The 144,179-nt window shown below is 43.3% G+C and overlaps 3 protein-coding genes across 3 annotated transcripts in view; all 3 read right to left on the reverse strand.

Moving 5' to 3' along the window:
- EREG (epiregulin) overlaps positions 1 to 4,758 on the reverse strand; it is a 13,318-nt gene extending 8,560 nt beyond the window's left edge. The window contains exon 1 of the mRNA XM_034772216.1: positions 4,436 to 4,758. Coding sequence (XP_034628107.1) covers positions 4,436 to 4,484 — 49 coding nt within the window. The 5' untranslated portion in view covers positions 4,485 to 4,758. The remainder of the gene's footprint in view (positions 1 to 4,435) is intronic.
- Positions 4,759 to 38,474: 33,716 nt separating this feature from the next.
- Positions 38,475 to 50,196, reverse strand: EPGN (epithelial mitogen). Its single transcript, XM_034772044.1, has 5 exons — positions 50,160 to 50,196; positions 49,530 to 49,619; positions 41,990 to 42,107; positions 40,896 to 41,048; positions 38,475 to 40,547 (listed from the first exon to the last, which is right to left on the reverse strand). The coding sequence occupies exons 1-5, from the start codon at positions 50,194 to 50,196 to the stop codon at positions 40,514 to 40,516; spliced, it is 432 nt and encodes a 143-aa protein (XP_034627935.1). The 3' UTR covers positions 38,475 to 40,513.
- A 2,278-nt stretch (positions 50,197 to 52,474) lies between these two features.
- On the reverse strand, positions 52,475 to 115,128 carry MTHFD2L (methylenetetrahydrofolate dehydrogenase (NADP+ dependent) 2 like). Its single transcript, XM_034772770.1, has 8 exons — positions 115,004 to 115,128; positions 93,840 to 94,024; positions 90,119 to 90,241; positions 83,087 to 83,239; positions 81,598 to 81,705; positions 67,696 to 67,788; positions 62,755 to 62,880; positions 52,475 to 54,113 (listed from the first exon to the last, which is right to left on the reverse strand). Exons 1-8 carry the CDS (start codon positions 115,114 to 115,116, stop codon positions 54,001 to 54,003), a joined length of 1,014 nt encoding a protein of 337 aa, XP_034628661.1. The 5' UTR covers positions 115,117 to 115,128; the 3' UTR covers positions 52,475 to 54,000.
- Between the last annotated feature and the right edge of the window lie 29,051 nt (positions 115,129 to 144,179).

A 144,179-nucleotide genomic window follows, 5' to 3' on the forward strand; every position in this document is an offset into this window, starting at 1 on the left:
AATCTGCACCGGGGATCTTTGTTGCACATTCTGGCCTTTTTCCATGCACGTAATTCCCAATGACGTCAATGGGAGTGCAAAGGAGATCTGGGGTGTGGATAAGGGATCTGCATTGTAGATCGAAGCAGAGAGCCTTTCCCAGAATGATTACCTGCTGGCGGCTGTTAATTTCACAACTCGCATGTGTCTATTGCTGCTATGGCGAGCGTTGAATGAGGAATCTGGGAAAGGTGGGGTCCTGTTTGTTACCTTGATCAGTAAGCAAATACTGTTATCTTGTACGGCAGAGTGTAGTGGGATGGTGGGTATTTATTACTGATTCACTGGAATGTTACTTTTACACTTATCGCTGCCTGGCTGGAATGCAAGTGGAATGCTTTTTCCTGCTTTACGAAAGGTTAGCACGGTCATACTTGCAGGTTGCCTTACTGGAATCTTACTGCTGTTGACCAAGTGTGGGGTGAAGAGAATCAGACCAAGGGTGGAATACCAGGGATCTCCCGTAATACCCGTGCAATATGCAACAGCTACCAAGAGTGGTCAGTATGGTGTTAGGTAAACGTAATTCTAATATGTTCCAATTACAATGGACCTGATTCTCAGTGATATACGTCACGGCCTTCCAGCAAATTTAAACCCCCTTTAAGGCAATATAGGGCAATCTTTTTATTTTTGAAATCGTTTCTCAGATGTCATTTTGTCACTTTCGGGTTTTACTGGTCATCAGTAATATACTAATTGAACATGGAGGAACATTCCTGACCCTGGTTAGGCAGGTCACATCCCCACGTTTCAGTACAGTACGAGAGAGCGAAAGCTACGCACACATAAATAATTGTGTGCACATGCCTCAGCTGTGCAAGTTCCAAACGTACATGTTTAAATCAGGTAGTTGTGTAGGCACAGCTAGTATTTGGGGGCATAAGTTAGGCAGGCACAAATGAGTGTGTTTTACTACTAAGTTCTGGGCCATGTTGTGTAGCAGTTTGTTCATGGAAGGCATAATTCAACTAATCGCTTTATTTCACTTGCGACTTGATCTTACATCCATTGAAGTCAATGGCAAAACTGCCTTTGATGTCAAAAGGAGGCAGGATTGGGCCCATTAAAAGTAACTGTATTTTATAATGTCCACACTTAGGATGTGCTGTCTGAATTCCTCCCTGTGCACCTCTGGGAAAGTGTCTTTGGAAAAAGTTTCCACGGTCATCAGTGGAACGTGTTAATTTATATGCAAATGTGCTAATTAACATATTACATTTGGATGTAGATTAGTGGTGATGAGCTAATATTTTAATTCAGTGCAATTAGATGCATCTTTAAGTGGGGATTACGGAAAATCAAATTGAGGGCATTATCACCGTGACGCTGGCAGATCAAGTGCCAGCTCATGCCAACGCCACTTGGCCTCACTGAACGCTGACAAACACATCGTTGTCTGGCTTGTCCCTGTGTTATTGTTAAATATTGTTAAATAAGTATTGTTAAAATAGATATCAGAGTTACAAGAACGTGCTTAAAATTTATGGAATGCTTGTAGGATGCTGCATGTTATATCTGTATCCTATGTTATAAGGTAATGTTTAAGAGTTTGTTCTGTAACTATAAACACATTTGCCAAGACTGTAAAGCCACAGAGTCAGGACAGAAGCATTACCAAATGTGAAATAACCCCTCTTGTGGTTATCTCCTCCCCAACAAAAAAAGGCCTATAGACACTATAGACTGTGGAGCATCAGTAGACAAGAGACTTTGTTGATTGCTTCCCCACATCTCTGAAGAGGGTAGTGCACAAGCCCTCATCCCATCACAGCGTGAATGCTGGGGACGGGAAAAAAATCCCTATCAAGAAGGAATTATTATCTCGATACTGCTTGAAGTCTGAGAGGTGAAGATTTCTGAGCATAAGCAAGGGGTCCCCAGCTGTTTAGCTTGAGTTAGCCCTAAAGGACATATAAAGCTTGCAGATTATAGCAGCTACTATCATCTCTCAGAACCTAAGTCTATCTCATTTGTGTGCATGTTTACCTGCTTTAACCTTGTAAATAACGTTTCTTTTTCCTAGTTAATACATCTTTAGTTAGTTTTTTACAGGACTGGCTACAAGTAAATAAAAATAAGCCTTTATCACAGGGCTATAATGCTAATGATTCCTTTCCAGGTTTACCTTCTGGAACACAATTTCACCTTTACATTAGTGCTCTAAGTCAGCTGAGGAATTGTTCAAGAGATTTAAAGATTCTGGACCAAAACTCCTTAGATCACAAAGGGCCAGACTCTCCAAGTAGCACCTTACTTCTACAAGCAGCATCAAGGACTGACTGGGACAACCTCTGGGGGTAAGGAGCTATTCAGCATGAGTAAGAGGATCACAATGTGGCCCACAGTAATTTCTCTAAATAGTTTTTATAAGATTCTGTCATGAAATCGACTAGGGTTTAAGAGTGGCTACAGGAAAGACATCCCCTCCAAAACTAGAGTATATTTCGGGGGGAGAGGGGGCATTTTTCTTCCATAGGTCAGAGTGAAATACTCTGACTTTCAGTGAGTAGCGGCTTACTTCCACTGAAGTCAATGGATCCATTTGTAGAGTAACACACTATTCAACTCAATTTAATATGACATATCACAATCTGGCCCTCTGTGAGTAAGGGTGGTCAAATCTAGCCTTTTACACATGCCAAAAGAGACATAGGTTCATAGATATTTGCACAACACATTTCAATGTCATCCTTGTGCTGGAAACAGTCGATGCCCAGATTAAAAAGGCCATGGCTTTATTTGTAATGTGTTGGCAAATAAAATGGTTTTATAATGGCTGGAATGTAAAGTGGCATGGAAGTAAATGGGGAAAACAGAAACTGATGAGCTCATGCTGAAATAGACTTGGCAGATGATGAAACACCTGCACTGTAATTAAGTGCTGCAATGAAGTGGTTAAGCACCTTTGCGAAGGCTCAAAAGCACTAGACATAGGGTAACAATGGAATTCTGTTATTTAATGTCTCAATTAACAACCCATTGTAGACATTAAAATAGACTTTGGAATTACAGAGCAATGAATGGCATTTTCAAACACTTTGGGCCCAACTCTGCCCTCAGATACCTGGGCACAATTCCCACTGGGCCGGATTCTGAACTTCCTTGCACCAAAGCCAAGTCATGCTCTTAGTTGGTCAGTTTGCAGCAATAATCCTGGGTCACCACTACCATTGCCCAGCAAAGGTGCAGTCCAAGCATTTGTTATTGCTCCATCAACATGGATCCCGGCTCTACAGATGCACAGTTTAGGCTTCCAACGCTTTGCCAAACTTTCAGACATACACTGAATTTATTACTGAAATGCACCGCACTGAAAAGGTGAAGGATCTAGACATCAGGGGAAACTGGTCACCGTTTTATTAGCAGAAGGCAGGCCCTTCCCCTTCAGTCTGGCCTGGGAAAAACCTCCCATTGAGGTCACTGAGAATTAAAGACTGCAGGATCTTCTCTGAATGGGATGAGGGTTACACCCAATTTAGAGGCTGGGATGCCACAGTCCTTACAGAGGCAAAGCTCTCATTGAGGTCAATGGGAGTTTTGGGACTGCAAGGATGGCCCGGAGATTTTAAAAGCCCCGATTGCTGCTCAGATCCCAAGAAAGAGAGAAATGAGGTGGGTGGAGAAACATTTTTTAGTGGACCAACTTCTGTTGAGGAGAGAAACTTTGGAGTCCAAGTTGGTCCAGTAGAAGATATTTCCCCCAGAACCTCCTCTCTCTAATATCATGGGACCAACAGGGCTCCAAGCTACCCTGCTTACAAGAAATAACAGAACACAGAATTGTTTTTTTCCCCTTAAGGGATTAATATTTTCTAAAACCATTAGGTGGTGGAAAACAAGGGAGCACTTGTGGACACCTACCAGGGCCAGGTTCGATACCCTCCCCTGTCACCTTCCGACCCAAGCAATGCCACTGCTTTCCATGGGGCCAGTCTCAGATCCCGATCAGTGCGGATGAAATCTGGCCCTACACTGGCTAAAGACTTTCCAGACCCCAAGGAGGCCCGCGAGCCGGAACCTGCCGTCAGCGAAAACACCCCTGGGCGATTTCATCAGCGGGCTGCAGTCACAGCCGCACCGCCGAATCCGGCCGCCTGAGTCACTCTGAACCTCCCGGCTGCCTGACACGCGATGGAAGGGGAGCGCGGAACAGGTGCCTGGCTGCTGGCAGGACATGCAGGGGCTTGTCCGTTCCCTTCTGCCGCCCGTGGGCCACCGAGGCGCGGCTGGAGCCAGCCCTGCTCCTGGTACCCGCTCCCACGCGGGACAGCGGAGCACGCACCGCGGGACCGAGCCACGCAGGGTATTTGCAGCGGGCCGGGCCGGAGCGGCTCCGAGCCCCAGCCCCGGGGCATGTCACCCGCTGGGGAGCGCCCCAAAGGGCGCCGCTTACCCAGGCAAAGCAGCGCGCTCCGCATCCTCGGGCAGCCGCCGGCGTCCATCCCGCAGCGCTCCGGATCCCGGGCTGGCTCTGCACGGGGGCGCCGCTGAGCTCACGGGGACAGCAGCCGGCTCCGGCGGCAGCGACAGGCTGGTTGCAGCCCCGGCCGCCGCCGTCTCGCCCTTTATACCCTGCCGGGGCGGAAACTGCGGGCTTGGAGTCCCGGGTGACGAAATCCTGGGGCCGGCCCGGCCGAGGCTGGGGCCGGCCGCCCAGTCCCGGCGCCCCGGGGGATTGCTTCAGAGAGCCAGCGCCGGCCGGGGAATCCCCCCGCCCCCGGCTTCCCTAGCCCGCCCGAGCCACCTAGCGGGCCCCGGGGCCGGACCCCCAGCGGCGGGCGGGCTTGGGGGGGAGATCCCGGCCCCGCTGCAGGGGCGCCGAGCCGAAGCCAACGCAACAGCCCCCGGCTGCTGCCGGGGTAGGCGAGACCCAGGCACCTGCTGCTGCCCAAGGGAGGAGCTGCTGGCGGAAGGGCAGGAAGGAAAGGAAAGTTTCCAAGGGCTGGAAATCACTGGGCTAAATTCTGCTCTCAGTTACCCTGGGGTAGATCTGGAGTAACTCCCTTTCACACCCCCCACACCCCCCAGGCAATGGATTTATTCCGGATTTACACGGTGGGGAATGAGAGCGGTCCCCACGTGGGTGGGTGCAATTCTGCTCCAAGGCCCCCGTCCTTCTGGAGACACTCCAGGGGCTTCCATGAAACCCTCACTTTACACTAGTATCACTCCGGCTAGGAATGGACTCACTCAGTATGTCCTTGGTCTCTGCAAGAATCAATCCAGTCAGTGCTTAATTTGTGCCAGGGCTGAGCCCCGGCACCTCCAGGCTTGGCAGTTCATAGCCCAGGCCCCTCTGGGGTTGCATCCGTTATGAATGCAAAAATATTGCTTGAGCCCCGGCACCTCTTTCATTATAAAGTAGAGCACTGAATACAGTGGAAATATTGGATCTGCCATTGTTTATTCTACTCCAGCAGGTCACTTCAGCAGTGACCTATACCTCGTGCTGGAGAGAGGAGCCCAAACCTCCCACCATGCACCTCGCCCATTGCACAGCACTGTACCGGGGTGGTGGACAAGGAATTCCTTCCTGACCCTTGTCATCAGAGGCCCTGAAGCATGTGGTTTGATTGTACTTATTTTTAGCAAGCATTATTTTAAATATTAGTATTGGTCCTAACATTAGCCAGCCAGTTAAAGAACTCCAGCCCCAGCACTGGACTGCCACTTCCTGCAGCAGTAAATTCCAGTGGCTGACTGAACACTGTCAGGTGGGTTTCCTTTTATTTGTTCTAAATTTACCTACCACGAACTTAGTGGGATGAGACCTCATTCTAGCAGGAAGGACCAGTGGCTGATCATTGTCTGTATCCGCCATGTGTAGGAGGAGCTGTTTGGCTGTTCTCTTGCCAAGAGCACTCCTTGAATGGCTTTGAAAAGAATGAGTGCTCCTTGCTGGATTGGCAGCTGTTTTATCTAATCTCTGGTCTATCTACATTTCTCATGTTCCCACCAGGGCAGTACAGCATCCGGCTGCCATGGAATCTCAGCTCGGGAGTCTGAAATGCTCCATTAAATCACCGCACAGGCAACGGGAATGCCAGGTACTCCACCCTGGTGCCTAACCTTGACCTGGAGGGTTTATCTCTCAAGGTCTGAGGGTAGTTCAGCCTCCATGCCCCCCGGGCCCTGTACACAGCCTGCCTGCAAGGGTGACCATTAGTGTCAATACTGGTTGTGGTTTTTGTCATGGGAACACCAGTCCATTAAGTACCACGGAGACCTCCAGTTCATTTCATGTATACCACTGAAGAGCCATCAGATGATAGCAATTCATGATCACTACTGAACTGGGCTAGATTTGACCAGTAACTCAGTAAAAGGCGGGGTATTCTGTTACCATTTTTTTTTTGAACTATCCAAATCAGCGTAGGCTTCATTCTCCTCTCACACTGGTGCAAAGTTTTTGTCTGTTTAAAGCAGCAGAACCATTTTGCTTTGTGATTTTCACCTTAAGAACACAGGAGGAGACACTATCCTCTTAATCCAGAACATCTGATGTGCCTCCCTCAATGTGTAAAAGAGTTTGAGCAGTGACAATGCAGTGACATTTAATAGCAGATTGATTAAAAAATCTGTGGCTAGATTTCTCCATTTTTGAAGGGCTTGTTTACATAGAGAAATTGACCAGTATAGCCATTTGGGGATAAGCTATTCTGTGATAACTATTCAGGAATGACTCCCTATTTGGACACTTACTCCAGAATAAGAGCATCCACACAGGGAGTTATTCTAGAATAGCTATAGCACTTGAAATTAACTCCCAGCCTTACTCCAGAATAACTCCCCTGTGTAGACAAGCCCCAAGGAAGTGTAAGAATGCTGACATTCGGCAAAGGCAGTAGGTCACTATGTGCTTTGATATCACACACTGCTCATCAAAGTTGTGCAAGGGTTAGGGAAAGCAGTATGATAAAGTAAGTCTTCTGATTGGACAGAGCGTTGACAGATAGATGCTTTGCATACCATCGGGACATTCTAAAGGATGATGATGTCTCCATATGATTCCCCCCGCATCACCCAGCATTAGGGTAATCGCTTATCCCAACAAGATCAAACTTCTGCATTGCTATCAACAGATGGCAGCTTTTCTGATCCCACAGCATTGTTTCTTCTTTACAAGGGTTGATCCCCTTTAGGAAGTGTTTTATTGCATGCTTCTACATGATTAAAAGAAAGAGAGCTTGAATGATTTCTATACCATTTGTTCATATGGGGATTTTTGAAGCTGCTTGAGAAGCAGTATCACCACAACACTTCCACTGACTTATGACCTTATAATTAATTTCTCTCTTACACTCTCATATGATTTCTGATTGCTAGGAGAGCATTTAATTACAGGCTTGGATTGGTACCCAGATACCATTTAAAGCTGACACGATTGCAGCAATTCATGGGAATTTCCTCTTTCAAATTTTAATGTAAGGAAAACAATTATCATATAACCATCTTTGTTTAGTGTTCTTGTCATCTTCTTTGTCTTATGGCGTATAATTTCTCATCACTCATCCTAGCTGCTACTTCTGTTACACTGTATGCTCTACAAATGTTGCTTTGAGAAGTGGAGTTTGCCTCTTTGACCATACTACAAAACAGTCTTCTACAAATTGTAAATTTCAATGCTTCAGTTGACTTGGATGTTTAATTTTAAGAGCCAACTTGTGCTCTTAAAATTGCTCACAGTAAGTAGTAGCTTGCTACGTGCGTAGACTCACTGAAATCACAGAGATTGGGCATGTAGTAGGGGACTCTTCAATATGAGTAGGGTAGCACAACTGGGCTCTGAGGGTATATACTTCAGCATTTGGGTGAGCTCTTAATCTAGTATAAATTGACACAGCTCCATTGAAGTTAATAGTGGAGCTACACCAGTTTGAACCAGCTAAACATTTGGCTCTGGAATTCTACAGTTTAGGGTAGGAATTTCCCCCTTTTAAGATGCCTATTGACTCGGTCAATTATCACCCACTGTTTACAAAATATGCAAATAATTTGTACAACAGACTGATTATGGCTTATTTTCCCTTCCTTCCCATTTCAAACAGGATGTATAACATGGTTTATGATTAGAGTGAAATTACTAGTGCAGGATGCTTGCAGTAACCGAAAACTGAATTACTAGCTAATGCCCACCTTTGAAGAAAACACATGTTCAAAAGTATATTGGCCCAATTCCGATCAACTTTGTTTGATCACATCTGTACATGATTCTATCCTGGAGCCCTCTGCTGCAGTTATACATTTTTATTAGGGCTGTCAAGTGATTAAAAAAAATTAATTGTGCGATTAAAAAAATTAATCACGATTAATCACGCTGTTAAACAACAATAGAATACCATTTATTTTAAATATTTTTGGATGTTTACTACATTTTCAAATATATTATTTTCAATTACAACGTAGGATATAAAGTGTACAGTGCTCACTTTCTATTTATTTTTTATTACAAATATTTGCACGGTAAGCAACAAAACAAAAAATTCAATTCGCCTCATACAAGTACTGTAGTGCAATCTCTTTATCATGAAAGTTGAACTTACAAATGTAGAATTATATAAAGAAAAACTGCATTCAAAAATAAAACAATGTACAATTTTAGAGCCTACAAGTCCACTCAGTCCTGCTTCTTGGTCAGCCAGTCACTCAGACAAACAAGGTTGGTTACAATTTGCAGGACATACTGCTGCCTACTTCTTGTTTACAATGTCTCCAGAAAGTGAGAACAGGCATGACAGTCTTGTAGCCAGCGTCGCAAGATATTTATGTGCCAGATGCGCTAAAGATTCATATGTCCCTTCATGCTTCAACCACCAGTCCAGAGGACATGTTTCCATGCTGATGACGGGTTCTGCTTGATAATAATCTAAAGCAGTGCGGACTGACGCATGTTCATTTTCATCATCTGAGTCAGATGCCACCAGCAGAAGGTTGATTTTCTTTTTTGGTGGTTTGGGTTCTGTAGTTTCTGCATCAGAGTGTTGCTCTTTTAAGACTTCTGAAAGCATGCTCCACACCTCGTCCCTCTCAGATTTTGGACGGCACTTCAGATTCCTAAACCTTGGGTTGAGTGCTGTAGCTGTCTTTAGAAATCTCATATTGGTACCTTCTTTGCATTTTGTCAAATCTGCTGTGAAAGTGTTCTTAAAACGAACATGTGCTGGTTCATCATCCGAGACTGCTATAACATGAAATATATGCAGAATGCGGGTAAAACAGAGCAGGAGACATACAATTCTCCCCCCAAGGAGTACAGTCACAAATTTAATTGACGCATTATGTTTTTAATGAGCATCATCAGCATGGAAGCATGTCCTCTGGAATGGTGGCTGAAGCATGAAGGGGCATATGAATGTTTAGCATATCTGGCACGTAAATACCTTGCAACGCCGGCTACAGAAGTGCCATGCGAACACCTGTCAGGTAACATTGTAAATAAGAAGCAGGCAGCAGTATCTCCCATCAATACAAACAAACTTGTTTGTCCTAGCTATTGGCAGAATAAGAAGTAGGACTGAGTGGACTTGTAGGTGCTAAAGTTTTACACTGTTTTGTTTTTGAGTTCAGTTATGTAACCAAAAAATATCTGCATTTGTAAGTTGCACTTTCACGATAAAGAGATTGCACTACGGTACTTGTATGAGGTGAACTGAAAAATATTATTTCTTTTATTTATCATTTTTACAGTGCATATATTTGTAATCAAAAATAATATAAAGTGTGCACTTTGTATTCTGTGTTGTAATTGAAATCAATATTGAAAACGTAGAAAAACATCCAAAAATATTTAATACATGTCAATTGGTATTCTATTGTTATAAGTAGGGTTCATTGCGATTAATTTTTTTTTAGTTAATCGCGTGAGTTAACTGCGATTAACTGACAACCCTAATTTTTATCTTTGGTCACTGTTTCTTTCAGACAGCTCAACAACCTTTGAAAAATCCAAAGGTATGGACCAGCCTTTAGACAGGGTTTGTTTTATTGGTTTATTTATCATTGATGTCATAGAGGATTTGGAGATGAGGAAACACCGTCTCTAACTTATAAAGATAATGCAGTGAGGACAAAGCTATTTGACTACAGGGTTTTGTTTGTTTTTGTTTGGTTGGATTTTTGCACTTCCTTAGCACAGCTGCAGGCTGTATGTAAACCTAAAAATAGACTAAAAAGAAATTCCTAGTCATCCCACAAAACCATAGACAATAGAGACAGAAAAGGCTTATTAGATCAGCCAGGTCATGCTTGATTGCTCTGTACAGGACATTTTCTAGAGAACCGTGCTGTCCAGTTTTAAAAAATCTCCACCCTTTTTCCTTGGGAGACTATTCTGCAGCCGATTCACAGATAGATTGACTTTCAAGAAAAGCTCCCTTTCTTAATTTCATCCCATTCCTCCTAGTTGTATCTCTATTCCCCACAGTGTAGAATTCCTCTCCTTCCCTGGGGTCTACACCTTTCAGATATTTGTAGCCTATTTTCATGCCCTTCTGCCTTTGTTTGCTTAGCTGTACATATTACTTCGATTACAGTAGTGCCTAGATGGCTTAAGCAAGGTCAAAGCCCCCTTGTGCATAGTGCAGGGCATGTACCTACTAAGAGGCAGTCCCTGTACCAAAAAGCTTATAATCTAAAGAGACCAGACAGACAAACCATAGAAACGGCATAAAGAGGGGAAGTGATTTGCCCAGGGTCATCCAGCAGATCAGTGGCAGAGCTGCGAATAGGATTCAGGTCTCTGCTTCCTGGTCCAGTGCTCTATCCACTGAATTCTGCTGCCTTCCACCACCAGTTTTTTTAAAATATTTTCTCATAAATGAATCCTGCCCTTCCTCCACACACACACCCCATCATTTTTGTTGCTCTTCTCTGAACTCTTTCCAGTTTGCCAATATCTTCCTGGAAATGTGATGGCCAAACCTAGGGCCTGACCCGAAGTCCAGGGAAGTCCTTTCTATTGACTTCAGTGGGCTTTAGATCTTGCTGTTGATGCTTCTCTCAAGAAAGATACATTTTTAACCTATCCAGGAAGATACAACCACATGCAAATATTCTGACTGTTCTATTCCTGCTGATAACATTGTGTACATAGATCACTATATGGAACTTGGGTGCAGCCCTTGAATTCCTGACTAGTAGCCAGTATAACCCTCGGGTCTGAACCTGCCTCGGTGAAATCAATGGGAGCTTTGTCACAGACTGCAATGGGGTTAATCCTGTCATCCATTTGGGGGTTTTCCTGTAGAGACTCAATCCCGCGTTGGTGCCTACAGTAAGTGCTCTAGGGGACCAGATAGCAAGTGTGAAAAATTGGGGTAGGGGGTGGGGGTAATAGGCACCTATATAAGACAATATATGCCCCTAATATATGGACTGTCCCTATAAAATCGGGACATCTGGTCACCCTACAGTACTTTGACAAGCATGTTCCGATCATTTTTGCAGTTCTCTGTCTAATGGCTGACACACAGTTTATTTTTAACAACAAGCAAATAAAATGGTTCCATGAAACGAGTGACAGCATTCCTGCCTGCTGACCACAGACAGCAGCGCTGTGAATGGGAGGTGCAAGCCAGAGAGTGACACTGACCTCAGGGGAGAGAAATGATAGCAGCAGAGCCACCAAAGGGATTTGCGATGACTAAGAGGATCTTTGCTTGGTGGAACTGGCTTCTCCAGTTTGTGCTGTCTGGCCTTCACTGGCTATGGTTTTCCTCACCTGGCTTGGGTACTTCTCCTTTGTTTGTAAACTGAACAGCCGGCTCGGATATTGACAAAGGCAACTCTGGGATGTTGACGATGTTCTGTATGGAATCCTACCAGGCTGCCCTCACAAGGAGGCAGATAAGAACTTGAGCCTGCACCCAATGTGGTCCAGGGCCTGGGCCTCAGAAGCACTCAGTGGGGATTTCCTCTGCCACCTAAACTGAGGCCTGGATAGTGAATACATGATGCATTTCCTCAGCAGCCCTTTGTCCATTGCCTCTGATCAGCTGCATAGAGGGAACTCGGGAGATGCTCTGAACAGCTCCATTAGAGTAAATACTCAGATCTCAACCAGCATGGTGACATAAGAGTGGCCATACTGGGTCAGACCAAAGGTCCATCTAGCCCAGTGTCCTGTCTTCCGACAGTGGCCAATGCCAGGTGCTTCAGAGGGAACGAACAGAACAGGGAATCATCAAGTGATCCATCCCCCATCGCCCATTCCCAGCTTCAGGCAAACAGAGGCTAGGGACACCATCCCTGCCCATCCTGGCTAATAGCCATTGATGGACCTTTCCTCCATGAACTGATCTAGTTCTTTTTTGAACCCTGTTATAGTCTTGGCCTTTACCACATCCTCTGGCAACGAGTTCCTCAGACTGACTGTGCATTGTGTGAAGAAATACTTCCTTTTGTTTGTTAAACCCACTGCCTATTAATTTCATTTGATGGTCCCTAGTTCTTGTGTTATGAGAAGGAGTAAATAACACTTCCTTATTTACTTTCTCCACAACAGTCATGATTTTATAGACCTGTATCATATCCCCCCTTAGTCATCTCTTTTCTAAGCTGAACCGTCTCAGCCTTTTTAATCTCTCATACGGAAGACGTTCCATACCCTTAATCATTTTGTTGCTCTTTTTTGAACCTTTTCCAATTCCAATATTTGCTTTTTGAGATGGGGTGACCACATCTGCACGCAGTATTCGAGATGTGGGCATACCATGGATTTATATAGAGGCAACATGATATTTTCTGCCTTATTGTCTATCCCTTTCCTAATGATTCCCAACATTCTGTTTGCTTTTTTGATTGCCGCTGCACATTGAGGGGATGTTTTCAGAGAACTATCCACAGCGACTCCAAGATCTCTCTCTTGAGCGGTAACAGCTCATTTAGACCCCAACATTTTCTCTGTGTAGTTGGGATTATGTTTTCCAATGTGCATCACTTTGCACATTGTGACACTACCCTTGGCGCTGGCGCGGGAGAGGGAACATCTGAGGGGAACATCTCACTGCCACCTATCTCCGCACTGAAGCGGGTGAGAGAATCAAGGGAAGGAGAGGTGGAATAGGAACGTTTGGAGCTTTTGGAGACTACAGACAGTTCTGAGGCCCTTAAATCCTGGGCCCAGTCCTGTACACCCTCCCCGCCATTTTTGAAGTAACTACATAATGTACATTATATAAAGAGTTGGGTCAGTCTCTGTGCACTTTAGGCGTACCCTGGCTAATCTGACTCAGGCAAGAGTCCCTATGAAGCCATCGGCATTCTCACCTGAGTCAGGACAGCAGCCTACCCTATGTGGACAGTGAAATCTATGCTATAGTCTGGCCTTTGGTGTATACTGGTCTGTTTATGGGCTTTCTGGGTGGGCTTTCTGTATCCACACTTCGGCTAGCAACAACCCTCATATCTTATGCCCAGGTAGGGGGTAGACTTTAGTAGCTTTATGTGCTTTTTCTCTGGAGCCCAACAACCTAGAATGAGCATCCTAATCTTTACTGGACAGCACAGAAACGATGACTGGGTAAGGACAAGTGGCGGAATAAACAACATTCACCTGAAACTCCAGGATCCAGACAGCTTAGCCAACGTATGCATTAGCAGGAAATGAAATCTATGTGCATATTGTATTTGTTTTGCCTGGTAACCTGTAGCTAGGCACTGGAGCAGACTCAGCCAATTAGTGGAATTCCCCAATCCAGGAGCAGTATAATGTTGTTATAATTACCATTAATCATTTCTATTTTGGTAGCATCCAAAGGCCTCAATTAGGATTAGGGCCCCACTGTGCGAGGCATTGTCACGCACAGGTGAAAAGATGTCCCTGCCCTAGAAAGCTTCTAAATCGGTGTGTCCACTTCATCACCATTGTCACAATGCCCGCTGGCCCCTCTGTGGCCCACAGCCCGCTGCTCTACCAGCTGAGCAAACCAGTGGCTTACCACCTGGCTAAGTCACATGGAGCTGTGCAAGGTTTGTACCTATCTTACTCTCTCCGATAGGTACCATATATATGTGTGTCTATATCACACCCCCATACAGACACCATGATCTATTTGAGTAAGGTTTCCAGCGCTGCACTTTTCCCCTGACAGCCCACTATAAGGTTTGTTATTTATTCTCCCTGTAGCCAGAACCCCACACTACAGCGGTAATGGGAGAGCAACAGCGGCCCCTGTCCTTGCCTTCCAGCCATCCCGCCGGCAGGCCATAGCCTGTGGCACGAACCTCGCCAGAGATACAGTAGCCAAGACATCCGCCAGTCTGGCTCTGGCCTGGCCCTAAGCATGCCCCGCGAGAAAAAGCCACAAACACCCCAGGAGGCGGGGAGCCGGGAAGGCCACAGCCAGTTTCATGACCCATGGAAACCAGTTGCCTGAGGCACCGATCTCCCGTCTCCCACCCTTTGCAGGCAGAGATGCTGCCAGCTACCAGGAACGAGGAAATAGGTCCAAGGTATTTGGCCAGATCCTCTCCCCCAGCCCAACACAGCCCATTTGCCCGCCCAGTGGCAGGTGCCGCCGCTGCCCTGGCAGGGAGCAGAGTGCATCAACTGGCCTGTGGGGACGGGCTGGCTAAGGCTGCCCTGCAGCGCTGCTTGTTAGCTATGAGGGTGTGATAACACGGCAATGAAAGACCCGCGGCAGGGCCGCAGCTGGCTCGGGGCAGTTGACTCTGGCTTGTGGGGCTCGGGCTGCGGGAGGCTGTAAAATGGCTGTGTCGCTGTCTGGGCTTGGGCTGAAGCCCAGGCTCTGGGACCCTGCAAGGCAGGAGGGTTACAGGTTAGATCCTCCCACCTTGCAGGGTCCTAGAGTCCAGGCTCCAGCCCGAGCCAGAACGTCTACACTGCAGTTAAACAGCCCCTTAGCCTGAGCCCCGCGAACCTGAGTCAGTAGGCATGGGCTAGACGCTGGTGTTTTCTTGCAGCGCAGACAGATCTTAGGAGGCCTCTGGTGGGGTTCTCCCTTGGTGGTATCTCCTGAAGACCTGCTGTCCCCAGCAGCCAGGCTGCTTCCTGCAGCTGCCTCACTGCTGCTCTCATAGGAGAGCTTTCAGTGGCCTCTTTGGATGCTACAGCAGGGGACAGAGCTTATTCCTGAATGAGGGTGAGGAGAGGGGGCTACGAGGGACTCCTCCAAAAGCCCACATCATTAAAGAAAGAGAGAGACACCTCCTGCCCCGTACTGGGGCTACAACGTCCCATGGCCTGCAGGGTTTCCCCCCCACATCAGTGATACGCCAGCTCTTTGAACACAGTGACCGCTGTTTTTAACTACCCGACAGTATTAGAAACTTGGACTTGGCTTCACCATTGAACGGAGACTATCGCTAACCCAGGACAGACAGCCCGCGCTGTACACTCCTGAAGGCAGGGACTCTGTTCTTCATATGTATGGAAGGCACCGGGGATGGTGCTGTGAAAAAGCCCAGAAGGAGATAAAACGAACATGAAGAATGGGGGACGGGACTGTGGAATCCAATCACGGTCAAATCTGCAATCCTCAAGTTAAGCCTTTAAATCCAATATTTAGGTTCCTCCGTAAAAGTGGCCTGATTTGAGAACTTCAGCGGGGGCTCTGTGTCCCTGAACATTGGGTCATTTTTATCTAGGAGGCTAAATATTGGATTTAGAGGCCTAACTTCAGGCACCCCGGTTACAAACGTTTGGCCCTTTACTTCAACAGGAGTCCTACAGAGGTGTCAGAGTAGGACTTGTCCCTTCATACATCATATATTCCCGGTCCAACTCCACACTCATATTAATCTGCCCTGCCCGTGACACACATCACTGAACATACCAGCAACCTCCATTCAAAATCGGAACAAAATTAGTACAGGAGATTGGCCAGAACAAACCAGGGATTTGCCAATCTTTAAATCCGCCAGAACACTTTGCAACAGAGGGCGCCTCTCTCAGACCCGCCTCATCTCCCATCACTTCCTCTGCTTGGGTCTCAGAATATTCCATTCTGTGGAGCACCAGCTAGCGCTCCATGAATGGTTGGTGTTCCTCAGGCCTCAGGGTACAACTTATTTCTTATCCTTCCAAATGCATGGTTTTAATGGGCACAGAGGTTTAATGCATGTAAAATAAGATCTTTAAGGAAATCTGCTTATATCAGTCTTATGCTATGCAGTCCAAATTGCAACATTCCTTTGGTTATGTTGGGGCATTATTTGATTACAATATGCATCAGCCGTATCACATAGCATCTGAATTGCCATCTGTCTTACAAACACTGGAAGCATCCTTTACGTGGATCTTTGGGTAATGGGTTTCCACTGTCTACACAGTTTTTGTAAACAGGATATTAACAAATCGTAAATATCCTGCTGGAAATTTCATCAGCTGTGAATCTGCAGATTAGCTGAAACATGCTAGTTTGTGACTTGCCTCGATTTATTAAGAATCCGCTGGTAAAGTTGCACAATCATTGCTAACAATGACATCTGCCTCCAGTTTTACGTATTTCAGCATTTTAATTCATGAATTGGAAAGGTCACCTCTCATGTGAGTCAGAGGGCCTTCACAATGGTGCATGGGGACTATAAATCATGGCTTTATTAGTAAACAGGGTGACCATAAATCATGACTTTAGTAATTAACTGAAGTAATACGTTATTGCTATCCTCATTTTTCAAGGGTTTGCACAGCTGTAGTGCATTTCTGATCATCTTCGCCTACAGAAAACCGCTTGAATCATGCTCGTGCCGAGCTCATTTTAGTACATCTTGCCCTGCGACTTTACTTGGCGATTATAAAGGTTCTCGTCCACACACATGTGAACATGAATTCCTATTAACTCATTGCCGTAGAAGAATTTGCTAAGACTTTTCTAAACCATTGATGAATGGGTGTTGATGGGGTGGATCACCATTTAGCGGCCCATAAACACAACATTCGTCTGCAATAAATTTGAAAATACTTTTTTGTAAAGGTGTCAGCACATTCCATTGTGTTACATCATCCAGTACCATGACATAACAGGTCATCATGACAAATGAGAGGTGAAACGTTTCTTTGGGACTGAATACCTAGTGTGGGTCCAATAAAAGCTACAACCTCACCCGCCTTGTCTCTCTAATGCTGAGTGTATTAACGAATGTAAAACAGAACACAGTCAACCTGGATTTTTGGCAATTACTGAAAAAATTGGGTACTCCCCTGCGTAGTTCCAGACGACGGGCAGTTTTTGCCTACATGCATGTGGAATCTCTAGTTTGGAAGGGAATACAAATGCTCTGATTGAAGAATAGTGGACCGAGAGGAATTAACCACACAAAGCTCTGCTACTCCTAATTCCCTTCTGCAGGGATCACGGTGAGTGTGTTAGCACTTGGTAGTTTGACAATACTCTACTAGCTCAGAGGAAAATCACTAGATCCTAGGCAGCACGTGGCTTAGCACCTCAATCAGCACTCTCAAACACGTTTAATGCGAACGGAGTCTTAAGTACCACTGGCAGAAAGAAAAGGGTGGAGAAACCCTGGAAATGCAAGAACAAATCTGCAGCCCCGTTGTCTTAAATGGGAGCTGGATGTGCATATCTGTGCGCAGAATTTGGCCCAGACAGCCAGGTGCAGTTGAAGTTACATAGAGCAAGTTCTTAACAAAACCCCTAGGGGAAAATGCCAGAGGCACATGTACTGGGCTAACCTTGTCCCTTGGGGCTCCAGCCTTAAGCCCTCTCTCCCTTGGTGGGTAGACCAGGGCTTTACCCATATCCAGTGTAGCCCAGGGTCTAATTGGGGCCCCCTCTCCATTGTCTCCCCTCCAGCTTACTGTGCTAGTGGTCTCATGTGCTTCAATCTCCCACCACAGGTACCCATACAGAGACATCTACTAAGGTCCACAACTCCTGCCAGTCTGATCCTTCCCTGCCGCCCAGGCCACAGCCAAGGCTCTATTGCCCCAGTTCCTGCCCATGCTGAAGAGGGCCTAATTCACTGGCTTTGCCCTTTAAGGGAAACCTGGAGGACTGGCTCCTGCAAAAGGCCCCTCTGCAGGGGCTGTGTCTTTGCAGGGCCTCTGTTCTATTCCCCACCCTTGCAATCAGCTCTCGCTGCTCTGAGCGGGCTGCTCCCCATCTCTGCGGAGTCCTTCCTGCCCTGTTCCTTTATGTTCTATCACGCACCATGCTGAAGGAGGCTGCTGGTCCTTCCAGCTCCACAGGCGGCCTGCAGTAGCCTCCTTTGGCTTCTGTCTGGCCCCTTTCTTTCCCCTTCCAGCTGCTGAACTGCTTATCTCCCCATCACCTCTCTTCCCTCCAGGGGCTTTTCCTACCAGTCCCCAGGGTGCTTCCCCCTGCCTCTCCGTTCCTTCCCCTCTCTATGGCACCTACCTGCAGTCACTGCACTCTGCACAGCTCCACACTACAGCTGCCCTAGGCACTCATAACACTGTGGTGATGGGGCCATGTAAGTGCCTAGATAGACAGAGGCTTCTCCCTGGACACTGGTTGTTCTGGGCCCTATGGCGCATGCCTCTGATGCTAGATAAGAGGGGAATGGGGAACTGATCCTGCCTGACACCTGTTTCTGTGCCCAAGAAGGGTGGCTTTCCTTGGAAGTAGCCTACACTGCATTGTAAACCCAGGTCTACGGGACCTTGGCTTATGGACACTGTTTCCAAACCCACATTTAAGCATCTGCATTGCATTGTAAAACTGGGTTTAGACTCCCTGGAGCTGGGTCTCAAAGACGTGCTAATGCATCCTTCCTGCACTACGCAGACCTTCTGACTCGGGTCTGTGGCTTGAGCTGTGTCCACACTGCAAAAAGACAGGGCTTGGACCAGAATCACAGCAGGACTCGGACTCTGACCCACGCCTCCCCCAGTGGGGGTTCTAGAACCCGGGTCCTAAGGTCCTAACCTGAATCAGACTAATTTGTGTGTGGACAGAACGGGGCTCTGTGCTCAAACCTGAGTCAGAGCCTGGGCTTAGTGTGCAGTATAGCCCTACCTGTAAAGCCTTTGGAGGTGTCCTCCACCCACCTAATTCTCTACTGGCTTGGATCATCGACCTTTATGTCTCTGCTTCCCTCACCCCTGGAATGAAGTGTGCTCTTTCGGGGCATTCAGCAGTGGCCCTGGCCATTCTCTATGTGCAAGGAAATGCCTGGCAGCTCTCCTTAAGGTAAAGCCCCCCAGACACGCAGTCAGCCATAGGCATAGGTGGGAATTTTAGGAACAGCCCTTTTCCAGTGATATTTTCACCTCAGAGCTACTAAAACATGGCGGCAGACCCCAAGTGTGTTAAGCTGCTTTGGATACTAGCACTGGGTGAAAAATTAAAAGGAGCTGTTTGGCAAAATATCGGAGCTTTCAAAATTGGGTATATTTCGAAGTGTTCAAAATAGACCCGTTTGGGCTTTTTTGCCGCATTTTTAGTGTTGTTGTTTTTTTAAAAATATTGAAAATATTTTCTAAATGGTGACGGACCTTTTTGTTTGCTGAAAGTTTTCCCGTGATAGTTTTTTCCCCTGATGTTTTCACTAAAAACATCAAAAGGCACATTTTGTGAAAAAAAAATTGTTGTTGGCAGCCTTTCCCCCAAAAGAATCCCTACAAAAGAAGGCCATTTTTCGACTAAAAAAATCCCCAGTTTGAAACATTTCAGACAGTTCTAGTCTAGACCAGCACAGTGATATCAACTTTGAGTGGCTGGAGAGCCCCAGCCCGTGGAGTCCATGAGAGCCAGAAACTCATCAGGACATTTCTTTGCATCGTGCTGTGAAACATCAATGGTAAGGTGACCAGATGTCCCGATTTTATAGGGACAGTCCTGATATTTGGGGCTTTGTCTTATATAGGTGCCTATTACCCGCCACCTATGGCCCGATTTTCCAACCTTGCTGTCCGGTCACCCTAATCAATGGTGACATTGCATCCCCAAGGTACCTCAACACCAGAGCGCCTTTGAGTCATAGAATATCAGGGTTGGAAGGGACCTCAGGAGGTCATCTAATCCAACCCCTGGCTCAAAGCAGGACCCATCCCCAGATAGATTTTTGCCCCAGATCCCTAAATGGCCCCCTCAAGGATTGAACTCACAACCCTGGGTTTAGCAGGCCAATGCTCAAACCACTGAGCTATCCCTCCTCCCATCTCCATTGGTTCCTTTCAGTGCCATCTCTGTCTCATTCTCCTTTCAACTCCCTGCTGATGGGAGGGGGGGGTTGTTGCTCCTCTTCCTTTCCTTTCTCTTCCCCCCAGCTCTGCTTGCTCAGAGGATCGCCACGGCTCCTTTTCTCTGCACCACCAGGCCAGGTTTCTAGCGCTCCCAGATGTATCAGACCAGTGTGGGGACTGTGCTTCTGCGCAGCACTCTTCTCAGCCGGGGCAAGATCCAGACAGAGCAAGACAAACGCTGATCAGATCCAGGGTCTGCGAAAGTGCGATCCTGAAGGCCCATACTGGGTGCAAGAGGTGTAGGCCGAGTATCATTCCATCGTGAAGGAGAACAGGAATGCATGCCACATTTTAAGCTTGTTTCCCAGTGCAACCCCAACAATGGAGTTGTCACCATAACGCTGGCCCCGCTGTTCTTTCCCTCCATTCTGACATAGGTCACATGGAAGGAGAGCAAAGATGGCTCTCCATATTCTCAGAGCCACAGGTGCTGACTTTCTATTTTTCTTGAGGCCCTGCCCCCACTTCACCCCTCCTCGAGGCCCCGCCCTCACTCCATCTCTTCCTGCCCCACCCCCTTCCCTGTTGCCCCACCCTCTCTCCGCTCCTTCCTGCTCCACCCCCTCTCTTGAGGCCCCTTGCCTGCCCGGCCCTCGCTGCTCTCTGCCCTCCCCTGAGCACCTCCTGCCAGCCGTCAAACAGCTGATTGGCAGCCCCGCCAAAAAGCTGTGGCTGGTGGGTGATAAGCACCCTTCTATTTTTTTTCCGTGCATGCTTGAGCCCTGGAGCACCACGGAGTTGGCGCCTATACTCAGAAAAAACTGAGGATACGCTTGACTCCTCATGTAAGTTAGAGCAGCCTCGGGGGGACCCTAACTTACAATCTAGCTGTCTACAGGCCCTGTGGGCATCGGAGACTGTGCATGCTCTGGCCACACCCTCTCTGCACCTCCTATGATGGAGGATGGAAATGGGGGTTGGTGTAGAGTCATTCCAGTAGTTCTGTACTGCCTGAGGAACTACCATAGGCAGGGGATACGTCTATGCTCTTGACGCTGCTGCTGCAGCACGACCGAAAGGCACAGTCCAGTGCCTCCAGCAGTGATTCACTTTTCAAGGGAATAATTGTATCTTTTTCTTTCTCAGAACTTAGGTGAAAACACTGGTCAAACCCAAAGCATTAGGCTGGCACTAGTTTTGCTCTGGAGACGTCGTTGCATATTGGCCTTCTACACTCCGCAGGGCTTCACAGGGTGTATTTCCAGCTTACTTCTCAGATACAGCAGGAGGAAACTGTACCAGCGCACCCACTAGCGAGAGCCAAGGAACAACTTAACCAAACACCCTCAGGGAGCTATGTGAGGTATTTAAGACATAAAGGTTGCTTGCTTTTCCCTCACAAGGCAAAGCGACAGATAAACAAAGCTCTCTGTTCAAATAATGCTCCCAGGACTGACGCAAGCCCACGAAAGAAAGGAAATCACGGCTTAAACTGCAGTCTTAATTAAGCACACTGCAGGGATGCGCACCCCAGCCGAAGGAATGCTTCCCACCAACCCAAAATGCTCAGCTCTGTTTGGGACTCGGCCTGTCAATGGAAACACTGGGTCTATGCATGCGGCTCTGGATGTTGGCAAGAGGACTCCGGCGTTTCACACCAGCCTTCCAGCCAAGCAGGAGTTGCTGGATTTAGCCTCTCCAGCTCATGACCCAGGGGGCAGATACTGCTCACTGTACATTGTGTGCCGACGGAGGGCGGGAGCAGTTTGGTTTACTGCTCTCACCAAAAGCCTCTATTAGTGAGGGTTGTGAAAGCTCCTCAGGCAAACAATAACCTAAAAGCACCTTATGACATTCCCACCCCTGGGAAACGCCCCCTGCTGTTTGGTAATGGTGGTGGTGACGGTGGGGAGTGATGTGAGTTGCAAAGGGTGCGAGCTGGGTGCTGCCCGTCTCTGCAGCTGCCTGCAATGCCCGGGGAGGAGGGTAACAGCAGTATGGTTTCAAAGGGAACATTGACTGCTTACAGACAGTCTGCACCCAGCGCAGAGGGAGGTGTGGCAGGCAGGTCAGGGAGATTGTAGGGAGCCACTAAACCCGGGGTTTTCAAACTGGGGTATGCGAGCTCTCATCGGGAACGCATTTTATTTAGTCCGCCTTGGCAATCTAATCACAGGTATTTTACGACCCAATCTCAGATGGCGGTACGTGGTAGACTACAGCCTAAAAAAGGGTGAAAACCTGTGCACTAAACCACCCCGGGCTGCCCACAGTCCGCTGGGCTGGTGGAAGGGTCGAATAGGACCTGGAGCTGGGGGGTCAGCTGGCTCTCTTTGTAGCACCACACCAAAGGGCCTGGGGTGAAAGGTGCTATGTAAGAGCTAGGGGTTATTATTATATGGCCCCCACTCCCATGGCAGTTGAGCTCCTCACACCCGTTAACGTATGTAGCCTCACACAGGGTGGGTAAAGGATTTTTTAAAATATAAAAGGAGCCCACTCTGCGTCACCAGCTCCGTCTCTGTCCCGAAATGCTTGCAGAGGCTGCACCTTTGCACTACCAGCAGAAGCAGCTACACTGACGCACAGCCGTCCGGGCCCGTTAATCAGCAGTTGCCTCTAAAAGGGGTCCCCTATAAACGCCTGGCCACGAGTTTCCCCCAAAACTTTCAGAGGCTGATTTTGACTGCCTGGCTCGCGAAGTCTTTCTGCTCAGTAGTGCTGCCCTTCGTTCCCCCAGGACATATAAGTACGTTCACATTACAGTCGTTAGATGGACATCTGTGGAGTTTCTGAGTCCTGGGCTGGGCCAGAACAGCAACCAAGGGCTCATGTTGGAACCAGCCTGACACATGCATTGGATAATGTCTGCAATGCCAGGCTGTACTTTAGCCAGGTCTGTTCCATACATAAGTCTTTATCTGGCAACTTCTTGTGTGTGATTGCCATGGGGCGTAGCTAGAATACAGCAGCCTGTCCTCATGCTAGAAGTTACATGACGTAGGCTCTGATCCTGCAACTTTTATTTGGGGCGGGGTCTAAGAAAACGGTAACGGTCTCTGCAGGGTTTTCCCCCAGGTAATTGCATTGAACAACCTTAATTCCACCTTAACAAAGTTTTCCCTTAGGAATTAAGGATAAAGTTGCAGGCCTGTTCTTATCTTTTCCTACTTTTTGAAATCAAAGTCTCAGCCTGAAGTGGAAACATTTTTGGAGTTTTACCATTACTCAGCCGTGGAAGACGAAAGGGGGCAATCGATATACAACTATATTATTCAGATGATATGAATTGCAGTAGTACAGAGACCCCAAGATCAGAGTTCTATCCTGCTAGGCATTGCACACACACACACACACACACACACACACACACACGATGATCCCAGCCCCAACATCCTGGCCCAACTTACAATAGTATAGTGTCCTAACTCGACCCCTTTGGACATCTGTACTGGATCCATTATGTGTTAGCCGAGCTTTGCATTGCGAAGATGTATCCACAGCATTCTCCCCTAGAAACAAGCAGCCAATTTAGCACAGGCTGTGGAATGCATACTAAAATTAGACATTTTTATATGCCTATGGAATGCATTTACTACATTTGATTATGTATTTGCATGCCAATAACCCATAACACTAAAAGTCATCGGGCATAGCAGAAATTACGCATGTGTGGCAGCAGATCTTTTAATTGCCTTTTTATTACCCGTCTCGATTGGTTTCCCTTTTGTCAGTGACTATAACGTAAGGTGTATTGCTGCGGAGCATGGTTTGATACAGGAGTACAATAGCGTGGTGGTTTTTTAGGCTTACTGCAACAAGTTAATGTTTAACGGACAAACAAATCATTTTCCACTCCTATATGATAAGATGCCTTAGCAAGAGCCAAGGGGTCGATGTCATTTTAAAATGATTTATTATTTATTAAATGCTAGGGATACATATGGACTTTGGTCCATATTTTATTATTGTTCCACCTGCTTCAAAATGGAAACTGCAAGCACTTTGCTAGACGGGTTGAAACACAGTTTAGTTTCGTGGCAGATACGGGTGTATGAGGTCACTTGTGGAGTTTCATTGGAGGGATGACGTGAAGAAAGGGTAAGGGCCACATTCTCAACTTAGCTCCATCCAAGTCAATGGGCCGGATCCTCAGTGGGTGTCAATGGAGCTAGGTCTATTTACATCACTAGAGCTATGCCAGCGGAAGACCTGGCTGTAAAATAACTGAATACGGAGAGAGACCTTTTACAGAGACAACAATATTCCCAGGATGAAGATAACCCCTTTGCCAAATTTCAAGTCTCTGCTCCAAAGCATGAAGGGGCTAGAGCATTTCAACGTTACAACGGTCAGAATATTTTTTAACATAGACAAAATAACGTATCTTCCCTAATCTCGTTTTTGGAAACAGCTGAACTATTTTTGCTGAAACTTTCCAAAACAATTCAGCCAAAGTCAGACACCCACCATGGAAAGTTTCAGCCCAAATGGTTCAAGTTTGGCAAAGTTATAAGAACTGACACCAGGGGTATAGAATGGAAAGCGTTAGGCAACCTTAACTACAGGCATCGCTGTCCGCTCTGCCTATAATGACAACTAGGGGGCAAAACGAAGAGTGCACACATATCTGAAAGGTGTAAACACCAAGGAGGCACAGTAATTATTTAGGGTGGTACATGGGTAACAGGACAGAATTAAGGAAGGGAGAACTTACAGGCTGACTAGCAGGAATACCACCCTGCCCATTTCTCCCGATGGGAGGGGAGGTTGAATGGACCAGCAGTGGGATAAACAGCCACGCAGAAGGGAGGGAGAGAGGGAACACACGTGCCTGAGAATGCTGGGTCTGGGCCCTTCCTTCTATCTGTGTGGCAAGAGACCACGCTGGCTTAACCAGGAGATCTTCAGTGATCTGAAACTCAAAAAAGAGCCGTACAAAAAGTGGAAGCTAGGTCAAATTACAAAGGGGATATAAACAAATAAAATTATGTAGGTGCAAAATTAGAAAAGCAGAGGCATAAAATGAAAGTAAACTAGCTAGAGACATAAAGGGTAACAAGAAAACTTTAGAACTTTTACATTAGAAGCAAGAGGAAGACCAAGAACAGGGTAGGCCCACTACTCAATGGGGGTGGGGGGAAGGGAGGAAACAGTAACAGAAAATGTGGAAATGGCAGAAGGGCTAAATGACTTTGTTTCAGTTTTCACCGACAAGGTTAATGGCAATTGGACGTCTAACATAGTGAATGCCAGAGAAAATGAGGTAGGATCAGAGACTAAAATAGGGAAAGAATAAGTTAAAAATTACTTAGACAAGTTAGATATCTTCAAGCCACCAGGGCCTGATGAAATACATGGTAAAATATTGCAGGAGCTGACTGAAGAGATATCTGAGCCATTAGTAATTATCTTTGAAAAGTTATAGAAGATGGGAAACATTCTAGAGGCCTGGAAAAGGGCAAATATAGCGCCAATCTATAAAAAGGGAAATAAGGACAACCCAGGGAATTACAGACCAGTCAGCTTAACTCCAGTACCCGGAAAGATAATGGAGCAAATAATTAAGCAATCAATTTGCAAACACCTAGAAGATAATGAGGTGATAAGTAACAGTCAGCATGGATTTATCAAGAACAAATTGTGTCAAACCAACCTGATAGCTTTCTTTGACAGGGTAACAAGCCTTATGGATGGGGGGAAGTGGTAGAGGTGGTATATCTTGACTTTAGTAAGGCTTTTGATACCATCTTCCATGACCTTCTCATAAACAAACTAGATAAACGTCTAAACCTAGATAGAGCTACTATGAAATGGGTGCATAACTGGTTGAAAAACCATTCCCAGAGAGTAGTTATCAGTGGTTCACAGTCATGCTGGAAGGACCTAACAGTGGGGTCCCGCAGGGATCAGTTCTGGGTCCGATTCTGTTCAATATCTTCATCAATGATTTAGATAATGGTATAGAGAATACACTTATAAAGTTTGCAGACGATACCAAGTTGGGAGGGATTACAAGTGCTTTGGAGGATAGGATTAAAATTCAAAATGATTGGGACAAACTGGAGACATGGTCTGAAGTAAATAGGATGAAATTCAATTAAGGACAAATGCAAAGTACTCCACTTAGGAAGGAACAATCAGTTGCACACATACAAAATGGGAAATGACTGCCTAGGAAGGAGTACTGTGGAAAGGGATCTGGGTGTTATAGTGGATTTCAAGCTAAATATGAGTCAGCAGTGTAACACTTTTAGAAAAAAGCAAACATCATTCTGGGATGTATTAGCAGGAGTGTTGTAAGCAAGACACGAGAAGTAATTCTTCCGCTCTACTCCGCGTTGATGAGGCCTTAGCTGGAGTATTGTGTCCAGTTCTGGGCGCCACATTTCAGGAAAGATGTGGACAAATTGGAGAAAGTCCAGAGCAGAGCAACAAAAATGATTAATGGTCTTGAAAACATGACCTATGAGGGAAGATTGAAAACATTTGGTTTGTTTAGTCTGGAGAAGAGAAGACTGAGAGGGGGCATGGTAACAGTTTTCAAATACATAAAAGGTTATTACCAGGAGGAGGGAGTTTGATTGTTGTTAGCCTCTGAGGATAGCACAAGAAGCAATGGGCTTAAATTGCAGCATGGGGGATTTAGGTTGGACATTAGGAAAAACTTCCTAACTGTCAGGGTGGTTAAGCACTGGAATAAATTGCCTAAGGAGGTTGTGGAATCTCCGTCTTTGGAGGTTTTTCAGAGCAGGTTGGACAAATACCTCTCAGGGATGGTCTAGATAATACTTAGTCCTGCGAGGAGTTCAGGGGACTGGACTAGATGACCTCTCAAGGTCCCTTCCAGTCCTATGGTTGTATGATTGTATTTACTGAAAGTTAGGCTGAGATTTCACAAAGCACTTCATGCTAGCCTATCCCTGTTCCCATTGAAGTCAACAGGAGTTTTATTATTGCCTTCAGCAGGGCCGAGGTAGGCCAGTGTTGAGTGCTTGTGAAAATCTCAGCCTCACGTACAGTTTATTTTAAAAAAATTCTCAATAAAGATAGATTTTTAACTGGCCAAATCCCACAAATACTTGGTTTTAAAAAAAGAAAGAAAAGAAAAGCTCCGACGAAAACCTTACAGAATGCCTAATGCATGGCCTTCCATCCTGCAGCTCACCTGTGCTGAATACAAACCCTGAAGCATTAAAGAGTGATAGCATCAGAGCAACTACCGTATATCTTAGCACGAGGACATAGGCTTCCCTCCGCTACGGTGAGCAGAGGAGTGTCACAGGCGATGGAAACTGGCCAGGGGGTCACTGAAGGGTGAAGCAGTAACACTATGGCATGTTCTGTCCTTCCTCCTCACCCTGCAGAAGCCTCTCTGCTCTTCATTCCACAGGGGTACGGCTCAGCTTTTTAGAAGGGCGTGCAGGGTTCAGGGCCAGGGTGAGGCTACTGTCTGCAGCATTGGCCCACTGCATAGCCATGGAGATTTCCTCAGAGGAAAAGCGGACCTGGTACATTTCCCTGTGCAGACAGACCTCTGCCCTTGGCGGGGTGCTTTGGAGCAGCCATAGAAGGATGGCTGTGGAAGTAGCCATGTTGCCATAGGGGATGGGAGCTCTAGAGCAGCAGGGACTTTGCCCTGCTTCTCACTGCCATCCTGCGAGATCCATAGGATTTCTTTGAAGACCTCAGGACAGTGCCGTATTTGGAGAGTCACCCCCCTGACCTGTCTCACTCTCACCCTTTGAAATGATTACAGGGAAATATGATGGAATTTGCTGGCTCCAGCACAGGTTTTCATGCATAGGGAAGCATTCGGCCCACAGCCTCAATGGAGAACATTTTTGTGACTCTAATCTTGATGGAAAAGCAGATAGAGACGGAGGAAAGAATTTAGGGGGTTTTATTGAAGAGCCTGCGGGAAAAGAACCATTCGGCTTACGTACTTTCAGAAATGCCTGTGTGTGAAAGTATTGAGTGTGTGACTAGGAAAAAAGTCAAGAAAGGTACTAATGAGGCAGTGGGAAGGAGGCCAGGTGAGCAACAGAATTTCCTGTTTTCAGCATCTTTAGACATCCTGCTTTCCTTGTGGCTGTATTTTCTGTATGCTGGTCCATTCCAACAATCCAAGACAACTGAATGGGGGATTGTGATGAAGGCTCGGTGGACTACTCAGCTGTGACTCGTGCAAGTGTATTTGTGGCACCGTTGTAGCCGGATATCGGGGAGACAAAGTTGATGAGATAATATCTTTTATTGGACCAACTTCTGCTGGTGAAAGAGACAAGCTCTCAGGCGACACAGAGCTCTTCTTCAGGAACAGCTTTGACTGGAAACCAGGGAGCAATCACATTTTAGCCTGTGTTTATCTGTGATACGTGCACAGGAAATTTGCCCACGTAATATCCAAAGCGTGAGTGGAAGAAGCAAGCAACAAGCAGTGCCTTAAAATGGGTAACTTCTGGTGTGAGTGGGAATTGGGACCAAATCCAGCTTGTCTTTCTCCAGCCAGCTCTTTGGTGATGATGCGAGCACACCACCACAAACAAACCTCAAAGTGAGGGGGGCAGGCAACTGTTTCTCCTTTTAAAAATAACCCAGAAACCATAAACATACTGCTGGATTGTTTAGACACCTGCGTAGTAGAGGCCAGCTCTGCAGCTGATGGAAATCTGCCCAGATCTCATTGACTTCAATGGAGCTACGTCAATTGACACCAAGTGAGGAGCTGTCTCTTGAATTTTTATCCTATCCCTAAGTGCTCAGTGTTGCTCTCATTGACTTCAATGGTACCAGAGCAATCCTTGAGTGAGTATGTGGAAGGCTCATTAAGAACAGCGCACTTCAGCCAGCAACCCAGACGCAGCTAATCACACTCAACTGGATACTTAGTATGTTTAGTGGTTAGAACATAAGAACGGCCATACTAGGTCTGACCAAAGGTCCATCTAGCCCAGTATCCTGTCTTTCAATGCCAAGTGCCCCAGAAAGAATGAACAGAACAGGTAATCATCAAGTGGTCCATCCCGTCGCCCATTCCCAGCTTCTGGCAAACAGAGGCTAGGGACACCATCCCTGCCCATCCTGGCTAATAGCCACTGATGGACCTATCCTTCATGAACTTATCTAGTTCTTTTTAGAACTCTGTTATACTCTTGGCCTTCACAACATCCTCTGGCAAGGAGTTCCACAGGTTGACTATGCGTTGTGTAAAGAAATACTTCTTTTTGTTTGTTTTAAATCGGCTGCCTAGTTCTTGTGTTATGAGAAGTAAATAACACTTCCTTATTTACTTTCTGCACACCAGTCATGATTTTATAGACCTGTATCATATCCCCCCTTAGTCGTCTCTTTTCCATGCTGAAAAGTCCTAGTCTTTTTAATCTTTCCTCATACCTTTCAAATCTTTACAATTTTGCTTAAGAACCATGACTGCAAATCTGATGGTAACATTTATTAATGGAAACCAATTATAAAGGTTTTAACAGCCACCCCTGTACCAGTGACAGCCATTACACATCCTAGATTTTGCTCTTATTTCTGCATAAGGATCTGACCCTGATTTCAATGGAAGGATCAGGCCCATGGTAAACAAATACCATCCTGCCTGCCACGCTGGGACTTTAGACTCAGTTATTTTCCTTGTTGGGAGGGAAATAGTGGAACAGAAACCTGAATACTTGCCAGATCCTCCGCTGGTGAAAATAAACACATCTCTGCTGACTGTAATGGAACTACACCTACGTACAACTTCAGGGGATCTGGACCAATATGTATCCCAGTCCTGTTCACCTAGACAAAGCCAGTGAAAAGACCTCAAAACCTCACAGAGACAATTCCCCTTTGAGAGCTCCAGTTAGAACACCTGCACGGGTGCCTTTACCAACAGTCTCTCTCTCTCCCTCGGCCTGGCTGCGTCTACACTAAAAGTTGTCAGTGATTCTCCCACTGGTGCAGCTAGAGCAGACAGGGCATAGATGTTTTTAACCACTGAGTCACATGAGAGTGCTCAGAGCAGGGTGTAGATGTCTGGGTTGTGACAAGGCATTGTACCCTGACATTGTCTCCATCAGCTAACACCATAGGCAGGGCCCTACCAGCGACAGACAAGAGTGGTGAATTTCTGAAGGCACACAAACGCAGACAAGGCCTTGGCAGCCTGCTTCCAGCACTATGTCCCTGGGTGTCCTGATAGCCGCCCTCAAACGCATACGCAGACCCAGAAATTCACAAAGACGTCAGCAAAATGCATGTCCCGTTGTCCAGCTCCCCAGGCGTGTGCTTCAGGGATAACAGTCCCTCACCTCCTCCACTACATGGTCAGCTTGTCTCCGCTCATCCAGCCCCACTTGGAGTTTGGCTGGTGCCCGTTCTGCCTTGCTTACAAAGGGGGGCCCCATTCACACAAGTGGATCCTCCCTGCTGCATAAAGCTGCAGGAGCTACCTGATTAGTCCTCTCTCCCATCTACTGGTTGCCTAGCTACCATTAAGCTTTGCACTATTAACCCCTGGGAGGGGCCCTGGAAGGTGTGTCATATCCAAATCTTCTGCTGGCCCATATCAGGCAGCTCAAGAATTCAATAAAATGCAGCTCATTATTGTCTTGCCATAACAATAGGAGACAAATACACTTTCTTATCTCTAGGTAGTTCCATTTAAATACTTCACCATAACGTAATTAGCTTTGCCTGGGTTAGTCATACACGTCTAGGAAGCAGCGTCCTTCCTCTTCTTAATTATTGCAGCCCTGGCTGCTATATTTTTCTACATTTCCTAGCTAGCTAGATTCATCTTTCCACAGCCTCCTAGAATATGAATTATTTGGACTGATTTCTGTTTCTTTTAAAAACGGTGCTAAATGGCACTTCTGCCACATGGTGCTCTGCGAAGGAGAAAGGTGCAGAACTCCCTATCCAGGGGCCAGCAGTAATCTGGCTCCAGTTCTGGGGCGTGGAAAGGCTGGACAGCTAACACAACCAGCAGTGATAGCTACTCCAGAGGGGGAATTTCTAGGCAGATCTGCGGTCCTACCTGCACTGCACACTGGGTAGCTGTGCTCGTGTGTTGGACACAGGTGTAGCAAGGCAGCCTTCCCTGCATTCTCCTTGCCTCTAAATATACCTTTCAAAGGCAGAATACTTACAGGCACTGCTGCCCCTCTATCCCCAGCATTTTGGTCAGCTTTGCAAGGGCCATATCTGAGCCCTTCGTCTCTCGATATTGTACTAACCTAGTGAGTTTTGCTGAGTACTGATAAATTATTTCAGTCCTTAAGCACTAAATTCTGCCCTTTGATACTGCATCATGGCCCATCCAACACCCGTTGAATTTAATGGAAAGACTCCCGTTGATTTTAAATGGGTGTTGGGCGGGGCTCCTAAACCCCAATTCAGTAAAGCACTTAGGCACCCGCTTAAGTTTAAGCACATCCTGAAATCCAACTGAATTCAACAGGATTTAAACACATGCTTGGCTTTAAGCATGTACTTAAGGGCTTCCATTAATCAGGGTTGAATTACGTAAGACATTTGAACTCCAGAAGTTGAGCTATTCTGGAGTGCTATGTATCACCAAGCAAAGGCAGACGCTTCATTGTAAAAGGGAGAAGGCACTGGAAGATTAACAGGTTTCTAACTTTAAAAATCATGTGCTTAATTTCCTTTGAACTTGAAAAGAAAAGAAAAGAAAAGAAATCCACCCTTGAGAGACAGACATTTCTGGCCAAAAGAAGGGGGCTTTGTGTGTATCAAAGTTAAAGGAAGTCAAAAATCACATTTGATAATCTACGAATAGTTAAACTTGCAACCTATTATGAAGCCAAAGCAGATAATTGTGAACATCTTGTCTGATCTCTTGTAGAATACAAGGCATAGGACTTTCCTGAATTAATTTCTATTTGAACTAGAACGTGTAGTTTAGAAAAACATCCAATACAGAGATGTTTGCTCTATAATATCACTGCATGTCTCTGCATCCAGAACAAAAGACTAAAGATCCATGACAAACCACTGTGACACTAAAGTAGAAATTCAGATTTGCTTTAAACACACAGGGTGAAATACATCCCCCTGTTTTGTGACCCTTTTGTGTTTGCTCCCCAGGAACCTCTGAGTTTTGCTGGAATCAATGTTTGCCGAAATCAAATTTGAACATCACCTGTGTCAGTGTTTGTGCTGGAAGTGCTTATATGCTCATCTAATCAGGGAACAGAAAATACTATTGGACTTCTCTGACCAGTCATGACTAAGACACGCGGCTTGACCTTTAAATATCAAGTATTAAATGTGCACAGTGAACTATTTGCAATTCATCCATTGAGCAAAAGAAGGGAAAAAAAGATGAATAGATATGAATAATGAACAAACATGAGGAAATCACAATCTGTTTGAGAACATTCATCAGATAAATTTATCACAAAGTCTTAATTGCGAAAATTGTTGTGAACCTCAACGTTTAAGTATTGGCCTGAAGCAAAACCTCAGATCTGGACATCTCTGAACTTTGTGTGGGTTAGGAATTCAACTGTGAATCCACATGAGAATTCCACAGATGGCCCAATCTCTATAATGGGGCAAACAAAAACCTCAGATGGAATCCCCCTGGAATCTGGAGCAGTAAGATATATCTAAACCCACTCTCTAAGCCCGCCTCTAATTCTTATGAAGGATGGGCATTTAAAATAGTCCGTATTCCAATTTGTGTTTGAGATTCTTAACCAACAAACGCAATGAATGAGTCTCACAAGCTAAACCGCCAGGGCCCCAGTCTCGCAATGAGAACAATGGTGTCCACATGGAATTGATTGCAGGCTTGGGACCGTAATGCTTTGGGAGAAAGGGGAAAGGGGTAGAGTGAAATGAACTAGAAGGACCAGAGAAGGATAAATCCCAGGTCTCTTGAAGCCTTTCATACTCAAAATACCTGCCATTTGACATCCTTTCTGTGACTTTGTTTATCAACTTTACTTGCAGTCCCAAGAAGGCAGCAACTATCACAAGAATGCTGAGAATTTTGTTTTCGCCTCTTTTAAGAAAATGCCCTCACTGGACACTTCAAATTCCTGTTTGTCCTGCCAAGACCTCCACAATGCTCCTGGGGGTAAGCTGCAACATTGGTGACCAGGGGGTGTAGGACCAGATTTATTTTGCCTTTCTTTTCAGGCCCTTACACTACCCTGATCTCTCCCGCAGTAGCTAATAAAAGAGCAGAGCCTTAACGCTGCAGTATGCCCTGGACTGGAGGGCAGGAGGCCTGTATTCTGGTCCTAACTCTGCCATTGTGTAACTCTGATCATGTTACTTCCCCTCTCGGTGTGTCTGTTCCCCCCCGCATCCTTCATCCATCTTGTCTACTGAGACGGTAAGCGCTTTGGGCGTACAGCACCTAGCACGAGGGGACCTCGGTTGTGATTGGGGCATCTAGGGGCTGCCATAATCGTCATTCTGCTGGGTGCATCTCTCCTGCAGAATGCACTCAGCGTTCAACCATGCTGACAACCCGGAGATGGCAGCCTCCTCCCTGTGACTCAGGGAATATTCCAGCTCCTCCAGGTTCATGCAAATAGGCCTTGCTCACATTGAATTCAGAGAGAGTAGAATCTGGTCCAGAAAGTAGTCATAGGACAAAATTTTATTGCTGCCATGGTAATTAATGACTGTTTACACTGAACTCTTAATGAGCAATCCCTTTTTAAACCTGGGTTGGGAAGGAGTCCCAAATGATTTACCTAGTACAATAGGGACCTCTACAAGTGTCTCCCTCTTGATATCAACAAGGACAATAACATGCTGGGAGTGGGATGTGACCAAACAGACAAATGCAACCGCCAAAACGAGACGCTGTGAACACAGGGGACAGATGAAGTTCAGAGCTCTCAGATCCATATCAGCCTTGCAGAGCATAGGACTGTATGTGTACTGCATACTGGTCATGTTACTAACCTGTGCATAAACAGCGAGGAGTCCGGTGGTACCTTAAAGACTAATAGATTTATTTGGGCATAAGCTTTCATGGGTTAAAAAGCCACTTCTTCAGATGCATATAGTGAAAATTACAGATACAGGCATGAATATACTGGCACATGAAGAGAAGGGAGTTACCTCACAAGTGGAGAATCAGTGATGACAAGGCCAATTCAGTCAGGGTGGATGTGGTCCACTCCCAATAATTGATGAGGAGGTGTCAATACCAAGAGAGGGAAAATTGCTTTTGTCATGAGCCAGCCACTCCCAGTCCCTATTCAAGCCCAAATTAATGGTGTTAAGTTTGCAAATGAATTGTAGCTCTTCAGTTTCTCTTTGAAGTCTGTGTTTGAAGTTTTTTTTGTTGAAGGATGGCTACTTTTAAATCTGTTATTGAATGTCCAGGGAGATTGAAGTATTCTCCTACTGGCTTTTGTATGTTACCATTCCGGATGTCTGATTTGTGTCCATTTATCCTTTTACGTAGAGACTGGCCAATGTACATGGCAGAGGGGCATTGCTGGCACATGATGGCATATATCACATTAGTAGATGTGCAGGTGAATAAGCCCCTGATGGTCTGGCTGGTGTGGTTGGGTCCTATAATGGTGTCGCTAGAGTACATATGGGGACAGAGAAGGCAACGGGGTTTGTTACAGGGACTGGTACCTGGGTTAGTGTTTCTGTGGTGTGGTGTGGTTTGTAGTTGCTGGTGAGTATTTGCTTCAGATTGGGGGCTGTCTGTAAGTGAGGATTGGTCTGCCTCTCAAGGTCTGAGAGAGTAGGGGATCATTTTCCAGGATGGGTTGTAGATTGTTGATGATGTGCTAGAGAGGTTTTAGCTGGGGGCTGTATGTGATGGCTAGTGGTGTTCTGTTATTTTCCTTGTTGGGCCTGTCCTGACTTCAAAGAGAAACTGCAGAGCTACAATTCATTTGTAAACTTAACACCATCAATTTGGGCTTGAATAGGGACTGGGAGTGGCTGGCTCACTACAAAAGCAATTTTCCCTCTCTTGGTATTGACACCTCCTCATCAATTATTGGGAGTGGACCACATCCACCCTGACTGAATTGGCCTTCAACATTGGTTCTCCACTTGTAAGGTAACTCCCTTCTCTTCATGTGCCAATATATATTTATTCCTGTATCTGTAATTTTCACTCCATGCATCTGAAGAAGTGGATTTTTATGCCCAAATAAATCTGTTACTCTTTAAGGTGCCACCAGACTACTCATTTTTTTGTGTGGTTACAGACTAACACAGTTACTACCCCTTTGTAGTACTTCTAACCTGTGCGTGCTACTTGGCCAAGACCAGGATTAGTGAAACATAACAAATTACTGCTCTGTTTTTTTCCCTTCATTACTTTTTCATGCTTACTTATTAGGGGCCAACCCAGCCATCCTAACTCACTTCATGTAGCTCCTTTCTGTGGGAGTGGCCCTTGAAATCAATGGAACTACTTGAGGAGCAGGGTTCTACTCAAGGGGAGTAAGGGTGGCACAATCCAGCCATCAGGTTATTTAGCTAGATGGCTCAAATGATAATTTTGACATATCCTTCCAATTTGTCATGACAGTTCTCTGGGAACGGTTACACAGACAAATACCAAGTTTTAACGTGATGATGCAGACTTCATAGGTATATTAAAAAGGGGTATTTGCTCGTGGTCTTCCAACACTGCTTGCCCTTGAGAGTGATAGCCTGTTTCCTTCTTACCCCTTCTCTTCTGCCTTTTGTGAACTGTTGTTAGTGCGTAATACAAATATTTTACCGTAATTCCACTAAGAAACTCATGATCAGTGGAAAAGAAGGATGGTCCAGTAGGTAGGGCACCAGCCAAGGACTCAGAAGATCTGGGTTCAATTCTTGGCTCTGTTAGAGACTCCCTGTGGGACCTTGGCACCTCTGAAGCCCTTTTAAAAAATTGGCATCACATTAGCTCTCCTCCAGTCATTTGGTACAGAAGCTGATTTGAATGATAGGTTACAAAGCACAGTTAGTAGTTCTGCAATTTCACATTTGAGTTCCTTCAGAACTCTTGGGTGAATCCCATCTGGTCTTGGTGACTTATTACTGTTTAGTTTATCAATTTGCTCCAAAACCTTCTCTAATGACGCCTCAATCTGCGACTTTCCAAGGAAATAAAGGAATGTGGAGTGATCATCGCTAACAGTGATGGCCACCCGGCAAGGGACGCGTGTTAGAACTCCAGTGAGCTGGGCATGCCTTTCCGAGAAAGGCAAGCTTCCCCAGAGGGAGGAGAGGAACAAAGCTAGTCCTCTTGACTCCTGAACTAAGCTAATTTAACTAACAAGCAAACTACAGTATCTAAAACTAAACTAGCAATGAGGCGAAAAAAACTTTTAGACAAGGCATGCTCAAGGCAGACACTCTTAAGCACCATCTCAAGCCAACGTGGTCGAGAAGGAACTGAGGGGTTTCACCTGAGCAGCCCTACATAACCTCGGTGCTTGGCACAAGGCGGCGTAGGGAGCATGAGAGGGCTGAATGGACACTGCTAATGGAAGTCTGCGATCGAAGGCGTGTGGGGCACACATGCACCTAAAGTGGGGCATCCAGAGGGGGACATATCTCGGAAGAGGACCTGTGGAGGCTCTTCAGGAAGTTAGGCAAATTAGGCAGCAATATAGCAGTTCTTCGGGGAGTGCCAGCCCAAAAGCAGCTGGCACTCCCCAAAGAACTGGAAGCAAAGGCCCAGCATGGCTGACTCCATGAAGGAATCTCTTGCAGCATGGACTTCCTTAGTGGGGTCACTGAGTCACCTGCTCACCCAGTACCTAGTGTGACACATTTGTCTCCAATGCCTCAGAGGCACAGGGAGCCTGGTGCGATACCTTGGATTAGCAGTGACAACCCCTTTTCTCCCCCATTGGCTGCGTCTCGGGAGCAATCTGTACATCGTCCCCTCCACCAATCACCTTTACCTGTGTCACCGACACCAGATGTGGGCCAGGTCAGCGTCCCTGCCCAGTCACCCAAGTCACAGCACTTGATTGGCGAGGGTGCGATCTTTGGAGGCCTGAAAGTCACCCAATGAAAGGGCAGTGGAGAAATAAAGCAGGGGCACCGCCTCTCTCCTTCTCCACTCTTTCCCATTTCATTTCCCTTTTCTTTCTGTCCCAGATTCGCTTACACGATCAATATCTAACCTACAACACTCACTTGTCTGGTGTTTCTTTTACTGATCTTTTCCTCCATCAGCAGAAGCCTCAGATGTTCTCCCTAGACAGCCTCTCCAGTGCTGCCCTGGCACCGGAGAGGAACCTGGAAGAGAGCCTAACAATTTGGGTATGCCCCGATCATGCCTCCATTTCAGGCCACACAATCTGCTTAGCCATCTCCCTGCCCACTTTGCTCATACACTACGCCATACTCACAAAACACAAGAATCAGGTGAGCACACCTTTAGGCACCTTATGTGCCTTGACATCTCCTTTGAACATTAATTATGCACCCTGTTAAATACTTACTTGGCCACTTAACCAAGTCAGTCGCTCACCCTAATGGGCTTCAAAAATTGCAACCAGGATGTTAAAACAAACAAAAACACGTCTCTCTGTGTAAACCTTTTAAGGTTATAAGCTGCTGATGTTCATACCCACAAAACATGTGCCCTTCAAACAACTCGTTAATGTATGTCTGTATTCTGGCACGCAGCAATTCTGTGCACAGACAGAATCACGTGCAATCTGCATAATGTGTGTGCACATAAAGATCATTGCTGGGTAAAGAGACACCCAAAAAACCTGAAGTCTTCCTCCTTTGACCATTGCCAGTTTCACAGGAGAAATCAGGATTAGTGAGAAAATGTCCAACCCACTGTCTCCAGGCTGAGCATAAGTTTCTAACAGGTGCCTATGTGAAGCACCTGCCCAAATGATTTAATCGTTCCGTGCCAGATTTTGCTCTCATTACAAATGCATGAAGCCAAAGTAAGTTGATTCAAGCTGATGAATTTACTCTGAGTGGAACAATTGAGAGAGGAGAAATTGTAAACGTGTAGAAGAAAGAAGTAAAGATAATGTAAGGGAACTGGGCTTATTTAGTCTGGAGAAGAGAAGAGTGATGGGGGATTTGATAGCAGTCTTCAACTACCTGAAGGGGGGTTCCAAAGAGGATGGAGCTCGGCTGTTCTCAGTGGTGGCAGATGACAGAACAAGGAGCAATGGTCTCAAGTTGCAGTGGGGGAGGTCTAGGTTGGATATTAGGAAAAACTATTTCACTAGGAGGGTGGTGAAACACTGGAATGGGTTACCTAGGGAGGTGGTGGAATCTCCATCCTTAAAGGTTTTTAAGGCCCAGCTTAACAAAGCCCTGGCTGGGATGATTTAGTTGGGGTTGGTCCTGCTTTGAGCAGGGGATTGGACTAGATGACCTCCTGAGGTCTCTTCCAACCCTAATCTTCTATGATTCTATGATTAACTAGACAGCTAGAGAGTTTAATGAGGTTGAGAAAAAGGAACACCAAAACAATATACCTTAAGGCAGTGGTCCCCAACCTTTTTCGTCTGGTGGGTGCCAGACGACAAGCCACGGAGGACCGTGGCAGCAGACAAGCATCCGCTGAAATGCTACCAACAAGCAGCAACGTCAATAGGCTTCGCCGCCGAAATGCTGCCGAGAAGCAGCTTCTTGGCAGCATTTCGGCAGATGCTCGTCCACCGGCCAGTACACGGGCGCACTTAGATGCCCCGGTGGGCGCCATGGCACCCGCGGGCACCACGTTGGGGACCCCTGCCTTAAGGAATGCTCACTTCAAAACCTAGAGGAAATGGATGGTAATGCACCTAAGGTCAGCTCCTTGCCAATACATCCTTGCTATTGTATTCATTGTACACTGGCACTTCTAATCAAGCAGGGCAGGTCATACTAGAGGACTTAGGGTCCAGTTTAAAAGGGGAAATGTGCATGTTGACCTATCTTACATATTTTGTTGTGAGCATTTCAATTCTTACTAATGACATTATATAAAATAACCCACGACACGCATCACTTGGAAAAAGTGAATACACATAACAAGGGAGCCTGATTTTCAAAAGATAAATGATGTCCCCAAATTAGCGCTTACACGGTTAGGCACGGTTTCCCCATGGGTGTCTAAATGCAGCTGAAATCTGGATCCACAATGTGCAGCACCTGAAACGAAAACCCTTCTGAGCAATGTTGAAAATGATCAGCACCAGTATTCCAAAACTCACAGTTAGAAGCTGCAAAGTCTTTCAAGAGCCATTGTCCTCTGAATCTATTTTATTTCCCTATCTCAAGAACAAAACTCCCCATCTGAAGACATCTTGTGCACGAGAAGATGAAAAAGAAAGCACATAATATTAATCTGGCAGGGTGGAGCTGGGCATATTTCCTCTACCCATTTCATTCTTGTTTAAATGGTGATATACTACAAGTTCCATGAGAGTGAAACCAGCTGGGTAGAACTGTATTAACGAGTCCTTGTAACAAAATTGCAACTTCCATAGCAAGTAGAGTCTTGTTCCTCTTGTCCAGCAGTGCACATCACTGGGCAAGAAGATGCCTGACTGACAAGTCTGGGAGTGTGGGGAGCTGCTATGTGATGTACTGGAAGATCAAGGTTGTCCAGATGAACACTTTCGTAGTCCATTTGAGCTTTACTCTTCTCAAAACGTCAGGAGCCCTTTGTCCTCTAAGATCTCAGGGACTGCTCTCATTCTCAATATTAGTTTTCCAAAATCAGCTGATCTTTATTCTTCTTAGATTTAATTATATCTTTTTTCACTCACCCATTTCCCAGTGCAAAGCCTTTGCCGCCTTTGTCCATTGTGGCAATAGAAGCATATATTGCATTTAACCCACTTGAGAGATCCGCTGTATTCATGTCAGCCCAGACCCAGACTATAGGCCATTGGGAAACCAGAAGTGGGCTAGACTGATTACTTGCCTTTGGCAGCGCGTGAACTCCATTCTTTGCCTCAGAGCCTTGAGAGACATAGTGTTGTCTTCCTCCATACAGAATGCCCTTCCCTGTTGAACAATCAAGGCTTGAAGTTACCATAAGCAGCTAAAAGAAGTCAGATCTCCACCCAAAAACAAATGAGCTGTAGTCCAACAACAGGGGAAGCCATGTCAATCCACTCAGATAAGTCCCCCAACAACCTTTATTAAAGCAACGAAGGCTTTTATCAAAATGAGTGAAGCCAGCCAGTTGTACAGGCGTGCCAGCTGTGTACCGGCTATTGGATTTCCATTGTCTCTGATTATCAGTGGCACCTGCCAGTATTTTGTTGGCACTGGTAGTTCTTTCAACTAGGAATCTCCTGTAATTTACAGGAAAATCGGTAAGTATCCTATGTCAGATCTTCACAACGCTGTCTCCCCGGTTCAGACTTTGTACGGTGATTTCAACTTCCCGCACCTAAAATGGATAACCGATTTGTGAATTTAATCACACGATAGAACTGTAATGATGTAAACCGAGCCAAATCCTACTTGCCTAAGTCACATGAGCAGTCCCCATGAACTCAGTGCTGGTGGGCTGCTTCAGAATAATTTTACACGTTACCAATGCAGAAATAGAGGCACAGAGCAGTTCAGTGACTTGTCTAAGATCACGCACTAAGTGAGGGATAGACCCAGGAACAAATTCCTTAGCCCTCTGCTCTATCCACTCAGGCTAATATAATGCTCTTGCTTCCAGGTATTCTGAACAGTTTAGAAATTCACATAACAATTTTCATGCCCCAGAAAACACCATTTTCCATACCTCTTTCTTACATAGCAATAGATTAGAGCAATGATCCCACTCAGTAACATTCCAGCGCCAATTCCCACGGCAATATAGGGCTCATAAGAATTAAGCGCATACGAATTTAACGTCAAGTGTTCACATCTTTCTCCGTTGTAACCTGTCAGGCACCTAAAAAGAAAAAAAAAAGAAAAATCCCCAAGAGTATTCAGAAAATCTTAACTTGAAACTGTAAGATACCTATTACCTTTGATTCATTTTAAACGCTTTGCAATTAAAATGTGGAAGGGAACTAAACTGGGGTGGGCAGATTCTCTTTTGCAGTTGGAACCCCGTATGCCAGAAAGCTGCTGGATCCGGTGTGCTGCGAATTCCCCCTGACAGAGCGGGTAGTGAGAGAACAGTGCTCTGGTGATACCTACCTGTTGTAATGACCATTGGGCCCATAGACAGCCAAGAATAGCTCTAGAAAGCCCTGAAGTATGTCAGGGCTGGATTTGGTGCAGAACCACTCCCAGAATCCGGGAGCCCCTGCCCAGCAGTCAAACAATGGGCACAGCTGTACATTTAACCCTTCGGCGTTAGATTTCAGCTCGATGCTGCAGTTCTGATAGCAGAATGTGTCAAAAGCAGCTTCCAAGCGCTTCATCTTCTGCTTTCGCTTTCTCCAGTAAGCTTTAATTACCAAGAGTATGATGTTGTCACAGCTCCGTTGTCGTGTTAATAAAGAACCTGAACTTGCATGATGCCCAACTTTAAATATGGAGATATACCTATCTCCTAGAACTGGAAGGGACCCTGAAAGGTCATTGAGTCCAGCCCCCTGCCTTCACTAACAGGACCAAGCACTGATTTTGCCCCAGATCCCTAAATGGCCCTGTCAAGGATCGAACTCATAACCCTGGGTTTAGGAGGCCAATGCTCAAACTACTGAGCTATCCCAGTGCATAGGTCACACTGGCTTCTGTGGATCTACTCAGATGTTAAACTTATGCCCGCCTACAAATCAGATTGCAGGTTGGGATAAATGTTATGTGTAACATACACAGGAAAACAAATATAAACTCGTGTACTTCTCCAAGAGCGTCTATTTAAACATTCAGTGTATTTACCTGCATATGGGTTTCTTGAGTTCACTGTGAAAAGCACAAAGGCCATTAATACAATAACTTTTGTGTTCTTCAAGACAGGATTTCATAAGCTTCAGAGCAATAGGTTCCTCCGTGTAGTCTATTGGGAAAGACGTAGGGGAGGAGGAAAAGTTACATTTGAAGAAATAAAATGGTCTGAAAACAGTAATCACGTCATTTTGAAAAGTACGATCATTTACAAGAGAAAACCCCCTTGCACACACGTTTAAGGTGAGGTAAAATTTGCTGACCAATAGCGACACTGCCAACTAAAACAGAACAGAGACGCTGGACACCTTAGCATGGAGTTTTTCCAACACCAGTTTTAAATAAATGATTTCCTCTTAGTAAATGGGCAGAAGTTTAATGAATATGCTGGATTCATTCCAAGTTAATGTCAGCATAACACAGCCTGAAACCCAGCAGGATAGGAGCACAGGGGATTAGCAGGTTCAGGGAGCTGTAATTTACCTTGCTGTTAGCCACGACTTCTGAATCTGGCCTAATGTGATTAATTTTTAATCAAAAGGACAAAACACCATTTCTTTAAGGCAGCTTGCCCGTAGTTTGTTCCCAACACTAGCAGCTAATTTTTTTTTACACAAATCAGGACCATTCTTCAGGATTGTGGATAGATCACTATTTGTTGATAGAACGAGCCAGAGGCCAACAGTAATGGGTCGCAGGATGGAGGGGTGTGGTGGGGAAAAGGAAGGGAAGATGTCAAAGGCTTGCCGGTCGGAGGAAGTATTTGTTTGAACAGGTCTCCTGACTGCAGGAGTTATTGATTGGGTGGAACAGCGAATCCTTGCCTGTTATTTCGGGGAATTGTTTTAGACATAGCCGAGTGAGTTCCTACCTGAATATTTCACAACACCGGCTTTCAGTCATGACCGCAAGAAAAGCAAAAAACATGCAGGACAAGAACAACACCGCTTTCAAGTAACTAAAGTCTAGTATTGGTCTTTTGTCAAGCGGAAAGCTTCCCTCCGAGTACGTGCTGAAACAACGCTCCAGCAGGGCGCTCACGTTCCCTACGTCGTTGGAGGTGCCGTCAGAGATGTAAGCCCAACGTCCTGCCCTGACCACTTGTGGTCACTGATGATCCCATGACACATTTCTCAAGAGTAACATTATTAATCCCCCATTTCCTGACCAAATTCCAATCAGAGTCATTCCATTCTGCCTTGCTACATTGCTCTGAGCTGGGTGAGCTCTTCCTCTTCTCATCCTAGTGCAAACAGCTCTAGATGGCTCTTGTGTGCCAGCGTATCATAAACCACTTCAGCGATGAGTCGAGTCATTCTGACATATAGAGGGCCTGATCCTGTCACCATTACTCAAGCTGAGAAGCAGCTCCCTAAGGGAGTAGCCCCACTGCCATCCAAGATACTGTTCTGCTGAGAGGGACTGGAGATTGCATCAATCACGTACCTCTTTGAGACTGGATGCGAACTCACCCTTCATAAGTTAATCAGAAGCCCCTCGACCGAAGACAAAAGGGGGTTGTGAACCCGCCCAGGAGTTCGGATTGAGCGGGCGGGCAGGCAGACACAGCGAGGCAGGCAGAGGCAGACACAGCGAGGCAGGCAGAGGCAAAAAGCAAGCCAGCCAAGCAGTAGCCAGAGAGTACAGTAGGGTTGCCACCCATCTGGGTTTTACCAGGACATCCTGGTTTTTGGCTTCAGTGTCCGGGTGCTACTTAGGATTGCCAGGTGCCCAGTTTTTGACCGGAAAGTCCGGTTGAAAAGGTGACCTGGCAGTGCCCAGTCAGATGTACCGACTGGAAACTAAAAGTCCAGTTACCACAGGGAAGGAGGCGGCGCCAAGTCATTAACCCACACCAGCCCCTGCTCAGTTGGGGCAGGCAGGTTTGTTGTCAGGCTGCAGGAGCTCCCGTCCCAGCCCTGGAGCAAGTGGGGACCCAGCTGGGGAGGGAGGAAGGTGGAGACGATCCAGCGAGCGACAGGGAGAGGGAGGGAGAGGAGGGAGGGATGGGGGCGGGGCCTTGGGGGGAAGAGGGAGAGAAGAGGGTGAGGCCTCAGGAGTCCTGTTACAGCAATTAAAAAGGTGACAACCCTAGAGTACAGTGTGACCCTGGAAAAAGCTACAGAGTATTTTGGGGTCTGTTGGCTAAAGAGGCTTGGAGCTGTATGCTAAGAAGCCGCTTCCTGCTATTTAATGTTTTCTGCACTCACTCAGAGACATAGGACTTTGTACATTCTTTGTAAACAAAACTGCATCCGATAACTACCTGATATCACCAATTTCATCTCCCAGCTGAACATCCCCAGAGCTCCAAACTGCTGCTCAGGTCAAAAAGAGGCCAAGAGTACAACTCAACATGTGTATTGGCAGCAGCATCAAGCCTCAGGTTTGTTAAGTGCTTTGGTATTTTAGGGGACGAAAGGGCCCATAGACATTTATTCTTGAAATAAGTAGGTGGTTTATTCCTCCCTTTCAGGAAATGCTACTGGAGCGGGAAGAACCACCTTACTTTAAAATGAACTTTTTTAGGTGGTGAAGCCAAACTCTCTGCTGCTGTAACCACGGAAGTCAATGACTCTTGCTAGCAAAGAATTTGACTCTGTATCTAACAATCAGAGTAAAATGTCACACACTATGGGTACGTCTACACTACCCGCCGGATCGGCAGGTAGTGATCGATCTATCGGGGATCGATTTATCGCGTCTCAGCTAGACGTGATAAATCGAGCCCCGAATGCGCTCCCTGTCGACTCCGGAACTCCACCGCTGCGAGAGGCAGAAGCGGAGTCGACGGGGGAGCGGCGGCCGTCGATCCTGCGCGGCGAGGACGCGAAGTACATCAATCTAAGTCGATCTAAGATACGTTGACTTCAACTACGCTATTCTCATAGCTGAAGTTGCGTATCTTAGATCGATTTCCCGCCCCCCAGTGTAGACCAGGCTTATAAGCCATACCCATGTTAACAGAGGCTGGCCTAGCAATCAAGTGACAGTACAACAAGCGGAGGCTCAGCAATAGTCTTGCAGGTCAGCTGAGGAGGGCCGGGCTGTGCAGACAATGCACTCAGAACCTGGATTGCGGGAGCATTTGGGTAGGTCTACACTGTAATTAGACACCTGGAACTGGCCCAGCCCACAAGCCCGAGCCAGCTGGCATGGGCCCGCTGCGGGTGGTGTAGACATACCCTTTCTGTCACTCCGTAGCAACTCTTGCGGCTGACTCAGAGGGCAGTGCACTTAAGACATGTGACTCGTTTGAGGAAAAAAAGAATATAAAAATCAAGCAAATTAAATTACTGTTGGGATTCCTTAATTAACGCTTAGAGAAGCAACGCTGCTAGACAGAGTAGTCAAAACTCTGCTCCATGGGCTTGAGTAGGACAGTGAACCAGAGGGGTCTCCAGGCAGCTGAGATCTTGTTTCGGGGGAATCCGAGACAGACCAGAGGGCTGAAAAGAACAGATCTGGAAGGAAGAAGTCGTCTATAAAATTGGTAACCACCTTCTCTGTTTGCCAAGCAGGAACTGCGTGAGGCTAGCGCAGGGCCTGTTTGTGTATGTTTGTGAAAGTGAGACTCGTTAAGGGGAATAGGAGTACTTGTGGCATCTTAGAGACTAACAAATGTATTTGAGCATAAGCTTTCGTGGGTTACAGCCCACTTCTTCGGATGCATGTGAAGTGGGCTGTAGCCCACGAAAGCTTATGCTCAAAGAAATGTGTTAGTCTCTAAGGTGCCACAAGTACTCCTGTTCTTTTTGCGGATACAGACTAACACGGCTGCTACTCTGAAACCTGTTAAGGGGAATGTAATGTATAGCTCTTAATGTCTAACACGGGAGTTATGTGCTTGATATAACCCGTTACCGTGTGTGTAATTCCTTCTCGACAAACTGCTGTGCATTGAAAATAATGACTGTGGACCTTTTTCATTGGTATGACAGTAATCTGCTCTGCCAGGAGCCAGTAAACATCCATTTCAGCGGTAGTAGCACCCCCTGTTGCCAACACTGGGGAGGTAGGATTATTCTGCTAAACATATTTCACTTAAAGCCATGGTATAATGGTTAAAATAAATTAAAAACATTCATTACAATTTGCTAATCTACATAGAAAAAAGCACAAAATCTCACGCTGTCAGAATAAAACTGTAATATTTTCACTCTGCACAAAAAAAACCTTCCTGGTTTTGTATGGAAGTACCATAGCAAGTTGCCAAAAGGTGGCAGCATTCCATTTTCATAGGATGAAAGTACAAAATAGCTGTATCAGACCTCATTGTTATTCTAAATACATTTAATACAGGAATGAAAACAGGCCTAGAAAATGTTTTGAGACAAAGCTTGGAGAGAAAAATCTTGTAATTCAAGGGCCCAGTCCTACAGTAATGTTTCACACACACACACACACACACACACACACACACACCGCTGTCATCGTTGGAAGTTTTGTCTAACTAAGGGCTGCAAGCTCAGATCTCAAATCCAGACCACAAAATTAAAAGTGCTAAATACTGTAACACTACAATTTAAGAGGAATTACATTCAAATGAATTATACAATCTGAAACAAAAAGAAAAACTTTTTTTCTACTCACATACGGAGACAATTCTACTAATTTAAATATCGTATTATCCACCTAGATACTAGATAAGCTGTTTAAAGAGCACATAGTGATACTGACCTTTGCAAAGCATTTTGTGCTCTATCAATGAAAAGCATCATATAAGAGCCAGGTATTAGTTCCCATTTGCCCTTTAAGTCATGTGAAGAAAATATGCAATATAAGCATGCATATAGATGGATGTTTGCCACATGTGAGTCATACAAAGAGGTGAATTTGACCTGATCTGACATGAAATCAAAATAATGGATAACTGAAGGATTGGTCATGACAAAACTGACAGATTTTACAGTTTGACACAGAATGACAGAGCTGCTATAAAAGAAAAACTAAGTGTATATGCTATATAGTTACCATATGTACCAGCACACACACACACACACACACACACACACACACACACACAGAGTCCACGTGTGCACACGCATCCACATGCAAAATATCCAAAAAACACTGAGTGCTCCAGAGGTAGATTTGTATAAACTACAAATGCCCAGCCTTAGCTCCAGACTGCAATACACTTAATAGAAATTGCATCAGACAGAGACCCGTCATTTCTTCTGCATTATCTTTGATGCATATTGCCCCATTTCTGAGCAGGTGAGAACTAATCATCCCCAGGGATGCAGGTAAATGCGTCAAAGAACTTATTGGACCGCTGTGTGACAGCTTATCCATCAGGGGGCTATTTGGTATAGGCTGTGCAAAACACACCAGGAGTTGGCTGGTGGGACTGCACACGTTCTTTTCCCTGCATTTTGAGAGTAGTACATTCACCCTCAGTTCCTGGCACTCAGCTGATGACGCTGAGTATGTAGATTTTCATCCGTGATCCAGCTCTTCTAACTCTCTCCCAGTTCTGTCCCACTCTGAGTAAAACAAGACCCTTCCTATCTCCCCAATTCCTTCCTGCCGAACATTGGAAGACATCCCCTCTCATATTCCCTATCAACTTCCAGGCAGCTGCCAGCCCAGTCTCCTGTCTCTCCATGTTGTTTCTTTCCTCCCGCTGGCCTTGCCACTCAAGGTGACCCACCAGCCCCTAATTTTTGCAGTTGAGGATGACTATATGACATGCGGACTAGGGAAGAAGGAAGGTTCCTGGCTGATGGGTGTGGGACTGGATCCACAATCCCACAGGATAGTGCCATTTCCAACCTGGCATTCGCTTGGGAGTTAATTAATTTCCTAAGGGTTTGTTATTAACATGCTTAAATTATGAGCTTCCTTACTTCAGTATTTAATGACTGTTCCACCTGCCTAGAAATGGAAGCTGCAAGAATGGAGTGAAAGGATGTGGCCAGTTTCACACAAGAGTCTTTAAACACTTCCTTCCACCCCAAAGTCCAGTCTTCCAACTCTTAAAGGGTTACGGCTTTTAAAAGCAGAGGACTCCGATGAAGTGGGTTTTAGTCCACGGAAGCTTATGCCCAAATAAATGTGTTAGTCTCTAAGGTGCCACAAGGACTCCTTGTTGTTTTTGCTGATACAGATTAACACGGCTGCAGCTCTGATACTTATATCTGCAAACCCCAGTGTGCAATTGCATGCCTGTATTTGTGAGCAATTGTTAAAGCCACTGTCTTGCTGACTGCAAATATCCATTTTATATCCGTAACAACAGCAAGTGCACATTGAGGTGGTATAGCTGCCCACGTGGCTTTGTTCATGCAAGTGAACCTCTCATTTGTAAAAATCTGCCCCATAATAAATTCTCTCTCTCTAGTACAACCAGTATTTCAGACAGCAAGGCTAGTCGATGAATCACCATATAAATGTCTACAACCCTGTGACACCAAAGAACACCATTTTTTCTTCTTTATCCAATGTTGGAAGAACACCCATGTCACAGAGAAACACTCTAGGCCACATCATGAGCTCCATCTACAGCAGGGAAGGGCAAAGTACGGCCCACCAACTGTTTTAATCTGGCCCTTGAGCTCCCATTGGGGAACGGGGTCGGGGGCTTGCCCCACTCCAGTGCTCCTGCCGGGGAGCAGGGTCGGGGGCCACTTCACGCGGCTCCCGGAAGCAGCGGCATGGCCCCCCTCCAGCTCCTACACATAGGAGCAGCCAGGAGGCTCCGCTCTGAATGCTGCCCCCACAGATCTCATTTGCCGGGAACCACGGACAATGGGAGCTGCAGGGGCGGTGCCTGCGGACGAGGCAGTGTGCAGAGCTGCCTGGCCGCGCCTCCGCGTAGGAGCCGCAGAAGGGACATGCCGCTGCTTCTGGAAGCCGCTTGAGGTAAGCGCCACCCGGAGCCTGCACCTCTGCGCCCCAACCCCCTGCCCCAGCCCTGATCCCCCTCCCACTCTTCAAACCCCTTGGTCCCAGCCCAGAGCACCCTCCTACACCCCAAACTCATCCCCAGCCCCCTCCCCAGAGCCCGCACCCCCAGCTGGAGCCCTCCCCCCTCCTGCATAACTTGGGATAAGTATAAACAGAGGGGAAATTATTTTTTTGTAGTGACCCAGCCACTGCCAGTCACTACAAAAAATAATTTTCCCTCTGTTGATATTCACCCCTTCTTGTCAACTGTCGCAAGTTGGCCTTGATAGCACTGACAACTCCACTTGGTAAGGCAACTCCCATCTTTTCATGTGCTGTATATTTATACCTGCTACTGTATTTTCCACTCCATGCATCCGATGAAGTGGGTTATATCCCACGAAAGCCTATGCCCAAATAATTTGTTAGTCTCTATAGTGCCACAAGGACTCCTTGTTTTTACTGACACAGACTAACAGGGCTACTAGTAGAGAAATGTTCGCATTACAATAAACGCTACCATTTGACTAAACGACCGTCACGTTAAGAGTAGTTATCAGTTCAACTACGCTCAGTAGATAGGATTTTTTTTTTCCAATCTACAAATGCTTATTTGAGACAATACAGAGCAGAGCAGAAATACCTTCTGTGTTGTTTTTTGCCCAGCTATTCCATATGTCTGTGGTTAGCGACGAAACAGTAATAGCTGCCTCTTCACCCAGCGCTACCATTGCTGTATAATGCAAACACATATTGGCTTTAGCAGGAAAACACTTTTGCATGAAGCTTATTTCATCTGTACAAATGGGTCCATTAAATGGACTGCTGAATGCCTAAACTTAAATAATGAGGATTTCTTTTTATTATGTTCTTTTATTATGTTCTTTGAATTCCTTTTGTCACAACTTAGTTATGACGATGGGGAACAGAAAATGAGCTACTGTTTGAATAGTCTCCGAATACGTATCCATGCTGTTATAAATCCCATTGTAATTACTTGATATTGTATACAATACAGTTCATTACAACATGCTATATAAGGCATATCTACTGATAGATACTCTTTAAAATGATTCGAAATGAAATCATATTTATCCAAAAATTCAGTGAAGTCAGAAACTATTGAAACTAATTTTGTTTCTGAATTCCTTTGAGCTTTTTGGATTTTTTCCCCCACTGCTTATTACAAAAAATGAGTGAACTTTTCTTAAATAAATGTATAAATACAAACCCTATGTCTATAAGACACCAATAAAAACCCCAATAAACCTACCTCTTAGCAAAATATATATTAGCATTCCAAATGCCATATCTAGCAGCAGATTAACAGCGTTTTCTTCTCTTCTTTCCAGAGAGCTGGGTTGTTCTGCTTACCTGTGCTCATGTGTCTTCCTTGCACTTATATACCGTGAAGCGTCGCCTGCTGTTCTGACCAATAAAAAAAAAAAACGTGCATCTGGCAACAACCTAAAGCCTCAGGCCAACCACACATTCATTTAGGAAACTATCATTATCTAGCAATCTGTTCGGGTTTTCTTTTGAAACACCCGTTTCCTATTACCTGTAGGCATAATTGTGCATGCAAGGACACTGTTTTATGGAGAAACCTGGTATCTGTCAAAGCAGAGTAACAAGATAAAGCAAAAAGTCAGTGAAACTAAACGTATGTACTACTTACAAATGAGAGATATTTTCTGTGTGGCTTGTATTTTGGGGGGCTTATATTATTCCTAGAGAGGAAGGATTGGCCAATGGTTAAGGCACTAGCTGAGAACTTAGAAGACACAGACCTCACTGAAGCTGATGGGTGTGCTAGCCACCTCTCATTCAGGCTAAAAAGGGAGCAATGAAATGTCTCTTTGTTTAGTGATAGCTGAAACAATGGGAGACCACCACCCAAGGTACTGGCTGTATATAAGGCCTGGGCAGAGGCTTAGCCATGCATGCCAAGAGGTTTCTTTGGAACTGATGGAAAATGCAGGGGTTGGGGCATTCTTTGGTTGGCGCTATGAGGGTGAGCAGAAAGCCTGGGGAAAGCCAGAGAAGAACTGGTAGCATGGCTGTGAAAGGAAACCAAGGGGGCTTCTCTTTGGGCAGACTACTGGGCAGGAAGGTAGACTTGGAAGTTGTGAGGAAGAAAACTGACTCTTCCTGTTTGTTTCTATTGTGTGCAGGGAAACAGGACTCTGTTTACATTCTTTGTAAATAAACAGGGTTGCACTGACAAATATACCTCACTCCTATCACTCACTGCTCTTTCTAATGGAAACAATCCTGCAAGGCCCTCCATATTGGCTAACAGCTCAGGCCAAAGGGGCACCAAAAGCCATATAGGTACCTAAGAAGATACCTGAAAGATATCAGTTACATTTCTATTAGTGTTTACAATTAGGAGTGGTCCCTCCCAGGGTCACTAATTTAATCAGCAGTACCTGGTCCAGCAAAGCACTTGTACATGCAAGTAGTCCCATTGCCCTAACTCTCACACATTGTTATGCTCACAGAACACAAGCAGCCACTTCCACTTTCTCAACAGAGAGCTAGAGGGAGGGACTAACATTTCACAATGTAAGGATACTGTGGTACATCTCTACTGTTCTCACTGTGTCAGGTTATTCCTCTGTGTTGTGTTCCTCTCAGTGACCCATCGGATTAGATCCAGGAGCTTCACTTGTCAGGAGGCAAATGGCGTGTTAGCCTTGCCCATTCTAATTCCCTCTCCTGGGAATGCATTACAGCCAGGAGGTTTTGATCTTTGTCAGTTGTGCTGAGTCACTGCACACCTGCACATTTGTGGGGTGCAGCTTGTGTTTTATGCCTAGGTGGGTAACCCTTGCTAACAAATCACAAGTCAGGAGGATAGCTGGATCAAGCGAGCTTTATTTTCTATATCTATCCATCCATGCACCCAGCCACACAATAGGAACTTAATTGTACCAGTACCCAAAAGGTGGCTTCTTCATTATCAATAGGTTCAATAGGATTGTATCCTTATACCCTGATCCTGCAAACACTTGTGTGTGTGTTTAAATTTAAGCACGTGCCTAAGGCTATGTCTGCACACCTGTACTGCTGTAGCTGTGTGGCTGTAAGATCTCTGTGTAGACGCTCTCCTGCCGGCATAATTAAATACAGCGGTAGCTATGTTGGCAGAAGAGCATCTCCCGCTAACATAGCGCTGTCCACACCAGGTCGGTCTGGGGTGTGTTTTTTCACAGCCCTGACTGACAAAAGTGCTAGTGTAGACAAAGCCTAAGTGTATGCAGGACTGGGACATTATTTGTACATGGTTGTTGACATGGTTTATGCCTCAGGCTTCAAATGTTCTTCCTGTAAAAATTACATTACAGAAATGATCATTTTATTCCGTTCATTTGGCACAACAGTTTTATTTACTTCCTTGGCTTATACTATTTTGGCCACCATTAATTTTTCTAAATATGTAGAAAAATGTTAGCAGAAATAGAAATACTTTTACTTTTCAGTTTTGTATTTTATGTACATTTAATGAAAATAGCAGGGATTTGGTGTTTAAAAACTAAACAGAAAAAATTGTCATAAGAAAAATCAGTACAAGTGTAACTTTCCAACTTTTTTTTTATTGTAGAAAGTACATGTTTGTAATTGAAGAAATATTCAGCATTATATTTGGGCTTTTTTCATTCAGGCAGTCTACAAACTACTGGCAAGCATCAATGGCTCTTGATTAGAGTAAATAATCAAAACCCGCTACTGAAATTCAGAGATGTAAACAATGGCCCAATCAGACACCAACTGACTTCAGTCGGAGCTGGAGTGGGCCCTCAGTGTTAATAATATATGCAATCATCATCAGAATGGCTTATTATTGGTATTCACTGGCATTCCCATTTTAATTTTACATCGCATTTGATTACTCTAATCCAGTTTTTGAACTGACTCTCTCTCTCATTGAATGAATAAGTGAGCATCAACATTTTTATTCCTTCTTTAAATACAGATAAATATTCCCCATTCTCCCAAGTTTGCCTCTTATTTTTATAGCAGTAGTGTCCTCTTCCCAATGTCACTCTTCTGTGGTCACTGAAGTGAATAGCAAAACTCCCATGGGACCAGGATTGGGCCTTATGGCAGAGACTAAAAACATAAACTGATCACAGGAGGCAAGAGGGAATGCAGTTCATAGTTTTAACACAACTATTTCATTCTGGATGATCTTTTCCTCCCCTTTTATATTACCGATGACACATTTCTATAGTAGGTTTTACTATAGACTTATTAATCCCAGCCCTGATCCTGCTAAGTGATCCATACATGGTCACATCGTAGGATCAGGGCATATCAAACACTGAGCATGCTTAAAAAGAAACACAACACACTGCATGTGTAGCAACACATTTGGCTAACAAAGCCTGGATTGTGAAGGAGACAAATTCTGGTTTCCATTCTAGTGCACGTAGCTCCCACTGACTTCTGGGTACGTAGATAAGGTCAGAATTTGGCCTTTTGTGTGTAAGCTTATTTTAATATAAAAAAAATCTACATGCTGAACGTGAGCTTTATGATTTACCTTTATGATTTCAGCATGACTGGCATGCAGTTGAATCTTAGGTTGGAATCTTGCATTACTTGGGCATGCAAAATTCCTACTGACATCAACAGAAGTTTTGGATTTGCAAGGAATTCAAGATTTAGAATAAATTTTTCCAAAGTGTGTAAGTGACTTGGGAGCCTAAGTTCAATTTTCAAAAAGTGATTGAGCATTTAGGAGCTTAAGCGTCATTAACTTTCAATGAAGTTTAGGGTCCTAACTGACTAAGTCACTTTTGAAAATAGGACTTAAGAGTAAAATTTTCAAAAGCATCTTAGTCATTTTTTTTTTATAAACAAGATTGACCCACAGAACAACAATACACACGTGAAAGCTGTGACTGCACTTTGTTTTACTCACAATTCAGCTGCAGGAGGTAACAGAAGGTATTGCAACATTTTGTAAATCATCCTCAGAGTCATAATATTTTACATGAAAAAATAAATACAATGTAGAAATAAATATATTTGTAGTAAAAAATAAATGTTTTATGTATCAATAAATAGAATGACTTGGATTCATTTTTTCGTGTAGCAGTAGCTCTCTAGTAAATGAGCTTTTTAGCAGTAATGAGCGTGTTCTTCAAGAGCATGGCAACAGTCATGGGTCCTACTCCTCCTGGGACTGGAGTGATAAAGCCAGCTTTCTTCTTTACCTCTAATATAATCAGAAAAAAGGATACGACTGTAAGAATATTTCCAAACAATATATTTTCAAAAGCTCTGATATTTCAAAAGTGTGCATGAATTTACTGTATCATCTCAGGAAAGTTTGGGAATCTCACTTGGAAAATAAAAAAGGAAGTCCAAGTCACCTGTGCGTCTGGTGGATGGAATTACAGATGGGCTTCCACCACCACTGTTCTAAAAACGTACCAACAGCAGGGCTGCAGTTGAGATTTGAGCCCTCTGTCTCAATCTGGCCTACCACCTGTGGCCAGAATACTTAGGTCTGGTCTACACTGGTAGTGGGGATCGATCAAAGTTACGAAACTTCAGCTACGTGAATAACGTAGCTGAAGTCGACGTACTTAGCTCTACTTACTATGGTGTCTTCACTGCAGCAAGTTGACTGCTGACACTCCCCCGTCAACTCCGGAGTACCAGAGTCGATGGGAGAGCGCTTGGCGGTCGATTTATCGCGTCTTCATGAGACGCGATAAATCGACCCCTGGTGGATTGATCGCTCCGGAGGCAAGTGTAGACATGTAGTGTCCATCAAAGGAAAGGGAGGAGTAAAAAGAGAGAGGAATTTACTGGCTAACATGGCTTAGAGATCTGGGATAAGACCAAAAGACAAAGTTGGGGCTGAATGGATCCAGCACCTCAGGTAATAAATTCTCACAGGGATCGTCAGTTTTACATAATTAGTTTCTTCACAGGAGGCTGCTGAAAACTACACCAGCAGCCCAGTCACAAACCATGAAACATTACCCTCCCCCCACCCCCCGCAGGGTTAGGACATTCTTTCATTACTCATGAGAAATACTAATGGCAGTATCCTGGACATTTAAAAAAACAGCCTTTAAGGACACAGGAGAAATGGAGAACAGTGTCATGTTAACCTGTTGGCATGAGAGATGGAATTTCTTGGTACAATGTGCTACTTATATATTTTGCATAAGGTTAACCATTGGAACTCCAGGCTAACCACTTGCAAGGGAATCATTTCACTTTCAGAAAACCCATCCAATGATGGAATGCAATCAATAAATTATGTGCTAGTTGTGGTTATTTCACATGGAAAGTCTATTTCTGCCCTCAACTGTCCAGACTACTGTAGCTTGTGATTATTTTCGGGTTGTACATCTTCACCTCCCCACTAGCAGCTTCAGAATTGGCAGTGCTAGCTCTTAAGGAATTGCCAGAAAAATCAAACCCTGTTGTTCCTGCCAAATGCATGAAACAGAATAGAGGAGTGAACTGGAATTGCTAAACAGCATTTGCCACTGAGTGGGACTCTGCATAGCAGGTGGACTCTGCTGGAGAAAGTTTGGGAAAGGCACCTATGCACAGCATATATACGTGGATTAAGAAGGAAACATCTTTTTTTTCCCTAAGTGGACCATGTTCATCTCTGATGTAAGTGGGAATATCCCACCAAAGTCAGTAATGGGCTGAAATTGCACCATTATTTTCAAATTAAGCATTATAGGAGATCCATGGAGATTAAGGGCTAGAAAATTAGGCAGCTAAAATATGAGGAATAAAGTTACTTGACAATACTACCGATAAATTAAATGTACATGGGTCTGGTGCTCGACTGGTGAGTAAAATGAAAGATCTTAGAAAGAACCATTGAGAGAAGAAACTAAGGGTTGCTATTAGTTTAATAGACAGGATATTAATTAATTTTCTAGCTGTTTCTTTGTAAAGAACAATTGATTATGAATGAAGATAGCTCTCCAGACTATTTTTTGCAGTTAGGGCCTGATGCTGCATCCACTGATGTAATTGACAAAGTTCCCATTGAGTTCAGTAGTGCCAAATCAAGCCCTTACTGAGGTGAAATCTAGTAGTGGTAATTAAAGGTGACAGGGTTTTAATTACTCCATTGATTGATGCCACCAGACATGTTAAAAGCTTTTTGAAAGGTAAACATAAATTGCAATGTGTTTTTTTGCTTATATTATACAATAAGAATGAATTTGATGAAATATGACAGTCACCCTTAAAATTCTCGGATACATGATTTGCATTTTCTTTTATTAGTTTTATAATTTTGAACAAATTCCTACTCGTTTTTTGATTAAATTTGGTGTGTTAATTTAGTCAAGTTTTCACTGCACTGTCCCAATCAATGTCATAGTCACTGAATGGAACTATACCCGGGCCTGAAGTAATATTAGCACATATCAAGACTGTTATCCTGTATTGGGGAGTAACGTAATACTAATTAAAACAGAATGCATCTCAAATGGAAACAAATTTGTTTCCAAATGGTAATATTTCATGGTTTTCTTTTCAGAATGCAATTTATACCATCTTATTTACAAAGAGATGCAATATACAACCTGAAGATGTTTTTCCTGGAGAAAGCTTAGCAATGAAAATCATGCATAGTATTAATTAATTACCTGAAGTGCTGGTGTCCCTGTTAGGACTAAATGCATGTGGTGCTGTTTTTCCCATGCTGGGCAGTTCCTATTCTTGCACTGAATGTTAGGTACTGTATGCTATGTTATGTACTGTATCATTATCGTGCATCAGAGTGAGACAGAGGTTTACTTTTATACTGGCTTACATAACTACCTGCCTAGGATCAGTTTGCAAAGGACAGTCCAAGGGCCACATTTTTAAAATGAACAATAGGTGACTAAGCAAAGCCATCTAAAAATGAGTTTGCCCTTGCAAAAGGGTGATTGCAGTCTGGTAAATCCCAACTAGAGGAGTAAATGTGGATGTGTTGAATGCATTTTTTGCAGACAAACTTCGGTGCCCAGATCTGAAAATTTGGCCCTGAAACTTCTAAGTAGATTTGGTTTGATTGTGCAGCTTGATAAATCAGCGTGCGGTTTCTGAGCTGGCGTTCGGATACGACAGACCTATCAGCAGCAAATGACGTGGTGCATTGGCAATTACTTTGTCTCACCTTCACTTTTAGGTGATGTAAAAGCTCTAGCCTCTGAATCTGCTTTAACTGCATGGAGACTCCTGAAACATACAGTGCCCTAAGCATTTATTTGGCAGTCTGGAAAACGCCAGTATTCTAATTAAGCGCTTAAGGGGAACGAGTTGTCACTTTGTAGCTTCTTTAGAACTTTAAAATATCTCTTTGATTCTTAACAAGAAATGAAAAGCAGATTGTTTCCTTGACAAACAGGATCCTCGACTTTGGAAACAGTCTTCATTTGCTAGGTTCCTTTAAAGTTAAAAACTTCAGACATCGAAGAGGATTAATCACACAATCTAAGAGTAGATGACAGTGCTCTTATGCCAACAAACTAGACTCATTCATGTCAAAAACAGCCAGATACAAACATAACTTCACTCTTTGAACTGAACATTTGTGGGTAACAGTCTCAAGGAGTAGTCTGCAACTTTTGCGGCTCAAAAGTTGATCTGTGTACAACAGTCACAAGAGCATTTTGGCACAAACTTTACGTTTAGCACGTTATTTACTTCAAATGGTCATTAATTTCAAATGCCACTTTTTCATTATATATTTCACACATAGTACTATTTTTCCCTATGTGAACATCTAGGCTGTGATTTGCTACTTTGTACAGTAGTTGCACACCAGTGTAACTCCATTGTTTCTAATGGAGCTACTTATGTTTTACAAAGGTGAAAGTGAAAGGAATGCCGGCCCATAACATTTGTTCTATATAATCTGTAGCTAGCAAGCTATTTGTGCAGTGCCTAGCACCATAGTATGTAGGTGCTTTGTAAAGTAATTAGGAAGAAGCATGCATTGTCTGCCCTCATTAACTCTACTCCTCCCATGGGTGGAAAGGAAATGTATCCGAAGTGTTGGTTTTTAGGAGGAGGGTTTGTATTTGTTGCTCTGTTTGTGTATGTTTAGGAGCATACTTTGCTCTGAAAGGGGAAACGCATAGACTCAACCTGATCTTCAGTGTGTAAGATGTTCCACAGCCAAGAACCTCGATCCACGTGGTAGAGATGCTTGCAGATATTGGCCAATTTTTCAAAACATCCACTAATGTTGGATGCCCTACCTCAGACCCTTAGGGTATGTCTACACAAGGAGCGCTTTGCTGATCTAGCTATACCTGTATACTAGCCCGGCAAATCGCTCCTAGTGGGAACGCAGCTTATACTGGGAAAACTGAGCTTTTACCAGTGTAGCTTAGTTTGTTTGAGAGTGAAGGGATGGGGGTGGGGGACTGGAATAAGCTATAATGGCAGAAGATCAGTTTTGCCAGTATAGGGCTTTTGCCAACACAGCTCTGTCAGGGGTCACACCTCATCATATTCCTGACCAACATAGCTAGGCCAGCAGAAGTTTGTTGTGTGGAGTTAAGGCCTGATTTTCAGAGGTGCTGCGTACCCACAGCTATCATTGCCTTCAACAGAAGCTGTCTCCTTTGGTCCAAAAGAGAAGATCCAAACACACCAGGACTACCCGAGTGAGAAAATGTGTGAGTCTGAGCAACGTCTAGATATAACAAGTTTTAGGGGAGAAAGGGACTGCTGTATATGAGAGGCGATACAACATTTCTCTCTATATATTGTATATAGATGTATTTCATAGGTTTGGAGTGTAGTAAGCACATAGAGCCAAATTAAGCATTGGTGTGCACACTGAAGGCAGTGGACTAACAGCTGTTTACACCAGGATTAAATTTGGTTCAGAGACCTACAGCAGTAAGAGACAATCTGGATGGAAAGAGTCAGGCCTGATCCTGCTTGGAAGTCCATAGCTAATTTCACATTATCTCTGTACTTGAACCAACTAAGAACATCTGAGAACGGCTATGGTGTGCATCTATGCCTGGTCAGAAACTCTGGATGTTTTGTGTTGAAAATATGCTATGGGTACTTCAAAAACTGTTGCAGCAAAAACTATCCACTGCAAAATCCTTATTGACATATGGAGGGTCTGCTGCAGCCTTCCTGCTGAGCCATATGAGAAACACCAGGAAGTTATCCGCAAATGTCAGGTTATCCCAGGCACATTAGAAGTCGCTATTGAGAAAAGATAGCTCAGTGGTTTGAGCATTGGCCTGCTAAACCCAGGGTTGTGAGTTCAATCCTTGAGGGGGCCCCATTTAGGGAACTGGGGTAAAAATCTGCCTGGGGATTGGTCCTGCTTTGAGCAGGGGGTTGGACTAGATGACCTCCTAGGTCCCTTCCAACCCTGATATTCTCTGATTCTGAACTTTGAGAACAGGGTTCACCTGCAAACCAGATACAAGAGGGGAGGTTTTCAAAAGCACCTAAGGGAATTAGGAGCACAAGTCTCACTAAAAGTCAGTGGAACTTGTGCTCTTAAGCCCCTCAGGCGATTTTGAAAATCTCCCCCAGGACTAATAGGGGGAAATACTGAAAAACTCAAACACAATGATTAGGCCCTTTGACATCAATTCATGTACATGGAATAGTTGGTACATGATCAAGTGCTGCATAAAGCCCATTGTGTTGGGCCTGCACCAAAATACTTATTCCTCTTTTGAAACTTACTAAGCTATTTATTTTAATGATACTTGGTGGAAGTGAGTGCCACAGGCTAATTATATAATGTTTTGTATGTTGCACAACTATTCCATATTACAATTTTTATGTTTGTTTCCTTTGAGTCCCGTCAGATGTCTGTTTTTCCTTATATTCTGGGGAAGAGTAAGCATGAACACCCACATGATTTTGATCCTCATCTCTGCTCAAATGTGAAGCTTGAAAACTTCGTTTTGTTATCGTTTCTTTGAGTATAGAGAGAAATTTTATAAGTACCATAAAGTAAAACTTTATAAGATCTTCAAAAACAGATGTAGAGAGCCATCCTGAATTCCCTCCAGCAGAGGTGGGAATTCACCCCACTGTCCACTTTTAAAGCATTTAAAGATTTCTTTAGTTTAAAATAGCATCTTTCAGTATTTATAAAGCAGGGAATCCAAGACATTAGTTGTGATGTGGCAATTGAAGTTTCCACCTTGCTGTTAAAGGTGATCTCAAATCATACTGCTTGATTAATCCAAGCCATATTTATACATTTTTCTTATAAAGGAAATTTAAATTTGGATTGCCCACGTCAGACTTAATGCCCCACTTTCTATTCCAGTGCACATTTTTCTATGTCAAGGATGGTTTAATAGTAGGGAACAGCTGAGATCAGGGAGGGTGGCAGGATGGAGCCAGGTGACACTTTAAACTGTTACTGCATATTACTGCTGGCCATTTAAAGCATCTTATACTCAACTGTAAAAAAAAAAAAAAAAAAAAAAAATCAGATGTGTATAAATATGAATTCAGCCAAATGGTCAATTTGTATATTAACTGATTATAATTCAGAGAATCGTTAAGTTAATTCTCAGTACAATACTTTGCTCAGTTTAAAGATACTGTTGGTAAAAACAAACATGTAACAAACACATTAAATAAAAATGCAAATATCTAAAATATCCAATAACTCAGATTGTGATTACTATATCATTTTCACTTGATAAGCTGGCTCCACTTCTTAAGTGCTATATCAAATAATTTGCATGTAAATGTTTTACTTTATAGCCTATATGCATCAGATTGTTGCTGGTTCATTAGTATCGGTGAAAGTTTCACTAAATCATTAATCAAAACAAAACAATCTCCCTATGGCAATGTGCAGCTAAGTACTACCTGTAACTTCAGTGGCATAACCCAAGTTAAAGTTCCTCCCTCCTTCTGGGATCTTCCCTCACCCCAGGTAAAATCCTGAGGAACAACCCACAGCAGAACTTGTCAAGACATACACAGCACAGTAGTAGGTCTGCAAGTACAGAAACTTTGAATCACGACCTGGCCATCTGGATATAGCTTTATATTATCTTCAGATTTCAGAGTGGTAGCTGTGTTAGTATGTATCAGCAAAAACAACGAGGAGTACTTGTGGCACCTTAGAAACCAACAAATTTATTTGGGCATAAGCCCACTTTAGCCCACGAAAGCTTATGCCCAAATAAATTTGTTAGTCTCTAAGGTGCTACAAGTACACCTCGCTTTTTATTATATTCAGAGTCAGACAAACTTTTTAAGAAATCAAGAGAAATGTGGCACACAAATTTAAGATGTGTTTATGCAAATCATGTTTCCTTGTATATACTAGTAGTTTGTGGAACTTTTGTTTACTATATTTTGTTGCAGTTCTGAACAGCATCTGCTATGTAACATTTCTTGTACCATTTTACCATCTTTTACTTACTACCGTACAAAGCAGCAAGTGAAGAGAGCATTGTTACAATTGTATTTTCAGAATAATTTCCTGTATATCTCTATTTTAAATATGCAATTATACATATGCACATACATGTCTAAAATATATCTAGGATCAAGCCTGTTGCTCTACTCATGAGAGTAATTTCATTGACTTTAACAGATCTTTATGTGTGAGTAAAGCAAGCAGGATTTTGACTAGTTTATTTATGTGACACTCTAGCACTCCTTTTAAAAACATTTTGAATACAATTGTGCTGTCGGACTGAGAGCCTGTATGCCAAGACTTGAAAGATTATTTTTAAAAAATGTGAATGAATTTCATGCATATCAAAATGAGGGGCCAATAGCTAGAACATGGATAGGTGTAAACTTCCCACACACAGCTCTGTCAACAAACTTTAATTTTGAACTGTAACAATCCTGCTAGTCCAGTCTAGAGCTTCTTTTGAGCAGACATTGTCAATCAAGACGCATTGTGCAGTTGTTTGGTAATACATTGCACAAAAAAGGACACTAAAATGAGATCAATGTGCACATTGTCATTTGTGATCTAAGATAGGATCGTTTGCACCCAGATTTTCAGGATCAAAAGATTTATATATAGCAAGTCTTAGCATGGAGAAAATTACTTAAGCAAAATTAATATCATTTTAAAATATGAGTTTCCAGTGGAAGTGCAGAAAGATCCTTGATAACATCAGCTTGACCAGTGATGCTGTAATACGTACTATATGCAATTGGAGTCCCTAAACTTGTTGAGGTCTGGGAATTGCTTTCTCTAAGGCCTGGTCTACACTGGGAGGGGGGGGCAAAAGGGGGTTTAATCTAAGTTACGCAACTTCAGCTATGTGAATAACGTAGCTGAAGTCGATGTACTTAGATAAACTTACCGCGGTGTCTTCACTACGGTGAGTCGACTGCTGCTGCTCCCCCGTCGACTCCGCCTGCGCCTCTCACCGAGCTGGAGTACAGGAGTCGATGGGAGAGCGCTCAGGGATCGATTTATCGCATCTAGACTAGACGCGATAAATCAATCCCTGCTGGATTGATCACTGCCCGCCAATCTGGCCGGTAGTGAAGACATATCCTTAGTGGTCATGGACATAAGATGCCTAAAGGGAGCAGGGAAACTTGGGGAGGAAGTGGCACCACAGCCTTTTGCCATTTCTTCCCCTGCACCTGTCATCAGTGCTGGCATGCATTTTATAATTATACGTCCCAGTTTCCTTTAAAAACAATCAGACTTGGGCTCTTTAATAGAGTATGTATTAAGCTGAGATACAACTTTTTGCTTCTTCAATACACTTCTTCAGGTGAGGAGAAAAGATTTGATTTGACAAATTAATTTAACCATCTCATTTTTAAAATAATCAAATACCTTAAACCCAACTTATCCAGTCCTTTTATATCAGAAGGGGTATTTTTCTTACCTTCAAAGTCCACATCCCCTACTAATTTGGTTTTCCCTGTCAGAGGATCGTGGATATGGTTGATGCCTACGTCAATCACAACTGCACCTTCTTTAACCATATCAGCTGTAATCAACTTTGGAATACCTGAAATCATCAAGAAATATTTGATTAACACAGCCAGATACAGAACTAAGTAATCTGCTCTTAATTATAGAAAAGGCAGGAAAAAATTGGGTTTATTTTTTCAGCATCTTTGTCATAGTTCTGATACACAGAAAACACTATGGTTTTAACTACGTTTTGAGGGTCTGAAACAAAGTTGATGTCAAGAGGCTGTGTCTACAGTGCGCAAATAATTTCAATTAGGCTATGTAAGATCCTATTTCTACAGCACATCATTGGATTCTTTGATTTTTCATATATTTAATTGTTAAATACTTGACATTCCAACCATTTACCTGAACAGTGTAAAAAACTGTTTACGTAACATTGCTGACACAAATTTTACTATTCTAGAAGCAGATAAAATATTGCAACTGTTCAACATCTACATGCAGCCACTAGGAGATCTAGCAAGACATTGTGGACTCAAGATATGCAGGTGACACACAACTCTATCTTTCACTACATATGAAAACACCACTGTCACCAAGCTAACCCGGTACTTGACTGAGATCAGTTCATGGATGAAAAACAACTGCTTGAGGTTGAACCTGAGCAAGTGGAGGTTATGCTGCTGGCAGAAGTAAACGCAGAGAAGCTTGTAGCTAGGAAACAGTCTCCTTTGATTGAAGATACACACCCACAATTGGTTAGTCAGTCCACATTTTAGGAGTGCTCTAGGATTCCTTGCTGATGCTAAGCAACTCCATAATAACACTAATAAATAATTCTACTACCTATGGCTAGTTAGGAGATTGCATCCCATCCTGATGGATGATGACCTGGCCTCAGTAAAACATACTTTCATCAACTTCTAGCTGGACTATAGCAGTGCAGTTAACCTGAGCATGAAGCCCTCAGCAACTGAGAAATTCCAATCTAACTCAAGTGCACGGTGCATGTCTTCAACCAGCCACCACTAATAAAAAACAACTTAATACACATAAAAAGGAAAACTCACATAATTCCCTTCAGCTCACAGAGAAGATGGGAGAAAGAGAAAACCACATATGACAGATGATAGTTACATCACTTAAAACACTATACTGGAAGATACCACGGTGATGAATGTGGTATAAGAACCAGAATAGAATGGAAAGTTATCTCAGTATTTGCAGTTTTAGCTAAATTTCCTTATAATCATGAGAGGAAATAACTAGAATTCTGCAAATACCAAGGTTGTTATCCAAAGTAATTGGTAAGTATAAGGGTGACCTCTTTGTAGACACACATTCATCCTGATCTTACTCCCATTGAAGACAACAGCAGAACTCTTCTGATGTGGAGCAGGAATGGGAGCAGGAATGGTCCACAAAGACTTTCCTCTTTGCAAGGATCCTCATCGGAAGGGGCTTGATTTTAACACCCAGGCTTGTGCAGAGAGATGACTGCTCTAATCTGGCCTCCAGGCTCTGCTAAAAATCCAACATAAGCTCTTTGAACCATTTCAACACTTCTCTTTGATGCAGAGAAAAGCCCTACCTCTCACGAACAGAATTTTAGTGCCATCTTTTTGAACTGTGTTCCAATAGTTAAATAAACTTTATAGCATTTTATATTTTTAATGTAACTTATTGCTATGGCTTTAGAGACAATCACAACAGATCTGACTAGACATCAGCTCACTTCTGGCTAGGCAAATAGTTAATTAACAGTTCCCTCAACTGTTAAGACAAATACTATATGACACTAAACCATTATGTGCTATTGAGGAATAAAGTATCGAAATACTTGTACATTACCTACGTATTACATTTTACATGATCTAATCAGAACAACACTCAAACCACTCAAAGCCATTTCCACATTTTCTTACCTATTACATTACAGAACCCCCCCCCCCCCGCTTTTTAAATGAGAATACATTCCACCTTTAAAATAAAATACAGTCTTGCTTCATGAGTTATGGGGACATCTTTACTCACTTGACGCTGCCACTCTTTAGTTATATGGTCATTCTAATACTCTAAAACGGAACATCTGCAGTACCCCTCAGAGATATATATTGTAATAGGTTTCTCCTCTCCCACTAGCTGGGTCACAGGCAGGAATGGTTTGAGAGAGCTGTGGGGAGCAGGAGAATAGAAAGCAAAAGTGAGTGTTTCTGGATGCAAGCAGTTTTAGGGGAGAAAGGGACTGCTGTATGAGAGAGGTGATGCAACATTTCTCTCTATATATTGTATATAGATGAGCTTGAAAAGTGTTGAGAGAGGCAAATTTTCTAATATACTTTCCAATAAAGTTGAGAGGTGCTGGCCTATGTCTATTTCATCAAACTGTTGCACAATAAATTGGAAGTTGTACTGGTAATAGGCCAACTCCACAATTTTATGGGGGAAATTATCTGAGTGGCATAGGGATAAAGGCATACTCTACAACTCTTATTAAAGCTAACAGGAGTTGCACAGCTAAATCCTTTATAAAAAGGTTTAAGAACATGCCCCATTAATAGAGTAATATTTAAACTAAATAAAAAAAATCACCCTCCCCCACAACAAAATTAATAAAGTTATTTAATTCTGCCTCAGCACAGAGGGCTGGACTAGATTCAGACCCTACATTTCTAGGATTCTGTGATTTACCAAAGCCTCCTTTGTATATCAACTGCTAGGAGATCACTGTCTCCTAACTTGCTTTACTTCTAATATGTGGGAAATTCTTAAATCATAGGTTTTGCAGAAAAAGCTAATTATCTATTTTTTCAAAATCACAATTTAGGCAGAGCCCTTCTCTGCGAGAAATCTGAAATAAGAACACTCAAGGAACTGAATAAACTATTGGCTTGATAAAATGCAGGCTTCAAAAACTAACAATTAAAATCAAAATAGAGGATTGCATCATGAGTAGCATTTATTGCAGAAAAGGAGTCAAACTGGGGGCCAGCCTGCAAGTGGGCCTTCTACAGATGTGTTAGGGCACACACAAGGAGCCGCCTCCTGCCGGCACTTCCCACATATAGGCCTGTCACAACTGCGGCCCCGCCACAAATGGGGCGGGGAGGAAATAGGTTCATGCCCTGAACTCCCTTCGTCCTAGCAGCCGAGCAAGCCAGGCACATCAGTGAGAATATTGCACCATCCCTGAGAAAGATGCAGTCTGCACAGTTCCTGTGAACTCAGGGAAACTTAAAGGGATTATGCCTTCCTGAGGCACTATCTCTCCCTGAGCTTCCACTGGGGCTGTGCAACTCCACACCGCACCCAATACAGGGCTGTGTGTACTTTGCACAATCTAGCCCAGATAGATCTCGTATTGTGCAATGAGTGTTGTATTGTGTTCCTCTAACACAGGGGTTCTCAAACTGGGGGTTGGGACCACTCAGGGGGTCGTGAGGTTATTATGTGAGGGGTCGCGAGCAGTCAGCCCCCACCCCAAACCCAGCTTTGCCTCCAGCATTTATAATGGTGTTATATATTAAAAAGTGTTTTTAATTTATAAGTGGGGGGGGTCACACTCAGAGGCTTGCTATGTGAAAGGGGTCACCAGTACAAACGTTTGAGAATCACTGCTCTAACAAGTGACATGAAGAAAAAGTGTAAGGAACGGGTATTGCTGAATTGGTACTGAACGCAGTTTAACTACAAGCATAGCCAACAACTAACTCTGTTCAGAAGCTGGGATTAAACCCTGACAGTAAGTTCTGATGAACTACTAAGAAGCATTTATCTACACAGACATGCTAAAAAAAATGATTCCACATCCTTTATTATTTTCCACTTACAATTTGTGAATTCTGGTTAAGTGCACAGTCTAGTAATCACCATGTAGGAGATCTGAGCTCAAGACCCGAGCTTGTTTTCTTGCTCCTAAGCTGGCATGTGAAGAAGTGCATTTAGCCTGTCAGGGAAAGCAGCACCTCACTTCATACTTGAACAGAAATGATAAGCCTCAGAGTAAACCATCCCCAACCCTATTCCTCTGGAAGGCAGTTAGCAAGGCTTGGAGTGTGGAGGAGTGATGGGAGAGGCGAAATGACACAAATTCTGTGTACTGCAAGAGGGGCTCGAATGACCACTGTGGAAAAAAAAATAATAGAAGAACTGCATAGACATTGGCCAAACTTGTTCCTAATGTTGTTAGGATGTATATTAAAAATGCCATTAAAGCAACATTTGCCATCCAAAGTTGGAACTCTGATTAGTTCTTTATTTAGTAAAGAAAGGCCAAATCAAAACACAAGTATTTCTGTCTACATATCTCCAGTAATATCAAACCACTGACCTTTCCAGTTACTAATTATAGCAAATCCATTCTTTCAACAGCCCATTCTTCCATTTACCTCTTTATTCGGCAATTGTACAAAACAAGGATGAACAATACATACATAATACCAAAACAATCGCATTTAATTTGCCAAGACTGCCCTTAATTCTAATAGCAAAAGAAAGACACTATTGTTACCCGAGCATGGCCTGCAGCTGATTTAAGGAAACCCTACTGTCAGAAGCAGAATGACTCACCGTTTTTGTATAGTACAGAAAATGTTTTAGTTTATATAATTATACCTGTATACGCTGTGCACAGACTGGTTTCCATTCCTGAGTTCATCCTTAAGCTTCCCTAAGGGGAAGGTGTCATACCTGATGAGAAACTAGTTTATGAATCTGCAAATATGAAGGGCAAGAACTGAGGGCCAAATCTCTTTCCTTACTCAAAACAAGCAGACCTCAGCAAGCATGAGCACAACCCACTTAGTTACCACATTTAACACAGCTAATTGCCCCACAGTTGTAGAAACCAAGCACCTGGTGAGTTTTTAATATTTGCCACTTTAGTATTAAGGACACTTAGTATTACCTGCAGCTACTATTATAATGTCAGCGAGTTGGGTATGCATCTTCAGCTGTTCTTTTGGAGTATATCTGTGAGTAATTGTCACTGTAGCATCACCTGTAATGTACAAAAGTCACAATGAATTGTCATTTATAAAACTCCCACACGGTATTTATTAACAGGCGGAAATGATTCAGTAGATTTTGGTATATGAAGAACACACATTCGATCAAATAAATTCCTGTCTTATGATCTGACACATCATCAGATATATTTCTTTGTTATGATCCGACACACTTTTTCAGCATATGCAGAATGCGATTGCTTGCCTTCCCCACACGTACAAAGAAGTGCAACCGCATTACTCCCATCCTTCAAAAGCATAACTCAGTGCAGTTGTTTAACAGTGTGGACTAAATTCCTTCCTGGGTTAACATCACTGAGTTTCATGGAATTACATGGGAATGAATCTGGCCTCATGAATCTATCTTACTAAATGTGATATGAGTATAACATTATAAGACCCCTTCACTTATCACAACCTAAAACACTGGATGTAAGGGGACTATGTTTATAACTTTCTCCTCATATGCCCTTGGCCATTCATCTCTCTCTGTGCCAACTATACACCTCTCCTGCCATTCTGTGGCACAAATTCTGAGGGAGACTACGGACTTCTCTATGTCTACAACCTGAGGCAACAGCAGAGTTACCTTCACATCTCTGCATTTCCCGCAGGTCAGAGTTTAGTTTTCAATGTAGGTTTTGGAGAAGATGGAATATACAAAAAGGGCAACGAGTGGTAATTAATGTTAACTGGAGCAGATTCATTCTTATTGATATTTCCCCTCAGATTTGGAAATGGTTCATCATGCAGGAAGGAGACATCTATGGCTCTGCCTCCGTTCTATCCACAACAGGGCTTGGATTGCATGGGGATTCCTGGGAGCTACGACAGCAATATGGAAGTCTACCACCAAGGATTTTCTGCTTACAAAGCTCTGCCAGTGGCTACCATTAGTTTCATGTTGGGGGCCAGCACATGGAATATCACTGTTGATTGCAGTGGCCCTAGCAGATTTCAGAGAGGAGAGGATTTCTTTAAGAAACATACATGCCCCAAACAATTAACAACACTGTCACTATTTGTGTATCTGGTAAAATTCCTATTAGACAGACTTGAGAATGCCTGTCACTGTGCCCACTTAGGGGAAGAAATTAGCCAGACCAAATCATATGGTATTATCAAGTGACGTATCTTGGCTGTCCTATGCCGCCTTCTCCTAAACCCCAGAAGAAGCGCAAAGATAGCTCATCTCACACTGCTCAGACACACATTATTCCATTAATATGGATGCCAAAAAAAGTAGAAAGGAAAATGTCTCCCAAATCTCCATTTCTGCTTTTCTTTCATTGCAGATGCAGAAAAGTCTTGTTCCACCATCTCCTGTTACTTGCTGTTAAACAAACAGCTGATCACTCATCTGTGCCAAAGACCATAGGAAGAGTTTTCATGCATGGCAAATGGAGGCCTACAGTCTTTTGGGCAAACTCAGAAGCTCTGGAGACCTGCCCTTGCATGGGTGTATGTATTTAGGCAAGGACAGTTCTTCGGTGGTGCCTAACACTAGATATGAAAAATCGTACAATTGTGGGGTACCTGAGAGTAGCCCATCATGCAAATCAAGGAGGTTTGTGAGCATGGGGACCAAGCTTCCTTGTTGTCTTCCAAAAGCAAGGAGGAAATAATTGGGAAAGCAATGAAGGTAACAATCAGCAAAGGAGACTCTTCCCAGGCCCTGAGCTTGATACCAGCTCTCTTTCTCTTTGCTATCTTCCCTGCATATCCTGAACCTGTTTCACCCCATGTTTTTCACCCTCCATCCATCTCAGGTCCCTTGGCACACTGTCTCCTCTTAAAATTTTACATTACAATTTTCACTATTTCAGTCCCTGCCATCTGCTCTGACACCTCAGGCACATCTATTATTGACCAAATCTGCACCTCATCTCATTGCTACACTTTTCTTCCTATACCTTCAAACTGTGCCCTCACTGGATTCTTTGTTCTTCTTCCCTATCCATCCTTCATGTATCCACCCTACTGTGAAGGTCACTCCCTCTTCCAGCATATGCCTGTACTTTATGTGCTCTCCCACAAGAGAAATGAATCATGAATACTACAGTAATTGGCAGCAGGGAGACACCCAGAGTGTGGGAACAGCTTCATTGAATCAGTGGACCAGAGGAGGTTACATTGAGAGAATTTAAAAAGCTGTTGCAAAACCCACCTATCTGTTAAAGCTTATCCATAACCAATGTTAAAAACAAACCAGGAAAAAATGAAACCTAATAAGCTAAAGGAAACAAACAGGCATAGACTCAGAGACTGGAAAGGGTGAATCCCCTACAAAGTACCCTCTGGACATCAGCATGCAGATCTAACTGTTCAGCATTGAGGCTCTTTGTTGATGGGGTCCCTGGGGGAAAAAAGCCTGGATGGTTGGCTGGCTGAAACACAATTCTAAGTGACAGGAGATAGACAGAAACTGTGATAAGGGGTCAAAGGGAGGGCAGCAACTTTCCGTACTCAAATTCAGGCTCTAAGGATGAAGAGCCTGGCAGCAGCTGACTCTGGGTGTTAGCTGGACCATTCTTCTATAATCTCTTAGCTAATAGGTCTGCTGTGACAGCAACACCCCCAATCATTCTTGCCAAGAATCCTATAGGCCTTGAGGTTACTTAAGGCTACATTTTCCTCCCTTAGCATCTTAGGGATCAATAAATGAAAGGAAATGTACAAACCAGGTATTGTGGAAACAGAAAGGAGATGTTATTCTTTCTGGAAATCTGCTCTCATATCTTTCAACTTACTGATTATCATTGGCACAAAAAAAATTAATGAGGGAGCAATTCCACTGGTTGTTTAGATGGCAAAAGTTTATCTTCTTCGAGGATCTCTCTCTCATATAAGTGAATGGATACTTTAGCTAACCTGCTTGCATATTGAGATGCTTATATGAAATGAACCTCTTTTATAGTTAATTTATTTTTTCCACCCAAATTGCAGAAGAACCAGATCTCCTCTTAGGAAATGAATGCTATGGGTTCATTGATATAAATAATAGGCTCCAGATTGTCTGCATTGATCCATTATTGCTGAGATTTCAGGAGAGAGCACTGAATGCCTCACATTGCCAGAACAATCTAGACTCTGGAAAATAGCCTGAGGTCTAGATGCTATCCTGAATGGAAGAGCTTTATGCTGGTACTAATCATTCCACGTTACCAAGTGCAGGAATTGATAATGGTGTGGAGCTACTGGAATGTGTAATACAACTCCTCCAAGCATAAGGTAATGCCCCAGCTGAGCTGCTGCCGCCACTGATCTCAAATTTCTTGTAAAAAACAAAAGAATTCAGCTATTTTACATCCTTGCTTGGTATCCTTAAACTTCAAATGAACTGTGAAGAACAAGGTAGCATGCCTACCTTCCAGTTCTGGCCTAAAACTGCAATACCAGAGATGCTGTGCTGTAGACCTGCCCTATTTTCTGGACTGATGGGAAGATCAAAAGGGACAAAGCCACAGAGGAGGAAATGTCCATGAGGCAGCAATTAGAAACTGATGTTATCAGTTTCCATTCCCTTAGGGAAAAGAGTCAAGGGAGGGGAAATATAGACCCTGACATTATGGAATCCAGAGCCAAGAAACACAGATGTGTGTGTAATAGGGGATCTCTGAAAAAAGAGCCACCTTTGCAACAGTAAATATGGGTACAGTTCTCATTAAGATTTTAGAAAGGAAGACTTTTATAAGAATGAAAAGCCCTTCCACACCAACTTTCATCAAAGAAACTTCCTCTGAGGAGAGGAAATGCCAGCTTGTTTAGAAAAAAATACCTTTCCTTCATGCACATAATCACACAGCCTTTTGAGCTATTATATTGCTGGCCAGAGATTCTGCAATGTTAAGAGTAGGCTGGAAACTTAATCAGCTTCTTAGGATGAACATTACAGGCTTTCCCTAGAACTTCTGAGGAAGGATTTGTCCTTAGGCAATCCCTAAAGCCAAAGAACTACCAGCTGCATTGAAGAATGGGCTTCACATCCACACCAGTTATCATGGGACTTGTATGAACCTCAGAGTAGGGAGCTTTTCTGTTTATTTTGTGGTTAGGTTAAAATACCATAAATATATTTTTTCTATATACCATTACCTCAAGAATAAACTTGGAGGAAAAGATTTTGCTGACCACGGCTTTTTGTGTGCTCCTGCTGAATCACTCCACCAGCCTGCAAATAGAGTTAGGGTTGCAGCCTGGTTTCTAGAGCAGCGGTTCTCAAACTGTGGGTCAGGACTCCAAAGGGGGTGGGACTCCATTTTAATGGGGTCACCATGGCTGGCTCAGACTTGTTGGGGCCTGGGGCCGGGGCCAAAGCCCGAGTCCCACTGCCCAGCACCAAAGCCAAAGCCCAAGGGCTTCAGCCCTGGGTGGTGGGGCTCAGGTTACAGGCCCCCTGCCTGGAGCTGAAGCCCCTGGGCTTCGGCTTTGGCCCCCCTGCCTGGGACGGGGGGGCTCAGGCTTTGGACCCCTTGGGGTCATGTAATAATTTTTGTTGTCAGAAGCGGGTCGCAGTGCAATGGAGTTTGAGAACCCCTGTTCTAGAGAAGAATACGATTTCCTTTCTGAGGCCAGCATCAACTTTCCTGCCAGAGGGATCAGATAGGAAGGTGTTGCCATCTGCAGGACAGAAGGACTTCTAGAAACATATCAGTATAGTTGAATCCAGCACAGGAAAAGAGCCCCATAATTGTGATATGTCTGTAAAGAATTTGTATCAATTTATGAAAACTTTTAGATATGGGGGATTCCTCATCAGGAACATCTCTGACCTCCGATACAACCTAATCCTGATCAGATAAAGCTAGACAAATTCTGTATCTCCTCTCAGCATCTAGAAAGATCCCCCCGTGTCCACAAGTTTTTCAGCTTTAAGACAAGCCTGTAAATCCGTAGAAAATAATTTAATCAGATTATTGATGCCATCCAATTTAACGTTCCTCAAAGAGTCATTGTTTGAGGATTTGTATTTATTGTACTCACTGGGTTCTTAGGAGGAAGAGGAAAACCGTTTAAAGTTTCTTTTGAAGGTGTGTGGGTTTGTTTGGGGGTAGATGTCTTATTCTTAGGAGAAACTGGGGGTGACTATTTTTACTTACTTTTCACCTTTGCCCTTATTGGTGGAGGAGGGATCATTGTTGTCAGAGAAAGAACCACTCAGAAGAAATACAGAATGGGACTTGGTTTAGTGAGATTTGGCAAGGAACAGAGGGCTGTTCCATCAAGAGGTCATAAATGTTTAAAGTGTGGTTCTACTCTAACTAGTGGCTGCAAAAATGACACTGTGGGATTAGATGCTTATTGCCCTTCACTGATTTCAGATACAATTCTTAATTTTATAAGTAAAAATATGTATTTTAAAAAAATGTTAGACCTTCAAGCCCTCTGTGAGATCTGAAAGTCAAGCTTTTCTTCTTTTCTCCTCACTCATCATCATCAATTACCCTGAGCCAAAATGATGTGCATTGGATTCCAGATGCTCCTTAACAACAGGTTACCGTATGCTAGGTGGGGCATCATTGGTGGGATGGCCTTGGGACATCACACTGTGAGGTTTTTGATTTGTCAGGGATGTCGGGATCAGAATGAGGGAAGAATTCTAACTAGTATCTTACTTTTTAGAAGTCAGATGGTAAGAGGTAGCTGGTTTATGAGGGTAGGTTCAAACATTGTATGATGCAAATTATAACTCTTAATGTAACCAGGAAACATACACGCTTTAAAAAAAGATTTATCCCATTAGATCATTTCACCACAATTAGTATATCCACTCTCATTTATAGATTAAAACAAGGAAAAGGTATGTAAAAAATGTATGCCAAAATGCTAAATTTGAGATTTCAAATTAATAATAGAAAATCCAATGAAGGTTTCCTTAGCAACTATCTCCTTGTTCTCAGGGATTACAAGAACGTTGTCCATTATCTGAGCATTGGGTAACTTGACTACAATGCAGTAAATAATACACATAGTATACATAAAAGAACTGCACTTTGTTTTATAACCAAAGATGTGAATACTGTTGCAGATTACAAACATGTAAGTATAACAGATGTTTGTAATCTGCAACAGTATTCACATCTTTGGTTATAAAACAAAGTAAAGTTCTTTTGTGTATAGTATGTGTATTATAGTACGTGTAAACGGAGTGTTTTGAGGAAACCAACAAAACACTTCCCTTGTTTTATCATTTCCCTCTCACCTGGGCCCTGATTCACTGGGGCTGCGGCTGAGCTGAGGTTGCGGGCACCTCATAAGTACAAAGGTGGCTGTACACTTCTTTTGCACCTCCCAAAGTAGGCTACTGCAGGGGCTGCTCTAAATGACTCCCCACAGAGCCACCTAGCACTACAGTGTGGCTGAAGTGCAGAGCTCCATTCCACTATGACAGGGGCTGTATAAGTTCTGCTGGCTATATGCCTCTAGGGAATCCCCTCCTTCTAAGACTGGGAGCTTTCCACAGAGCCATCATACAGGGGTCACAACACAGGGCAGAATCTAGCCCTTTGTGTCTGTAATTCAACCATAATATAAAGACGGATTAAATAGGGATGGAAATCATGCCGACAAAGACAACTTTTGGATCGTCTACAAAGCTCCTATCAAGCCAAATAAGGGTTAAACTGATAGAAGCATCTTTAATTAATTCATCCTCTAATAAGTCACACAATTCCCAAGTTACGGCCAGCTTTTGGGTTGGCAAAAGCCCTATTACACACCTACACATCCATCTTCCTTTCATTCCCGCACTTGTTTTGTTACGGATGCTTTGACTAGAAGAATAGATAATTTAGCCTATAAAAATACAAAGACACCTCTCTAGAAGTACAATACATTTGACTGGGAGGAAATCAGCACATTGTATCTTTGCCAGCCAAGAGCATGTTGGGAGTCTCAACATGGGGGGGGGGGGGAAGAGTAGGTTGGAGGCACAAGTTGGGAGCAGATTCTGTGGTTGAGTTTTATGGGGGGGTGGGGAAATGTGAGGAGGAGCCAGGGGCTTGATGGTGATCTCCTTTATCAAGCTATACAACAAAGAAAATGGATTCTATTCAGTGGATGGGTGAAGCTTTTGGCTGGGTCCGCTGCCTTGTTCCCCTGCTTCATTTCCCCAATGTTCATAAATATGAAATCCTACTTCAAAGGAGAGCCAATGAAAAAGCCACTTATATGTTGAATAGTACATTATGCACAGACACACAGGAGGAAAAGGACCTATTAGTAACAATAGTCAGAAAGTAGAGGCTTCATCCTTGACAAATAAAACAAGCAAATAAAGTCTTACAAAGTATATGCAGGGTGAACATTTAAAGACCATATAAGATAATGCTACCCTTTTAGAAGGTAATGTTGGATGACAGTCTATTGTGTACAATACAGAAATGAATATTGAGTCTACAGAGATATTCAAATTCTGGAAAGAGTACAGAACTTGACAAATTAGCTTAAGGGGCAGGAAAAAGATTTCCCAATGAAGCAAGGCTCATTGAATTTAAAGATATGTTTCGAGAAAAGGTGACGGCAAAGGAAGTGTTATTATAGCTTTTAAGTACCTCTGGGGTGAAACAATGAAACAGGAAATATTTCCAGGAGGGGGTTTTCAGAAAGCTGAGTGAATACTGCAAAACAGCATTTGCAGACATTTGCTGGAATAAAAATCTATAGATGTATTTCAGTGGTAATTCATAACCCTTTCATTTGTCTTTCACAAATATTCATACAAATAACTTTCATGTGCAAGAACGTTCATAGAAAGAAAAAGTCTTACAAATACCTGTGCAAATATATAGTTGCAAAGTTTTGCGACAGAAGCATTTGCATGGTCATCTGGAAACTGACTTAAACAGCTTCAATTCCTCCCCCGCATATAAAAGTTTCAGACAGCCAATCATGGAACAAAAACAATAGCCCTGGGACTCAGATGTCCAGTCACACAGCATAAATAATGAATTATGGATGGTGAATAGGAGTTGCTTATAATCTGTAGGCAATCCCAGACTGAAAGATATTTGCATAAAACATTAATCAAATGAGCTTGAAAAAGAAGTTCATGCTAGCTTAAGTCTGTTGATCTAAGTAAATCTGCAAACAGACAAAGAACTAATTTACTCAAATAAACTATTTGCTACGAATACTTTACACAGTTCTGGATATCAAATGTACATGGAGGATTCATGCAATCATAGAATCATAGAATATTAGGGTTGGAAGAGACCTCAGGAGTCATCCAGTCCCTGCCCAAAGCAGGACCAACACCAACTAAATCATCCCAGACAGGGCTTTGTCAAGCCTGGCCTTAAAAACCTCTAGGGATGGAAATTCCACCACCTCCCTAGGTAACCCATTCCAGTGCTTCACCACCCTCCTAGTGAAATAGTGTTTCCTAATATCCAACCTAGACCTCCCCCACTGCAACTTGAGTCCTTTGCTTCTTGTTCTGTCATCTGCCACCACTGAGAACAGCTGGGCTCCATCCTCTTTGGAACTCCCCTTCAGGTAGTTGAAGGCTGCTATCAAATCCTCCCTCACTCTTCTCTTCTGCAGATTAAATAACCCCAATTCCCTCAGCCTCCCCTCATAAGTCAAGTGCCCCAGCCCCCTAATCATTTTCGATGTCCTCTGCTGGAATCTCTCCAATTTGTCCACATCCCTTCTGTAGTGGGGGGACCAAAACTGGACGCAATACTCCAGGTGTGGCCTCACCAGTGCCAAATCTAGGGGAATAATCACTTCCCTCAATCTGCTGGCAATGCTCCTACTAATACAGCCCATTATGCCGTTGGCCTTCTTGGCAACAAGGGCATACTGCTGATTCATATCCAGCTTCTCGTCCACTGTAATCCCCAGGTCCTTTTCTGCAGAATTGGTGCTTAGCCGGTCGGTCCCCGGCTTGTATTGGAGGATGGGATTCTTTGATCCTAAGTGCAGGACTCTGCACTTGTCCTTGTTGAACCTCATCAGATTTCTTTTGGCCCAATCCTCCAATTTGTCTAGGTCACTCTGGACCGTATCTCTACCCTCCAGTGTATCTACCACTCCCCCCATTTTAGTGTCATCTGCAAACTTGCTGAGGGTGCAATTCATTCCATCATCCAGATCATTAATAAAGATGTTGAACAAAACCGGCCTCAGGACTGATCCCGGGACACTCTGCTTGATACTGGCTGCCAACTAGATCTACATCAAGTCGTTGATCACTACCCGTTAAGCCGACATTCTAGAGAGCTTTCTATCCACCTTATAGTCCATTCATTCAATCCATACTTCTTTAACTTGCTGGCAAGAATACTGTGGGAGACCATATCAAAAACTTTGCTAAAGTCAAGATATATCACATCCACCGCTTTCCCCATATCCACAGAGCCAATTATCTCATCATAGAAGGCAATCAGGTTGGTCAGCCATGACTTGCCCTTGGTGAATCCATGTTGACTGTTCCTGATCACCTTCCTCTCCTCCAAGTGCTTCAGAATGGATTCCTTGAGGACCTGCTCCATGATTTTGCTGGGGACTGAAGTGAGGCTGACCAGTCTGAAGTTCCCTGGGTTCTCTTTCTTCCCTTTTTAAAATATGGGCACTATATTTACCTTTTTCCAATCATCCAGGACCTCCCCTGATCACCACAAATTTTCAAAGATAATCGCCAATGGCTCTGCAATCACATCAGCCAACTCCCTCAGCACCCTTGGATGCATTAGATCTGGACCCATGGACTTGTGCATGTCCAGCTTTTCTAAATCGTCCTTAACCTGTTCTTTCACCACTGAAGGCTGCTCACCTCCTCCCCATACTGTGTTGCCCATTGCAGCAGTCTGGGAGCTGACCTTGTCTGTGAAGACTGAGGTAAAAAAAGCATTAAGTACTTCAGCTTTTTCTACATCATGTGGTTGCCTCCCCCATTCAGTAAGGGTCCCACACTTTCCCTGACCTTCTTCTTGTTGCTAACGTACCTGTAGAAACCCTTCTTGTTATCCTTCACATCTCTTGCTAGCTGCAACTCCAGTCGTGCTTTGGCCTTCCTGATTACACCCTTGCATGCTCGAGCAATATTTTTATACTCCTCCCTAGTCATCCGTCCAAGTTTCCACTTCTTGTAAGCTTCCTTTCTGAGTTTAAGCTCACCGAAGACTTCACTGTTAAGCCAAGCTGGTCACCTGCCATATTTGCTCTTCTTTCTGCACATTCTGCTATTCTTACTGATTTAAGGAAAAGGTTTAACATTAGTTATGGATGTAGCTGTGCAGATTTTTAATTAAATTTTAATGTAATTTAGGCTACATGTTAGGGGCCTGAAGGACAACAGGATGCGCAGGAAGCGGGCCGAGCTTTCATTGGAGCAAATACATTCACACGGCCGTCGCTACAAAGAAAACACTGGGAGAACTGGTTCATTTAAATACTGTATCAACAATTCTAAGCATGGGAGAACAGAGGCAAATCCTGACTACAAGTGAAGAAAACAGGTATTTAACTGGTCCGCATAGCTAAGCTGTGAAACAGGTCATTACTAACTAATTCCATAGCAATTTCTCTTTCTGATTATAAAACAAAAAGTGTCTCAGATCACTAATTCTTCTGAGTCTTGGCTGGTAGAAGCCGGAAAACTGTATAGTACTTTTGCCTATCAAACGTCACTGCTCTAATTAGATCAGCATTGTAGATGGGAACTTGGAAAGTTAGTCCTGCTTCCTTAAACCTCATAACTAACAATATAAGAGAACTAATTCTTCTTCCCGGGCAATGAATGGCAAAATTCCCATTGATTTTCATGAGAGCAGGATTGAGCCCACAGCTTTTCACTGACTATAATTACTACACAAACATACAGAGAAGTTCCAAACACTAACTTTCCCACAGAGGCTTCATGGAAAAAAACAACTATATGATTAGTAAGAAGCTTTCAACATTTCATTATATTAATAATATGTTTAGTAGGAGTGTAGCAAAATGTGACTGAAATTAAGCAACACCCATTTTTACTTCATTTATAAATGACACTTCTGAAGTTCTAACATCAAAACAATGTTGCAATAGGGTAATATCTTATTTAAAATTAAATAGCATTTGTTATTCTTTTTACTCTGCAATTATAGCGGCATATCAGTGCCGCTATAACTAAGGAAGCATCAGTCATTCCATTATAAACCTTATTTTCAGGGGGGACATAAATTGAACCATAACTAAATTCCTCCAGGCTAAGAGTTAACGTTAGAGGTCTCAGATGAAAAGATACTTTGGTTTTCATTTATAAATGTTGATAAGCACAACCTAAATAATATGGTATACTACAAAAGGGGTCAGATATACATACCAATAATTTAAAAGAATATACAAAAAATTGTAAGTAATATACAAGTTTGGAAAATGAGGATGTCTCTGCATTATTCTTTTCTAAATATCATGTGTACCTCAGTTTACCTCTGTGATTTCACCCTGCCTGGCTCCACAGAATTATATCAAAGGATGTTGTTAGGGGAAAATCAATGGGAAATGAAACTATGGCAAAAATAAGGTACAGTCCAGAGAACACCACCTTGTGGAAAAAATGAGGAAGCTATCAATTGGGAAATACCCCGGGCTAGACTCCAACTAGGCTGGCAAAGTTTACTCTTCCATACCTAGGATTATAGGGGATGCTAAAACCTTAAAGATGCTGGCTTAGGGAAGAAGGAGGTAGAGTTAGTTGTCAGCAGCTGTCTCGGGGGAGAAGACTCTGACAGAGACACACTAAACCACAGCAAACCGACTCTCTCTCTCAACCCAGAGATGGAGACAGCCAGGCAGAAGGGAACTTACAAAAGCTTGCAAGGAAAGATTACGGGATAGGTAAAGACCTATGCGTATAAATGTTTTTGTTGTTATCCTTTGTTGTGAGAATTATGTACATTTGGCTGAATAAACAATGCTTTCTTTTGAATAAAATATTTTTGAGTCACTTTAATCAGCAGCTGTTTCAGGCTCCCAGCGGAAAACAGTTGTCAGGTGCCAAACGCAGTTGGATCTTTTGGGTTTACATGGTTAGTAAACAGGAGACTGAAGCCCAGATATCAAGTCTAAGAGCGGTAGGACCACAAGGTTTCACCCGAGAGGGGTGAAGGTAGCTAAACCTCTCCCCAAAGTGGTGCAAGTTGAGAGAGATTAAAAGGGATCTAAAGTGCATCTCGCCCTGTAACCGTGACAACATGACTGACAGAAGATACTATTTTAATACATTGAAAAATTAATCATTGTCAACAGTTTTAAGCTATATTGGAGCAAACAAAGTTGATTTGTTTTGGATGCATTTTCTCATTAATATAACTTAAAAACCCATCCTTATCTGAAGTCAGTGGAACTATTTATGTGCTTAAAGTTAAGAACGTATAAGTACTTTGCTGAATCAGGGCCTTAGGTATATGGAGGCAAAAGGGGAAGGCCTGATCCTAAGGCCAATGGTAGCAGCGGGAATTCAGCAGACGCTCAGCACCTTTCAGGATTTGATCCTAATCAGTTGTGTAAATTAATACTTATCGCTCAGTAAGATGAAGTCCAAATTAAGGGCCATACACGAATAGTCCCATTTAAGTCAATGTAATTATTTGGGAGAGAAAGAAACTGCATTTGTCGCATAGCTTTGAAATCAAGATGAAATGGTGGTTGTTGAGACTATTCTTGGTGATGAAATATTGTGATTGGCCCAGAAAAAACAAGGGACAAGGAAGACAGGAAGAGAAGGAGAATTGGGATTCTGGATAGTTTGTCATACTGACACTGTGAGCTAGAAACAAACTACCATTTCTGCTTCGAGATTTGTGTTTCATAGAATATTAAGGTTGGAAGAGACCTCAGGAGGTCATCTAGTCCAATCCCCTGCTCAAAGCAGGACCAACACCAACTAAATCATCTCAGCCAGGGCTTTGTCAAGCCGGGCCTTAAAACCTCTAAGGATGGAGATTCCACCACCTCCCTAGGTAACCCATTCCAGTGTTTCACCACCCTCCTAGTGAAATAGTGTTTCCTAATATCCAACCTAGACCTCCCCCACTGCAACTTGAGACCATTGCTTCTTGTTCTGTTTCTTAGCAAGCTTTCAGTCAGGTCCTAAGTATGGACATGTATAAAAAATTAAGTCACTGCATATCATTTTAAACATTTCTATGGTCAACATTTCTTACAGAAAATTTAATTTAGTTTTAATCAACCCCTTCCTCAATACACTGTTAGAGACCACTGTCTAACTGCTTCAGTTGTGCTTATCATCAGATTCAGCGCAGAGGAATATCTATCTTGGGAGACTGGTTTTGTGTTTGTGTGGAATAGATTTGTTGGTGAGTAGAGAGATTTCAAATCGTTGGTTATGCACCTAAACAAGGTAAACTTAGGAACTATACATTAACAAGACTGCTAGGATGTGTTCCAAAAACGACAACTGCCTCCTGGCCAAATTGAACATGTTTATTTTAAGTAGGGATTGATGAATCTCAGAAGTGCAGAGTTTGGGCTGAATTTGGATAAGTATCCAAAGGTTCAGATTCTTATCCAAACAGTCTGAACCTCAAGAGTTTAAACAATTAAGCTGGAAATTTTGCAAGAACAAATATTTTCACGAGATTACGAGCACGGTGTTTTCTGCACGGAAACTGGAAGGAAACATTATTAATCCAAACATATTCGGAACACAGAATAGATTGTTTGAGTAGGATTCTAAAAAAATAAAGTGATGGTACTACGGATGAAATGTTCCATTTTCTTTTCCCCTGCCCCTTTTTGGGCACCTTCACTGATCAGGTTATTAAGGTAAAGCATAATACTCTTGGACATACCTCCAGGCCTTTCATGTTCTCCGTCTGTATGTAAAAGCATTGAAATAGGCATTCCTACATTCTTAGATCTTCCAGCTACAACAACATTTTTTCCAAATGTTTGTATTCCTTACAGGGAAAAACAAATTAAAAAATAATTCAGCTAGTCTAAAAGACCCCAAAAAACCTCACCACTTGAACTTGAATATATTTTTTCCTATTTTAGTTTTAAAATAGGTGTTTTCATAATAGGGAATTTTTGCCCTCAATTTTATATTTTTCTGCAGAACTTATCCAATTTATCACTTAAATTATCTTTCATTACTTAAAATTGAGGTTCATATAAGCTCTAGTACAGGTACTTGCATATGATATTACAAAAATATGCAAAAGATATTGGTGACCATAAAATTACATCATGAAAGATCAATACAATGTTTTGAATATTCTCGCTGTGCTCAATTTATTGTACATCTACTGGCTTTAAATATCTTATTCTATCTGCAGAATACTGCTCCATCCATCTTACTATTCTTTAAATATTCTTTTAATCCTTTCTTCTCCATTCAGTCCAGTACTGTAACATAAAAAAATAATATGAAGCAGTACATGTTTGCTGCCAAGTTTTGAAATGCCAAACCAACTTTTGACAGCAGTAGTCTCTTCAGAGACTGCACTACTTCAATGCAGAGAGAACACTTCTTTCATTTCAATTTATTCAACTAGTTAAATTCAAGGATGAGTTCACTGAAAGTTAAAACATCAATTGGGAGTTGAAAAAGAAGGAAAACTTCTTTTCCTCTTCTGATCTAGGAATAAAAACTTGGTGAAAGTGCATGGGATCTACTAGTTCTAAAATCTGGAAGCACATGGTGACCAGAAGTAATCTGTTCAATTCACTAAACTACAGATAATATTTACTTTGTTTAATAAATCAGTTAGTTTAATCACACGTTTTGAAAAACTTTTTTTTCTTATGCATCCAGCACATTTAAGGTAGCTTTATTTAAAAAAAAAAAAAAAAATCTGTTTTTGTTCATTTTTAATTGAATTTCCATCCAAATAGAATTTGGCACAAATCACAAGTAAAAAATTAATCTCATCTAATAAATAAGAAAGGCATAATCCTTCATTTTCTAATATAATAAAATATGTAAAAGTTAAGAATCTCAATGAATAGAAGTTAAGCTCAACTAATCGCTTAAATAAATGTACATAGTGCATCCTCCTGGTTAGCAAAAAGAAGCACCAAATTTAGTGAAAGGCTATATTTAGTAGCAATTCAACATGTTTTAAAGGTTACCAACTAATGAGAATCAGACTTCCTTCAGGAAATAGTTTATTTAAATCAAGCTTTCCTACTTACTGATTAAAATTGATTATTTAAATCGCTTTGATTTAAATCAATCCATCCTGCTGTATCCTATCATGTAAATATCTTTGTATATGCCTTCTTGCCAGCATTCATTTTTCTTCTCCAGAGCATTTCAATAGACATTTAGTTTCCTACCTGTTCTTTTTATAATTTCCCAAACAGCAGCAGCAGTGGCAGGTATTACAGAAGGTTGATCAAGACACAGTCGTCCAATGTTGATAATATGGAATCCATCCACATCCTTTTCAGGTGCAACAATATTGCAGACTGTTCGTTCATCTATATGATCTGGAAAATTGTTATTTAAAAATTATATTTCTTCTCAGCTGTCAACAGAAGTGAGCACTCCCAGCCTGACTATTTTATTTTTAAGGAAAACCACATGTATTTTATTCAGTTCAACAGTCTGTCAGGTCACCATTATTATTCACTATGACTAAACTGCCAGCCTGATCTGGGGGAAAAATCCTTGCTAACCCCACATATGGCAATCAGTAGTTTAACTGAGATCTATTTCAAACAGATTTAGTTAAATTATCACATCTTTTGTACTACAGACAAGCCCAGATACCTCGTGAATTAAAATTTAAATCTGTTGTTAAAATATAGTGTTCATTGGTCTGTGTGAAAATAGTGTAGTGGTTTCAGTCCAGGTTCCAGTGGATTGATGTCTGCAACACTCAGAAACCACCACCATAAATGACACACTAAACAGAGTAGTGAAGGACCAAATGAGAAAGGAGAGTGAATTACCCTCTCACTCTTAGGGTATGTCTACATTACCCGCCAGATCGGTGGGCAGTGATCAATCCAGTGGGGATCGATTTATTGCATCTAGTCTAGACGTGATAAATCGACTCTCGAGCGCTCTCTCGTTGACTCCTGTACTCCAGCACCGTGAGAGGTGCAGGCAGAGTTGACGGGGGAGCGGCAGCAGTTGACTCACCACAGTGAAGACACCACGGTAAGTCGATCTAAGTACGTCGACTTCAGCTACATTATTCACGTAGCTGAAGTTGCGTAACTTAGATCGATTCCCCCCTCCCGCCCCCCAGTGTAGACCAGGGCTTAGGATATGTACACAACCACTTATCTCAGCAGATGTTGCTCAGGGGGTGTGTAAAAAACACCTCCCTCAGCGGCATAAGTTACACTGACATAAGCGCTGGTGTGGACAGTGCTATGTTGGTGGGAGACACGCTCGTTGGGGGTGGTTTAATTATGTCAATGGGAGAGCACAGAGCAGCTACATGAGAGATCTTGGTGCAGCTGTGCTCTGTAAGCTGCCTAGTGTAGACAATGCCTTAGAGGTGGCCCCTCTAGATCACTGCAGAGGCCTAAAGGCAGGGCTCTGCAAGAAAGAGGGGAGTTTACAAAGCCACTACTATAACTGTTCTGAGTATATAGAGAGGACTTCAATCCCCAGGCTTTGAGGCAGCACCTTTCACCAGTTCTAAATTCACAAGAAATACTTAATGAACAACTCTCACCTCCACCCTTGAATCTGTTAATATCGCTGCTGCTGCTTTTCAGACAAAAACAATGACTTTAGAGCTAAAAGCCAGCACACTCCAATCTATTCCCAGAGTCAATCATTAGTCAGTAAATCAGACTTTGTCCTCCTTACTTATGTTACACTGCCATCATGTGGCCAATTCATTTCACTGATTGAAAACGGCTGAAATTAATATTAGATAACAATAAAATTTTGCACTTTAAAACGAACAAAAAACCAACACTTTCCAGCCACAGATCTCAAAACAACTTAAGAGATATTAAACCTCAAAACCCTTTGTGAAATATAGATTATTTATCCCCATTTTACAGATGGGGCAACTAAGGCACAGAGAGGTGTCCAAGGTCAAAGAGCAAGACTGGTGGCAAAGGTGGAAACCTGATCTGACTCACAGTCCTGTGCTTTATTACTATTATTTGTATTACAGTAGACCTTAGACACCCCAGTCAGGGCCCAATTCTGCGAGGCACTGTACACATGTGTACCAAAAAGACAGTTTCTGCCCTTAAGAGCTCACAATCTAAGTGCATGATGAGACAGCAGGTGGATATAACAGAGGGGAACACAAGGCAACAGATTATGATTAGCTCAGTAAGCAGTAGTCGCAGCGCACCAACTGCCTAGTCATTGCTGAGTGTTTTGTAGGCATCACCGCATGGGTGGGCTTTTAGGAGAGACGTAAAGGAGGATAACATAAAGGCTTTGTGAATTTTTACACATAGCTCATTCTAAGCATAAGAGAACATGAGAAAAAGCATGAAGCTGTTTGAAGGAAAATTGGACTAATGGGTGATAAAGGTTAGCACTGTTGACGGAACAGAGGTGAGGTTGACCACTTGATAGCATACAAGACGCGATAGGTAGGACTGAGATATGCCATAAAAAGGCCTTAAAAGTGAAGACAAACCATTTGTTTTATGTGGTGGAGAAGGGAGAACCAATGGAGGAATGCAAAAGGAAGTGACAGAGCAACAAGTCAAGAAAATTATCGTTGCGGCAGTGTTTTGAGTGTATTTAATGGGTGGTAGGCAAGGTGACTTATCAAGACTCGAAAGAAAGAGGTTGCCGTAGTCAAGTTGGGAGATGCTGAGATCCTGGCATGAGAGTTTTAGCTGTGTTGACAGAGAAGAGAAGCTGAATCTTACGGTATGCCTACATTGTGAGCTAGCGGTGTGATACCCACCTCATATACAGATACTTGCACTAGCTCTCTTTGAGCTAGCATGCTAAAAACAGTAGAACAGCCATGGTAACATGGACAGTGGCAAGTGGTGGCACAGGCTAGCTGCCCGGAATATGTACCCACAGGATTCAGGCGAATTTGTATTCCGGGCAGCTAGTGGCTACATTACTATTTTTAGTGCGTTAGCTCGAAAAGAGCTAGCACAAGTATGTGTACAGAAGCTGCGTATCACACCCCTAGCTCGTAGTGTAGACATATCTTTAGAGACATTGTCCAGAAAGAAGCAGCAAGATTTAAATGTAGCCTGGATGTGTGGATCTAGAAAGAGGGCAGAGTCAAAAGAAGATGCCAGGATAAAGTGACAAAGAGGACTACTGTGTTGTCCTTGGTGACAGAGAAATGTTGGGCTGTAGAAGAGTAGTTTGGGAGGATGTCTACACTGTAGACCTTACAGCCATTGTACGGTCTCCTGTAGTAGCAGCTCTATGCCGGCAGGAGAGAGCTCTCCTGTCAGCATAATTAAACCACCCCTAACGAGGGCAGTAGCTATGTCAGCGGAAGAGTCGGTCAGGGTGTGCTTTTTTCATACCCCTCACCGACAAAAGTTTTGTTGACAAAAGTACTAGTGTAGACATAGCCCTAGGAAGCTTGCTTTAACCATGATACCATGTTTCCTCTGGGAAAAAAATTAAATCTCTCACTTCTATTCTAGCTACTATTTTATCAAATGATGTTTTTCTTTGGAAGCTATACAATAGCTGTAATTAGTTATTGATTTGTTAATTAGTTGGATACTGGTTTGTTTTCACATGGGGAAAAAAACATGCAGAAAATGCTGTCCAAAGCCTATGATTAGCAGGTCTGAAGGGGTCACCTTTAATGAAAAACCTTATTAGCAGAACAAGTAATCTAAAAACAGAACAAAACAAAACAAAACAAAACCCCACTTGCATATCCCATGAAAATTATAAAGTTGGCCATGGTCAAGTAGAAAACAGAAAGATGTTTGACTCAATGCAATCAATACAAAATTTTCTGGGATGCTAATTAAGAAACAGCAAGTACTTTATTTAAAATGTTTGTGCTTTGCGATGGAGGGGAATACACAGCAGCTGCCAAATGCCAGTATGACACACAGCACCCCAAAATGAATAGGGGGGACCAGGACCCTACCTCTCCCCCACACACTGGGACTCAAGCAAAGGATTGTGTCTAAAAGATAAAGGCCTAAAATGGTTAAATCTCTTGACATTTGTACTACCAGACTGCATCTACACCATAGTATCCCTGGGAGCGCACTGAGCTATATAAACATGGACATCTCATATGCTTGTCCCACTCTGCACATGCATCCATCTGAGAGCCACCTATGAAGGGACCCCTCCATGCACACCTATACCGGGGTCACATTAACCAATGCTTTCTGGAGCTCCACTTGTGCAAATTAACAGGTAATTGAAGCAAATCATTAAGTAGTTCAAAGTACTTCTATCAAGTACTTCTATCTATTTACTGCTTGTACAATTAGGACTTCCCTGGGGTCAGAAATAGTGAAGCAGTTAGCAAAGCAATCACATCTTATATTTCTAATGGCCCATTTTTATAATTACCATCGCTCATATAGGTGTGTGTGTTAAATAATTAATTTTTATTATAACAATTATATTTTAATATTATAAATTATTTTCCATGATACACATTTAATTACTATATTGTGTCTGTGCGGTGTTCCAATACCTTTGGAAAAGAAAGAGATTGCAGAATATAAAAACACCAAAGAAAAAGCAGGTTCTGTCCTTCCAACAGTTACAGTTTAATTAATAAATAAATAAATAAATAAATAAATAAAAGGCTCTTTGTGGCTGACCATCCGTTGTTAATTCATTCTAGAGAAGCTACATAGACCTAGCATTCCCAGATCTCAAAGCAAAGACATTTCGTGTGCGTGCGTGCATGTGAAATCATATGAAAATACCATAGGAACAGATTCTCTACCAGACAAGGAAAGAGATGCAACTGAATCTCTTAGCAGTGTAAGGAAGAATATTGCCTCATCTTTGAGAGCACCCAAAAGAACCAAATTACCTTGGGAAAAGGCTAGTGTTTATTTTTAAAAAATGAATTTCATACTTAATGCAAAAACACAGTGCTCAAATACAGAAGGGGGGACAACTGGCTTGACAACAGCACTGCTGCTAAGGATCTGGGAGTTGTGGTGGACCACAAGCTCAACATGAGTCAGCAATGCGATGCTGTTGCAAAACAAAAAAAAACAAAAAAAAAAGCAAATGCAATTTTAGGTTGCATTAACATAGGCATAGCACGCAAGTCGAGAGGTGATAATACTGCTCTACTCAGCGGTGGTTAGGCTCAGCTGGAGTACTGTGTCCAATTTTGGTCACCAGTATATAAAATCATAGAAGATGAGGTCTCTTCCAACCCTAAGGAGGTCATCTAGTCCAACCTCCTGCTCAAAGCAGGACCAATCCCAACTAAATCATCTCACCCAGGGCTTTGTCAAGCCAGGCTTTAAAAACCTCTAAGCATGGAGATTCCACCACCTCTGCAGAGAAACTGGAAAGAATCCAGAGGTGAGTGTCAAAGATGATCAAAGGGATGGAATGCAAGCCATACCAATAGGGTCCTACCAAATTCACGGACCATTTTGGTCAATTTCATGGTCATAAGATTTTAAAAATCGTAAATTTCCTGAGTAGAAATCTACTCTTTAAATCTGAAATGTCATGGTGTTGTAATTGTAGGGGTCCTGACCCAAAAAGGAGTTGGGGGGGGGTGCTTTGCAAGATTATTGTTGGGGGGCTTGAGATACTGCTACCCTTACTTCTTTGCTGCTGCTGGCAGCAGCACTGCTTTCAGAGCTGGGCAGCTGGAGACCAGTGGCTGCTGGCCAGGAGCCCAGCTCTGAAGGCAGAGCCACTGCCAGCAGCAGCACAGAAGTAAGGTTTGCTGGGCCCTCAGTCAGCAGCCGCCACTCTCTGGCCGCCCAGGTCTGAAGGCAGCAGCGCAGAAGTAAGGATGGCATGGTATGGTATTGCCACGCTTACCTCTGTGCTGCTGCTGTCGGGGCACTGCCTTCAGACCTGGGTGCCTGGCCAACAGCTGCCGCTCTCCAGCTGCCCAGCTTTGATGGCAGCGTAAAAGTAAGAGTGGCAATACCACAATCCCCCTAAAATAACCTTGTGACACCCCCTCCCCCCCCGCAGCTCCCTTTTGGGTCAGGACCCCCAATTTGAGAAATGCTGGTCTCCCCTGTGAAATCTGTATAGTATAGGGTAAAAGCACACAAAAGGCCAGATTTCATGGTCTGTGATGCATTTTTCATGGCCACGAATTTGGTAGGGCCCTACATATGAACAAAGGCTGAAGGAACTGGGTATGTTTACTTTGGAAAAGAGGAGATTGAGGGGGAACATGATAGTGGTCTTCAAATACTTGAAAGCCTGCCATAAAATAGATGGAGAAAAGTTATTTTCTCTTGCCACAGGGCGCAGGACAAGAGGCAATGGGTTCAAACTACAGCGTAGCAGATTTAGATTAAATCTCAGGAAAAACTTCCTAACTGTAAGAACAGGAGGACAATGGGACAGACGCCTAGGGAGGTTGTGGAAGCTCCTTCACTGGAGATTTTCAAAAGGAGGCTGGACAGAGCCATCTGTCTTGGATGGCTTAGGAACAACAAATCCTGCATCTTGGCAGGTGGTTAGACTAGATGAACCTCGTGGTCTCTTCTAACCCTATGATTCTATTCTGGGGAAAAATCTGGAACTGGGAGTGTGTTGGGATCACCCAGTGCCGATTTTGAAGGCTGGTAAGAGACAAGGTGTGGCTGGCTGGTTGCAGCACACAGAGAGACGTAGCTGGGAGTGACTTACATGCTGGAGGCTGTTTGTGAGCAGTCCAAGTTGGTGGCTTCAGTAGCAAAGCATTGGAAAGGGCATCCCAGGTTACAGGGCGGAGTGACACAGCTACTCATTAGTCTGGACTGTACCCAGGTATGTCACAGTTTCCCCAGGCAGTGAGTATAGCCCCACCCCCCTTTCACACAACACAAGGGAGTGGGAGAACGTCTGGCCAGTTTATAAAGAGAGACCGACTTATAGAATAATTCCTGTCCACCTTTGAGAAAATATGTGAGATGCACAATATTCCAGGGCATAAACAGATCCCTATCCTCTTAATCAGATTAACAGGGAAATTTGTGCATTTGATAAGAAACCTCAGCTTCAATAAGAATAATCTCCGGTGTTTCATTCGTGAGATACAGGACAAAATAAGGAATCAATATTAAATAATGGGTGTAAGCATCATGCAGCAGACTCATTATAATCAGCAGTTTCCTCTGACAAGATTTTTATTCCAATGGGGTGCAGCTTGTATACACAAGTTGTTTACAGTTTCTCTTAAAACTGTCCAAATTTAAAGCATATAATAAAATTGCATTACTTACCGGGAAGAGGTAGCTGGACTAATATACCATTAACTCTTGAATCATGGTTTAATTTGGCAGTCAGATCTAGAAGTTCTTCCTGAGAAATGTCTTTAGGCTTCAATATTATCTCACTACAAATGCCTGATAAAAAAGCAAAGCAAAAGACATTTGCATAGTGCAAGCTTTTTCTAAGGTGAGCGGAGACATTTTTGGCGAGGTTTTTTTTAGAAGTGCCCAGCACTCGCCCAACTCTGCTCCCATTGACTGTCTTCAATGAGCACTTATGAAACTCTCACCTTTTCTGTTTAATTTGAATAGTATGCATATATAATTCATGTGTAATCTTATAAAGAAATTCATAGGAAGTTAAATGTCTTAATTCAGTAGGTCTAACAATATTAAAAACAGATTTATGTATGTTTGGAAAATCCTCATCAAATAATTTGTCAAGCAACATCATAGAATTGTAGTTGTATTGATATCAAAGTGATTCAGATTTCCGTTTAGACTGTGGTGTTAATTCAGGAGGGCTGCTTATTCTTCCAATGTAGTCATCATTAAATGCATTTTTCCTGCAGGATTTTAGAGGAAACATTTATAATAATAAAAGTAATTCTTCTATTGATGAGACAATATAACAGAATTCTAATTTCATTTTATATACCAAGTTCTCCATCTTCCCTATGAATTGAAATAATAAAGTTATAGGGGAAAAATAAAGATTTTTGCAACATCCTATGACATTCCTGAGCAGTTAAATTTTTTTGTTTTGTTAACTGAATATCAAACCTAGTGCATGAAAACAATATAATTTAATCTAAAAATATATAAAACCAACTGACTATTAGTGGGTCAATTTATTCTTTTCACTACTACAGGTAATAAAGTATAAGACAAGGATTTTTGTTTGAAGCCGGTATTCTTAAGGACATCTAAAAGAAACACCCACACCCTATCTGTTTTATATTCTTATACCACACTCATCACCCTGGTGTCAGAGCATCCTGTCCCATACTATAATCTACAACCCTTTCCAAGCAGGGTAAAGATGTGAAAACTGAAGATGATGAAAATAGGGGTAAAAAGCAAGACTGTAACAGGATGGTCTGCCCCCTTTAAGGTAGTGTGGACACAGAGCCAGCTAGCGCTGTTAAAATAATTATATATCAGTGTTTCTCCTGTTATTCCTTTCTTCACTGCTACTGAATTTTCACTGCGATCAAAAGACTGATGTAAGATAAGAGGTGAAATTCTGCCTCTACAGAAGTAGTGTGTCTATTAGGTAGAATGAAAATAATATTGTAGCTGAGCAACTAGCTGCATTACATATATTTGCTAGGAATTACAGTTTTCTTTATGCCGAGATGTAGATGTACTTCTTGTAGTCCCCCTGTAAACGAAGGGTGCAAAAACTGATTTTAACCTATTTTGTTAGGGAAGACCTGGATCCTTTTTCTCCCTCTCATTTTTCAGGTAGATGGTCTAGATGACCTTATACGCTTCATTTTTGCTTGAGGGGGAAAAGCTGTGATTTTTTTTGGTGAGGTTCTTTGTGGTTTTCATGTAATTTCTTATTGTTTTAATGATGATATTTGAACCAAAGAAAGAATGTGCTTTGTCTTATGAAAATAGATACCCTCTCTAAGCAAGAACCCTGAGCCCGCTCTAAGAAATACTGAAAGACGTGTTCGTCAGGAAGTTTGGGCAACTTAATCCTAGCCAGCGATATTATTGCTATAAATGATACTTGGTAGAAGCTATTAAAGGGGATTGATTCGAGTAAGATATCCATAGCTAACGGCATGCATTTTTAAAATGGTATCTAAAGTTAAGCAACTAAATCCTTATTTCATCATATAAATAAGTGGACTGACTTTCAGAAGTGAATAAGAACTGAGCACACTTAGAACCAGGGCCGGCTCCAGGGTTTTGGCCGCCCCAAGCAACCAAAAAAAAAAGACGCGATCGCGATCTGCGGCAGCAATTCGGCAGGAGGTCCTTTGCTCCCAGCGGGAGTGAGGGACCGTCCGCCGAATTGCCGCTGAATACCTGGACGTGCCGCCCCTCTCCGGAGCGGCCGTCCCAAGCACCTGCTTGCCAGGCTAGTGCCTGGAGCTGGCCCTGCTTAGAACTTACATTTGAAGAACTGAAGCTAGGCCTTTAGCATGGTGGATCCCACTGAGAAATAATCAACCTCGGAGATGGAATTGTAAGCAGAAGCTTTTCAGAATTTTGATAGTGCAAAAGAGTTAGATGAGTTATGGGGAGTAGTGGTGAGGCAGTGTGGTCTGCTGATTGGGCACTCAACTGTAGAATCTATGAGCTATTTACAGGTTTCAGAGTAGCAGCCATGTTAATCTGTATCCGCAAAAAGAACAGGAGTACTCGTGGCACCTTAGAGACTAACAAATTTATTTGAGCATAAGCTTTCGTGGGCTACAGCCCACTTCATCAGATGCATAGAATGGACCATATAGTAAGAAGATATATCTACATACAGAGAACATGAAAAGGTGGAAGTAGCCATACCAACTCTAAGAGGCTATTCTTAATGCTGAGACTGCTGCTTTTTGGATTTAGAGGTGTGACGCTGTTGCTTTTATTTATGAATCCAGAAAGAAGGTATTCAGCGGCAAAAGGAATTCCACAAGGTACTGTGGCTATAACTTTATATAATGCCTTACAATCATGATATGAAATTTTCCTACAAAATGTAGCTACTTCTTTTGAGACATGTCAATTCACAAGCTTGGTTCCTTCAAATTCTAGGATATTAGAATTTGTTTCTAGGGATTCAGATGGCTGTACTAGTTAGAGAGAAAGATTAATTCAGATTGGAAAAGTAATCTCAAATTTATCTAGAAGTTTAAAATAAGTTATCCTGGGGTGACTTGTGGGAAGGACCAAAAACTGGAGTGACTTCCACTTGATTATCCTTAATCATCTGTCTTTCCAGAGCAGGCAAATATTGGGTATTGCCATAAAGTACCATACAAAGAGTTGAGAAGCCATAAGCATTTTTCCCGCTGTGGTTTCCCTTAGTTTCTGATTTCTGAGGGAAAGCATGCAAATAATTTATTCAAAAACATTTAAAGTGTAAAAAATTACTTCACTGAACACCGACACCACTCTCATGCCTAATATTAATATAATATGAAAATACACCTCTACCCCGATAGAACGCGACCCAATAGAACACGAATTCGGATATAATGCGATAAAGCGGCGGGGAGCCCCGGGCCCTTTAAAGCGCCAACCGAGCCCTGCTGCTTTCTCGCGTTATATCCGAATTTGTGTGGAGCCCCAGGCCCTTTAAATCACTGCCCGAGCCCCCTGCCACAGCTCGGGTGGTGATTTAAAGGGCCCGGGGCTTCCCGCAGCAGCTGGAGCACTGGGCCCTTTAAATCACCGCAGGGGAAGCTGGTCCAGTCCAGCACGGTGTACCGGTTCTTGCTGGTACACCGTACAGGACCAAACCCAAACGTGGTCTCACCTATAAGGCGGTGAGATTTTTTGGCTCCCGAGGACTGCGTTATATCGGGGGTAGAGGTGTAGTTCTTTGTTTGTTTGCCTCTTGACTACATTCCTACAGTATGACAATACAATATCGTCCACAGTATGTAAATTAGGGGTATTCAAAAAGGGAAATGACACAAAATGAAACCAAGATATTGGTCATTTTGAACAAGAACAAATGTCATGCTTAATATGCAGACATTTGTTCTTACTCATCACATACCTACAGCAGCAGCTGCCTTCATCTTATTTCTTACATATGTATGACTGGCTGGGTTGTCTCCTACTAAAATGACAGTGAGATGAGGTCTCTTGTTCCCAAGGGACATCCATGATTCTACATCCCTCTGGACTTCTTTATAGACTTGTTTAGCAAGCTGAGTCCCTGAGATAATGGTTGCTTCATCACTATAAAAACAAAGATACAAATTCAAGCATTAAAAACCTACCATCTTAAGTAAAAAATTTCACAATCAAAATATCTAAAATACTCAGATCTCCTGTATTATATATTTACAAATGTTGAGGCCAATGGAGATCGACCTGCTGTTTGAATGATGTATAAATGATAGTATGAAGTTCCAGTGTGGCATGCCAGCTGCTTGCTAAACCATAAAGAAGTGGAAGGTCCTGCGTCCAGAGAACCCCCACACATACCAAAGAGCAGCTCAGACACCTGTGTGGCACTGTTGCCCCACTTTCCTCAGACACACAGCTGGCTGCATTATGTTAATGCCCAGAAGCCCATGGATTGGGGGCAGAGGCTGGGGATAAAGTCCAAGGGAATCCGATTGGAGATATCCGCCCTTAAAACCTTCTTGTAGCTCTTCACACACACACACACACACACACACACACACACACAAAGTAGGGGATACTGCTGCCCCACACTTAGTTCAAGTCTATAATTGTCCTGTTATTTACAATATAATCCCTTTTATCATATCTAGGTGGTGCCATTTCTTTGCTTTCCCAGGGCCTAGTTGAGATAAGGCGTTTGGTGAGAACAAGCTGATGGAAGTTCAGTCTAGATCAGGGATCGGCAACCTTTGGCACGCGGCCCGCCAGGGTAAGCCCCCTGGCGAGCCAGGATGGCTTGTTGACCTGCAGCGTCCACAGGTTCAGCCGATCGTGGCTCCCACTGGCCACGGTTCGCCGCTCCAGACGCATGGGACTCCCTCGGCCCGCACCACTTCCCGCAGCCCCCATTGGCCTGGAGCAACGAACCGCGGCAGGTAAACCAATCTGCAGACGCGGCAGGTAAACAAACCAGCCCAGCCCACCAGGGGGCTTACCCTGGCAGGCCACATGCCAAAGGTTGTCGAACTCTGATCTAGATAAAAGTGGGGATCTTATTTCATAGGGTGAAGCAACTCAAGGAACTGAAATCCGACAGGGGTTGGGAATGCTCTACTTACAAGAACAATTAGTTCACCAGTTTCTCCAAATTTATAAAGGTAAACATTGTTGATGCAAGATAAGAAGAATTTTAAAAAATAAAAAATAAAGCTAGGTCACAGAGCAGTTGGAGTAGATAATTCTAAAGTCTCTCCTAAACAGGTAAGGCCTTGTCTACACTACAAAGTTTTGTTGACAAAAGTGATGTTGACACTCAAAAATTGACATAATAAAAATAGGAAAGTCATGTTCACACTCGCTCCCTCTGTCGGCAGAGGACGTCCACAGTGGGGGCACTATCATCGACACTGTGAGCAATGCATTGTGGGTACCTATCCTACAGTCCAGCTCAACACTTTCTGTTGCTAGGTGTTGTGGGATGGCAGAGCGGATTGCGGCACATCTTGGGACTGGGCTCAATGTCCCGTGGTGCAATGCTTTCTGTCCCAGCACTTCATGGGCTTCCAGCTTTCTTTCACAGCATTTTTGCAATGGCCCTTCTTTGCTGTGCACCCTGGCATCTTTGTGAGAGGGGATGGATCCCGTCCTGCTCTCCTATGCTCTGTTAACTGCCATGAAGACATCACGGATGGCAGTGCAGTTAACTGTGAAGTTCCTAACTGAAGAAGACTCACAGACACTTGACATGCTGCGCGATATGGATAGGAGCAACTTTAGATTGCTTTTGGCACTCACAGAACAGCTGCATAGGGTAGACTGTTGCTTTTTAGCTTGAGAAACAAGCACTGAATGATGGGATCGTAGCGTCATGCAGATGTGGGATCATGAGCAGTGGCTACAGAACTTTCGGATGCAGAAAGCCACCTTCCTGGAATTGTGTGCAGAGCTTGTCCAAGCACTTCGGTGCAATGACATCAGAATGAGAGCTGCCCTATCGGTAGAAAAACATGTGGCAATCGCTGTGTGGAAGCTACGGGATGGTCGCGAATCAGTGTGGAGTGGGGAAGTTGACCATTGGGGCTGCATTAATGCAAATGCGTAGGGCAATAAATCACATCTTACTATGAAGGACCGTGACTCTGGGAAATGTGTGTGAAATAATGGACAACTTTGCAGAAATGGGTTTCCCTAACTGTGGAGGGGCGATAGATGGCACACATACACCTCTACCTCAATAGAGCGCTGTCCTTGGGAGCCAAAAAGTCTTATCGCGTTATAGGTGAAACCGTGTTATATTGAACTTGCTTTGATCCACCGGAGTGCCCCCCCACCCCTGAGCACTGCTTTACCGCGTTATATCAGGTGGCGTTATATCGAGGTAGCGGTGTATTCCAAATTTGGCACCAGACCACCTTGTGATGGAGTACATCAAAAGGAAGGGGTACTTCTCCATGGCATTGCAGGTGCTTGTGGATCACTGTGGGTGTTTCACTGACATCAACATAGGGTGGTCCGGAAAGGTGCATGATGCACGCATCTTCAGGAACACCAGCCCGTACATAAAGCAACAAGCGGGGACTTTCTTTCCAAACCAGATTACTGTGGGGGTTGTTGAAATGCACATAGTGATCCTGGGAGACCTGGCGTACCCCTTACAGCCGTGGCTCATGAAACCTTACACAGGACACCTGGACAGCAGTAAGGAGTGGTTCAACAACAGGTTGAGTAGGTGCCGGATGACAGTTGAATGTGCCTTTGGCAGATTAAAGGCGCACTGGCGATGCCTTTATGGCAGGTAAGACCTCAATGAGGATAATATTCCCATGGTCATAGCAGCTTGCTGTCCTTGCATAATTTCTGTGATGCTAAGGGTGAAAGGTTTGCTCAGGGGTGGAGTGTTGAGGCAGACCGCTTGGCTGCTAATTTTGAGCAGCCAGATACCAGGACTATCAGAGGAGCCCAGAGGGGCAATTCAAATCAGGGAGGCTTTGAGGCAACACTTTGAAAATGAGAACCAGTGATGTATATCTCTGTGATTGGTGCTTCAATGTTACATTACACATAGTTTTCCTAGGAAGCAATGTATTTGGGGCCCTACATTCCAATAAGCACATGATTAACATGCCTGTGCATGTATTGGTAGTGCCTGCTATCTCAATTTGTAGGAAACAAACGTGTGCAAGTCCAGCTACCATTTTGAAAGTTGTCCGAGGGGGTGGAGTGAAGGGGAAACCGAGAAGTCCCGGAAAGCGGAAAGGACTGTGTGCGTGGAGTTGGGGGGGGCATGGAAAAGAGTTCTGAATGTGCTGCAGGGGAGGGCGGGCTCAGATCTGCTCAGTCTGCAGCATTATTAAGGACTTCAGCATCTGCATTTGCTCCTCCATTACTTTAATCATCCACTTAGTTGCATCCTTAAACTCCTGATTCTCTTTTCTGTCCTGCTGTTTGACTTCCCAGCACTCCTTGCATTCCCTTTTCTCTGCATTGGAGCAGTGCAGTACCTCCTGGAACATGTTTTATTTGCTGTGTCTTGGGCGCTTTCTTATCTGGCAGAGACACTCCGCCGGGGTGCGTGGGGTGTTCCTGAAGGCCACATCTGCCGAAGCACAAGGGACAATGCATAGACGTGGGATTGTTAAATTCACACACATGCATTGAAAAATTTCACTTAAATACACTTTTTGCAACGTAACAATCACTTTCTCATTGACCCTTGGCAGGCACAAATCTCTGCGAACACCCAAAGCATGGTGAGTGTTGGTGGGGTTGGGGAAAGCGCTCCACATGGGGAAAAGAGCACACACTCTGCAAGGGTTGTGGTGCAACCAACTAGGGAAAAAATTCTAAAATTCTCCCACACTTCTCCACAGACAGGGGTCATTGTAGCAGCTCTCTCACTGCTAAGGGTAAGCAAGGAAATGAGGGTACATCTATTCCATGCTCCTGGCTTCCACCCTACTCCCTACACTGCTCGCCTATGTTCCGCTTTGGTCCCTGCACAAGTGATCGCCAAATGGCACGGGAAAGTTTCCTACAATGGGGGAAAGGAACAAAGCTGCTCTGCCACGGAACTTTCGGCAGAGGATTGCCAAGTACCTCCAGGAAACTTTCCTGGAGATCTCTCTGGAGGATTCCTGTGAGATCACGGCATGCATCAACACTCTATTCCGCCGTAATGATTAGCTACACAGGGAAATGTCCAGCACACAGAAACACAGACAGCCTCCCACATTTCTATACCCTGAACCCACCTCTGCACTACACAAATCACAGCCATTTCCTCGCCTGCCTCTTGCTCACCAGAGAGCAACTGCTAAGACTGGCTAGACACCTCTGGAGTGGAGAACAGTTCCTGGCTGCCTGCCCCACTGGGAGCTCCACATTGTCATCTAACTCCATCTCTTCATCAATAACTTCGTCCTCCAGGTTAGGTCCTCTTTCCGCCACCTCCAGGCCTGCTGAAGTATCTACAGGGATCTTGGCAGTTGAGGTGGGGTTGCCCCCGAGGATAGCATCCAGATCCTTACAGAACTGGCAGGTCTTAGGTGAAGCACGGGAGTGATGGTTTGCCTCCCTCACCTTATGGTATGCCTGCCTCAACTCCCTTATCTTCGCTCTGCATTGCAGTGTTCCTGATCATGGCCCTTTTTTCACAAGCCTCAAGAAATGTGCCCGTAGGTATCCCAATTCCTATGGCTCAAGCACAGCTGTGACTGCACAGCCTCCTCGCCGCATATCCTGATCAGATCCAACAGCTCCACAGTGGTCCAAGCGGGAGAGTGTTTGGTGTGATAACCTGACATGGTTACCTGGGAAGATGCGCTGAGACCTCTCCATGCTGAGCCAGCAGGAAATAGAATTTCAAAAATTCCTGGGGCTTCTAAGGGGGAGTGACAGATGGTTGTTTACCTGGCTGCAGGATAGTGGAGTTCAAACTGATGACCAAAGTAGTCACGATGGGCATTGTGGGACACCTCCTGGAGGCCAATTAAAGTGATGAAATCAAGCATGGTGTCTACATTGGCACTTTGTCAAGAAAAATTTAGAGGAAAAAGACATACGTCTCTCGTTGGGGTGGTTGTATTTGGTCTCCAAAACCGGGCATTTTTCCTGACAAAAGTCGCATCGCAGTGTGTATGCATTCACTGTTTTGGTGACAAAAGGCAGTTTTTGGTCGACAAAACTTAGTAGCGTAGACAAGGCCTAAGACTCAGAGGCAGAGTAAGTGGGTTCTAAACACTGTATTGTTAGTAGCCAGCATGCTATATATTGTTAGAGATACAGACCGAAGAAACTTTGAGGATTTTTGTACCATTTCACAGCTTCACTCTCCCTCTTTCACACATCCAACAACTAGAAGTCAGACAACTTCTATAACTATGAATAACATTTTAAAAAATAAAATCTCTCTCTCTTAGAAGGGGGTTAGCACTTTCAAAGCTGAAGTAAAGTATTACAGTTCATAAAGACAGCAACTCCCCAACCTTTAAAGCTCAATCCTGTACATTTTACATAGCCAAAACTCTCACTGATTTCAAAAGGTGCATGAGGAAAATGGGATCTGCATTTTATAAGCAGGAGCAACATTAAAAACTTGTCCATCATGCCATTCAGTTGTCCCTGATTGTAATAGAAATGCTTCATTTTATATACAATATTGCCTGTCCTACAATTACCTTGTAGTAAATTAGTCATCAAAATTGTCAGATCACGAAACTGAGGTTATAGATAATATTAGCAATTCTAGAGAGGTCAGTCCCACATTGCTAAGTATCTAGTCATCTTAGTTTGTTCTTTTCCTTATTTAGGGTCTTTCTTCTACAGTGTTTCACATTTGGGCCAGCTGGTTACAGGTTACGTTATCCAGATCAGGCACTTGTTAATCTTTTATGTTTATACTCCAGCCTATTGCTTTTTCACAGAAAAGCTAAAGTGTGTGACTTTCAGATATTAGAAGATTTGTTTTTGCTGTGCCAGGCAATGCAACCCTTAAATATATAAAGCAATAAAATTGTTAATCAAAGAGAAAACTTGACTCATTTGTCTGGTTTGGAACAAGATGTTCTGCATGACCCAATCAATCCAAGACCACTTTATATGTAAAAATGAAACAAAATCTGAAATTATAACCTCTATTTTTGCTTAAGTTGCATCAGGCCAGGTCTGTCTTCCTAGCAAAATATCAAACTGTCCCCTCCTTACATCAATCTCTTCTTACAACCCTACTTTATTATTTCAGAAATCTGTGCACCCTCTTTAATATTAATGTGGGCTGGTGTCCAAATGGACCTCAGAACGAAAATTAACTGTGGTCTCCCCAGACAGATACAGGGGGCCAAACTAATCCACCAAATACAGAACTGCAGGGAAACACAACCCATATTTGTTTCTAACTAAAGAATCTTTCACTCTTGTCAGGTTGCCACTGTAAAATTACTGTAGCTCTGGGGAAAAAAAGAGCATAGACTCTTGGAACCACTTTCAACCAAGAATTCCAAAATTTGACTTCCCACATCTCTGGGCAACAGAAATTATAGGAACTTTCATTCTCAAACTCTCTAAAATCTGCCACTATTCACTCCCCTTTAAATATATATTAATATATATAGTCTTTAAGTAGTAAGTACATGTTGAACTATAATTGAAAATAGGAGCATGGACTATGGAGTACAGCTTAATAGGCAGCCTGCTCGAAGCACCGCTAAGCAAGTGAGCAGTTGAATTCCTCACTAGCTGCAGTTTTTGAGTAAACTTTAACTTTTTCTCTCGGTCCTATTATAACTACCTTTAACCTTAACTGCCACTCTTATGCTGCTGATACTTAACTGAACTTATATTTCAGCTGCTTCTTTACCAACTCCTTTCTGTTGGCTTTCTTGTCTCAAAGCGAGTTTGCAGCTCTCTCTCAACATCCCTCAGTTAACTGTCTGAAAATGGAAGTCATTCACTTGGACAAGGGCATCCTCAGGAGCAATTCCATCTTCTCCATCCAGATCTCCCATTTGACTCTCCTGTCTGTACCCACTCGGTTTTCCTTGACTGTGTTTTCCAGTCTCATCTGTCTGATATATGTAAATGTGCATATTAGCTCTGCGCCAACACTGCCTGCATACAATATAACCCTGGTTGGACTACCCCTCCTCTGAAGTTGTGTGTTTATCTCCTCGAATATTTCAACTCCTTGTCTTTTCACACATTCCAAGGAAAATCAAGGAAGCCAAGCATGATAAATATATATATTTAATATTGTTTCTAGACAGGAATATTATGTCTTTCTATATTAAATTATGTCTATTATGTCTGACTGCATTTGTATAGAGAACGTAAATCTTACTTTCAGAGGATTAAATAAGATATGTATGAAGTGCCAAGTACCAGTTGACATGTCTACTCTTCCTGCGAAACACAGAACTGCACAGTGGAGGATACCAGTGTTCTAGTCTTACACATAGCATCAGAAGAACTGCTGGTGGTCCACATATCCATGACACAAGGATCAGAATCCTATAGGAAGCTTGCTCCCACTTTTCTAGATAGGAAGCAGGACTATGAGCAAGACACCCTCCCACTCACACATCTTGCTTTCTTCTTCTGAAAGAGAACCATAGTTTTGTGTCTATACATACGCACATGCACACACTATGCAAGGGACCAAGCCCTGCTTTGAACCGAGTTCAATTTAGAATAAGTGAATTATATGTGAGTAACAAGAATAACTTTGTTTAGAAAGTATTTTTTATGAAAAGGTGTAATACTACCCACCCAGGAGGTATCCTTGAAAGGTCAGTGTTTGAGTTTGTTCTCACTAGGCTGTTTATACCAATTTATTCCACAGCAAAGCCACTAAAACAATAAATATGTATCAGCTCAAATGGAACCACTAATATACAGCTGCTGTTCTTTTCTTTTAATTCAAAAGCTGGCTTTAGCCGTTTTCTCCCACAATGTTTTGTACTGGGAAACACTATCCTTCCTTAACTGTGATACCAGAGATAGGAGATAGATGTAATTTCACGCTTCTCAGTTATATACATGCCCTTATTTACCCTTCCTGTGGTTCTCTCTCGTCTTGCACGTTACATGCTTTGGCTATTACAATACTTTGGCTCTGATCTTTCCTTTTCTGCACTTGTTATGCCAATTAAATATTGAAAGTCACCTGTGTTGGGCAATACTGTATGTATTTAATCTGCTCTTTAAAACATATCATACTGTATATAAGCGAAATCATGTTATTCTCATTTAGCCTCCTAGTTTTCACTGTAATTGTATTATCAAAGGACTAATTTTCTTAATCCTACATATACAGTCTAACCTTCTAAAACATCTAAGGGCAAGCTTGTACCCTTAAAGAGTAACACCAGCTCCATGGCATAGGTCTAAAAGAGCAGTCATCACTCAAGTCTGACCTTACACACAACAAAATAGTTAGGACTCTCTAACATTCATCAAGCTGAAATTGGTGGTATAAACTAATATGGTTTAGAGCGTGAAGTGCCAAATTAAAAATGCAACGGAGCAATACAGTGCATTGACCTTGGTCAAGAACAAATGTTATGCCAATGTATTGTGGCTGAGAGGTAACATATATTTCTTAGAAGATAGGATATACCTGTACCTACTTAGTGTTCCTTCTAAATATAATATAAAGCAAATCATACAAGCATAAACCAGAGCTAATTGTAAATGGTGACAGCTCACAAAAGAATGTAGCTTTTTCAATGTATTTTAACAACCTAATGGAGGGTTGTTCCTACCTAGTGGTGTATTTTGCTGAAATCGTTGACATTCAAAATATCCATGTTTTAAGCAAGAAAGATAATCTTCAAGAAGACCTAAACACATTAAGGGAGCGAACTATCAAACAGCTGATAGATTTTAATATGAGCAAATTTAAGAGCAGAGATGGATTGCTTAAAAACTACAATACAAAAACTATAACATGCAAGGTAGAATACTGGAATATCCCGGCAACGAAAGGAAGGTTTCAAGTTAGCATGGATATGAAAATGGACACAATTTGTTCAGTTAAAGCACAGAAGATCAAAAGGATTCCAGGCTACATCAGAAGATGTAAATAAACATAAGCAAAACAAGAAAAATTATACCATTGTAGAAGGCCATGGCAAAGCCCATCTGGAATCCCATGCCCGGTTTCAGGCATATTACTTCCACAACTATGGCCTTGGCTACACTGGCGCTGTATAGCACTGCAACTTGCTGCGCTCAGGGGTGTAAAAACGCCCGCCCCCCCCCCCCCCGAGCGCAATGAGTATAGCGCTGTAAAGCGTCAGTGTAATCAGAGCCTGCAGCGCTGCACACTCGCTCGCAGCACTGCAAGCTATTTCCCCCCGGAGAGGCGGAGTACATACAGCACTGGCGGTGCAACTATACTCGCGCTTCACAGCGCTGCCGTGGCAGCGCTGTGAAGTCCCGAGTGTAGCCAAGGCCTATGTAGAAATTCTGGAGAAAAGTCCAAAGAAGATGAAAACTCAAACAGTAGTGACGGCCTTATCTATGATAGGCTTCTATAAATAGAAGATAAGACCATTGGGGGAGAGAGAGATCTTATTGCGGTTTGTTTATGGAAATGGTCTTTACAACCCAAGAAGCATGGCACTGCAGATTCCCACGATATGGGGAAAGTAGAAATGTTAAAAAATATTTAATTTTGTATAGATGAAAAGGTTTCAGCCCTTTTTCTTGTGAAGATAAACTTTAAAATGCAAATCAATGTAAAGGAATCATTAGGCCTTTGGGGAATGGAGCATTAAAGGCTATTTTCACACTTCGCATGTAAGAAGAGCCTGTTAAGTTGTAGGTATCACCTCCCTTCAAAAACAAACCTAATCTTGTTAAACCTTCCCAAAACCCTTAGGCCTTGGCTACACTTGCGAGTTACAGCACTGTAACTCACTCCCCGTCCACACTGGCAAGGCATTTGCAGCGCTGTATCTCCGTGGTTGCAGCGCTGCATGTACTCCACCTCCCCGAGAGGAACAGAGAGTATTGCGCTGCCGCTGCAGCGCCAGTATGGCCACCCAATGCGCTGTGAATGGCCTCCAGAGTTATTCGACAGTATCCCACAATGCCTGTTCTAGCCACTCTGGTCATCAGTTCGAACTCTACTGCCCTGGCCTCAGGTAACCAACCATGAGACACACGCTTTACATTCCCCGGGAATTTTAAAAATCCCCTTCCTGTTTGCTCAGCCAGGCATGGTGTGGAGTGCTATCAGCAAATCTTTCCAGGTGACCATGCCTCCACGCGCCAAGCGAGCCCCAGCTTGGAGCAATGGCGAGTTGCTGGACCTCATCAGTGTTTGGTGGGAGGAAGCTGTACAGTCCCAGCTGCGCTCCAGCCGTAGGAATTACGATACCTTCGGGAAGGTATCAAAGGACATGATGGAAAGGGGCCATGACCGGGACGCCCTGCAGTGCAGGATTAAAGTGAAGGAGCTGCGGAGTGCCTACTGCAAAGCCTGCGACGCAAACGGCCGCTCGGGTGCTCCCCCCGCGACCTGCTGATTCTACAAAGAGCTGGATGCGATACTTGGGGTTAACCCCACCTCCACTCCGAGCACCACCATGGACACTTCAGAGCCTCGGGGGGGGGGGGGGCGGAAGAGGAGGAGGAGGAAAATGGGAGTGATGGTGGTGGGCCGGATGGAGACACCCTGGAATCCCTGGAGCCATGCAGCCAGGAGCTCTTCTCGAGCCAGGAGGAAGGTAGCCAATCGCAGCGGCCAGTACTTGGTGGAGGACAAACAGAAGAGCAGGTTCCCGGTAAGCAGGTTTTTTTTCGGGAAGGAAATTTTCGGTGCGGGCTCTTTGGGAGAGGAGGGTTAGGCATACCTAGATGCGGAATAATGCATTGATGTGGTTTATCACATCGCGGTAATCGGCCTCGGTAATCTCCTTGAATGTCTCAGCCAGAACGTGAGCAATGCACTTGCGCAGGTTTATCGGGAGAGCCACCATGGTCCTTGTCCCAGCCAGGCTAACGTGTCTGCGCCACTGTGCCATGAGGGGCAGGGGGACCATTGCTGCACACAGGCAAGCTACATATGGGCCAGGGCGGAAGCTGCATTGCAGTAGAAGACCCTCCCTTGCTTCCCAGGTGACCCTCAGCTATTATGCTATTGTGTAGACCCTGTATGTTTTCTACTCCTTAAGTGTGGGGGGAATCATTACTCTGTCTGGTATAAACAATGCTGCCTCTGTTAAATGTTGCATTTTGCCTATACAGCTGCATCAACCTTGAGACCTCAGCCATCCCTCTTATCGCCTGCTCAGAGGCTGCAAAGACTCAGGAATAGACCGCGAAAAAGCAAAGACAACATGCTGCAAGAAGTGATGCGGCAATCTATTAAAGAGAATGAGAAAGCACAGAATTGGAGGGAGAGAGAAAGCAGGATCCGCCAGATAAATGCAGCGCACCGGCGGCAAAGCACCGCACACCGGCAGCAAAGCACTGATAGGCTCATAAGCATCCTGGAGCGCCAAGCAGACGCTATCCAGGAGCTGGTAGCCATGCAGAAAGAGGAGCAGAACCGCACACGCCACCCCCCCACACACAGCCCTTGTCCCAAAACTCTTTCCGTTGTGCCCCACTGTCACTTCCAACCCACTTTCCCCAATTTCCGTGTTCTTCACGCCACCCGCTGCCTCCAACACCAGTATCTTCATCACCCAGCCCTGAAAACCACGACCCTTACCCTCTGCACTCAACCCCCATCACCATGCAGTATAGTTGTCCTGAAGTGCAGCACTCACTGCACAGCACACCAGACAGGACATACGCGAATCTGTGATTGTACCGTTCCCCACTCCACCCCCTTGTTTCTTTTCAATAAATGGATTTTTTGGCTTTGAAAACATTCTTTATTATTGCATAAAGTAAAAGACTCCTTAGCCCAGGAAATAAACAGGCACTGCAAATCTGCTTGTCTGCTTAGCAAACACTGATTCCTAAAGATTGGAACTACTGCACTTCACTCCCGTGCACGGCACCAGATATCACTGTTGGTTTTTAGCCTCAAATCGCTCCCTCGAGGCATCCCTAATCCTTGCAGCCCCGCGCTGGGCCCCTGTAATAGCCCTTTAAATGGCCAAAGGCACACTCCACAGTCATTCGGCACCGGCTCAGCCTGTAGTTGAACCGTTCCTTGCTGCTGTCAAGGCTCCTGTGTAGGGTTTCATGATCCACAGCATTAACGGGTAAGCGGGATCTCCAAGGATCACAATGGGCATTTCAACTTCCCCTACTGTGATCTTCCACTCTGGGAAAAAAGTCCCGGCCTGCATCTTCCTGAACAGCCAAGTGTTCTGAAAGATGCGTGCATCATGCACCTTTCCAGGCCAGCCTGTGTACATGTCAATGAAACGCCCACGGTGATCCACAAGCACCTGGAGAACCATAGAGAAATACCCCTTCCGATTAACGTACTCGGATCCTAGGTGGGGTGGTGCCAGAATAGGAATGTGCGTCCCATCTATCGCCCCTCCACAGTTAGGGAACCTCATTTGTGCAAAGCCATCCACTATTTCCTGCACGTTACCCAGAGTCACGGTTCTTCTGAGTAGGATGCGATTAATGGCCTTGCAAACTTGTATCAACACGATTCTAACCGTCGACTTTCGCACTCTAAACTGGTTTGCGACTGACCAGTAGCTATCTGGAGTTGCCAGCTTCCAGATTGCAATAGCCACCCACTTCTCCACTGGCAGGGCAGCTCTCAATCTCGTGTCCTTGTGCCGCAGGGTAGGGGCAAGCTCCTCACACAGTCCCATGAAAGTGGCTTTTCTCATCCGAAAGTTCTGCAGCCACTGCTCGTCATCCCAGACTTCCATGACGATGTGATCCCACCCCTCGGTGCTTGTTTCCCGAGCCCAAAAGCGGCATTCCACGGTGCTGAGCATGTCCGTGAATGCCACAAGCAATTTCGTGTCGTACGCATTACACGGCTCGATAGCATCGTCGGACTCCTCACCCTCACTGTCACTTTGGATCTTAAGGAATAGTTCGACAGCCAAACGTGACGTGCTGGCGAGATTCGTCAGCATACGCCTCAGCAGTTCGGACTCCATTTCCCGCAGACAGATCGCGCTGCACAGAAACGGTTGAAAGATGGTGCCAAAGGTGGACGGAAACAAAGGGATTTCTGGGATGCGAAGCGATGCATCACGGCGCATTGGGACAGGACCCAGAATCCCCCGCACCCACGCCCCCTTCCCACAACCCACGGCGCCAGAATGGGAAAAGGTGCTCTGTGGGATAGCTGCCCATAATGCACCGCTCCCAATAGCGCTGCAATTGCCGCAAATGTGGCCACGACAGTGCGCTGGGCAGCTGTCAGTGTGGACAGACTGCAGCGCTTTCCCTACTCAGCTGCACGCAGTCAGGTTTAACTCATAGCGCTGTACATCTGCAAGTGTACCCAAGGCCTTAGGCTGGTCCCTTTGTGAATGCATACATTTTGGAGGGGTAGGAAAATAAATAGTTTGCCATTCTATCCAAAATTGCTAAAGCTGGATGGGTCTGCTTAAACTCAGCAACCAAAACAAAAAGACACATGGACATAGAAAACAAACAAAAGCATGCACTAAAGCAGTCTTGCACATTTTTTAAGGAAATGTAACAACCCATACACCGAATCTTCTCTCTCACCTTTACCAAGCTGGTAAGGCTAATATAGAATATATTGTGGTCAGGCATGTAAAATAAGTCCTAAGTGAGCTGACAGGCCAAATTTTTCAGGCTGCGTTAAATACAGAGAACATTTTCCATCGTAGAGGTTATTCAAGTGTTCTGAATTTTTAACCCCCAAATGTAATTGCAGAAAGCCCCTTAATCAGGTTTGAAAAGAATAAATAAAAGGATTACTAGAAAACCAGTGTCTTATTGGGGTATAAAGAGCATTATATGCTATGATGATTATTTACATGTAGGGGATTAAATTTTAAAATGACCAAAAATTCCTGTTTGTCCCCAAATTGGTTTTTCCATGTATTCTTTAATTTATAAATTTAAATTATTTTAAGGATGCGAAAATTATTTTATTAGCAGTTACAGAGATGAAACGGATCTTTATCAGAAAACATATGTGACTTTTGTAAATTTCACTTTGTAAGGTAGGTAACAGTGAGCTAATAATATTTTATTTAAAACATTATTTGTACCGAGGAAAATGCAAGTGAACTATAACCCTACACATGGCTCACTTTTAAGTACTTCTCGCTGAGTACTTCTGCAGAAACAGATGGTAGCTATTTGATATGCATCTCTATTTTAAAGGAAACTCTCAGTTTGAAACTGGCTATGTAAAAGGAATACGTTTTATTTTGCTAATTATTAAACTTTGCGACTAAGGACACTAAGTTTTAGTTATCTGTATTAATGAGGGTGATAGAACTCTGTATTATCAATGAAGCTATTATTGATTACTCCCTCTGGATCCGATTCTGAACCCTTTACTCACTCAAGACTCACTGAAGTTGTGAATCAAACCCATCAGGTGAAATCTTGACCCCATTTGAAGGCAATGGGAGTTTTACGATTGATTTCAAAGTGGCCAGGATTTGACCTCTTGTCTTTAGCATGGTCCTTGGGACTCAAACATCTTATTTTTACTGCATTTATGTATTTCCATCTATGCCAAGCAGAACTCTGGGAGTTATTGAACCATTCAATAGTGTGCCTTTGAGGTTATAGCTACACTCACCAGTTTTGAAACGGTTTGCTTGCCTGGCTTTAACATTAGAGTTTTAACACTACGTTAATATATTGCATTTTTAATGTTCTTTAGCCTTAGCCATATTATAGTTTACAAAATCTTAGCACAACTGTCATCAATACAAATTCCCTGAAGAGCAAAGACTAACAACATTTTACTCATTCAGAAATCTAACATCACAACTACCATATTATTCCCAGACTATTAAAAATGTCTCCCTAATCCACTGGACCAGTTATAAGATGAAAAGATACATGAGGTGACACAACAAGAGCCAAAATGTAGATAGTTCTGTGGCACAAATCCGTGTTTGGTGCAGCAGTTCTCTGTTTGCTATGCCTATAGTTATTCTCTGGAAATACAACAACCTGAAGAAACCTCTTTCCAGAAGGAGAGAAGATAAATAAAATAGATTTGGGGCTTGCCTCCTCTTCATATATACTCTTCTTGTCAAAATAATTACAGGCTGCCTCTTTTTTCTTGCAGACTACTCCATCTTCTTCCTTTACTGGCCAAACAGCCAGCAAAATTTTTGCCCAATTTCCACTTGTGCTTAAATTATTTCAAACCAAGGTAAGGACAAAGAAAGAATAGTTATGCGTCGACTATCGTATTAATTCTTTAAGAAGTACAGATATTAAATGCTTTGGGGCTATTCATAAACACTTATTCTCTTTATCATGTTTTATTCAGAAAAATAGAATGCACATTGACAGAATATATTAATATATTTTCACAATTAGCCATATTTTCCACGTGTGTTGAGATATCTCAGTTACACAGACAAGAACTCCTGAGACTACTATAGTAGATATACAATGGAGATTTTTTTTTTTTTTGGTATAACATCAACAAATTTATTTATTTCAACATTTAAAAAAGGAATAGACTTGTACATGTCAAGTATTAGTGCAGTAGAGTAATAAATTATTCTTCATTTGTAGGATAACTTTATAAAGCGCAATACCAACAATGGCTATTATAATGAGATTTTTCTAATTAAATTTTTTATCAGTGCTTTGTTATTTGATAATATGTATTTCTATTTAAGCTCTTTGACAAATATGGATGTGGGACATTATGAAAAGAACAACTGGGAGTGAAATCTTGGCCCCAATGAAGTCAATGGCAAAACTCACATTGACTTCATTGAGGTCAAGTATCAGGGGGTAGCCGTGTTAGTCTGTACCCACAAAAACAACACGGAGTCCGGTGGCACCTTAAAGCCTAACAGTCTTAATTAATTTAATACATATTATTATTCTCTTCATATGTCAGTATATAATGCCTGCATCCGTAATTTTCACTCCATGCATCTGAAGAAGTGGGTTTTTTACCCACGAAAGCTTATGCCCAAATAAATCTGTTAGTCTTTAAGGTGCCACCAGACTCTCCATTGAGGTCAGAATTTCATCCTAGAAGTCCAGGCTTAATGTACAAGTCTAAGGCATCTTGAAAAAGTATATTAGTCTGATTTGCACAAAATGTGTGGCTATAACTTCAGTAAAAAGCTATATAGAGAATATGCTGATTTTGATGATAAAGAAAAGCATGTTAAAAGAAAAATGCTGGTTGTTAATTTCTACTTTCTTATTCGATTTAGTAAAATAAATTGCTCATGTTTTGTTGTGACAGCGATCAATATGATTTTTTTTTTTGAGAGGGAGAGGCAAACCACTCTATGTTCAATACAAAACCGCCACCCAATTTCTTGTGCAAATACACATACAACAGTTAAAAATCACCAATGCAAAATGTAGTTTGACATTTATAACGAGTTTTAAAAAGGGACACTGTCAGAGTTTTTAGATTCAAAATTTTGACCAATTTTAAATTGATGTCTGATGAGTACAGTCCTTTGAATTCATTTTTTAAGCTTATTATTTGATCAAACAATAAATGTATTTAGAGGAAGCAATATTTCTTCAAGTCTCCTAAAACCAGTATTGTGCTCCTTCTCTACTAGAGCAACACTTAAATTGCTTCCTCAAAGTAACATCAATAGAGTACATGTCTACAGACAGGAAGATGTTTTGGCATGACAATAAGACACTAAAATAATATGAAAATTGTTGATGATTCAAGATATAGGAAAAATATAGATACAGACGTTTAGACTTCTAAGACGATTAAGAAGATTAAGATTAAGTGCAATTAAACACAATTTAGGGTAAAATTAATATTAAGGATTATTTTAAAATATTACTTGGCAGTGTCCCTTTAGTGATTTTTTTTTTTAAACAGGTCTAGGGGGCATATGGGGGAAAGCAGACAGTGGTGAATTCTGGAAGATGGAATCTCTTCTCTCTGCTGGTCCTAGAAGAGAAAAGAGAAACCAATAAGAATAAACACACTGCCTTGTATCCACCCCAGCCTTGTCCCACAACTCAACAAGACGCCATTCACAACCTGACGCTACTTCTTCATGGCACTGTTTTGCATGAATTATGTTATATTAAGAAATATATCACTTTTATCAGTATAACATTCTGGAAATTCCTATTATGAGAATTTTTTTCACCATATCTAAACTGGAAATTTTTACTATCATTTCTAAGCCTCCTGCTAATATCTACCAACTTGCTGAAAGTTATTATTTGGGACTACAGTAGAACAGGCAGAAATTGCAAACCAATTCCCAGCATCCATATGGATATAAAAATCAGAAGATAATGCCACCATTTAATATTTAAGCAAAAATATACTCCTTCCAAAGTAAACGTTTTCCATCTTGTGCATTTCTCTTTAAAATTAGTCTATATTCTTTCACATCAGCAGCAAACATTCTAAAAAAGTTTAAAATACCAGTTACATTGAAAGCAAAGATCATGTAATGTAAATTATATTTTTCATCTTAAATATGAGGGTTTCAACCATTTATTTGCTCACTAGCTATCCATAGAATCTTATAGAGTACATTCTCTTAAATTCTGTAACTGTTATTAATGCTAAAATGAGTTTTTACATACTTTAAAAGAGGTGGGACAAATACTACTTCAGTATATCTTTCATAGTGTAACACACAAATGCAGGCTCTCTCTTGTATTAGTTGGCCTAATGCAAAAACATTCCAAATAAGTTCATTTCCTAATTCAAGAGACCACCAGGAACATGAATTCTCTAAAATAAAACAAGCATGGACTGCTTCTAAAAAAACTGTGATTTTCTGAATTCATATAGGATGATTGTTTTGTATGAGACATCTCTAATTTATTCATCTATAGAAAGCCAACTATCCAGGGATTCCCTATATAACTGAGGCAACTATTTGAACGCTCTTATAACAGCCGGCAAATACTATTACTTTTGGCATTTGGACTAGCAAACGCCATGAAATTATTTCAATTGCCCATTTAATCACAACTGATTCTGTCTAGAAGGTATTGTTGAAACAGAAAAACAAATTGAAAATTCTAATATTTTGCCATCTCTCCCTTTGGCACCCTGATACTCTCAAACTACTTTCCTTCTATTGTGAATTATGATATTGGTAAGAACAGTTTATACGACTTTTCATCAAGAAATGGGATTTCAACAATTTTTTAAAGCATAAAAAAGCCCAGCTTAAACCTTTTCCCCTACTTGCCTACTCAGGTCAAATCTAGACAATTTACTCCAAATAAAGCAAAATTAATATATGTACTTAAACTACTAAGTCAAGAAACAAAATATCAGTACTTCAGAAAAACCAACAAACAAACATGAGATTGTGCTTCTGTGCACTGAACAAGTCAATGAGAGTAACAGTCGAAGAAAAACCTTTTTGCTTAGACCTTGTCTATACGGGCAAGTTCAGCCAGCTATACTTAACATAGTTTTATCAGTGTAACGCGCCTATGTGGATGTTCTTATTCCAGTATATGAGTGGCTTTTTTCAGTTTATCTTAAAACTTCTTCCCAAGCAACATAAATTAAAACAAAAAAGACACTCTTATGCCAGAATAAGAATGTCTACACAGGGCGATTATACTCATTTAACTAACAGTTTAAACTCTCAGCTTAGGTTACACGACATGTTTTTTTTCCCCCTATATACACAAAGCCCCAATAACTGAGCTCTGAGAAAACCCAGCAGGGAAATAATGTGGTCTTATGTTTCTAAAGCTTGTATAAATTTACTATAGTATATACAGTGGATGTTTCTTCTTAATAAATGCAGTAACTGATAAAGTATAACAAAGATAAAGTTGCCTAGCATCAGTTTCAGAGGGTCATAGAAATACTACAAACCCAGGAGATCACATGGTCCATTACATCCTGTCCGTTTCAATCCCTGATATCCCAATGCCATAAGATCAATACACTCAAAACTATGTGATTTGCTGAATTCATTATCTTAGAAACAATTATTTTTGGCACCACACATCCAAAAAGCTAGTCATATAAAAAGGCAATGTTTTTCGACAGCCATCTCAGGAACAATGGGATCAGTTCTCTCCACTATTTTCTAGAACAATGAAAGGAGAGAGATTCGGGTGGACATTTACTTAATGTTGTCACAGTAGTGTTGGCGGATTGTTTCCTTTTAGAATTAGTGAAGAGCAAATAGCATTGCATCCATGTAGGATATTTTTCATGATGTACATAAAGTCCAGTGTTACTAATATTTATCTCGGAACAGACTCTTTAGATAAAAAAGGGGCTCTGGTAAGAGACTGACTAAAATCCCCTCTTCCATATCCAACAGGAGCAAAGAATTGTCATACCATGGTACCAAGAGTACTTCGTAAACCAGCAGGCAAGCACATTAAATTATATGTTACACAGTCTAGGTGAGAGACTTGACAAGGCTTTTTGTTCATTGCTGTGATAAATTGAACAAACTTTCCACAAAAAATATTTAGGTCTTTTTTTTTTCAATGTTCTTGAACAAACACACACAATGCATCCATCTACAATATCTTTCATTTCTTTTTTTCATATCACATACAAAAGGACAAACAAGTGCCACAATATTATATTGTATTTGTATAAAGAAGAACACTATTTAACAAAGTGAAAATATTAGATTGTGGGCTATTAACACAGAAACAATTCTGGACCCAGAACAAATGGTAGCAAAAAGGGGCTCTTGGTCAAATAAAAGTTTTTAATAATACAAATCGATTTCCAAGTACCCCTCCCAGGAGCAATTAAGGTTCAAACATGTTTACAGTGTTTGCTTCTGGGCATTAAGGATTTTCTTAGGTTTCAATAAACCCATTAACAGGTAAATTTTCAGAATAAATATTTTGCAATTCTATCTTCCTTCATTCAATCTGTCTGAACGGCTTGTGACACTGGTCTACATTTAAAATTTAGATCAACATAGCTACGTTGGAGAGGGCTATGAAGAATCCACACTGGGTAGCTATGCCAATCTAATTCCCAATGTAGACATAGCTAGGTCAACAGAAAAATGCATCTGTTGACCTAGCCACTGCCATTTGGGAAGATGCTGTTCCTACGCCAATGGAAAAAACTCTTCTGTCACTGTTGGCTGTGTCTACACAATTGGGTTATGCCAGCACAGCTATAGTAATGTGGCTATGCCAATACAGTCCCTGTAGCACATACCTATCCAGAGACTGTATGGAAAGATTAATCAGGGAACTCAATTGCCAAATGTAAGTGCTTACATAGGTGCCCAGCACCTATATTTTAGCTCTCAGTCAGGCAACTGATTTCATTGTGAGTCTGGCAATGTTTGTAGTTTTGCTTAAAGCTCCACCTACTGGAGTCACAGGAGTGCATGCAAATCTCAGCTTTCAGGGGGGAGAAAAAACAAGTGGCCCCATGGTTGCAGAGCAAGGCTAGAAAAGGGGATGCGAGGGAATCCTTAAGGCGCAAAACCCAGAAGGCAAAGAGACAGACGCGCATTATTTTGGAAAGAAAATCTCATGATTTTCAGGCAGAATCTCAGGATTTCCCAGGCCTGGCTAACGATTTTTGCACACCCGGGCTTGGCACTGACCCAGGGCGCAGACAGAGCGCCCCAGTACCTGGGGGCGGTCTAGAGGGGCAGACGCCCATTTCGATACCCAAACATGGGAGCTGGGCATCTCATTGGGGTGCTCAACGTCACAACCGGGGTCACGTGGTCTTAACCCCCCCCCCCCCAAGAGGGGCTGAATGGGCACAGGGGTGCGGGGGAAGAAGCCCCGAGGCCCGGGCTGCCCCAGGTGGCCGAGCCCCGGCGCGCGCTGCCCTCCCCCCCCCGAACGTTCGCGGAGGAGCCGTTAGCATCGAATTCCAGCCGTTAACCGCCGCCCCCAGCCGCTAACGGGGAGGGCGGGCAGGCGCTCCCCCACCCAGCCCCCTCTCCCCGCCCGGGAGGCGGCTCCAGCGCGATGGAAATGACCTGCCCCCGGTACCTGGCGGCTCTGCGCGGGGAGCAGCTGCTGCTGTAGCCGGCGGGCGGGGGTCGCCATCTCCGCAGACGCAGCAGGCAGGAGCGCAGCGGGGAGACGCCACCGGCCGCCGCCATGTCCGCTCTTCGTCCCCGCCGGCCGCCCGCAGAGAGCCCGGGCCCCGCCTCCCTTCCACACCCCGAGGCGCCGCGCCGCGCCCCGGGCCCGCGGGCACAATGGCGGAGGAGCCGCAGCCGCGCAGGTGTCAGCGTAAGGCGGGAGCCCAGGGGCAGCGGCCGGTCACAGCCAGGTGGGGCTCTGGGAGCTACAGGCCCCTCAGGGGGGCGAGTGCCCTGCCCCAGGTGTGCCCGTGGGCAGGTCCTCAAAGGTATTTAGGCACCACCCTCACTCCCCGTGACAGCAGGCGGAGACGGGCCCCTCTGGGCCTCAGGTCTGGACCTCCGATATCCTGATCGCCCCTTCCCGGCCAGGAGTGCCGGGAGAATAAACTCTTACCGACTGGGCGGTGTACTGCAGCAGTGGGGCCAGGGCGACCCAGGTAGCGGAGTCCAAGAGTACGTTTACGCTGCCATTAAACACCTGTGGCTGGCCCCTCTCGGCGGGTTCCCGCTCCTGGGGCTACACAATTGCAGTGTAGAACGGGGGGGGGGGGGGCAAGGTGCTGCTCCGGAGCCACATGCGGCTCTTCAGAAGTTAATATGCAGCTCCTTGCACAGGCACCGACTCCGAGGCTGGAGCTACAGGCACCAGCGTGCTGGGGGGTTCTCACTGCTCAGCCCCTGGCTCTGCCACAGGCCTTGCCCCCACTGCACCCCTTCCCGCCCCCTCCCCTGAGCCTGCCGTGCCCTCGCTCCTCCCACCCAGAGCCTCCTGCACACCACGAAACAGCTGATCGGGAGGGAAGGGAGAGGGGGGTGCTGATCCGCGGGGCTGCTGGTGGGTGGGAGGTGCTGGGAGTGGGGCGGAGGGAACTATTGGGAAGCTGCTGATGTATTACTGTGGCTCTTTGGCAACACACATTGGTAAATTCTGTCTACTTCTCAGGCTCAGGTTGGCCACGCCTGGTGTAGAGGTTCAGGCTCTGCCCTGGGGCTCTACAAGGGTCCCAGAGGCCAGGCTCCAGCCCACGTGCGAACATCCACGCTGCAATGTTATAGCCTTGCAGCCCAAGTCAGACATGGGTCTGCTGCAGGTGTTTTATTGACATGTAGATGTATGCTAAGTGACAGGAGGATCAGAAAGAGGTGTAAAATTACTGTTCAAAACCACCCTCCTCAGACATATGCTACAAAACCTTCCATCCCCACTGGGAAAACATCCCTCCAAAGCCAGGGCATCTTCTTCTGAACTAGTCAGACTCTGCTGGCCTGCAATCATAGAAATGTATGGCTGAAAAGGGCGTTGAGATCCCGGATGTCATCTAGTCCAGCCCCCTGCATTGTTTTAACAAGATGAAATACGCAGGCAGGATTAGAATAAAAGCAGAGGATACGTCTGTATCGCAGACCTGACAGAACAAGTGCTAGCTGGGTAATAGCCTCCAGCACACCATGGTCTGCTGTTCTTAGTGATGTCATACATGTTGCCAGCTATTAATAAAATGCTGTTTATTAGCAAACGTGTAAGTCATACAGGCTTATACATGCTCCTGCAATAGTTAATAATGGCAGCAAGCTAAGGATATAAAAAAAAATTGGAAAAAAATTTATAATTGTGGTATAAAGAACAAGTTCCAGGATCTTGTGCAAAAATGAGCGTCCTAACAAAAGAGGCAGGGATCACCACTGCTAAAATCTTATGAGAAATAACCTTAAAAATGATAAAACAAGGAAGGGGTTTCATTTCCTCTCATTGAAAGAAGGGAGCAGCATATTCTCACATTGTGATATCTAATACACCTCTACCCCGATATAACGCTGTCCTTAGGAGCCAAAAAATCTTGCCGCGTTATAGGTGAAACCGCGTTATATCAAACTTGCTTTGATCTGCCGGAGTGCGCAGCCCTGCCCCCCCCCCGCCGCCCCCCAGAGCACTGCTTTACCGCGTTATATCCGAATTTGTGTTACATCGGGTCGCGTTATATCGGGGTAGAGGTGTAATACATGTATCAGAGGGGTAGCCGTGTTAGTCTGGATCTGTAAAAAGCAACAGAGTCCTGTGGCACCTTGCCACAGGACTCTTTGTTGCTAATAATACATGTTTATGTACAATGCACAGATACAAAAGAATGTGTAATAGCCACTTATATATTGAGACTGCGTTTACGTAGGTGCTTAGAAATTACACTAGTCTGCATCTTAGTACATAGTGCCTCACTCACTGATGATTTAAATGTATCTTCATTATACACAAACCTGTTTTTTTATTTTTGCATTTCTTATTGTTAACAAATTCTTACTTTTAAAAATGTTTACAGAAAACAATTTTCCTTTCTCTCTCAGGGATAGGCCCACAGATCCTCAGTGGGGATCATAACCTGTCTGTAGATGTAGGGGGCAGAATCAAACTGATTGGACAACTGACAAGGAAATATTCTTTCACTTTCTGGAAACCCCCTCAGTTTTGCTCTTTGGATGTCGGAGTTACAACAAAGGGCATTGGCCTGGCGTGTGGAAACAAAAGCAGAACCATCTGAATCCACAGACAGAGAAAGAAGCATCCTGGTCAGACCATTTTGGACGTGTGTCCTCCTGCAGTACAGGTCTCATCATCCCTCCTCCCCCTTCCCTCATTGTGGAATTCAGTCTCCCTCCTTAAGCCCCAGGGAAAGACAGGAATTCTGCATGGATGGGAGATGAAGGGAATCTCCCCCTCAGGAAGACATGCCCTCTTGGGGTAGGGAGCTCTTGGATTTGGCACAAAAAGCATCTTTACTTCAGAAGGCTCATCTTGTGAGCCTCAGGCAGCAGCTGCAATGTCCCATAGAGAACTTCTATCCACTCTCAAAAGGGCAAAGATAGAGAGACGTCTGTTAGCAGAAGAGGTTCTCAGGACTACTCATCTGACTCAGGTTCCCAATCTCCACCTCCTCTAAGTAGTAATATTTAAACAAGTTTTAAAATGTTCAGGAAATTACCTCCAAAACTTAGGAGACAACTGGCCTGTTCTGGAGATAGCCACAGTAACCTCGGATATCACCAAAGCGCATCAGAGCTAAAGGTTCTGCTCACAAAGTTTCCATACATGGAAAGAAAAACATAATAAAAGGAATTAAATAGAATTGTTATGTGTCTATTCTTCTCCATCATCATTTAATTCATTTTCATCCTCATATTCATGGGCATCACCAAAGAAAAGGAAGACTAGGAAATCCATTCAATCTAAGTCCAAGAGAGGAAAAAAAGAAGTCAAGAGGAAAGCCAGGATGTTCTTCACAGGAGGACTAAGTGAAACAAGAGGCTCTTTTTCCAACTGAATAATTTGAGACAATGTTATGAAAGGTGATGAGGATGAACCCATTAGAAAAGATTCTAAGGATTAAGAATAGAGGATTTGTACAGAAATTACAACAAAGTATTTTCAAAGTCTGAACCACACATTCCCCTTCATGCCTTTTTGGAAAAAGTAATTATGGTCAACTGGGAAACACCAGCAAAGTCTATGAGATTGTCCAAGCATGCCAAAAAATTCTACAATGTGCACTGTAGCAAAGCGGATTTTGTGTCTCTTCCCAAAGTGGACAGGGCAGTTTTAGCACTAATCAAAGACACTGCTGTCCCAGTGAAAGGGGACTTTTTCCCCGAAAGAACCCAATGACCGCAGAATGGAAATATCACTGTACTGTATGTTTGAGGATGCATCTTCCTCTCTGGTGGTTTCTGCTATGGCAACATATTTTGCAAGAGCAATACTAGCCTGGACTGACAGTTTGGCAGCCACACTGCCAAAAAAGGCTAAGAAATAGTTACAGTAAGGTTCAGACTTAAAGAAAATCTCAGTGGCTTCTGTATTCATAGCCAGTGCAGCCAGGGATGCTTTGATGTTTTCAGCACACGCCATGGCCTTCTTTTTGTCCACAAACTTTTCACTCAAAGGAGAATGACTAGTATTTGCTGGATGTAAGGTGAACCTTAATGTTTTATCTTGAAAGAACTGAGAGCATAAGAAAAACAACAGCCTTAGTGGTCTCATTTAATCCAAGAATAAGAGGTGCTAAGGAATCTGAATCATCAGTCTCATGGTGGATATGCTGGTGCATTGCTGAGGAGTATAGAACAAAAGGACTTGGTCCTCCAATGAGCATCAGAGCTCTCTCAATCTGAGTGGTAGCGGCACCATGGGCAGAGAAAGGGCAAGCCCCTTACAATTAAATCTGCATATATTTACCAAATTTTACAAGATAGTCAATCTTCAGCTCTTGCTTTGGCAGGCTGGTCCTGCATGTTGTGGTGATTCCTTAGAATAAGGGAATCCTTTCTCTCAGTGACTTTATTTTGTTCTCTCTCTAAGAATTTTGTCACTTCTAAGACAATCCCACACTGAGGATCTGTAGACCTAACCCTAAGAGAGAACAGGACAATTTGTGGTTGCTTACCTGAAAAATGTTCCCTTTGAAGGAATAGGTCCATAGATCTGGCCCTACTTGGAAAAGGGAGATCTGTAACTTATGGTTAAAGTTCTCTTTCGTAGTTAATTTTTTTCTTAATGTTCATAATATTTTCTTATTGAATATCAGTATTGCAAGCTGCTGATGCAGCATAAGACATTTGTGTTTTTTTTCTAGAGTTTGGAAGAGCTAGCTTTGGAAATATCTTCAAACTCAGGGGTTCTCTGGAAGGTGGGGACTAGTCCCTCATCAGTTGTCCAATCAGCTTTGATTCTGCCCCCTTCAGCTACAGACGGAGGATCTGTGGACCTATCCTTTAGAGAAAGGAAATTTTTCAGGTAAACAACCACAAAGTTTCCGCTTCTTTCATTCTAGACTTAGTTCAATGGAGTCAAACCCCTGCTCTGTTTGTTGTATTTATGTGACCTGCGTACACAGATTCTGGAGAATTTAAACTTTTATTTAAGACAGAATGTTTCTGTCCCTCTTAGTTGCAAAGTTAACCTTCCATAGAATCATAGAATATCAGGGTTGGAAGGGACCTCAGGAGGTCATCTAGTCCAACCCCCTGCTCAAAGCAGGACCAATTCCCAACTAAATCATCCCAGCCAGGGCTTTGTCAAGCCGGGCCTTAAAAACCTCCAAGGAAGGAGATTCCACCACCTCCCTAGGTAACGCATTCCAGTGCTTCACCACCCTCCTAGTGAAATAGTGTTTCCTAATATCCAACCTAGACCTCCCCCACTGCAACTTGAGACCATTGCTCCTTGTTCTGTCATCTACCACCACTGAGAACAGCCGAGCTCCATCCTCTTTGGAACCCCCCTTCAGGTAGTTGAAAGCAGCTATCAAATCCCCCCTCATTCTTCTCTTCTGGAGACTAAACAATCCCAGTTCCCTCAGCCTCTCCTCATAAGTCATGTGCTCCAGCCCCCTAATCATTTTTGTTGCCCTCCGCTGGACTCTTTCCAATTTTTCCACATTCTTCTTGTAGTGTGGGGCCCAAAACTGGACACAGTACTCCAGATGAGGCCTCACCAATGTCGAATAAAGGGGAATGATCACGTTCCTCGATCTGCTGGCAATGCCCCTACTTATACAGCCCAAAATGCCGTTAGTCTTCTTGGCAACAAGAGCACACTGTTGACTCATAGCCAGCTTCTCGTCCACTTTTACACCTAAGTCCTTTTCTGCAGAACTGCTTCCTAGCCATTCGGTCCCTAGTCTGTAGCAGTGCCTAGGAGTCTTCCGTCCTAAGTGCAGGACTCTGCACTTGTCCTTGTTGAACCTCATCAGATTTTTTTGGCCCAATCCTCTAATTTGTCTAGGTCCCTCTGTATCCGATCCCTACCCTCCAATGTATCTACCACGCCTCCCAGTTTAGTGTCATCTGCAAACTTGCTGAAAGTGCAGTCCACACCATCCTCCAGATCATTAATAAAGATATTAAACAAAACCGGCCCCAAGCTTGAAACAAATATAAATCATTGCAACAATGGCTCTGGGAGGTATGAACTCCCCCATATCCCATTCATCTCATGGGGCTGCTGACCCTAAGGCTTAATGGTGACACTTTATTAACTATTTCACTGAATTGTAACTATTTCATTGCTGATCATTTTAGCAGATAGAATGGGAAAGGGAGTGAGAGAACCACATGGGGGAAACTTGGAGTTGTTGAAGGGAGAGAAATTCAGAGAAGAGAAAGTAGGAGAGACACAAAGACAGGAAAAGCGGAGAGAAAGAAAGCAGGATGGGGAAAGAAGAGAACCAATGGGCAGAAAAAGGCAGTGGTCCTAAAGATGAGCATTAGAAATGGTTGAAATTTTTCAAAGGAAAAGTTTTTTCATCAAAGATCCTTTTTTCTAAAATGAAAATGTTGTGAAGCCCCTTTATTGTAATTGTCAACATTTTCATGTTTTTATATCAATTTTATCAAGTGTTATCAAAGTGATTACAAAAAGATTTCATTCACTAAAAACTTTTGTATGACCTCTCCCCCCCGTTTTCAAGCTACTCTAGTGAGCATATTTTCCCACTAAGTGATGCTCAATGCAACTACAAGGTACATAGAACGTATCAATTAACTTTTGTGCAAGCTTCTCTTTGACATCAGTAGGAGTTCTGCTGTGAATATCCTACCCCATAGACCATGAATAAAAATGGAATTATGCCCTTTCCACCGCATGAGCTTGAAACCCTTGTACTTGATTATCATCTTCCCTGCTCCCTCCTGGCTCTGCCACAGACTTCCTGTGTGACCTTGGGCAACTAATTTAATCTATCCTATGCCTCACTTCCCCATCTACAAAATGGGAATAATACTTTCCTTCCCCACAGGCAGTTTGTGAAGATAAAATCCATTAATGATTGTGAGGCACTGAGATACTATGGTGCTGAGACCATATAAATACATAGATTATTGGAGGCTGCATCCATGAACACCTCAATGTTGTCTGCTCCTACAAACATCTCTGAGATACTATGTGAACTTGAAATAAAGGCTGATCTCTAAGTAATACAGAAAAGAGATTCATTTAATGTAAACTACTTCTATTGTAAATTGGGGAAATACTTTGCCAAGTAACAAGAAAATGGAGGTGTTTATGGTGAATGCTTGTCATTTATGGTTTCTCCAGGTCCGTGACCCTGGATTCTTAGATGTTGCCTGTAGTGGTTTTGCAAAGAATAGTGGGGTGTACAGTTGTCCTGGTAGCAGATTTCTGGTAGTGGTCAGCAGAGCCACACAGCTATTAGCTTCCCACTATGCTGGGTCCCATAACTCAGTCCATTATAGCCCTGAAAGAGATTTCATTATTAAAAAGGTTTGTACCCTGTGTAAGATGGGAACATGCATGTCAGTCACTCTACATCTCATTAATTCAAAACACATGGGAAAAACTAACAAGTATGAATTGTTTGGATTAATATCTCAGAGATATTTGTTATGTTAAAACATTTAAATGGCGAGGCATTAAAAAGGATGGTTAAACAATATATCTCTGCTATCTTTCATGCCTGCAACACCACAGATAAGTGGTTCATCAATAAAGATGCACTTGACTCAGCTGGAGGAGAAAATACACGCTGTCCTTCTAAAAGAACAAATTCACCATGTTAAAAGATAGTTTGTGTGCCAAAACACATGTGAAAATAGTTTGTGATTACTTACTCATTTTCCAGCTCATTATTGCTTTCAGTGGTCACATAATTCACACAAATAAATGAAAAAAATGCATATTACTCAAAAAATCTCCAGGTTTTTGGACCTTCAGTCTTGAGATTTATGTCAAAACAAGGTCTAAAGGTTCCCATTCTGCACAGTCATTGTGATCTCCTCATTTACCTGTATGCAAGATTGTATATCACAGCGACTCCCCCATCCCTCGCACTCCCATAAAATCAACGTCTATTATGGGACAGCGGCAAAGAGTCCTGTGGCACCTTATAGACTAACAGACATGTTGGAGCATGAGCTTTCCTGGGTGAATACCCATTTCATCAGATGCAGGGGACAATTACAGAAATCAAAGTACTTGTCAGGTCTGTTTAGAAAACAATACATGGTATAAAACTAAACACTAGATGGCAGCAATTACATGAGTTCAGGGGCTATGTTAGTTAAATGTTACTGGTCCACACTATTGCATATTTCCAGTTCTTGTGCAACTTTCTATGTAAACAGCAGTACAGTACTTTGGGGAAAAAACACTTGAAATGCACAAACTAGTCTTTAAAAATGTCACACATACTACAGTAACAGTGGATTTAGCTAAGACCATCATGATGTAAAATAGAGAAAATTAATCACAAGAAATAAGATCCTCAAATCTTTCTGCTAACGTTAGTATTATAATCTCCATAACGATCTTTCTGACAGATAATGGCAGTGCAATATATCTAATGTGAGAAAAACTGGAAGCCACACAGCATGTACATAGCTGATGACATCTGAAGTGGCAAATACACATAAATTCCTCTGCAAGAACTACATTCATGAGAGAGCGGCTGTCTTCAGTGGGAGCTGAGGGGAGATCAGCATCAGGCCACTTATTTAGGCACTTAAATAAAGATATAGGCGGCAAACTTTAGGCATCCCTTCTCAAAAATCTTTAGAGACTAACAAATTTATTTGAGCATAAGCTGTTGTGGGCTACAGCTACTTCTTCGGATCCTGTTCTTTTTGCGGATACAGACTAACACGGCTGCTACTCTGAAACCTGTCAAAAATCATTGTCTCTAACCATATAACCACTAGGTGTCATCAGAGTTTACACCGGGGTCAGCAACGTTCGGCACGCGGCTCGCCATGGTAAGCACCCTAGCGGGCAAGGCCAGTTTATTTACCTGCTGACGCGGCAGGTTTGGCTGATCGTGGCCCCCACTGGCCGCGGTTTGCCGTCCCAGGCCAATCGGGGCGGCGGGAAGCCGCGGCCAGCACATCCCTCAGCCCGCACCGCTTCTTGCCGCCCCCATTGGCCTGGGACGGCAAACCGCGGCGAGTGGGGGCCGCGATTGGCCGAACCTGCCACGTCAGCAGGTAAATAAACTGGCCCGGCCCGCTAGGGTGCTTACCCTGGTGAGCCGTGTGCTGAACGTTGCCTGGTTTACACCAATGGGAATTCTTATGGGAATTAGTTTAATTATCGTATTATTCCCACAGGAAAGTCTGTCTTGTAAAAAATATATGATTTTTCCTAGAATCAGAAATGAAAGAATTCTTGACTAAAGGATAAACTGGAGTCATCTGCACATGTTAGAGATTAGCAGACAATAAAATATCTTCTACCTCAACTACTTACTGATGCCTTTCTTTAGTCACAGAACTACCAATGCTAAAACGGCATTTGCTGCCCTCAAAGATCCAATGCTTCTGGGAATGATGGTCTAGCAATTACTAAACCAGCATTGTTTGGCACAGAAATGTCATTCTGGGGAATGGAACACTGGAAGCAATGACATGAATGAAGTAGATTGAGCCCTTGGCTGACAGCATGCTCTGCCTGTGTTGTATTATCATCTGTGTGTTCATCCAGCAAATAGATGAGCTGTTTTCCCATTTAGTTTTATGTCTATTCAAAGTTATTACTGTAGCATTGTTGATACATGAAGTGATATACTTGATCATCACACTTTTAAAAAAATATTAATGACACACAGCATTCACATATACAGTAAAGGGGTTTAACATGTATAGGCCATTAATACTACGCTATCTAAAACACTTGGTTTAAACTGTGCTTGCATGCTGTCTTTCAGGTAGTATCTAGTGGTGCTTTCTTTTAAATTGATATAATTGATAATCTTGCATATCAGTAGCAAATAAACTGATGTGTTGAAATATACAGAAATGGGGCATTATGTACAGTCTGCAAGGAGGGAGGGGGGAAACCAGAACACTCTCCAAAAGTTCAGAAAAATTAAAAATTGGCCATCTTGAACATTTTCCTTATAGAATCATAAACACTAGAGGTATTAGACATAGTCAGTAATCTAGTCTGTCTGACTGCCTGTGCAGAATGGTCCCTACAATATAGTTCCTTGAGCTTTCTCTCATTTTTAAAACTCTCAAATAGTGGGGTTTCTACCATTTTTATTGCCAGCCTAATAGGTTGCACTGCCATAAAGTTTTTCCCGATATTCATTCCAATTTTTTCTTTTTAATTTCATACTATTACTCCCTTTGTACCACCATAAATGTTATCTCTCCACCTTAGTTTTCACATACTTACAATATTTATGGGTGTCCTGTTTCCTTCCCCACTCTTAGCCATTGCTTAACCAAGATATTGTTAATCTTTTTTACCAAGATGTTGTATCCATTTTTAATCTTATAGATTAAAATCAAATGTTCTCTTGTCACCTAAAGTGATCCTGCCTACTAAATTAAAGTGCAAATCTCCTTCTCCTACCATATTTCTTAACACAGGAGTTACAGGAGTCCCCTTAAAATAATAGAAAATAAAATATTCTATGTGAAATATAAAATGTTTTGCTCATAGTTTGGGGACCCATATAGGCCCTTAACTCAGAATGAGTTGGCTTGAACATTGCTTATAGAAAAAAATTGTGAGTCTCTAACGATAACATATATTTATACAGTGTTCTTAACAAAAGAACCACTGGATGCTTAACAATAAACACTTAAAAGCAGCAGCAAACATATATTCCTTCAACTTGATTTTAAGTGACATCACGGTTTGAGTATTTTGAATGGAAACAGGACCTGAGTACCATAATCTATGGGCACAATGACAAAGCTGTGATTTCCATTGTCATGAGGTTATTACCAGAACAAACCAAGTAACATACCAATTCAGTTAATAATGAACTGTTAGAAATGTATAATAGGAGAACATGGTTCAAATATGCTCGACCACTATAGGGAGACAGATATAGCTGGAACAACATAAGTGTAAAAGGTTTAGCATCTAATTGGAGATGGAAGTATGCAAAGGTTTGAGAAAGACCCTGGGCATACACAGTCTCTATTACCAAGGATAGCCACAGTAACCCCAAGTAGAACTGAAGATTGTTTCAAATCGGAGAGAGTTGTATCCCTAAATCTCAGTGTGACGGTCGGGGTTCAGGAACAAAGATTGTGGAGTGATAAAATAAGAAATTTAAATCTCTGATACTGGCCGAACATAATTTGATGTGCTGGTTTGGTTGATTGGGGTTTTTTTAGATTAGATTGGCTGGGATCAGAGAGCTATAGACACAGAAGTGACATTGGAGCCATGATCAAGCCCTTGGCCCGCTACCCCTTCCTACTTCTCCACATGGGCACCAATGATACTGCCAAGAATGATCTTGAGTGGGTCATTGTAGATTACGTGGCTCTGAGAAGAAGGATAAAGGAGTTTGAGGTGTAAATCGTGTTCTCGTCCATCCTCCCTGTTGAAGGAAAAGGCCCAGGTAGGAACCATCAAATTGTGGAGGTAAATGCGTGGTTACGCAGATGGTGTCGGAGAGAGGGCTTTGGATTCTTCAACCATGGGATGTTGTTCCAGGAAGAAGGATTGCTACGAAGTGATGGGATCCACTTAACGAAGAGAGGGAAGAGCATCTTCACAGGCAGGCTTGCTAACCTAGTGAGGAGGGCTTTAAACTTGGTTCGCTGAGGGATGGAGACCTAAGCCCTGAGATAAGTGGGGAAGTGGGATACCGGGAGGAAACACAAGGAGGAGTGTGCAGCAGGGGAGGCCTCCTGATTCATACTGAGAAATCAGGGCAATCGGCTAGTTATAATAGGTGCCTGTACACGAACACAAGCAGCCTGGGAAACAAGCAGGAAGAATTGGAAGTCCTGGCACAATCAAGGAACTATGATGTGATTAGAATAACAGAGACTTGGTGGGGTAACTCACATGACTGGAGCACTGTCATGGATGGTATAAACTGTTCAGGAAGCACAGGCGGGGGAGAAAAGGTGGAGGAGTTGCACTGTGTGTAAGAGAGCAGTATGATTGCTCAGAGTTCCAGTATGAAACTGGAGAAAAGCCTGTTGAGAGTCTTTGGGTTAAAGTTTAGAGGCAAGAGCAACAAAATGGTGATGTCATGGTGGGCGTCTGCTATAGATCACCAGACAAGAGGGTGAGGTAGACAAAGCTTTCTTCAGACAACTAACAGAAGTTTCCAGATCACAGGCCCTGGTTCTCATAGGGGACTTCAATCACCCTGACATCTGCTGGGAGAGCCATACAGCAGTGCACAGACAATCCAGGAAGTTTTTGGAGAGTGTTGATGATAATTTCCTGGTGTAAGTGCTGGCAGAACCAACTAGGGGCCATGCTCCTCTTGACCTGCTGCTGACAAACAGAGAAAAAGTGGGTGACAACCTGGGCAGCAGTGATCATGAGATGGTCGAGTTCAGGATCCTGACAAAAGGAAGAAAGGATAACAGCAGAATACGGACCCTGCACTTCAGAAAAGCAGACTTTGACTCCCTCAGGGAACTGATGGGCAGGATCCCTTTGGAGGCTAATATGAGGGGCAAAGGAGTCCAGGAGACCTGGATTTATTTTAAAGAAGCCTTATTGAGAGTGCAGGAACAAACCATTGTGATGTGCAGAAAGAATAGAAATATGGCAGGCAACCAGCTTGGCTTACCAGAGAAATCTTCGGTGAGCTTAAACACAAAAAGGAAGTTTACAAGAAGTGGAAACTTGGATGGATGACTAAGGAGGAGTATAAAAATATTGCTCAAGCATGCAAGGGTGTAATCAGGAAGGCCAAAGCACAATTGGAGTTGCAGATAGCAAGGGATGTGAAGGGTAACAAGAAGGGTTTCTTGTATGTTAGCAACAAGAAGGTGGTCAAGGAAAGTGTGGGACCCTTACTGAATGGGGGAGGCAACCTAATGACAGATGATGTGGAAAAAGCTGAAGTAGTCAATGCTATTTTTGCCTCAGTCTTCACAGACAAGGTCAGCTCCCAGACTGCTGCACTGGCCAGCAGAGTATGGGGAGGAAGTGAGCAGCCCTCAGTGGTGAAAAACAGGCTATCGGGGGAGGTCCCGGACGATTGGAAAAAGGAAAATATAGTGCCCATCTTTTAAAAAGAGAAGAAAGAGAATCTGGGGAACTACAGACCGGTCAGCCTCACCTCAGCCCCCAGAAGAATCATGGAGCAGATCCTCAAGGAATCCATTTTGAAGCACTTGAAGGAGAGGAAGGTGATCAGGAACAATCAACATGGATTCACCAAGGGCAAGTCATGCCTGACCAACTTAATTGCCTTCTATGAGATAACTGGCTCTGTAGATATGGGGAAAGCGGTGGACATGATATACCTTGACTTTAGTAAAGCTTTTGATACAATCTCTCACAGTATTTTTGCCAGCAAGTTAAAAAAGTATGGATTAGATTAATAGACTGTAAGGTAAGGTGGATAGAAAGGTGGCTAGATCGTCGGGCTCAATGGGTAGTGATCAATGGCTCAATGTCTAATTGGCAGCCAGTATCAAGCAGAGTGCCGCAGTGGTTGGTCCTATTTCAACATCTTCATTAATGATCTGGATGATAGGATGGATTGCACCCTCAGCAAGTTTGCGGATGACACTAAGCTGCAGGGAGAGGAAGATACGCTGGAGGGTAGGGATAGGGTCCAGAGTGACCTAGACAAACTGGAGGATTGGGCCAAAAGAAATCTGATGAGGTTCAACAAGGACAAGTGCAGAGTCGTGCACATAGGATGGAAGAATCCATGCACTGCTACAGGCTGGGGACTGACTGGCTAAGCGGCAATTCTGCAGAAAAGGACCTGGGGATTACAGTGGACGAGAAGCTGGATATGAGTCAACAGTGTGCCCTTGTTGCCAAGAAGGCTAACGGCATATTGGGCTGCATTAGTAGGAGCATTCACAGAGGTTCTGTGTTATGTTTTCATCCTCCCAGATGTTGATGATCACGCTGTGGAACGCTGCTAGTCCTGCTGGACCTGCTGCTTTGTATATCTCTGCTGGAATCCCATCTTTTCCAGGAGCTTTCCCTGAACTCATCTGGCTAACAGCTTTCTTAATCTCATCTATAGTAGGCGGAAAGCCAAGATCTGTCAGAGCAGGTTGTTGTGGAATTTCATTGAGGACAATATTATTCACGGTTGATGGTCTATTGAGAAGGTTGCTAAAGTGTTCTCACCATCTTTCGTGGATGCCTTCTTTATCTTTAATCAGCGTTGTGTTGTCTAATGAGAGCAATGGGGTGGTCCTTGGTTTAGAAGGTCCATAGACAGACTTAATAGCACTGAAGAACATCTTTAAGTTGTGGGTCTCAGCATAGTGCTCAATTTCTTTGGCTTTGCTCTTCCACCAGTTGTCTTGTATCTGACGGAGGTCTTTCTGTGTTTTGCTCTGAAGGTACTTGAAATGGTCCCTGTAAACGTCCGGTGCGGGGGTCGGGCCCTCTCAGGGGCCGTCGGGGGCCAGGCCGCCTCACTACACGGCCTGGATCGGTCTCAGGGTTCCGCCCCTCTGGCAGGGACTAGGCCAACGGTACACGGCCTCTGCAATGCGCTCCTGCTCTCCGTCAGGGTCCGGCAGTAACTCAGGCCCGGGCTCCGGTCCTCACTGCCGGAGCTGGGGATTACAAAGTCAGTCAAGCCCCCGCGCTAGCTCAGGGCGGGGCAATAAACAATAGTTCGGGCGCTCAGCTCCGTGGATCAGGAGCTGAGTCCTGACAAACTCAGGACGTCCCAGGCCCTTATTCAGGGGAGGGCAACCCCCAATAGTCCAGGGGGCTCAGAACCTTCCTTCAGGCTGAGCCGTAAAGTCAGGAGTTAAGGCCCGGCCCTCAGTCAGGGCGGGGCAACAAACAATAGTCCAGGGGCTCAGGACCTTCCTGCAGGCTGAGCCCAGGCAGAGTTAGTAGGCCCAGGCCCTCAGTCAGGGCGGGGCAACAAATAATAGTTCAGGGGTTCGGGCTCAGGTCTGGGTATCAGGAGCTGAGCACGGACAAACTCGGGACGCCCCAGACCCTCAGTCAGGGTGGGGCAACAAGCACTCGTTCAGGGCAGCAAGCAATAGCTCAGTTGCGGTGCCAGAGCGCTGGCTGGAGGGGGAGGCTGCCACCCGTTAAGTGGGGTGGCAGGGGGGACACAGGCCCACCCACTCCACTGTGTCCCAGCCCGGGGCCCTAAGAGCGGCAGTCAGTCTGCCGCTGTGTTGGTGGGGTCCTGACCGCAACACACCAACATTGGTTCGCTCTCTGTTGTAGCTAGACTGGGGTCAGCTACCCCCGGGCTGCTTTCCATTTCCCCCTCCATTTGTACCTGCTCCCCGCTGGGCTCGGCAGCGGGGTCCCACACCATGGGTTCCTCAGTTCGCAGAGGGTCGTCCGGGTCGGGTTGCTCCTCCGGTCTCCAGTCAGGGGGGCGCTCGGGCCCCTCCTCGGGGTACCGTGCTCGGGGCAAGGGTGGCCAGTCTACGTCGGGGTACCTTGCTTGGGGAAGGCTTGGCCAATCCGCGTCGGGGTACCTGGCTCTGGGGAGGTCCGGTCGGCTGGCGTCCAGGTATCTGGCTCTGGGGAGGCTCGGTCCGTCCGCGTCGGGGTACCTGGCTCTGGAAAGGCTCGGTCTAGCCGGAGCTCGCACCGGCACGTCTGGCCTCTCCGGCCGCTGGGCTCTAACTGAGAGCTGGGGCCTGGCTCTTATACTTCCTGTCCCGCCCCTTGACTTCCGGGGGGCGGGAACAGGTGGCGGTGGCTCCGCCCACTTGGGTGCCAATTCAGGCTCCTCTCCCTCAGGGGCCGTCGGGGGCCAGGCCGCCTCACTACAGGTTGCAGGAGCTCTCTGTGCTCCCTTCTCCCTCCGGTCTTTCCCGGCNGGCTAAGCCCGCCCACTTCCCGGTTTGCCAATACGGCCTCACTACAGTCCCGCTTAAAGACTGAGGAGGGATCATTCTGCCATTTGATAAGGGCTTCTCTTTATTTCCACTTTCAAAGCAGAATGTGGAAACTATAGAGGCATATCCCTCCTCTCCGTTGGAGGGAAGATCATCGCCCGCATCATCTTGAACTACCTAATAGCCAGTATTTCCGAGGCAAATCTACCTGAAAGTCAATGTGGTTTTTGACCTAGCCAGAGCACAGTCGACATGGTGTTTGCTGTCAGACAAATACAAGAGAAGTGCATTGAACAGAACATGCACCTGTATGCTGTCTTCATAGATCTGACAAAGGCGTTTGATACCATCAACAGGGAAGCCCTTTAGACCATTCTAACATGACTTGGCTGCCCAAGAAAATTTGCCCAGATTATACGCCTTTTTCATGACAACATGACAGGCGAAGTATTGTCTGATGGAGCCACATCAGCCCCTTTTAACATCACCAACGGCATGAAACAAGGATGTGTTCTCTCTCCTGTCCTATTTAACCTGTTCTTTGCATGTGTCCTTAACCATGCAATGAAAGATATGGACCGAGGTATATACTTGAAATACCGGCACGATGGTTCACTTTTTGACCTCCGTCGCCTGAATTCAAAGACTAAGACAGTGCAGAAACTCCTTCTTGAGGCACTCTTTGCTGATGTCTGTGCCCTCATGGCTCACACTGAAAATGATCTTCAACATGTTGTCAACAAGTTTGCTGAGGCCTCACAACTTTTTGTACTAACTATCAGCCTCGGAAAGACAGAAGTTCTCCATCAACCTGAACCTGGATCAAATGCTTCTGTCCCGAGTATCTCCATTGACGGCACTCAGCTGAAAGTAGTGGAGAACTTTAAATACCTGGGTAGTGTCATATCCAGTGATGGATCACTGGATAATGAGATCAATGCACGAATATCCAAAGCAAGCCAGGCACTTGGCTGTCTGCTTGTTAAAGTTTTAAATCATCACAACATCCGGATGTCAACAAAACTGCTTGTGTACAGAGTTGTTGTTCTTTCATCTCTTTTGTACGGGTGCGAAACATGGACACTGTATAGGGATCACATCAAGCAGCTCGAAGCATTTCACATGCGCTGCCTCCGCAACACCATGAAGATCCGCTGGCAAGACAAAGTGCCCAATCTCGAGGTCCTCGAGAGAGCCCAGATGACAAGCATCGAAATGATGATCATGAAGTCACAGCTACGTTGGACCGGTCATGTCAGCCGCATGGATGCCAACAGAATTCCCCGTCAGCTTCTGTATGGTGAGCTCACCCAGGGCATCCGGCATATAGGTCGTCCACGGAAACGTTACAAGGACACCATCAAAGCCAATCTGCAGTACAGCAGTATCAAACCTAGGGATCTTGAGGACGCCGCCAGCGACAGAACACAGTGGTGTGCAACAGTCAGAAATACCTGCATCGCCTTTGAGGAAGACCGCTGCCGGCATCTACAAGAGGCACGCGAACAACGTCATAGAGCATCAGAAGCGCACAATCCACTGACCACGAACTTCCCATGCACCATCTGCAGCAAAATGTGCACCTCTAGAATTGGCTTGTACAGTCATCAGAGGGCACACCATGAGACCAACAATAGATGACCTGCACAGATTTTGTCATCATCGGATCGATGGACTACCAAGAAGAAGTAGGAGCATTGCCAGCAGATCGAGGGAAGTGATTATTCCCCTCTGTTCGGCACCGATGGGGCCATATCTAGAGTATTATGTCAGATGTAATACTGGAAGGATGTGGACAAATTGGAGAGAGTCCAGTGGAGGGCAACAGAAATTATTAGGGGGCTGGGACACATGACTTACGAGGAGAGGCTGAGTGAACTGGGCTTATTTAGTCTGCAGAAGAGAAGTCTGAGGGGGGATTTCAGAGTAGAGCAGGGGAACCAAAAAGTAATGGTGGTTGAATGCTCACTGGAAGAGAGATTCATGGAGGTTTGACACGTCAGTACCTTGTGCAGATACAGTCTGCTATGATCAGCTGGAGAGTTTTGGAAAATATAATTGATTTGGATATATGAAAACACACAGCTGATTTTGAATACTGTCTCTTTTGGAAAAATAAGAACTTTCAGAAGAATTCTTTTTGAAAGCTATATTTTCAAAAATGAAACAAAGAACAAACAGATTATTTATATGACTTGGGGCAGGGATTGTGTAAAGGAAGTGTAATAACTTAGACAGCGGTGACCAGAGTTTTCTTGGCCAGCCAAGCTACACTGGGCAAAACGAAACATCAGGTGATTCCAGATTCAGATTACAACAAACGTTGAAAGTAGCTCTGTTTATGTCTGTATTTGAAATATGCTCATCATCATTTGCATTTGGTTGTTGTAAAGATTTATTTATTTTTTATCTTGTCAGCATCAGCACAATTCCCTTTCTAAACTGGAGAGTTTAATACCCTAACATGAACTTATAGAGATAACAATTCAATTAATATTTAGGGAAAACAGACAATTCACTAGTTTATAAGAACACATAATACTTGATATAATGGTGTGTTGTATAATACTGCTATTGCATGCTAATTAGATACATTTACATTTTGTTAGGTAAATAAGAAAATTAGCATTTTTTTCAAAAAGCCACTGATCCTACACTTATAAAATACAGAAGAATCTGTTCAGGATAGGCAGGAAGTGAAAAATGCAAAAAAAATCAATAAGTCACAGGTGGATTTACAGCTGGTGAGAAGGAACTTTGACAGTGCCAAACTGATTAAATTAGCCGGGATCATCTATGCTGGGGTGCATGGGAGCTGGCAAAGGGCTAGAGCAGAGAGCCATGCTGTTGGCAGGAAGGGGAATGTGAAGGAAGCTGCTGAAAGGGTCAGGCCTCCCTCACTAATAGATATAATTAATCTCTCACTACTGTGTGAAATGCAAGGCCAGAAAACATAAGGCCAGATTCCTCCCTAGTATAGCTCCATTCCCAGAATAGCTCCATTGAAAACAGCAGATGAATTTCACCCACAGTAACTATGTTCTACACAGAAAACCTGCATTTTTTCCTTTATGCTTATTGAGCACAACTGTCTGTAAATGAAGGGAACAAGAAACAGTCTGATACACCTCCTTATTTAACCCATCCTGGCTAAGAACTTTAGACTTTGCCAGGGCCTTCCTGGGAACACTTTAAACTTTTTCTTCATTTAAAATGGTGACAAACAATTAACATTCAATGATAATTCAATTAAAAAAATGAATCATAAATATTTGATAGATTTTCTTAAGCATCAGGTATGCCTCCGTTTTTTCTCTTCAATTGAGTTTCAAGAAATTCAACATTTTTTCTGCAAAGAAATATTCACTCAGATAATTGCAACAAAAAACATACTCAGCATTATTGGTATCCATCATCAAAACTTCCCTGGTAGAACTAGTAATTTATAGTTTGTCATTTATAGACAATTCTTCAGCTTCCAATGTTCTTTTCAGTTATTCTTCCATATCTTTGTATGTTATAAACAGCCCTTTTATAAACAGAGGTATTTATTCTTAATCATATTTATTACCATAGTGTCTAGGGACCAACCAAGAATGGCCCCTATTGTATCAGTAACTCTACAAACCAGAACTCTGACCAGAAACCCACTTTCCGGTTACACCAAATTTAGGCCAACAAAAATGGCCATAAGTGTGAAGTGACCTGCAACAAATGATTTCTGGTCAAAAGCCCTGTGATCCCTGTGTTTGGCCTACCCTAATATTTTCAGATGACTCAAATGGCTTTACAAGCTACTGTGTATGTTTGCTCTATATATTACAAATGTATGTCCTATATATTTATGCTTAACACTTTCCCCATATATTATACAGATATGAACCTTGAAAAAGGAAACTAAAACTTTTGGGAACTTTTTTGGAAGCATTTACCAGTTAGAGACAATTACTAAATAAATGGGACAATTTGTTTATATTTAATTTCTAGTGCCATTAGCTGTTTTTGTTCTTGGGTCATGAACCCCTGTTCCAGCAACAACAATATATAAATGCTGAAAAAAGTGAAAATCCAGACTTGCACAATAATATACTCCCTGACCACAAACTAATCTGTTAAACAGACTGCAATAATGAATATCTGCCCAAGACAGGGGAAGGAAGAAATATGTCTAAGAATGATCATTGAGCCAAACTTTTAAAGTATAATAAAAATAATTGGAAGTAGCCTCAGAGAAGCAAAATGAGTGTTTCAGAACCAAGAAAGGGCTGATTTTGTCAACCTTTTGGCTCAAATGTTTGGCTCGAACTATTGCCAGTACCCGCACTTGAAAGATTATCCCCTGAACAAGTTGGGTTTGCACATGTACATCCTGTCACCTACATGCGCAAGTGATAATGCTGAAAAGCATACCTGTGCAAAGATGGGCATGCACACACTGGACCTGTGCTGAAGATGTGTCAGTTTGGGTCTCCTCCAGTAGCTCTGTTTTCCTGTCTTGTTCTCTTTGTTTGCTGTTCTTTGATGCTTATTTTTAAAAAATCTGTGCTTTATTTTGCCTTTATTTGGGAATAACACTGGTACTTTGCTGCTTATTATGTGAAGATGACATTCTCATTGGAAAGGATAGCATCTTTCCCTTTGTCCACCCACACTCAGAGCCCTGAGATTTGCTACTTATCACTTCTCTGATCAAGTAAGACTAATCATAGCTCCCTGGAATCCATCAGTGCTGCTCCTGTCCTGAAACACACCGAGAGGTTTCTACATACCTGGGTGAGGCACTTCCCCAAGGAGTGAAGACTGTCTACTCAGCACATCCCAGCATTTGTGGGTGTAGTACTGTAGTAGCCTTTTTGCTCTTGGATCTTCTGTGTAAGCAGCCAGAGGCTTATCGCTTCAAAAAGAAAATCTTCTAGCCTGCAAGTGGTAGCAATTAAACTATGAACCTTTCTTTTCATTGAAAATAGGAAGGGATACAAAGAGGAATGGTTTGATACTTTGAGATTAAAGAGTTACAGGGGCTTTATGCTGATTTAGCATATATTGAAGTGGGAGCTGCAAAGGAAAACAAACCAAAAATATAACAACCTTACAACAGCAACAAATCCACATTGCCAGTTTGTTGGTTTTTCCTTTGTTCACATGAGTAAGGAGCATTCAGCACTGTTGGGGTTCAGAGGAGGCACCGTTAATTGGTGTTCTCCAGGTTATACAGCTCACCCGTGCCTAGAGACTAATGACACATTTCACGAAGATTTACTAACATTTTACTCACAATCTAAGTGAGCCATGATACCAAGGACTTTGAAGTTCTTCCAAGGGATGTGGAGTCTTGGTTCACATCTAATGCCAACTACTCTAATATCAGTTAGGAAAAAAAAAACTATGTGAAAAAATAAAATCAGATTCACAGCTGCAAAATTTAAATCTCACTACACCAAGAGAGACATAGTGCATATTAGAATTAGAAAAATATGTTTTGGCAACCACTACAGCAAATAAAAGATACAGGAGAAGGTATAAATACAAGAAAGGATGGGGGTTGCTTTACCAAGTGTTAGGTCAGTCTAACAAGATATCTCGTTAGACTTACCTAACACTTGGTAAAGCAACCCCCATCCTTTCATGTATTTATACCTGCTCCTGTATCTTTTACTTCATGCATCTGCTGAAGTGGGTTTTAGCCCACGAAAGCTTATGCCCAAATAAATTGGTTAGTCTCTAAGGTGCCACAAGGACTCCTTGGTTTTTTTTGCTGATACAGACTAACACAGCTACCCTTGAAACCTGTCACTACAGCAAATGAAATACTTTTAAGATGCCCTGTCTTGAAAGTATTTATGCTTCTAGAAAAGTAGATTGAATATATTGATACAATGTAGTATTCAATGTGAATGGAGAAGGAGGGAAAGATCTTTAGGAGAACCACACGTATCCTTCCACAGTACAGTTTTCAAAAAACTCCTATTGCAATTCTTGCAATCTGACCCATGCCAAAGACAAAACATCAGAAGTATTTTTTATAAACCCAGGGCTCAATCATCTCTAGCAGGAATGGTTTGGCAGTATCCAGAGAGAGGGTGACTCTGAAGCCAGAAAAATCAGCCTCGCTTTCCCTTTGATCTGAGAGCCCCCTCCAGCATGTCTCTGATCAGTGCATTGCACAACAATATTCCTGTTTTACGTACAGGCATCTTTTTGAAGTACCAAGATCATATATAAATGTGTTATGCTGAAAACCACATAATACCTACTGTTGCCCAGGCCAGTCCAGACAAAACTGCCAATCTTGCAGCCTCAACCCCCGAGGTTGTTATAATTATATACGATCTTTGTTAAGACTTGCCTTAGGAAGCCATTTGGAATGCATATCAACAACTTTATTGAACCTACGTACCAATGAACAATGCTACAGATTTTCATTTGCTAGTAGCTGGTGTTCTTTATATATGCTATCTACAAGTCCAGCGATAGGTTTTTTTTATCTAAAAAATTCATCATATTTTGCTGTTCATGCTTCAGAGCTGAGCGTTATTGAATGTGAGCTGCTTCATGCTGAGAGCTTTGCAGTGATAACTTGAACTCATTGGGGAATCAGAATGCATCCCCTTAGGGCTTGTCTACATGGGGAAATTGACTGGAAGAGCTATTCCGCAATAGCTATTCCAGTCAATTTCTCTATGTAGGCAAGCCCTAATCTAGCCTTGGCTGGCACCTCTGCATGAAAAATTTTAGCCACTACTCCCCATGACTCAATGCCCTAGCTCTAAACGTTACCATTTAATGAGAGGAATTATGTTCTTGTGGTGAAGGCACTGCGCTGGGATTCAGAAGAGCTGAACTTTCAGAAGAAAGTGTTGCCAACTTCAATGACTTGTGATATTTGGTGTTTTTTTCCTGAAGCCCCAGCTCCTGGAATCAAGTGATTATGTGCGAGTCTTAGTTTTCACTATAAAAAAGTAGGTTTCTGGCCCTCATGGTTGCAGAGAAAAACTTGATGCCTAAAAGCTAACTCCTATAGTTATTTTTGTTTAAATAATAATATTTTTAAGCCAATCTCATTTGGGAACTTGACTTGTGAATTTGGGAATCTTAAGTTGGCATTACTACATTAAGTACCACAATAAGCGACGAGGTCTTTTGAAGCGCTCACGTTCATGGTGTTCTTTTGACAATCTGGTCACGAGTGTCTCATTGGAAGTTTCTGGGTCACTGAGCACCACTGAAAATCTGTCCCTTATTTAGATACCTAAACAGGAGCAGAGCTCTTTTGAAAATATAGCTACAAGTGGATGTGCAGAGCATTTGAAAATCTGGACCTAATCTCTTTGGAATATTTAAAACAGAAAGAATATTTCACAAGGGTGATAGAAGGATACATTCATTAACAGTTGTGGAGCACAGATACCGCAGTGATGAATAAGTTACAAATAAATGTCACCGTAGCCCTGAACCTTCCCCAGTTCTCTTAGCTGGCATAGCAGAGTTCTGAATCCTGGGCTTTGCAGAAGGGGAGGCTTTTTCAGGCTAGCCCCAGAAGACAGACAGGTCATCTTTGAGAGTTGTGTAACATCCCAAGGATAAACCCTGGCCAGGAGTTTACAATCAAAGAAGAGCCTGCCCTTGGAACACAGTCAAAAGTCCCTTCCTTAAGACTTCTAAGCCAGGTGAGGGCTTAGTGAGGCCAGTGATTAGCTCCCAAAATCCTAATAACCGGTTCCCTACCGAGTCCTTGGCGGCACTTCGGCGGTGGGGGGGCCTTCACTTGCTTCAGGTTTTCAGCGGCATTTTGGCAGTGGGTCCTTCACACACACACACCCCGCCGCCGAAGTGCCACTGAAGACCCGGTAGGGAACCGCGTGGTGAGTACAAGCCCCACGTGCCTGTCTCCCCCCTGCACCCATCCAACCCCAACCCACTTCCTGCCCCCAACTGCTCCCCTCAAAACCCACAACCCATCAACCCCCCTGCTCCTTGTCCCCTGACCACCACCCCCCCACCCTAATTGCCCCCCAGAACTCCACCCCCGACCCAACTCGCCCCACTCCCTGTCCCCTGACTGCCCTGACCCCATCCACCACCACCCTGACAGACCCCTGGGACTCCCACACCAGCTCACCACCGAGTGAGGCCCTGTGTGGTGAAGCTAGGCAGCATAGACTGTTGGGTAAATCTGTGAGCTAGAGACCCAGGGAGAAATGGAGTCAGTCTGTATCCTACCTTCTAATAAAGAAAGAATCATATTTCTATTCACCATATTTTAAACTGGAAATTAGTCACACATTTTTAACAGTGAGGGTAATGAACCACTGAACAAATTATCAAGGGATGGGTAGATTTTCCCTTTTGACATTTTTAAATCACAGTGAGTTGTCTTTCTAAAAGATATGCCCTAGTCAACCACAAGTTATTAGGCTAGATACAGGAATTGCTGGGTGACATTCTATGGCTTGTGTAATGCAGGAAGTCAGACAAGCTGCTCATAATAGTCCTTTCTGGTCTTTGACCTATCCCTGGAGTCCGTTCTCTGCTATCAAGCTTTGCCAACCCCCAAATCTTTCTCAATTTTTGAAATGAACCCACAGCATCCTGGGACAGGAATTAGGGATTAACTTCTCTTTGACATTGTGCTCCCTTTATTCAGTTAGCTGCAAGCTCATTTTAATTTTTTCCCCTTTTAGAAGCTTAGTCCCTGTTCGTGCACCATTGAAATCACCGAGTTTTTACATTGATTTCAATCAGAGCTGGAGCTGGCCCTGAGATGGAGCCTATAGCCAGTGTAGCTACCAGCTATAGGCTGCAACCTCCAGAGGGTACCATAATCACACATACACAAGCGGGTATGATAGTTCATTCACTAACGGCCCACAGTACACATATACAATGTTCCCACAACTGCAGCTTCTTAAAGGACTGATATCAGTGTAATCATATGGCAACAGGGAACAAAAAAAAGTGAACATGGACCATTTGTTGCAAGGGCCACTCAGTATCAATATCTTCTGTACCACTGTTTTGCTCTCTGTGACTCTTACTTTAAACACTATCCTCCTCACTCGGCCGAACATTATTTGTCATTTCAGCCCAAATACGGTGTTTTGGTTTTCAGGCTCACTAGCACTGAAAACAAGAGAACCAGTAGAATCCATTCCAAAATTAATGACCTAAAATTGAAACTTTACACAATATTTGTTTGACCACAGTGGATAACTGTGGTTTACAAAAATTTTTGCCACATAAACAAACACCAGTTCCAGACACACACATTGTGAAGCGGGTGCATTTTCCTAATATTTTCAGAAAAATGAAGTTTGCCACATTAGCACTCGCTTTATTCCCAGATGTCTTCATCCTCTGCTCGTTCAACACTCACCATATGACACAGTCTGAAACCATTAACTGGCATTCAAGAGCATCCCTGGTTTGTTTGGTGTAACTGCTTGCTCAGAATAGCTAGCTAACACTTCATCCATTTACTTTCAGACTCAAATTCAGCTTTTAATCTCACAAGAGATAAAAAATGAAGAGTGTAAAAAAACTCAAATCATGCCACAAACATTAAAATAACTAGGAAAATCTGAAAACAAGAACTGGGATTATACTTGGTCCCTGGAAAGAAGGTACCTGATAATTCACCAAGAGGGACCCTGCCCATGTGAAGATACAACCCTACGTGTCATTTGTGATTTCTTGACCTCATTCCTCTCTTCTTGGGCTATGCACAACAGAAGATTTTTGCCAGTCTTTCTTTTAGGTCAGACAGATTAGAGAAACAAGACTGGATTGCAGCAGATTCAGAATCCTGAAAACCTAATATAATCAGGAGTAATGCTACTCAGGTGTTATACTGCGGCCAAGGGAGAGGGGAATCAGGCTAAATGACTTGTAACAAGGGTGTGTTTATTTGTTCATTTTAAACCTCAGCAAAAAAGCCACAAAATATTTATAAATGCATTGCACATTGTATTGTATTCAAACCCACAAGACCTTTCTGAATTTGACACATTATCACAACTTTCTAGAGCACTTACCTTCCTGAACCAATGAACTCCATGAGATATTACAGCCCTCAGCAAGTAGATTAGGCAGCCTGAAGGAAAGTTAGAAAATATCAGATATACGTGTAAATATAATTCTTTAAAATAAAACTGCAAAGACAGATTCTGATCTCAGTTATAAAGATTTTAATCCACAGCAACTCAAGCCAAAAGAGTTACTGAGGATTATTCTGGTATAATCAAAATCAGAATTTGGCTCTCTTCTTGAATCATAGTAAATATACATTAGCATCCTTTATATATATTAGAGAGAGAGAGAGAGAGTGCACATGCCTAAACTGAATAACCACGTGATCTAGTTATTGTGATCTTTGTCCTACCTTTATATATTGTGTCATATCAAAATTCTAGATTAAGATTTTTGGGGCAGAAACCCATCTTGTTCCATAAACTAGCACACTTTGGGATTCTGTACAAAAGATGAACGATGACATTCTTTAAGATATTGTTTTCTAATATTTCACCACCATTGGTGCTTATTCCATACACTTACGTTTCAACAATGCACTTCTGTGCCATTTCAATACACGGTGAGTACTCTTGCAGAAGGTAGCTGGCTTTTTAAACTATTAGCCTTGGTTGTAGCACCTGTATAAACCCAACCCTCTTCAACTGAGGCTTCTTTAACCTAGCTAAACACCCAAACTTCAGCAATCGTAAATTATGGGCCACCTGGAAAGTTTCAGGATGCTGTTAAGTTTGTCCTAATTCAGATCTTATGTACTGAACTCAGATAATTATAATTTAGGGTAATATTTTCAAAAGACAGTATTTAGGCACCTAAATCTTGTTGACTTTCAATACGATTTTTGCAAATGGGCTTAATGTTCCTAAGTCAGTTGGGCACATTGACAGTTTTACCCTAGTGAACATCATTTTCTTCAAATGTGGCTTGCTTCTAACTTGGTTCGCAAAACATGCCATCTTTTAGCTATCCGAGCACCACATTCCTAACAGGAAGCTCTGGGGATTGCATGTGTGTTCAAATAACGGAAAGGATTTGGGTACAACTTTCCACACAGAAGAAAGCACCTGTGGGTTGACAGCAAGCATGGAAAATGTCACATTTAATATTAATGGAAAAATGGAATTATGTAGATTACATTTGTAATGAAACTCTACAGCTACATCATAGTTTGTGAGTGGAACAGGAAGGCTGGGGAAAAGATGACAAATGCTTCTAATCATGCGAAATTAACATGTTAGAAAGGTGATCTTTTGCTGTGCCAAGGGCCACAAAGGAGAACTCAGAGGACATTTCTGCCAGTAAATACATTACCCACTTTAACCATGTCAGTTTCCTTACCACTGTTTGACAGTGATGTGGTAGGTGGAAAAGACTATTCAGTGCCACTGATAGCACCTGTTCAGACAGCTGCCTGCCTGCAACTGGACAGAGGGAGGGTACTTAAAAACATTCCTCTCTCCCGCCCCCCTCTCCCCCGAAGGCAGAGCACAAGAAGAGAAGACACAGAAAAATATAGGATTTCTGTCTAAGGGTATGTCTACACTCAGCCACTAATTCGGCGGCTGGCAATCGAAGTTCTGGGTTCGACTTATCGCGTCTTGTCTGGACGCGATAAGTCGAACCAGGAAGTGCTCGCCGTCGACTGCGGTACTCCTGCTAGACGAGAGGAGTACCGCGGAGTCGACGGGGGAGCCTGCCTGCTGCGTGTGGACCGAGGTAAGTTCGAACTAAGGTACTTCGAAATTCAGCTACGTTATTCACGTAGCTGAAGTTGCGTACCTTAGTTCGATTTGGGGGTTTAGTGTAGACCAAGCCTAAGAAGCCACTACTCAGAAAAAAGCTGGGATATTGAGCATGGAAAGTAGAAACCAGAAGAAAAGAGACACTAGATCAGTACAATTAGATATTTTGCACTATATCTTGTTGCATTATTTCCCTGTGGGATTGGTTTTGCAATTTATCCCTAGAAAACAAAAAACAAACAAATCCTATGAAAAGATTTTAGTTAGATACAGGACAAACAAAATGGTAAAGCTCCTTGCAAAGTCACTATATTTTCTGAATCAAATTGTCACAAAATTGTTGTGGAGAGTATTTGGTACTGTAGGAAAGATATCAAAATTTTGTAATATGAATTGTATTTGCTGTTTTAATAAAGAGGAGAAGGAAGGTCCACTGGTTCTGCCCAACACTGAGAAGCAGAGTACACGGGTGCCAGTCATTACTCTGCAAAGAGTTCTTTTGGGAAAAGCACTTAACCTTTTAGTGCCTCAGTTTCCCCATCTGTAAAATGGAGATGGGAATGGTTCCCTACCTCACAGAGATGTTGTGAAACTTGAATGTTTTATCTGGTGATCGCAGAGCACTTTACAAAGACTCCATTGGTTACTGGAATACCTGAGAACAGAAACTGGCTTGTATACAGTAGGTACAGAGTATTATTTATTATCATTAAATTCCTTGTGACTGTTATGGCAAATTCCAAAAAGGGACTGCTTCCTTTTGACCTAAAATGACACATTACAAAGAAGAAAAGTAGCCCTTCCAAGCAACAAGCTTTTAGTAAGCAAAAATAAAGTTAAAAAACTGTTAAAGACCCCCAAAGTGCATTTAAGAATCATAAATATATACCATTTTTAACATTGAAAAAAGTTCTTTTTTCATTGAACCTGACAATTGCCCTTCAGTTGAGTTTCAGTGTGTGTTGATTCCCCATGTGTATCAGTGCTTTCTTACTATTTCTTTCGTAACAGAGAAAAATTCCACATTTCCTTGCAACATTTGATGACTCAATAAACAACTTCCTTAGAGTGCTAAAGCTGATGCCTTTGTGAATCAGGGGCATTGTGTAAAGAAACAGAGGAACTCCACGCCCTTCCATGAGCTAGCTAAATCCCACATTCCTCTCTCCCAAATTCCCTCCTTTTTTGATTCCGCATCCTTCTTCCTCTTCCCCCTGATCTTCTGACCCTCTCCAGCCATTTTCCCTTTTATCAGTTACTCTCCAGCTCAGCTTTGCTAGAAGGAAAAAGTCTTTAATGCATATATTAGCTTTTCTATGGCATTTAGCATATTATCAGAGCACGTTATAAACGTGAATTCATCCTCACAAGGTAGGGACGAATTAGACCCATTTTACAGATGAGGAACTAAAACACAGTGCGATTAAGAGCCTGAGTCAAAGTCCATTGAAGTAGTGGAAAGACTCCCATTAACGTCATTGGGTTTTGGGTCACACCCTAACTGACTTGCCCTAAGTCACATAA

The sequence above is a fragment of the Trachemys scripta genome, chromosome 5 (assembly GCF_013100865.1).
Source record: "Trachemys scripta elegans isolate TJP31775 chromosome 5, CAS_Tse_1.0, whole genome shotgun sequence".
NCBI classification, from domain to species: Eukaryota; Metazoa; Chordata; order Testudines; family Emydidae; genus Trachemys; species Trachemys scripta.

What these genes read in the sequence shown, in the direction of transcription:
- EPGN (XM_034772044.1), bottom strand. Translation starts at nt 50,196, where the DNA reads ATGGCATTTGGAATGCTAATATATATTTTGCTAAGAG. An exon ending in GGCAAAAAACAACACAGAAG is followed by an intron (nt 42,108 to 49,529) that starts GTATTTCTGCTC and finishes CTTTCCCAATAG; the next exon opens with ACTACACGGAGGAACCTATT. An exon ending in CTCAAGAAACCCATATGCAG is followed by an intron (nt 41,049 to 41,989) that starts GTAAATACACTG and finishes TTTTCTTTTTAG; the next exon opens with GTGCCTGACAGGTTACAACG.
- MTHFD2L (XM_034772770.1), bottom strand. Translation starts at nt 115,116, where the DNA reads ATGGCGGCGGCCGGTGGCGTCTCCCCGCTGCGCTCCTGCCTGCTGCGT. An exon ending in AGTCCAGCTACCTCTTCCCG is followed by an intron (nt 83,240 to 90,118) that starts GTAAGTAATGCA and finishes ACAATTTTCCAG; the next exon opens with ATCATATAGATGAACGAACA. An exon ending in AGAACATGAAAGGCCTGGAG is followed by an intron (nt 67,789 to 81,597) that starts GTATGTCCAAGA and finishes TGTACATTACAG; the next exon opens with GTGATGCTACAGTGACAATT.